Raw genomic sequence first — 144,179 nt, 5'->3', positions numbered from 1 at the left:
GTGAATTGCAATTTCATGTGCTTTTCAGCCTTCCTGTCCTCATATCCCATTCTGTGCACCTCAAGCTCTGATGGGGACAAACTGCAGGGAGACACACTGCTCCTACCCGTGGACAATACAGGAGAAGATGCTCCGTGGGGCAGGCCATCTCTTTGCACAGGTACTTCGTCAACTTCCCCATGCTCCTCAGAGGAGAAATGTTCTTGACAGGCCTCTAGCCAGGCCCTAGAAAGGCTTCTCATTATTCTATTACTAGACTTCCTTCCTCAAATTTGCATCTTCTCCCCACACATGACCTTCATCTCCGCCAAAGTAAAGCCTACCATGGTAGACAGAACCCACCTTCACGATTCCTTAAATCATTATGCAAAAATGTTTTCAAAATCGAAAAAATAAAAAAAGGACAATCAAAAATTAATCAAAAATACTTCTTGCTAATAAAAAATTATAAATACATTTTTTGTGTCTAAATCTGCCATGGGATTTATATTTATAAACAGTAAAAATATAATAACTCATGGACGAAAGTCCTTCACCAGCACTGAACCTAAATATCAGAAGTTGGGTTATTAGTTTGGGAGGTGACAATCCTACCAACGATCTAAAAATAATGTAGTTAGGTTACAATACAATTCTAAAGGAATCTCCTCTCAGGTCCTGGTAGCAATGGCACAAGCACCAGGCAAAACCCAAGAGAAATGATTGTAAAATGCAAGCAGTACCAAACAGTGTTAAAGTAAAAAACACAACACAATAACATTATCAATCCAATTTAAGAAAAATGTAATAAGCCAACTGATACCAAAATTATTGAAATCTGATAAGGGAACCAGCGATATGCCATTTTAAAAATGTTAAGGAAATCAGTGCCATGAAAACACAAAGTGACAACTGTAAGTCCAAGTTCTCATTTGACCAGGACCTAGGCATGATTTCAGTCTTAGATGAAGTGGTGGGCAGATAGGTCATGCAGGTCACACCCAGGACTGTTTTTACCTTCTGACTTAGACTTTTCTGAAGGTCCAAGACCTCCAGCAGGGCAAAGCTGAAGCTGAAGCCAGTGAGATTCTACTGAAATCAGACACAGCATTGCCAAGCTCTTGCTGAAGCTTTCAGTTTTGGCACCAACCGCCTCTACTGATCAAAACAGGTTTTCAAGGTCACTTTGCCCAATTTCAAAGATTTACCTTTTCACTTTGTCACCTTTATGGTTTTCATAATCCTTGAGTGGGGTCAGGCTGGAAGCTGTTGACAGGCATGGACATATTTCCATTAAGGTCCTTAAGGCCTTTTTCTTTGCATCAAAAAGCTATGAGTCAGGGAGGAGCTTAGTGCGCATCCAAGATGGTCGCGTGAGCAAAGGGCTCCCGAGACCCTCGCCGCCTCCCGCATATATCCTGTCACCGATCCTGATATAGACGACGGGTTCTTATGGATATGACCCTGCTGACATAGAAGCTCTTTTCAGAAATCGATTTGGCTGCCGGGAACCGGACTTACTCCACTCCGAAAGTTGGCGGCCTACACCGAGGAGCAGCCCGGGACTCGAGTCCCCTAGATACCCAGGTGGCAATTGAACAACAACGGCCAGTGGAAGTCGACTGGTGCCCCTGAAGTACTTTCGGTTTCGTTTTTGGTCCTTGTCTATTGCAACCAGCCGCCATCTGACTCTGTTGGCCCATGGTTTAACTTTGGATGAGCGCTTGCCCGCTGCGCCTCGTCTCTAGACTTTACAAGTCTGATTTGTGAGGAGCCATTCAAACCAGGTCCCAAAGGCCCCTCCGGGGCGCGTCGCTCAATATGGCGAGCAAGCCAGAAAGTGAGAAGCGGACCACCAAAGTCACGCACCGAGGGGGTGCCATCCAATCCAATATCATGGATCGCTACACTCGTCGAAAAGGATCCCCCAGTGGTGTTGGTAAAGCTTTGGACGAGACCGGAGATGGCTCCTCAGCGACGGAAGAATTGACCCTACGAGACGTCATGGGCGCCATTGCAAGCATGAAGACATCCGTGGGCCAGCAATACGAAACATTGGCTTTAAAGCTTGACACGGTGGCTATCGATGTCAACTTGATCAGGACTGATCTGGCGAAGACCAATGAACGGGTCAAATCTTTGGATATCAAGACTGCCAGTCTCACGACCGACAAGTCCGATCTCCAAACAGAAGTTCGTAATCTGCGGTCCTCTAATGATCTGTTTGCCCATCGGCTGGATGACTTCGAAAGTCGAGCTAGGCGCAACAATGTGCGTATCATCGGGGTTACGGAGAAGTCCTCTGAATTCACAACGGATCTCCTTGTAGAGGACCTGATATTGAACCATCTGGCCCCTAAGGGCCTCAGTTACTTTTTTGTGGTTGAGCGTGCCCACAGAGTCCCGGGTGGGAAACATAAACCGGGTGCCCCTCCACGGCCCATAATAGCCAGGATTTTCAACTTCAGGGACAGGGACGCTATCCTGCAGGCGTCGCGGGCCAATGGCCCCACGAAATTTGAGAATGTGACTATTGGTTTCTACCCAGACTTCACACAGTCTGTACAAAAGCAGAGGATGGGATTCATGGGGGTTAAACGGAGACTGAGAGACATGGGCTTGAAATACGCTATGCTCTTCCCTGCTCGACTACGCATCGAATACAATGAACGGGTGCTCTTTTTTGATCGGCCCGAGGTCGTTAGCGACTTGCTTGATACTCTACCAACGCATCGAAACCGCCCGGAGCAATCGGGGGGCGCTGACGGTGGTCCATTGAAACAGGAGGAGTGAGTGACGACCAGCACGCGCGGTATATGGACTTTGCAGCAGTGGTTTGATGACTTTTTGAGTTTGTACATATATTCGTAAATACCCTGAGGCCGTAGGGGAACTGGGACTCTTCCTCCTTCAGGGTTTTTTTTCTCTTTTTGTAGACTAGTTTCATGTTAGGGCGACAGGCACACTGCAAGTTGGGGTGGCTTTTTGGTCTAACGCAGGGGTGCAGGGTGGGGGGTGTTCGAAGAATTTCTTTGGGGGTGGTGGGGGAAACTTTTTGTTTTATATTGGTTTGTTTCGAGGCAACGTATTACTGCATATTTTGACTTTGGTGTCCGTTTCGTTGTGGGAGGGAATCTGACTCCATCTCTGGGATGGGGATAGGGGGCTGAGGGTACTAAGTTGGAATGTTAACGTTCTGGGGGACAGGATAAAACGGGGGATAGTATTGTACTTTTTGAAACGTCTTTCCCCTGATGTAGTGTTGCCACAGGAAACACATTTGATAGGGAACACATGCCATGCAATGAATAGGCGAGGTTATCGTCTGGTGGCGCACTCGGGATTCACTACTGGGTCGAGGGGGGCTGGCGTTTTGGTCAGGAACTCCCTCCCCCTGGAAATAGTTGATACTATACTAGACGATAGGGGACGATATGCTGCTATCATGGGCAGGTGGGAGGGGAAGACGATCTCTGTGTATGTCCCGCCAGGTTTACAAACTACGACGTTTTCTGATTTGGGAAAAGTAGTGTTGGGGTTCCTCAAAGGTATTTTGGTTGTGGGTGGAGACTTCAATTCTGTTGTCTGTGGTAGAGAGGACCGCAGCCCCCCCAGGGATCTTGCGAGATCACAATCTTGGCTGGCTAACTTCCTGGAGACAATGGGTCTGGTGAATTGTTGGAGGCTGATGCACCCTGGACAGGCACAATACACCTTTCACTCGGGGCACACGGGAGCCTTGCTAGGCTTGATTACGTCCTTGTGCCGGCGGCGCAGGCCGTCTCGGTGAGAGAGGTTAGACACCTAGCCAGGGGTATTTCGTACCACTCCTCACTGTGGCTCTCTATTGATATACAGCTGGGAGCGGAGGGTCGGGTGGCTCTGATTAATCCCTGGCATCTTCGTAATCCTAGCACCAGGGCTGGTGTGGTTAAGTCTATTGATCATTATTTCGCTGAAAATGTGGGGTCGGTGTCTTCCTCCATTTCACTATGGGAGGCCTTCAAGACGGTAATCTGTGGCCAAACTTTGTCGTTGATTGCTTGTGCAAAGAAAAGTAAGAATGAGGAGGTTGCACGACTGGAGACTGAAATTACTGACTTGGAAGAAGAGCTGCAGTCTGGTGCCACACAGGATTAACTACACGCTTTATCCCTCAAACAGTTTGATTACAGAGCTCTGGTGACTGATGCGGCCAAGGCTATGAGTCGTGAGCAACAGGGACGACTGTATGATGTTGGAGATAAAGCGGGGAAGCTGATTGCCTGGTTGGATAAAAAGGAAAGACTGAATCGTGTTGTGCTTGTTATAGAGAGAGCGGATGGAGTGCGAGTTGTGGATCCTGTTGAGATAGTGGAGGGTTTCGCACACCATTTCCAAAAGGTGTGTGCGCCAGTCTCAGACAGACCAGAGGAGGACTCGCATTTTTTGCTCAGAGATATCACATTGCCTTGCTTGTCTGATTCTGACAAAGAGCTTATGGAGGCGGAATTTTCTAACGATGAAATAGCGCTTGCTATCTGCTCCATCCGCTCGGGGAAAGCTACGGGCCCAAATGGCATCCCCATCGAATTGTATAAGTTGTTTCTGACAAAATGGCGTCGCACCTCCGTGAGATGTTTCTAGAATCGCGAGATGACGGGTCCCTTCCCCGAGACCAGAGACTAGCGTCCATTGTTATTATTCATAAAGAGGGGAAACCCCGGGACCTATGTGCGTCTTACAGACCGATATCATTCTTGAATGCCGAACCTAAGATCTTGGCAAAACTTCTGGCAAACCGGCTGATAAAGGTGATCGGCGATCTGATACACCCGGATCAGTCTTGGTTTATTCCCCACCGCAACACCGCGCTTAACCTGCGTCGTCTCCATGGCGTCCTGGCGAGAGCGGAGTCGTTGCGTGAGCCGGCCATCTTGGTCTCCTTGGATGCCACGATGGCCTTCGATACTGTGGAATGGCCATATTTGTGGGCGGCCCTCGTGAAGTTTTGGCCCCGGGTTTATCGGTTGGGTTAAACTCCTGTACGAGGAACCGCTGGCCCAGATGGTGGTTAAAGGCAGGGTCTCGGAATCCTTTGTTCTTGGGAGGGGTACGCGACAGGGGTGCCCTTTATCTCCATTGCTCTTTGCGCTTGCTTTAGAACCCCTTGCTGCTTGGCTGCAGTGGGAACCGTCGCTTAAAGGCATTAGGTGGTCCCCTGACTTTGAAGACTGCATATCGCTATACGCAGACGACATTCTGTTATATCTCACATCCCCTCGGAAGTCACTGAGGGTACTGTTTGATTTACTTAGTTCGTTCCGGGAAGAACTCTGGTCTAGTCATCAATTGGGCTAAATCTAGTATTTATTCACTAACCGGGGAAGTACCCCCTTGCCACGTATCTGCCCGATACCGATATGACAGGCCGGTTTTAAATATCTGGGGATCTTATATCACTAGACCCCGCGGTTCGGTACGAACGGAACCTGCTTCCTCCGCTTCTTTGGCTTAAATTCGACGTGACGGCTTGGTGCGGATTGCCGCTGTCCCCGGTCGGGCAGGCAGCTCTTTTCAAGATGATGTCCTTACCCCGATTTCTATATGCCCTCCAGAATACGCTTGATCTTGTATCGGCCAGTTACTTTCGCGAGATAGAGAGCCTACAGAGGAAGTTGATATGGGGCGGGCGTCCCCGCATTGCCCTAGCGAAGTTGACTTTGCCCTGGTAGGATGGGGGCATAGCGCTGCCGGACATTAAACGTTATTACTGGGCATCCCAATTGAGTGCAATTAATCATGCCATGTACGGCCCTGTTCCAAATCCTGCATTCGAAATGGACAAATGGCAGCTCCCGGGAGGGAACTATAACAGGGCGTTATACTCCAAATCGACTGGAAGGAAACTGACTGGACCCACCGGGGTCGCGGTGCGGGTGTGGTGTAGCGCAAACACAGCTATGGGGTGGTCGGACAGATTGACTAGAGCGACCCCCTTTACGCTGCAGAAAGATTGGGTAGTCTTTGGACTACGAAGGGCTTCGAGAAGTGGGACCTCATTGGTATTAGTAGGGTCGGGGATCTCTGGGTCAAGAACAGGGTCAAGACTTTTGATGAGCTTAAATTGGAATATGCTCTCAGTGATAAGGAGCATTCCCGTTATATGCAGATCCGCCACGCGCTTGGTTCGGTTTTCCTGACCGGGACCGTTATCCCGGAATCTTCTCCTTTCGAGGATAGAGTGCTTGACGGACACGTCCCGGATAGCACTATTTCCCTAATATACAAAAAACTTATTAACGATCGATCGGATTTGCTTTTGCAGCTTCGGGGGGCTTGGACCGGCGATGGACTGGAGTTGGATGATGAAGATTGGCAGGCTGCGTTATTTTCTCCTAAAGAGGTCGCGATTCCGGCCTGTCTCCGGCTGGTGCAATTAAAAATCCTACATCGTATCTATATAACAGGTCCCCGGCTGCTGCGTATGGGTTATTCTGTGGATGGGTTGTGCAAGCTTGGGTGTGGTTTGATTGCTACCTTCCTCCATATCATATGGGAGTGCCCTGATGTGGTGGTATTTTGGAATCGTGTGCATGCTGTCATGGAAGAGGTTACGGGAGTTTCGTTGTTGCCGGAGGCCCGACGCTGTTTACTGAATGTGTGGGAACCAAGCGATTATAATGTGGCACAGATGCAATGGGCTACCCTTGGGAACATGGTAGCTAAAAGAGACATCGCACAACTATGGGGGTCCCAAAGAGCGCCTACGATTTCAGCTTGGAAAGAAAACATGGATTGGTGCATGTTTAGGGAGAAAACCGTATATGTTGCACGTGGTAGACCTAAGAAGTGGGGGAGAATATGGAATCAATGGAACCTATACCGCGGGGAGGTCTGTACTCCTCCTCTTGTAGATATCCCGTAAATACCGCTGTCCCCGTAGCCGAACATTCCTTGTTTAGTGTATATTCTTGCTGATGCTGTGATCACTCGCTCCCGGCCCCCCCCTCCCAAGATCTCATCTATCTACATTGCATATATAATTTTATGATACATCTCCCCCCCCCACCAACCCCCCCACCCGAGACGGACACTCACCGTATAGTCTCTTTTTGCCTCGCTTGTTTTTTCAGTTTCGTTTTTCATCGTTTATTTATATATATTTAAAATGTGAAACCTTGAATTTATCCTGCTTACCACCACAGGACTCTTAAGAATAATATGCTGAATCGCTGCAGGGCCCCCGGGTTGTCGGCTGAAGAGCTGTGTAACAGTGCAATTTTGAGTTTCCGTTTCATTTTAGCGACGGCCGGCCCATGTGGTTGTAGGCCTGCAAATGTATTTCTTCTATCGAAATAAAGGTTTTCAAAAAAAGCTATGAGCCAAGTGAACCTAAATAGCTTTACCACAGGGGGTGCTCTCTTCCTGGGGAAACTTCAGCAACATGCCCTGGTCCACCAAAGGAAAAAAAAACTAAGTGTCAATTGTTCCTTGGTGCTGAACAAAGCATTCTGGCCACTTCTACAGCAATCGTAGGGCAGACTTCTAGGCACCACTTTTCTCTGGTAAGGGCTTCTTCATGGTCCAGTCCATAGCGACCAGCTAGCCCTGGTGAAAATCAGGAATCCTTTTACCTTTGTGTCCCCGTAGAAGCATCAGGAGGCCAACACCTTAAACCTTGGAGAGGAGTCTGGAATTCTTGGGTATTTTTCTTTCAATTTCATGTAATGTCTTCTTTCTTCATGCGTGTACTTCCCAGATCCAGGAATGTTGTGAGGAGGTGTTGGTGAGGTACCAGTGTTTTCCCATACACTAGCCATTGACTAAATAATTCCCTTCACACATTCCTGCAACTTTCTTGCAGAATTCCCACCACCTTTTGCAGCATTTCCTCATTTTACAGCGAGTCTTCCCACAGTCCTCATCTAAAGTTGGTCTAGCCTTCCTCCAGCTGCAGGAGCTTGGTCTTACCATCTAGCTACTCTCCTATGGACATGAGGGTCCCTCCGCTCCGCAGGTGCTAGAACTGGGTTCTCTCATGCTGGGAGCATAAATAGAAAGTCTAGAGAGAATCTGGACAGGAATGATTTCAGCGCTAGGGCGATGCCAGAGCAGGCAGCATCAAATTGCTTATTCGCTTTATTAGGCTCGGCCTAGCGTCCCTCGCAGTGGGTGGAGTCCGAGATTTTATGTTTTGGCAGTATGGGGGCTTGAACCCACCCCTCTTCTCCATTGGCTGGCCTCGTAAATGCTGGCCAGCCATTGGAAGAGAGGGCCGTCACTTGGGTCAGGCCCCGTCTTGAGCCGATTCAAGCGTGTTTTTTTGCAGTTTTTAAGCCGTGACATCATCAGTCACTCAGCTGCTCAAAAACACGCCCGAATCGCGAAAATGGTGGCGCTTTTGTTCTGGCATTTCCCCTAGACCGCCGCCAGAAGAAGTCGCCGAGTTCTCATTCTGCTCGCTGCTAGACCCCCCCCACCATATGCACGGTGAAATGATAGACCCCGAATATGGACTGTTTTGTAAATTTGTGTGGACAATAGAATGGTGTCACACTGAAAATGGCTTCCGGAGTACACGCGGTAGTCTGAGAGAACTGCCTGCGAATCTGCATGTTTCTCCCTGGGCATTTCGGTCGCAGCAGTTCCAGCCGAGGGCAGCCGGTGTCAGGTTTTCCTGGTGCTCTTCAGGATCCGGGTGATGCTCGAGAGGGTCCACCTCCGGATCTCCCCAAGCCTGGTCTATATACCATCCAGGCCAAAAGGTGATCCGGCGAGCGAAAAAATTAAGGGGGGTCCGGGTTGGAGCTCTGCAGGCTGGCTCTATCTGTAATACACAAAGGACACAATGTTAGCGTGATTCGGTATCTGTCCCCTCGTCTCAGATATTCCCAGCAGAACCTACACCTACCTTGGTGATCTACCACTATTGTCCAAGCTGGCTGCGTGCTCAGGAATTTCTCCGAATACGAAAATCCGGCACTTGTACATAGCCTATAAGACACAAGCATAGGTTAATTCCTATACCTCATTACCCCCTTCCCCTCACAGGGTGCTTGTGGATACTACTGGGGTACATACCTGGTCGTGCATAACATGCACCGTGAAAGAAAGGGATGCCCGAGCTTCAATGTTAGCACAAAAAAAGTTCTGCATCCAACCCTCCTTCTGTTACTTCACAGAAGCGACGAAATTGTTGGTTTGTTTGAACCCCTTCACGAAAACAAAAGTTAATGATATGAATGTATATCAAGACAGGAAGATTCCCTCCTATCTAATATCGCCAACGGAAAATATGAAGTCAACAAAGAATTGGGCTTCACCGTTCACAAGGGCGTCCTTAAGTTTGCAGCCCCCTATATCGTTGTAAATTATGCACACTGAGGCAGGTTATGAGGCAAGATATTCCTTTATTGCCCGGAGCGCCGGGAACCGCTTCTAACTCCTTTTCGCGGTTGGCGCCAATGACCAAGATGGCCGCCTTCCGCTTCCCTTCCCTGCACTTCCTGTTCCGGAGCGGAACACTAGACCGCTACCACATATCTCCCCCCTTTATGCAATAACCAAACAATAAAATTCTAGCCCTTACTTCCAGTTCATATCAAAGTCTTTGAACTTCTCTGGTACCTTTACAGCTCTCCCAGCTCTGGTCTTCATCACTCCGATAGCTCCATCACCTTCCTGTTCCGTTCTGTCAATCCTTCTTCCTGCATCTTCCCTTCCGCTGTTCATCACATCCTCACTCCGCTCTTCTTTGCACCAGCCTCTCGCTTCTACGTCCGCTCTTTCTCCTTCGCTCCTTTCTTCCACTTGCTGCTCGCCTACTTCTACTTCCTCATTTCGCCTTCCACGACTTTCTTCTTCTCCTCCATCATCTACATACTCTGCTCTTTCCTCTGTCTCCTCTCCCCACTTCAGGATCTTACTGCATTTTGCCATTCTATTCTGTGACCATACCTTCCCATCGCTGAGTAGGGCCGATCTGGCGTAAGGCTCTATCACTTGTAGGGGTGGCGAGAATTTGCTTTCCCCCTTTCTTTTTAGGATGGCCAACTTCACTCTTACCCAGTCGCCCTTCTCCAGTTCCACTCCTTGAACGTTGTGTCTCTTGTTGAAGTGTTCGGTGTACACCTCCTGTGCTTTCTCCAGATTCCTTCTGACCACAGCTGGTGACCATTTACTCTGTACCACTAATTTCAACCACGCTGTGTTGTCCTTAGTGAAGGCTTCTCTCCCTCTCAACACCTTGAATGGACTGTAACCCGTGCTCCCCGGGGTAATCCGGTAGGCCCAGATCATCTTCGCTAATTCGTTCTCCCAGTCCAGGCCATCGTTGATGGCTGCTTGAATGGTGCCCATAATCACTCGATTAAATCGCTCCACCTGACCGTTTCCCGAGGGATGATAGATGGGCGTATGTTTAACTTCAATCCCATTCTTGGATGTGAATGCATCCCACTTCGCCGAAGTGAACTGCGGCCCATTGTCACACGTGATGATTTTTGGGATACCTTCCCTGATAAAGATGGCACATAAGAAATTCACCACTGCAGCCGTGTCCATATTCTCCAACACTTCCACCTCCGGCCATTTTGAATATTTGTCGATGAGGACAAGAGCATACTTCTGTATTCCTGCCTTGTTGAGGACGGGGCCCATAATGTCGACTGACACCATTTCCCATGGTCCATCGGGCACCGGGAATTTCCCCAAAGGTGGTCTCAACATGCTCTGGGACTTGTCTGCTTTGGCGCATGATTCACATTGTCGTACATGTGGTTCCACCTGAGCATCGATGGCTGGCCACCAATACGCTTGCCTGGCGAGGGCCTTGGTTTTCGTGATTCCCTGATGTCCCTCGTGAAGTAAGGCCATCAAGTGATCAATTATGCCCTGCGGTGGAACCACCTTATCACCTCTCAGGAGGAATGTCGGATTTTCAGCTAGTGACAGTTCATCTCTTACTTCCCAGTACCTCCTTAGCTCTTCCTTGAGGTGTCTCTTCTCAGGCCATCCATGGACCGCGTACCCTTTGATGGCTACCAAATCGTCGTCTGCACTCTACGCTTCTTCCCATTCTTGAGCACTGATCACTTTCTCCATATCTTGGATGGTGGCCACCACGTATCCATCCCATCTCTGGTTCTCTTGGTTGTCCGCCATTTCCATGGCCGCTGCCCTGCTGAGAAAGTCTGCCACCTTGTTTTGCGGCCCGGGAATATGCTCCACTTCATACACAAAGTCCAAAAGGCGCAGTGTCATTTTCGCGATTCTTGGTGTCGCGTGAGCATGGCCGCTGGAAGTCAGTACCTTGACTAAAGGTTTGTGGTCCGTTCTCACCAGGAATTTTGCTCCCCACAAATACTGGCGAAATTGCTCCATCGCCCATACCACCGCAAGCATCTCTTTTTCAATGACACTAAATTTTTCTTCATTGGGCGCAAGAGATCTCGAGGCGAAGCTGACCGTCGATGTTTCACCCTTCTCAGATCGCTGCATCAGCACGGCTCCCAGGCCACGATCACTGGCATCTGTCGTGAGAATGGATTCTGCGCTCGGGTCAAACCCTTTTAGAGGTATGGTCTCACTCATCTCCTGTTTAAGGTCGTCAAATTCATCCTGTTCCTCCTGGTTCCACTGGAACCTGTTCTTTTCCTTTAGCAGTTGCCGTAAGAGATGCGTTTTGGTGGCAAAGTGAGGAATGAACTTGCTGTAGTATTCGGCCATCCCCAGGAATGACCGAACATCCTCTTTCTTGCCTGGAGTGGGAGCCTCCAGAATGGCTTTCATGTTAGCTTTCTTTGGCTCAATACCCTTCTCACTCACTTCGTAGCCCAGATACGTGACAGACTGCACTCCAAACTTGCATTTTGACCATTTAGCAGTCAGACCGTTTTCCTGCAATGTACGTAGCACTTTGTGCAGTTTCTCATTGTGGTCCTGTTTGGTCCTCCCCTTGACCAGGATGTCGTCTTGGAAGAACTGTACATCCTCCACGTTCTTCAGTATTATGTGCATCATCTTTCGAGGATAGAGTGCTTGACGGACACGTCCCGGATAGCACTATTTCCCTAATATACAAAAAACTTATTAACGATCGATCGGATTTGCTTTTGCAGCTTCGGGGTGCTTGGACCGGCGATGGACTGGAGTTGGATGATGAAGATTGGCAGGCTGCGTTATTTTCTCCTATAGAGGTCGCGATTCCGGCCTGTCTCCGGCTGGTGCAATTAAAAATCCTACATCGTATCTATATAACAGGTCCCCGGCTGCTGCGTATGGGTTATTCTGTGGATGGGTTGTGCAAGCTTGGGTGTGGTTTGATTGCTACCTTCCTCCATATCATATGGGAGTGCCCTGATGTGGTGGTGTTTTGGAATCGTGTGCATGCTGTCATGGAAGAGGTTACGGGAGTTTCGTTGTTGCCGGAGGCCCGACGCTGTTTACTGAATGTGTGGGAACCAAGCGATTATAATGTGGCACAGATGCAATGGGCTACCCTTGGGAACATGGTAGCTAAAAGAGACATCGCACAACTATGGGGGTCCCAAAGAGCGCCTACGATTTCAGCTTGGAAAGAAAACATGGATTGGTGCATGTTTAGGGAGAAAACCGTATATGTTGCACGTGGTAGACCTAAGAAGTGGGGGAGAATATGGAATCAATGGAACCTATACCGCGGGGAGGTCTGTACTCCTCCTCTTGTAGATATCCCGTAAATACCGCTGTCCCCGTAGCCGAACATTCCTTGTTTAGTGTATATTCTTGCTGATGCTGTGATCACTCGCTCCCGGCCCCCCCCTCCCAAGATCTCATCTATCTACATTGCATATATAATTTTATGATACATCTCCCCCCCCAACCCCCCAACCCCCCCACCCGAGACGGACACTCACCGTATAGTCTCTTTTTGCCTCGCTTGTTTTTTCAGTTTCGTTTTTCATCGTTTATTTATATATATTTAAAATGTGAAACCTTGAATTTATCCTGCTTACCACCACAGGACTCTTAAGAATAATATGCTGAATCGCTGCAGGGCCCCCGGGTTGTCGGCTGAAGAGCTGTGTAACAGTGCAATTTTGAGTTTCCGTTTCATTTTAGCGACGGCCGGCCCATGTGGTTGTAGGCCTGCAAATGTATTTCTTCTATCGAAATAAAGGTTTTCAAAAAAAGCTATGAGCCAAGTGAACCTAAATAGCTTTACCACAGGGGGTGCTCTCTTCCTGGGGAAACTTCAGCAACATGCCCTGGTCCACCAAAGGAAAAAAAAAACTAAGTGTCAATTGTTCCTTGGTGCTGAACAAAGCATTCTGGCCACTTCTACAGCAATCGTAGGGCAGACTTCTAGGCACCACTTTTCTCTGGTAAGGGCTTCTGCATGGTCCAGTCCATAGCGACCAGCTAGCCCTGGTGAAAATCAGGAATCCTTTTACCTTTGTGTCCCCGTAGAAGCATCAGGAGGCCAACACCTTAAACCTTGGAGAGGAGTCTGGAATTCTTGGGTATTTTTCTTTCAATTTCATGTAATGTCTTCTTTCTTCATGCGTGTACTTCCCAGATCCAGGAATGTTGTGAGGAGGTGTTGGTGAGGTACCAGTGTTTTCCCATACACTAGCCATTGACTAAATAATTCCCTTCACACATTCCTGCAACTTTCTTGCAGAATTCCCACCACCTTTTGCAGCATTTCCTCATTTTACAGCGAGTCTTCCCACAGTCCTCATCTAAAGTTGGTCTAGCCTTCCTCCAGCTGCAGGAGCTTGGTCTTACCATCTAGCTACTCTCCTACGGACATGAGGGTCCCTCTGCTCCGCAGGTGCTAGAACTGGGTTCTCTCATGCTGGGAGCATAAATAGAAAGTCTAGAGAGAATCTGGACAGGAATGATTTCAGCGCTAGGGCGATGCCAGAGCAGGCAGCATCAAATTGCTTATTCGCTTTATTAGGCTCGGCCTAGCGTCCCTCGCAGTGGGTGGAGTCCGAGATTTTATGTTTTGGCAGTATGGGGGCTTGAACCCACCCCTCTTCTCCATTGGCTGGCCTCGTAAATGCTGGCCAGCCATTGGAAGAGAGGGCCGTCACTTGGGTCAGGCCCCGTCTTGAGCCGATTCGGGCGTGTTTTTTTGCAGTTTTTAAGCCGTGACATCATCAGTCACTCAGGTGCTCAAAAACACGCCCGAATCGCGAAAATGGTGGCGCTTTTGTTCTGGCATTTCCCCTAGACCGCCGCCAGAAGAAGTCGCCGAGTTCTCATTCTGCTCGCTGCTAGACCCCCCCACCATATGCACGGTGAAATGATAGACCCCGAATATGGACTGTTTTGTAAATTTGTGTGGACAATAGAATGGTGTCACACTGAAAATGGCTTCCGGAGTACACGCGGTAGTCTGAGAGAACTGCCTGCAAATCTGCATGTTTCTCCCTGGGCATTTCGGTCGCAGCAGTTCCAGCCGAGGGCAGCCAGTGTCAGGTTTTCCTGGTGCTCTTCCGGGTGATGCTCGAGAGGGTCCACTTCCGGATCTCCCCAAGCCTGGTCTATATAACATCCAGGCCAAAAGGTGATCCGGCGAGCGAAAAAATTAAGGGGGGTCCGGGTTGGAGCTCTGCAGGCTGGCTCTATCTGTAATACACAAAGGACACAATGTTAGCGTGATTCGGTATCTGTCCCCTCGTCTCAGATATTCCCAGCAGAACCTACACCTACCTTGGTGATCTACCACTATTGTCCAAGCTGGCTGCGTGCTCAGGAATTTCTCCGAATACGAAAATCCGGCACTTGTGCATAGCCTATAAGACACAAGCATAGGTTAATTCCTATACCTCATTACCCCCTTCCCCTCACAGGGTGCTTGTGGATACTACTGGGGTACATACCTGGTCGTGCATAACATGCACCGTGAAAGAAAGGGATGCCCGAGCTTCAATGTTAGCACAAAAAAAGTTCTGCATCCAACCCTCCTTCTGTTACTTCACAGAAGCGACGAAATTGTTGGTTTGTTTGAACCCCTTCACGAAAACAAAAGTTAATGATATGAATGTATATCAAGACAGGAAGATTCCCTCCTATCTAATATCGCCAACGGAAAATATGAAGTCAACAAAGAATTGGGCTTCACCGTTCACAAGGGCGTCCTTAAGTTTGCAGCCCCCTATATCGTTGTAAATTATGCACACTGAGGCAGGTTATGAGGCAAGATATTCCTTTATTGCCCGGAGCGCCGGGAACCGCTTCTAACTCCTTTTCGCGGTCGGCGCCAATGACCAAGATGCCCGCCTTCCGCTTCCCTTCCCTGCACTTCCTGTTCCGGAGCGGAACACTAGACCGCTACCACATATCTCCCCCCTTTATGCAATAACCAAACAATAAAATTCTAGCCCTTACTTCCAGTTCATATCAAAGTCTTTGAACTTCTCTGGTACCTTTACAGCTCTCCCAGCTCTGGTCTTCATCACTCCGATAGCTCCATCACCTTCCTGTTCCGTTCTGTCAATCCTTCTTCCTGCATCTTCCCTTCCGCTGTTCATCACGTCCTCACTCCGCTCTTCTTTGCACCAGCCTCTCGCTTCTACGTCCGCTCTTTCTCCTTCGCTCCTTTCTTCCACTTGCTGCTCGCCTACTTCTACTTCCTCATTTCGCCTTCCACGACTTTCTTCTTCTCCTCCATCATCTACATACTCTGCTCTTTCCTCTGTCTCTTCTCCCCACTTCAGGATCTTACTGCATTTTGCCATTCTATTCTGTGACCATACCTTCCCATCGCTGAGTAGGGCCAATCTGGCGTAAGGCTCTATCACTTGTAGGGGTGGCGAGAACTTGCTTTCCCCCTTTCTTTTTAGGATGGCCAACTTCACTCTTACCCAGTCGCCCTTCTCCAGTTCCACTCCTTGAACGTTGTGTCTCTTGTTGAAGTGTTCGGTGTACACCTCCTGTGCTTTCTCCAGATTCCTTCTGACCACAGCTGGTGACCATTTACTCTGTACCACTAATTTCCACCACGCTGTGTTGTCCTTAGTGAAGGCTTCTCTCCCTCTCAACACCTTGAATGGACTGTAACCCGTGCTCCCCGGGGTAATCCGGTAGGCCCAGATCATCTTCGCTAATTCCTTCTCCCAGTCCAGTCCATCGTTGATGGCTGCTTGAATGGTGCCCATAATCACTCGATTAAATCGCTCCACCTGACCGTTTCCCGAGGGATGATAGATGGGCGTATGTTTAACTTCAATCCCATTCTTGGATGTGAATGCATCCCACTTCGCAGAAGTGAACTGCGGCCCATTGTCACACGTGATGATTTTTGGGATACCTTCCCTGATAAAGATGGCACGTAAGAAATTCACCACTGCAGCCGTGTCCATATTCTCCAACACTTCCACCTCCGGCCATTTTGAATATTTGTCGATGAGGACAAGAGCATACTTCTGTATTCCTGCCTTGTTGAGGACGGGGCCCATAATGTCGACTGACACCATTTCCCATGGTCCATCGGGCACCGGGAATTTCCCCAAAGGTGGTCTCAACATGCTCTGGGACTTGTCTGCTTTGGCGCATGATTCACATTGTCGTACATGTGGATCCACCTGAGCATCGATGGCTGGCCACCAATACGCTTGCCTGGCGAGGGCCTTGGTTTTCGTGATTCCCTGATGTCCCTCGTGAAGTAAGGCCATCAAGTGATCAATTATGCCCTGCGGTGGAACCACCTTATCACCTCTCAGGAGGAATATCGGATTTTCAGCTAGTGACAGTTCATCTCTTACTTCCCAGTACCTCCTTAGCTCTTCCTTGAGGTGTCTCTTCTCAGGCATCCATGGACCGCGTACCCTTTGATGGCTACCAAATCGTCGTCTGCACTCTACGCTTCTTCCCATTCTTGAGCACTGATCACTTTCTCCATATCTTGGATGGTGGCCACCACGTATCCATCCCATCTCTGGTTCTCTTGGTTGTCCGCCATTTCCATGGCCGCTGCCCTGCTGAGAAAGTCTGCCACCTTGTTTTGCGGCCCGGGAATATGCTCCACTTCATACACAAAGTCCAAAAGGCGCAGTGTCATTTTCGCGATTCTTGGTGTCGCGTGAGCATGGCCGCTGGAAGTCAGTACCTTGACTAAAGGTTTGTGGTCCGTTCTCACCAGGAATTTTGCTCCCCACAAATACTGGCGAAATTGCTCCATCGCCCATACCACCGCAAGCATCTCTTTTTCAATGACACTAAATTTTTCTTCATTGGGCGCAAGAGATCTCGAGGCGAAGCTGACCGTCGATGTTTCACCCTTCTCAGATCGCTGCATCAGCACGGCTCCCAGGCCACGATCACTGGCATCTGTCGTGAGAATGGATTCTGCACTCGGGTCAAACCCTTTTAGAGGTATGGTCTCACTCATCTCCTGTTTAAGGTCGTCAAATTCATCCTGTTCCTCCTGGTTCCACTGGAACCTGTTCTTTTCCTTTAGCAGTTGCCGTAAGAGATGCGTTTTGGTGGCAAAGTGAGGAATGAACTTGCTGTAGTATTCGGCCATCCCCAGGAATGACCGAACATCCTCTTTCTTGCCTGGAGTGGGAGCCTCCAGAATGGCTTTCATGTTAGCTTTCTTTGGCTCAATACCCTTCTCACTCACTTCGTAGCCCAGATACGTGACAGACTGCACTCCAAACTTGCATTTTGACCATTCAGCAGTCAGACCGTTTTCCTGCAATGTACGTAGCACTTTGTGCAGTTTCTCATTGTGGTCCTGTTTGGTCCTCCCCATGACCAGGATGTCGTCTTGGAAGAACTGTACATCCTCCACGTTCTTCAGTATTATGTGCATCATCTTCTGAAAGACCGCGGCCGCTGAGGCTAGGCCAAAAGGCATTCTCACGAATTCATAGCAGCCGAAGGGTGTGATAAACGACGTGAGGTGACTACAAGATGGATGTAGCTTCACCAGGTGGTAGGCTGACGACAAGTCCACCGTGGAAAACCACTTGATGCCTTTTGTTTTGGCCAGCATCTTGTTTATGCGGGGCAGGGGAAACTTGACGATTATGATGTTTTTGTTCAGTTCCCTGAGATCGACACACAGCCGCACCTTTCCATTTGGCTTCTGCGCTACCACCAGGGGTGAAAGCCACTCCGCACTTTCGATGGCTCTAATCACACCTTCTCTTTCTAGCCTGTCGAGCTCTGTTTGCACCGCTTCTCTGCATCGGAACGGGATGTTCCTCACTTTGTGAACGACGGGTACCGCTCCCTCCTTCAGCTTGATGAGGTGCTTGTACCTGGTTAGTTCTCCTATTTGTCCGCTGAATACCTTGGGGTATGCCCTATGCCACGCTTCCACATCATCCTTCACTTCCATGTCCATTAGCAGTATTTTTTCTATGCCTCCTGGGTTGAGTTGTATTCCCAGCGCCCCTTGGTCCTTCCAGCTGAGCACTGATGGGCCTTTTTCGGCGATGTACAACTTGCAATTTGCGTGGCGGCCTCTGAACTCGAACAGTAGGGGGCAATATCCCAGCATAGGAATCCTCTGTCCCGTGTATGTAACAGGTCTTAAGTCCATTGGATGTAACTTCTCCTCAATCTTGGACACAAATTTTTCCTCCCACACATGTTTCTGTATGATGGAGATGGGTGCCCCGCTGTCCGCAATCATCTCTATGGGTATTCCACCTATGTGCATGTTCAGTTTGGGCTTGTCCGATTCTGACCCTTCCATTTCCAATACCTGGACATCAATGTAGAGGACCTCTTCCAGGTCTTCATCTTCTTCTTGGTCTTTCGCATTGTCTTTCTGTTCTTGATCCACATATCTGACCATCGCCCCTTTGGGCTTCCGGCGGCATACCTTCTCGTAGTGCCCGAACACACCGCAATATGAGCATTTCGCCCTGAACGCCGGGCACACTTTGTCATTTCCTAGATGTGAAGTACCACCACACCTGTAGCAGCTCGGTCGTCCCCCTTTATTTGTCCTTTGATCCGTTTGGTAGGTCTGGGCGGGACGTCTGCCGTCTTGATTTCTTTGTTGGTCTTTCTGCCTCAGTCGTTCTCCTCTCACCGGCGTCATTATCTTGCATACTGTTTGCGGTCCTCCTGCTTCCTTCCTGGCGGCTTGCGCACATCGTTTGGACAATTCCGCTTTCTTCACCATCGCCCAGATTTCTTTTAGGGGAGCGTCTCCGTTCACCCACAATTTCTCTTGGACGTGGGTGCTGGACGTGTGCATGATGATCTGGTCTCTTATTAGATCATTGTGCAGCGTGCCGAATTTGCACGTAAGGGCTAATTTTTGTAAAGCGACAACGTACTCATCCACTGTCTCCCCGCTCTTCTGCTTCCTTTGAAAGAAGTTGTATCTGTCAATCGCGACGCACACAACTGGCTGATAATGCGCGTCAAGGTCTGCAATGGCATGGCTGAATACGTCCGTGTCCGCTGCGTCCCTCTGGGCCTAGGTTATGTAGTAATATCTTCTTCCTTCTCTTGCTAGAGAACGGAGCATCACTTTCCTCTTCTAATGCTTCTAGGTAGTTGAGGAAGTATCTTTTCCAGTCTTCCCACTGCATCTCTGGTTCCCCGCTCTTTGCCAGGAATGGCACCAATTGGGTAAGGGAGGAGGACTGGACAGCCATCTTGTTTGCACCTCCCGGGTTCACTGGAACAGGGACAGCCCTACTAGGTGGGCTTCCCGGCGTAGGTTGTACAGCCGTGCCCCCACCTCCAGGATCACTGTCACTGTCTTCCTCCTTATTCACCACTGCGGAGCTAGATTGCACTTGATGATCGCCCCCTCCTGCTTGGTCCTCCAAAACTGGCACTACCTCGCTTGTTTGCTGCGTCACCAGCGTGCTCGGTGCTGCCCCAGCCCTGAGAGTGGTGTAGTTCCCCTAAGAGCTGCGCTGTACCTCTTGCCACTGAGTCCTCTGCAGTTCAGTCTCACTCAGCGAATTCTGTGCCTCTTTCCCTTCAAATTTATTCAAAAGGCGCGCCCCTTGACACTGCCACGCTCCGGGCTGCCGGCGGGTCCGTTTCTTTCCCGGTGGTACCCCTCAGACTGGCCTCGTGGTGCGCCGGGTGGCGGGTGCTACTGCCCGATCCTCGTCGCCATTATATCGTTGTAAATTATGCACACTGAAGCAGGTTATGAGGCAAGATATTCCTTTATTGCCCGGAGTGCCGGGAACCGCTTCTAACTCCTTTTCGCGGTCGGCGCCAATGACCAAGATGGCCGCCTTCCGCTTCCCTTCCCTGCACTTCCTGTTCCCGATCGGAACACTAGACCGCTACCACACCCCCTCCAACAAGAACAAACAGAACCGGGGGGGGGTTCAGCAATCAATGGAACTCCTTTTGTTGTCAGGAGAGGTTCACCGAGTGCGCGTGTCTTCGCGTTGCTGCTGCGAAGCACCACCGCACCCGCCGAAGGGATCAGACGATCCACCCCTTGTGCCTCTCAGCAGCCTGACACCATGCAGGTCTGTGTCTTTGTGAAAATGTCACGGCGAAGCACCACAGAACCCGTTCCGATGAGTCGGCCGACTCACCGCTTTTAACGCTCGTGGAGAGCGCCTTCCACTCGTGCTCCCTAGCTCTCCAGAGAGTGTCCGTGTGTCTTCGCTGGTCCTTAGCGAAGCACCACGCACTCGGAATCCATAGCTCAGAAAAAGGTACAGCATCCAGACAATACACGGAATCCAATACAACCCGACTTCCGGGTTCGGGATGATTAAATAGGTTCCGCCTCCTCCCTCCGAGACTTCTGGGACTTGTAGTTCCTGATTCTAGGCAGGCGCGGTCAGCCACGATTCCAGATCCTGACAGCCGGGGTGTGCTCTGCCTCATTCATCACTGGCCTCTGTGCTGTGGTCCTGTGAAGAAGAGGGTACAGGAGAGAGGGGACTCTTCGACCGGCAGCTTCTGCACCCGTCCATCCCTAGCTTTTTATCCACGAGACCCACACCGGGAGCACCTCGCTGATGATCCGCGAAACAACCCTCTCTAGGGGCAGGAGGGCCCAGACCCTGGGCTCACCTGCCTTATCTCACCCCATTGCTGATCCGCGAGAGCCCCTCACATGGGGCATGCGGGCGATCGTCCTGACCGGGCTCCCCTACCTTATCTCACCCAGGGATAGGGATAAAATCCAACGCGCAAGTTGAAGAGGAGGCAGCCAGTGCGGGCCATGCTGCCCTTGGTGGGGGACGAAAGCTGCATTTTGCCCTTGGAGGGGACGGCGAGGAGGGTGCTGGGAGTGGAGCTGTGGGGCATGGTGCACGGGTCCGGTGCATGCAGTAATCCAGGGTCCTAATGTGCTGCTGTGGGGTCAGGAGCAACCTAGCCCTTCCAGGGGCTCCGCTCTGTAGAAGTCCACCTGCTGCCATTTTAAGCGGTGTATGTACATACATCTGTGCAGCAGGCGCCTTAACCCCCTCGGCTCTCTTAAACGTCACCCTGTTTATGAAGAGTAAATGAGCCAAAAATGCTCTAGCTGGGTCAGTATGTTTTCTTCATGTGGAAGTCTCGTAGAGCTTGTAAAAGGATTCAGATCAGGGGGTGACGTCACTGACCCCCCCCCCCCCATTCTCGGCTCATTTCCAGAACCCCCGGTTTGTGGCTTTTTGAAGTAAATGCTCCCATTAAGCGGTGCGCTTCCACCCGCAGTGGCGGCCTGACAGTGAGGAACAGATATGTTGTGTTCCCGAGGGTCCGCCCCCGAGGTCCGGAGGGGCGGACAAGTTGGTCATGTGACCGCTCTATAATAAAAAGAGGTCGAGCACGTGAGAGGGCGTTCAGAGACACGCGCCGACCGACCAAGCAACTTTATTCCCAGTGTCTGGCTGAGTTTATTCTAGGGCCACGTGCTAGGCCTAGTCAGGGTTAGATGTCCCTTGAGCGTAGATCACCCGACACAACAATTGGCGACGAGGGTGGGATCGATTCCCCGCTCGGGGTACGTGTGTGTGTCCCTGTTGGGGTGAGGCGGCTGCGGGCACTACCACGTGTCCGCGGTGCTCGTGCCTAACCACCGCACACCCCCCGCTTTGCCTGCCTGGAGGAAATACTCTGATCCCTGGCTCTCTTCAGGTGAGCAGCGCTGGCCTGCATCTCTCTGCAGCGCGCAGGAGTCTGATTGGTCGCGCGAGGTGCGTCCGGTGCTCCGACTGCCGCTGGAGCACATCCCGGCTGCCCACGGACATCCTCCCGGGCGTCCAAAGTGATGGCTAACATTCCGCCCATTGAGCCGTTTGTGGTGGAAGGTGCGCCGTCCACTCTCGCACCGAAGTGGAAAGAATGGGTGGACAGGCTCTTCATATTCTTTGAGGCCACCAAGGTCCATAAGGAGCAGAAGCGTGCCATGATCCTCCATCTTGGTGGCAAGGACATTCACTCCATCGCCCGCACCCTTACGGAAGCAACTCCCAAAACCCACCACACGCTCATAAACGCACTCAATGCGCACTTTGAACCCATGGCTAACCAAGACTATGAACGGTTCATCTTCAGACAAGCGCGACAACTGCCAGAGGAATCGCTGGACGCCTATCACTCTCGGTTGAAGAAACTGGCACTAACGTGTGGATTTCAGGATGTCACGGAGGAAATCAGAGGCCAGATCATTCAGGGTTGCGCTTCTGCTAAACTGCGCGAGAGAATTCTGGAGGAGTCGGGGAAACCCCTCCCAGACATTCTCACGCTGGGCCGCACGAAGGAGCTGTCCAAGGCCAGGGCAGCCCACATGGAAGCAGCTCTGCAGGCCAACATGAAAGTGGAACCAGTGAACAAACTGCAGGTCCGCCCACAGCCCAAATGGGTGAAGCGAACAACAACTCCGCAGGGCGGAGCTTCGGCACAATCATGTGGTTACTGTGGAGGCCCGAGACACCCGGCGCCAGAATGTCCAGCACGGGGCAAGATATGCTCCGGGTGCGGAAAAATGAACCATTTTGAAAAGGTGTGTCGGTCCAGAAAGTTCAGCAAGCCCCGCCAGACAGTACACGCGGTGGCGGAGCCTGAAGGCGCGGAAGGAGGACCCAGCAACAGTGATATGGACGACGACGAGGAGGAGCGGTCCGTACACAAGGTGCACATGATCGGCACGGCCACCCGACGCACAAGGACACTACCACAGTGTGCAATACAAGTAGCGGATCAGGACATCATGGCAACGGTGGACACGGGCGCCTCAATAAATCTGATGAGTGCGTCCCTCTACGGAGACATTGCTACTCCACCCAGCCTCCGCTCCACTCCGATCACCGTTTTTGCTTATGGCCAGGACGTGCCCCTCCGCATTCGAGGAAAGTTCAAAGCAGCAGTCCGACACGGAGACAAGATCACGCGTGCCAACATCTTCGTGTCGGAGGAAGGCCAAGGCATGCTCCTGAGTTGCCGGACGGCAGAAGACCTGGGAGTGGTCTCTTTTGCGTTTGGGGTGCACGAGGAATCAGTGCAGCAACTGATTGCAGACTTTTCGGACCGATTCGAAGGGATCGGCCGCTTCAAGGGTCGGGAAATACACCTGCATGTGGACCCCACTATCCAACCGGTGGCCCTGCGACACCGGCGGGTCGCGTTTCATTTGAGGCCACTGGTTGAGGAAGAACTACAGAAGCTGGAAGCCGCGGGCATCATTGAAAAGGTGTCCGGACCTACCCCCTGGGTATCGCCCATCGTGGTCACCCGGAAACCCAAGCAGCCGGGAGCGGTCCGGATATGTGTGGACATGCGCCTCCCCAATGCGGCCATCAGAAGAGAACGACACATCACCCCCACGATCGATGACCTGATCGGAGAGATGGCCGGGGCCCGGTGGTTTTCCAAGTTGGACCTCAGGGCGGGGTATCATCAGCTCGTGCTGGATAAAGAGTCCCGGAACATTACGACGTTCTCCACTCACATCGGACTGCGCAGGTACACCAGACTGAGCTTCGGAATATCCAGTGCTGCCGAGATGTTCCAGAATGTCATCTTAGAGCTCATTGCTGGCATACCGGGGGTGATCAATGTCAGTGACGATATCATGGTGCACGCAAGGACAATTCCTGAGCACAACCAACGCTTGGCACAGGTGTTCCGCAGGCTCCGTAGCGCTGGACTCACTCTGCACCGAGACAAATGTGAGTTTCTTCAGACCAAGCTGGGGTTCTTCGGCTACGTGTTCTCGGCCGATGGCGTCAATCCTGATCCGGACAAGGTCAAGGACATCAAAGATGCACCTCCGCCCACGACTGTCACGGAAGTCCGAAGCTTCCTCGGGATGGTGAATTACTGTGGTCGCTTCATAAGAGACCTAGCCAACCTGACCCTCCCTTTACGTGATCTAACCAAAGACTCCACGCCATGGAACTGGGGACCGGAGCAGGAGAGGGCATTCCAAAACATCAAGAGTGCGCTGTCCAGCAACACCACGCTGGCGTTTTTTGACCCCAGACACTTCACTCTTATCGCAGTAGATGCCGGACCGGCGGGATTGGGGGCTGTCCTGATGCAGAGAGCCCGAGACGAGATAGATTGGGCCCCTGTCGCCTTTGCCAGCCGGTCCCTCACGGACACAGAACAAAGGTACTCCCAAATTGAAAAGGAAGCCATCGCGATTCATTGGGGATGCCGGCACTTCCACCTATATGTATATGGCAAACCTTTAACAGTAGTAACGGACCACAAGCCGCTGCTGTCGCTGTTCTCAGGTACCTCATCCAAACCACCCCCCAGAATTGAAAAGTGGATCTTGCAATTACAGGAGTACAACTGTACCATTGAGTACCAGCCAGGGGCAAAGAATCCGGCGGATTATCTGTCACGACACCCCCGGGCGGCCACCCCCGAGGAGATGGAGGAAGCTGAGGAGACGGAGGCCTATGTGCGATGGGTCGTGGCCAGATCATGCCCGCGCCCCATATCCCTGGAAGAGGTGGTGAGCGCCACGGCTCAGGACGCCTGCATACAGCGAGCCAAAGATCTGCTCCGGACGACCAACTGGCAGAAAGCCAGGGAGAGCTGGAAGGCACTCACACCTGAGGCCCAGAAAATCATGGACGGTCTGTACCACGTGAGGGCTGAACTGAACGAGGACGCGGCGGGGTGCCTCCTGCGAGGGCATCGTCTGGTGATCCCGACGGCTTTGACAAGCCGAGTAGTTCAGCTGGCGCATGTAGGGCACCAGGGAATGGTTAAGACAAAGGCCCGGCTGCGGACAAAGGTGTGGTTCCCGCTCATGGACGATATGGTGGAAACTGTTGTGCGCACATGCACGGCCTGCCAAACTACAGGCGACAGCCCCCGTGAAGCCCCCATCATCGTGGAACCCAGGCCCCGAGGCCCTTGGGAAAGGGTCAGCATGGATTTTGGCAGCCTTCCGGATGGACGGCACACGCTAGTGATGATCGACGATCACTCCAAGTACCCGGAAGTCGAAATCATCACCAGTACCAGTGCCGACTGTGTGATTCCCAAGATAGAGAAAATCATTGCCACCCATGGAGCCATGAGAGAACTCAGAACGGACAATGGGCCGCCCTTCCAGGGTCAAGACTTTGCAGACTATCTCTCGTCCCTAGGAACCCGTCACAGGCGCATCACCCCAAGGTGGCCTCAGGCCAATGGAGAGGCCGAGCGGTTCATGAGAACTTTAAATAAGGTGATCCGCATCGCGCATGATAAAGGACAGTCCGTGGAAATGGCCATTTTCACTTTTCTCCGTAGCTACCGCCAGACCCCTCACTCCACAATGGGGGTAGCTCCTGCACACCTCCTCCTGGGGCGGGTGATAACGGACTCCATCCCTCATCACCCCCAGTGGGCACCTGAACTAATAAATGAACAGACAGTAGAAACGAGGAGACGGGCTGCCTATGACCGGATCAGCAAGAAACGTAGGGCTGTGGCCCCCCATTTCAAGAGAGGTGACTTGGTGCTCATAAAAAATCGGGCCACTGGTGGCAAATTTAAACTCAGTTATGAAAGACGACCATGGCGAGTCAGTGGTGTGAAGGGCACCCGCATCACAGCCACTCGAGGACGAGACAAGGTGACTCGCAACGTGTCTCACTTCAAGCTCTATCACCCGTCGAGCAGCGAGCCAAGGCGCCAGCAAGGCGACAGAGAAACCGAAACTGCAACTACGTTGCCACCTGGTGAATCAACATCTCAGCCCGAGGTCAGGCCACGTGACGAGCAGCAGGTTTCTAGTGAGGATGTGGGTGGAGACACGGAGGCCCTGAATGAGGCCCCAGATCCGGAGGGGGCCGACAACGAGGCGCCAAGCCACGAGGTGGAGGCTGGAACAGAGCCGATGACTCAGCGAGGGTCCCAACGCCAGCTACGTGCCAACCCCACCCCCTCCAGCTGGCTGAGAGACTACTTTACGTAAGACTGTTCTCATTTACATATGTGCCCGTAATGTTTGAACTGAATGCGCTAGCATTTTGAAAGACGCTGAAGGTATCGGTCCTGATGCTAGTGAGACCATGGGCTTGATCAGACCATGTTTGCAGTGTTGCAGTATGTTTTTGGTTTTGTTGTTTTTCTTGTTTTAGGAGGAATGTTGTGTTCCCGAGGGTCCGCCCCCGAGGTACGGAGGGGCGGACAAGTTGGTCATGTGACCGCTCTATAATAAAAAGAGGTCGAGCACGTGAGAGGGCGTTCAGAGACACGCGCCGACCGACCAAGCAACTTTATTCCCAGTGTCTGGCTGAGTTTATTCTAGGGCCACGTGCTAGGCCTAGTCAGGGTTAGATGTCCCTTGAGCGTAGATCACCCGACACAACACAGATACAAATAGCACCCCGCAGCACCCCACAAAGCGCCAGCTCAAGCGGGCTGAAAACATGTCTATCCAGTGGGGGTGGGACAAATCGCATTGCACACAGCAACTGCACCAGCGATAACGCATAGGAGAGTAACGGCCCATGAGGATGCGGCCGGAGTAATTAAAAGTTAATGTCTAATAGCTTAAATCCTTGTTTATTCGTATGTTTTCATTCTGCAATCCCTTTTGGTTAATCTGTCCTCTGGGTATTTGCTGCTTTAATAATATGGCTTTTTATTTTATTTGTTATTTGGGATTTGTTTTACTTACGAAACGGAGTCTGTTAGGATAGTTTCCAAGCGTTGAGTTAAGGTTTCACTGCGGCAGCTGTGAGCCCTCGAGGGCCCCCACAGTGCTCTCACGCTGCTGGCAGAGCAGCCAACACTGGGGGTTTGCTGACTGCTTGATGTATTTCAGCATTTGTATAGCGCCTCATACCACCGATCAGGGTGTAAAGCACTCTGATATCCATTGGCTCTGGCGCCCGAAAGGTCACTGCTCTGCCCTCTCAATGCCATTGGTCGAGGACGCGTCTCATTTAAATGTTGCCTCAGATTTAGGGCAGGCACCCAATTCCGGGTCATTACAGTCACTGTCACCAGTCCTGAACTGTTCACCTTTTCACAGATTATTGATTACAGGTGTGCTCGTTTAATGGAAGCAAGATAAGACTACACTACCCAGAATGCATTTGGTTTTCTGACAGGACTGGAGAAAATGTCGGCAATGTCTTTGAGGGAGATTGTCACCCTAGTCAGAGTGAATGGGTTTCTACAACCTCTTTATTCACACATATTTGTGACATCATTGATTAGAAAGGTGGAATATGCTGAGCGCTGGAGAGGGCACATAGAGTTGACTAATTTTGTGGAAATAAATGTCAGAAAAGGCTACTCAGTGGGCACGTGTGATTAATGCTTCATGGATTTTGAACAGTGATTGGTGTACATATAGTTCACATGGGCGATTTCATCTGATCCTGGGCATACTCTTTAATGAAAGCTACATAGATGTATTAATTTTATAAATATGTTCTCAAACTACTTCCAGTCAAACACACACTTACAAAACACACACACACTATCCCCCAGCAACTAGACTTTCAAAGTGGGTTGATTTTCATAAACTCCTCCATGCTCAGCATACCATCCCGTCACCATTCTGAATTAAATTACTGCTGTTTAGTAGGAAAAACATTCCTCGCGATTACCCACCACCCACACACACAGCACACCAGCCCTACGCGAAAGAAAAAACACAAAATGACTTCAAACAAAAATGCGAAGGTGCCTGGGATGCCGTTCTTCCGAAATATTTTTGATGTTGAAAACAATGTAAGGGCCTTTGTGACGGGTTTTGAGGAATTGGAGATTGCGTCCTCAGCCGGAGACCGTGGCCGAAATGGATAATGAACTGTGGAGATAAAACTCTACATCTCTGCGTTTTCCATGTACACATTTATAAAGTGAGCAGCAAGTGAAATTTATTTAACAAAAAGTGCTTAAACAGAGAGAAAATGTGCAGAAATCTAGGGTCTAACAAAAATTCACACAGTTATTCCTCATTCTAAGGAAGAAACTTGTAATGAGTGGTGTGTGCTGGGTGTAGAGGTGCACGAGCGCAGTCCCATCTTGTCTGTTGTTGCGCTCGTGCTCGCATATTATGCTATGGTCGTTACCCTTGAAAGGCTAATTAGGCACCTGTTGTGGCGCGCTGGGCACCGTTGGGATGCCTATAAATGGGGTGCATGGACCTTTGACTCGGAGGGCGTGGGGGGGGGGGGTTGGGCGTTTATAAGGCCTGGCTGCGGTTAATGATTCATTCAAGCCGACTTTGTATGCCATATAGCTTATGGAATGAACTGTTTACTTTCCTGGACCTCAGCCTCTGGTGTCTTCACTGTGGTGTTTTTTTCCATGTGCCCTGGAACCGATTTTACAAGGGAGAAACGTGTAATCATGGGAAAGCACAAAACCCAGTAAGGAACACACCCTGTAGTATGGGGTATTCTGTGTGGGGTATTACTGAAACATTTAAATGCAGTATTCTTGACAGCATGAGTGAGAGTGACAGCATGAGTGAGAGTGACAGCATGAGTGAGTGACAGCATGAGTGAGAGTGACAGCATGAGTGAGAGTGGCAGCAGAGTGGGAGTGTCAGCAAAGTTAGTTACTGCAGAGTGAGAGTGGCAGCAGAGTGAGAGTGGCAGCAGAGTGAGAGTGGCAGCAGAGTGAGAGTGACTGCAGACATGGGAGGAGGGTGGGGGCGGGGTTAAGGCAGATTATGAGAACTCCCAGGCATGGGCGTAGGAACTGTGGGGGACGCGGGGGACATATCCCCCCCAGATTTTGGAGTGGGGGGGACACAGGGGACAAGGGTGGGGGGGCCGAGGGGTTAAACAAATTTCCCCTCTACCTCCTGAGAGGGAGATTGGCAGGCCATCAGCGCTGAGCCACACAAAGAGTTCAAAGGGCAGTGGCAGGGGGGCGAGTGGCCTCTGACGTCACCTTATGCTGTGACTATCGGATAAATGGCCCTGCACTTGACCTGGCACCTCTCCAGTACCTGTCTGTGAGCCGCCAATGTTCCGATAGTCACAGCATAAGGTGACGTCAGAGGCCACTCGCCCCCCTGCCTCTGCCCTTTTGAAGTGTATGGGTGGCGCAGCACCCCTGAGGCTCCAGGAATGATTTAGTTCTCACCTCAGCTGCCTGTAGCCAGTGCTCTGGTTGATTTGCTGGCTGACCTGACCTGTTGCCGGCTTGAACGAAGGGCTGCAGGCAGCAGCACGCTCTGACGCTTGGTAACTTGTAAGTAGGGGCAAGGGCTGTTACACTTCATTGCCAGGGGCGCCTGGTGACATTTGAAAGTGGTGGGGGTATGGGGTTTTCAAGTTGTGACTGAGTGGAGTCTGGAGTGCAGCCTGAGCCTCAGCTTTGCCTCGCCCTCACCTCTGCTGCCAGTGCTGTTTTTTAATTTTTTTTATTTATAGTGCATGAAAGCCCTCTCCTTGTCGCTTTTTTGTTTAAATTGTGCCCAGTATGTTCTGTCTTAATTCCGCATTTTGAATAACTCCCGATAACAAAGGGCCCTTTCACGCCGTGTTCCAGTAATTATTAGATTGGAATTGTGTAAATGTCACCGTGGACTAGTGTTTGTAGGCCTGTCTCTAAATTCGGCTATTCACGGGCATTGTGGCTCAATATTCTTGCTTAAATGTGATACTTTTCTAATTATCTGAATGAGGCTTACAAAGTAGATTTAGTTTTATGAGCGGGGACGTGAGAAATCTAACCTCATAAGGACTGGGAATTAATCAGAGGGCCGCTTACAAGGCTTTCAAGGGGTGAATGAAATATCTGCGAGGTAGGAAGATGGGAAAAGATTTTGGAGATTGTTGTGCGAAAATGGACATTCGTGTGTTTTTAACGCATAGGCTGGGGTTGCTAGCGCTATCTTCTGTTCTGTCATTCTTGGCACTGTCCATTTGTGAGCAGCGTCCCGCACCGTTGTTCTTGGCATGCAGTCAGTGCAGTGAATGTATACATCGCGGCCCCAGGTCACCTCACACAGCCGCAGCTCGGCACACACCTTTGGTTCTCTGGGCACACCAGGTGCAGGTCTCTTCTCGGGCGCGGCGCAGCCCAGTCGCAGATTGGACACTTATATAATGCTCTGTGTTGACGGGCTGTAGTGTTCTTTAAGAACTCTGAGGAAGCCTTTTGGAAATTTTCAAGACTTTCTTCCTTAAACTACTGTGATAGTTAAGACTGTCAATGTTTTCAGTATAACTAGATTCGTACTGACACATCTGACATTAGGCCAAAAGTTTTTTTTTATATTCATTTACGGGATGGTGCTAGACATTGCTGTATTACATTGTGTATTCAGATTTGTCAATGTGTGAAATGATATGTGATCACCTTATGCCTACACTGTAGTTTTCATAGTGTATTTTCATTTAAAAGGCAGGGGCGGCTGGTGACATTTGAAAGTGGTGTGGCGTAAATACTGCACTGTGATGAGCGCGCGCAGCGAGCAAGGCCCAACCACCTATGGGGGATTCGGGGGTTCTCCCACGAGAACATTTTGAAAAAAGAGTGGGCAAATGGTGCATTCTTAAGCACATTTGAGAAAGAGGTATCTTGGCCAATACATCTCTGGGAGTAGCCAGACATGTCTCTTTGCACTTGCACAGATGCATCTCTCTCCCTGCATTCGCATAGGCACAGTCACCCTGCACTCCTAGACCCATTACTCACCCTTCCCTGACACATCACTAAGCCAGCATTCACCCATCCACATCACTCACTCTGGACTCACACAGGCACACTGCTCAACCTGCACTCACACAGACATCACTCACCCTGGACTCACACAGGCACACTGCTCACCCTGCGCTCACACAGACATCACCCACCCAGGAATCACACAGGCACAATGCTCACCCTATACTCACACAGACATCACTCACCCTGGACTCCCACTGGCACACTGCTCACCCTTCGCTCACACAGACATCACCGACCCTGCACTGTCACAGACATCACTCACACAGGCACACTGCTGACCCTGCGCTCACACAGACATCACTCACCCAGGAATCACACTGCTCACCCTATACTCACACAGACATCACTCACCCTGGACTCACACAGGCACACTGCTCACCCTGCGCTCACACAGACATCACCGACCCTGCACTGTCTAGTACATCACGCACACAGGCACACTGCTGACCCTGTGCTCACACAGACATCACTCACCCAGGAATCACACAGGCACACTGCTCACCCTATACTCACACAGACATCACTCACCCTGGACTCACACAGGCACACTGCTCACCCTGCGCTCACACAGACATCACCGACCCTGCACTGTCACAGACATCACTCACACAGGCACACTGCTGACCCTGCGCTCACACAGACATCACTCACCCAGGACTCACACAGGCACACTGCTCACCCTATACTCACACAGACATCAGTCACCCTGGACTCACACAGGCACACTGCTCACCCTGTGCTCACACAGACATCACCGACCCTGCACTGTCACAGACATCACTCACACAGGCACACTGCTGACCCTGCGCTCACACAGACATCACTCACCCAGGACTTACACAGTCACACTGCTCACCCTATACTCACACAGACATCAGTCACCCTGGACTCACACAGGCACACTGCTCACCCTGCGCTCACACTGACATCACTCACCCTGGACTCACACAGGCACACTGCTCACCCTGCGCTCACACAGACATCACTCACCCTGGACTCACACAGGCACACTGCTCACCCTGCACTCACACAGACATCACTCACCCTGGACTCACACAGGCACACTGCTCACCCTGCGCTCACACAGACATCACTCACACTTCAATGCACTGCACTCAATAGGTTTCATGTCTTTCAGCCTGTCTAGGCCCGACATTGCCTGGTGACAGACTCCAGTACATAACACCACGTCAGCTGGGGCCTCTGAGCAGCTGGGGGTGCTCAGCATAGACCCAAGAATGCAAGCAGACCCCCACAGACACTGGTGTTATTGTAGGCTGTTCGTCACTGCAACACCCTACAATGCAAAGGAAAGTGGGACTGTGCTGGTATTCAGCCACTTTTTCCTGTTCCTTGGTATCTGGCTTTTTTCTTGAGCTCATCACTTTAGTCCCTTTGCCCACCCTTGCGTTGTATCCAAAAGCCTAAAAGGTGAAACCCAGTCATGTGGGTGGGTGCTGCTGTGAACTAAATGTATTGGCATGCAGCTTAGACAACAGTGAAACTTGCCATTCCGTACTTAATTGGTCTTATTTCTCAGGTATGACATGACAGTGACATCGTGACAGTGACACCGGGAAGGGGGTGGGGGGGGGGCGAATTACTACTACTAAAACAGCAATGAAATCAGCTGACATAAAAAAATAGAATGATCCAGAAAACCAAAATCCTGTTGTGATTGGATATGTTCTGTGACACACATTACATGTGTTTTTATAAGACATGTGAAAAACACATGACTTTAGTTTTGGTTAAAATTCTTAATTTAGGGGAACAATTAATAATTTAAGTAATAAGTTACTTCCTGCAGCAAGAAAAACTATGTCTAATTTGTCATATTGCATTTTGAGATGTAGGAATGTCGCTAAGAGCGTTTAGTTTATTATTCCTTTTTTTGTCCCGCCTTTGTTTTCTTGGTGCATGAAGATGCAAGATTCATATACATATTTTTTTCCCATTTAGTCGTTATTGTGAATGTAAATAAAAATAAAGCATACTTGCAGACTGTGACTACTTGCCTGCCTTTCTCAATATTTCTCTTCATAACTATGGGATTGTATACGTTTAACGCGCGTACGGTCTCGCACAATGGGCGATTTGTATAAGGTCACTGGAAAGTCCCCAAGGTTGACCCTGTCCCCCCCAGAAATTTAGTGTCTCCTACGCCCATGCTCCCAGGGTTTCCGAATTTGAACATCTACATATTTTCTCTTATGTAAACCATAGAGTATGGTTGTCTAGATCTCCCTGTCAAGTAGATTGAAACAAGGAGGCATTTACTCGGCACTGGACCTTCCTTGCACCTGAAGAGGCCAGCTAGTGCCACCATTAGCAGTCTCTGCAGAGAGGCCAGTGGTTGTATGGGAATGAGGTTTTAACTCGTACTGCACTTTCCTGAATAGTTCAGGTATGCTGGGGGAGGAGCTGGCACATTCGCAGTTTAGAATGTTAGGACCCAGAGCTCTCAGTCCATAATCAGTACCAAAGTGCCTCAAGGCGATCCCCCCACCGACCCTTGTTATGAAAACCGATAGTCCTTTCCACACATGAGGCATCTGATTAAACCAACTCCGTGTGTTTAGTTTGGACTGAACCCAGTCCACTGCTGCCAATCATGGCCAGCTTTTCTCCGTTAGATCTGTGTTTACACAGGGCATCAGCAGAGCCAGGACAACGGCGACCGCAGTGGTGTAAACAACATGTCCACTGTGATATCACAAGTTACGTCAAGAAGCAGAGGATTGGTCTCAGGGGGGCATGCAAACAACCATGGCATTGTGACGTCAGAGAAGTAGGTAAACATTTGGACATTGTCAGGTAAGAGAAGTACATCCCTGTAGCTTATTACGTTGGAGGGTAATGTAACCAACCAGGACATTGTGGTGTCAGAAAAATAAGTAAACCAGCAGGACATTGGGAAGTTGGGGTTTATGTACACACTTTGGGCACTGTAACCTCAGAAGAGTAAATAAGCCAGCAGGGCCCCTGTGTGCGTGGCTCTGTCTGTGTGTGTGCGTGGCTCTGTCTGTGTGTGTGCGTGGCTCTGTCTGTGTGTGTGTGTGTGTCTCTGTGTCCGCAAATACTCTCTACTACTCTCTAATGCTCACCTATTGCCATTATAAATGACAATACCATTTATTTATGTTTTTTTTTTAAATGTCATGAGCAATGCCAATAGCTCTACCTTTAATAATACCGAGACCATTGCATTGTAAATGCTTGTTTTCACCCATACCGCACAGCAGCCGCGCTGCTGCACAACATGGCTAAAAAGCATTGACGAAGCCAATGCCTCTTGTATGCAAGATACACTGACTTTTCTAATACGTTTGCTTTCGATACACCTGCACCAGCTTTTGAAACGATTCACTTTTGTACGATAGGGAGACACTGCCATAGGGAGGAGAGTTGAATGTTAGTGTTGGTGACAGACCACCCTAGCTGTTAACAGAGGACTGGGTTTTCCTTATACAAGCTGGCCCTTGGCATCGAGAATATATCCGAACCTCCTCCTTCCTTGCCTGCGTAGAAAGTGATAACATAATTCTCTTTGCACATGAACAGTAATTTATTTAATTTAGTCTGCATCATAATCAGTCTTTAGGCATGTTATTGGCTGTGTAATGATCTTCCTAGAGAATAAATCAGTTATTCATGAAGTCCTATTTTTCAGTGTCGTATTAATATGCTTTACAATCTTTGTGTACAATTACCCCATCCTAATTGGAAGAGACATTAGCCCTCCCAGGAAATGCTAATTAATGATTCTAGGGCATATGCTTGTAGCACTTGAAGTTCAACATATTAATTAATGGTCTTGTGTAACATGCTCCGACAGAATTTCAGAAAAAGGAAAAATATTTTTCTTAGGCCTTGATTTTGAGTTTGGCACACAGGGTACTCCATCGAAAATGTGACCAAGTACCCTGCACGCTACACCCTTGATCTGGCCACCTCATTTAGAGAGGGGCTCACCTCAATACTTACTTCGAAGGCCCACTGGAATAGGGTCCTGGGGATGAAAGGGCATTACACCATCTGCCCTATTTAGGGGAGACAGTACGATGATTTTTTTTCCCTCTGTCCATTACAGCCAGACAAAACCATAGTGACCCCCACACCCTGGGAGGCAACTGCCAGGGTCAAGGGGCCATCAGTTCTTCGTTTTTACAGAAACAAAGTCCCACTTAGGAAGTTTCTTTCAGAAAAGCACAAAACGTCAAAGGTTTGTCGGATTGTCAAAACCGACAACAACTGTCCAGAAAATGTTTATAACATTGAAAAGGACACTGGGCTGGAAGCCATTATTACTTTTGGGTGGCAGATGGCGGAGGGAATTTTCTCTGCCCTCCTTACATCACTACTCTACCAGCCAAACTTTAAATGTGGCCCTTAGTTTACTTTTAATCCTGTAAAAAGTATGGATAGTAGCAGAAAAAAACGTATGGGTCTCATTACAATCTAGTGGTACCCTCAACAACTTTATTTGTATTTATTTACTAAGATTCTTATTCCGGAATGCTGTGCATAAATTCCATCAAGCGTAGCCTAACAACTACTGTGCAGGTTCAACGCAACAGCCCCGGCCCTTGCTACCTCTGCAGTGCGGGGGGACCCAATCTTCAGGGGCCCCCCTTTCAGGCCAATCCATGCGCCTTGGGAGAGTCAAGTGTCCCTCACTATATTCTAAAAGAGGGGCGTTACTTGGAAGTGGGAGAACGTTGTCAGTTACGCAATGGAAGATCATGGAGTAATGACCTAAATTGTTTGCACAGTGCATGGCAGTCCACACCAGAAAGATGTCATCAATGTAACGGTAGAATGCACATATACGGTCTTGCCAATCAGGATTAGAAGAGATGTGATCAGTTTCGTATTGGTACATAAAAAGAATGGCATACGCCGGAGCGGCGCAATTGCCCATCGCTACTCCCGAGAGCTGAATGTAGAAATTGTTCTACGAGGTTCTAAAGTAGCTGTGATGAAGTGTGAACTGCATTAATTCCATGAGAAAAATCTGTAACTCTTGAGGTTTATCAGTATTCACTAGAGCAGATTCCATGGCTTGTAGTCCCAATTTATGGGGAATGGAGGTATATAAGCAATTGACGTCGATGGTACATAAGATAGTCTAATGGTCGGTTGGTATCTCAATTTATTTAATTTTAAATAGAAAATCTGCAGTGTCCTGTATGTAGGTGGACATGTTCTTCACGCTTGACTGTAGGTGTTTGTCAATGTATAGGCCGGTAGGTTCATGTATGGAGTTGCAAGTGCTTACTATTGGACAAAATGGCGGTCTGGTAGCATGCTTATGAATTTTGGGACCAAATACAGATATGGGATTTGTGGATGATCTTTCAGTAGGAACTTTTTATCTCCTTCTGTGATGGTCTTGAAATTCATAGCTTTATCGATTATACTTTGTAAAACTTTCTTAAATGTCTCTGTAGAGTCTGAGTTGATAGCCATATATAAGCTGTAGTCGCTAAGATGTGCAGTCAGACTGTCAAAATAGAAAGAGTAATCTAAGATGACCAGGGCACCAACCTTGTCAGCTTTACAAATCTTGATGTTGTCATTCATGGCTAGTTGAGTAAGAGCTTGACATTCCTTAGTGGATAGGTTGGACTTGTGAGATCTTTTCTCCTGGAAAATAATGTGTAGATCGTTTTGAATAAGAGTTTCGAAAGTATCCAGGATTTTGTGGCTAGTCAAAGGTACAAAAGTGCTTTTAGGGCGTAAATCCATGAGAGTGCTGAAATCTTCCCTTGATGTGGGTTCGCAAATGTTCTTGAAAAAATGCTTGAGTCTCAATGTTCTCATAAATTTATAGAAGCACACTTGAGTGTCTAATTCGTTGGATTGATATGTAGGTACGAAAGTGATCCCTTTTTGTAAAACTTTAACTTGCGTGGCAGTTAAAGGAGTTTGTGAGATGTTGAGCACTAAACTCTGTGACTCCTGGTGGATTTCGCCGGCGGCAGTTGTGAGGTTTTTGTACTGGGTCCTCCTGGATCTACGGTTTGCTCTGGACCTGACTCAAAAAAAGATGGCGGAGTAACCAATGTAGCTGTGATTGTGGTGGATGTGTTAGATTGGTTTGTTGTCTGTGGAGGAGGTTGACGAGGTCTGCCTCGTTGAAAATCTTTGCGGGTTGAATCTTCTGAGGATGAAGTGTCGCCCTTTTGTGCATTCTGACATATCGCAGGTCAGCGATATACATTTGTTTATGGATTGTTTCTTTGTAGATTCTCCCTGATGAAGTGCTATGCACGAAATGCATAGGGGCTAGAGTTCACTTATGTGATCTACTGAAATTATGGACAAACAACCACTGATGTATATATTTCACAAGATAAAAGAGAATTAATCATATGATGGAATATGATGATCTTCAATGATAATATCAAGAATTAAAAAGATACTATTATCATTAAAAAAAAATCCAGTTTACTGAACCTTTTAAACAGTCTAAGCGCATTCACGCTATTGGAGTGCACGAGATCTGACCTTACACTGCGTATGGCTCTCTAGCTGATTTCCTGTAGCACTTCAAGGACTAGGAGATGATCATATCGAGCACCCAAAAGCTTATAACAATTTGGTTTACGTAATTTTTTGAACATTGATTAACAGAGAGTGCAGCGTTGTGAATCAGCCTCAGTGTTACATTATTGCCCTCAAGTCATTTTCTTGTTTAAGTGGTTAGTCGTTTTCCAGAGGTGTATGATTTGATGTTTCAGGCAGTAAGGATTTGTCCATCGCATCGTTTTTGCAGCTTTTAGATCGATAGATATGTACCTTGCCTGACGTGAGGAAAATGTGCATGTCTGTGTGGTGTTTTTATTAGTGAGAATTGTTGGATACTGTGAGATCTGGGATATCTGGGGCTTTAAGTGTATGTTGTATCATGGGCAAGTGCTGATGTGTGTATAATGTTGAAGAGGTGTCCATCTAACATGGAAGTTGGGTTCACGCAGTTGTTACATCATCACACTCCACAGTTTACAAAAGTATTTATGCAGCACACAATCAGTAATAAAGTCAAAACAGAAAAAAAATCCCAAACCAATTATGAAAAATATAGTATATTTTAAGAAATACCAGATACCAGAATTACAACAATTCAATCAGTAGAACTGGATATATAAACTTTCAAAGATTAAAATAACTATAGCGCCTAAAAGCACAAAGCTCAAACTGAGGGTATCTGGTGGTGCTGGACAGGGACAAGTCAAAAGTTCTGGCCGACAGAGATGGAACGCATGTCAGGCACAGGACCAAGTTTGGTCCCGTAGGACTTGTACCATATGTCCTTGGTGTGAGAACTGCACAATCTTGCTTGACGAGACTTTGCATTGCTTGGAATCGGTTAGAATCAAGCTTTCAGCTGTGCAGGGAGCCTTTGTGGATACGTTTCAATGAAGCTTCTCGGTGTAGGGAGAGGCTTTGTGTGGCTTTGCGTCAACTTTGCATCGATTTTGATGAGCTTTCAGTTGTGTGGCGAGGCTTTGCAATGGTTTGCGTCGTTCAGCTTTGGTTTCAATAAAGCTCTCAGCAGCGAGGGAGGCTTTGTTTAGCTCAGCATCGATTCAAATGAAGCTCTCAGTGGTGTGGCAGGGCTTTGTATTGTTGGTGTTAGTTCATATTAAACTTTAATCTGCGCGGTGAGACTTAGCAGTGCTTTGCATTGATTCCGATGAAGTTATCAGCTATGCAGCAAGGTTTTGCGGGGCTTTCAGTTAAACAAGGAGGAGTTCCCTCTGATGCCAGCCAAGGGTCTAGGACCTGGGGAAGCTCCTCTAGGGGTTTAGGGACTCACTCCAGCAGAGGTCAGCAAGACTCAATTGCAGTTCCAGACAGGTCCAGTGCAGCAGATCAGCTGGGCAGTTCCTAGGAGGCCTCTGTAGCCTGCTGTGTCCCTGTAGTTCAGAGTATGAGGAGTGCCAGCTAGGCCTTGGAGTCGCTCTGATGGCCTTGGGTTCAAGAAGCAGGTCCAGGCTTCCTTCCTCAGGCATCAGGGTAGTACTTGGAGCAGCAGAGCAGAAGAGCAGCCCTTCTTCTGAATCTTCCACAGGTCTAGAAGTGAGTGAGTGGTTAAAGAGGTCCATTATTTATACTTGGTGCCAGCCTTTGAAGTGAGAGGACTAACTACACTGCCTCCACCTCTAGTTCTAGAAAGTTCCTACCTTACCCAGCCAAGGCACTAACTAGTTTATGGTGACAAAAGACTGGTTTCAAGTTTCTTTTTGAGTTGGAGGCAGCCCTTTAAAATATAAGTGGGGCAGGGAACACTTCCGCCCCAACCATCCTGGTAGGAAGGCTCATACTGCTAACACTTAGTCCTCCTTCATCTCACTGTCTTGGAGGAATACACAAAGGCCAACAATATAAACTAATCCTAGTCATGTGGGCCACAATACTGGCAGAAGGTACAAATGGGTAGGACAACAAAATGCCAACTTTCTAAAAGTGCCATTTTCAGAATTGTGACTCAAAATCTAACTTTAGCGTTAAAGAGGTTTCTAACTTATAATTAATTTGAGTGTAAACATCACTTTCCTATCTGTTCCCAATCTGACGTTATCACTTATTAAGTGCAATAAGGTAACCAATTGTTATCCTATAGGAGAGATAGGCCTCCCAATAGTGAAAAACTACAGCAGGAGTTTTCGACTACCAGGACATGTAAAACGTAAACCCACATGACATACCTTTTTATTACAATGTAACCTGCCCACTTGAGCCTTTAGGGCCAATCTTAGGGGTGACATATTTATTGAAAAAGAAAGGTTTAGTCTTGGCAAAAGGTTTATTTTGCCGGTCAAAATGGCAATTTAAAACTGCACTACAGATTGCATTGTGTTAGATCTAAGAACACTATTATACTTGCAAACGGTGTCACTAATCTTAGCGTGTCCTGCCCAGCGGTAGTGATGTTCTAGGTGAGTAATCCACCAATGTCAAACTGCACTGACCCTGCTGAGTGTCTAAGCACCTACCTGGAGAAAGTGCTGGGGGCGTGCAAACAAGGTAGATAGGGGAAGAGAATATGCACAATGTTCTTGTCTGCTCTTTCTGTGACCACCCTCCAGGATGTCCGCTGGTGAGCCGTATTCTGCTGGTGCATCATATTCGACTCCAGGAAGGGAGACTCTGTGCTTCTTGCTCTGGCGATTTCCTAAGGAAAAGAAACCCATTATCAACTGTTTCAATAAGTAGTGCTGTTGCTGTTGTAGTTTATGTATGGGAATATAACTATAGTGTGGTTTAGCAATTGCCCCTGGTTCTTGATTTTGGTCCCAGTTCGAATTCGGGGCAGATCTCAGGTAAGTAATTTTGAGGCAATTCAGGGCAAATCTCCGATAGGTAAATGTTGTGGGAAATGCAAATAGCCCAGGACTATTAAATCTTAAAAGTTTCAGCTGCTCTCTAAGTGTACTGCATTGAATTATTCTCACCCACTCTCTAATCGTTTATATATCAATCACACCTTGCTCTGCCACTCCTCATACTGACAGAGCTGGCTAAGTATTGTGTGGCTTGTGATGTTTAGTTCAAACTCCACCCTCTTACTGGGGTGAGTATTCCGCAAAGATCAGTGGCAGGGAACAGGGGTGGCGGAGGTTAAAAAAAAAACGTTAAAAAAAACACTTACCTCTTTACGGCCGCTGTCTCTCCTACGTTGTTGCTTTTCTTCCTGGCGAGTCTCAGAAGCAGGTAGCACACAGGCTCCCCTAGGCTGAACACAATACTGCAATGCAGAATTGTGGTTGCTCTGTGTGCCAGGGTTTGGCGCTCAGATGGGAACTGGGAGCCTGTGCATAATCCCCACCGGGTTGTGCATTACAGCTTGGTGGGGAACATGCAAAGTGCGCATGACTGTTCAGTTTGCCCACAACGGCTGGCCAAACAGTAATGTGCACTTAGAGTGTGTCCACCACTCCTCCCCCTATGACCCTAGCCCAGCACCCCCAACCCCACCCTACCCTAGCCTTGTAGTTACCAAAAACAAAATGCTAATAACAACGTTGTTATCATTTTATTATTCCTCTTTTCATGGCTCTGAGAGCAGTGGGGCAACACTCCTCCGCCTTAGCGGAGGAGCCACCCCTTACAAAGACACCCTCTTACTGGGGTGAGACCCTTTCGGCCTGGAGCGAAAGCAAACCACTTGTTTGCACTATGGATGCCTTGCAGTTATGTTTTGTAGTTATGCGCTGTTGCCTTCTTAACAGTTCCAACAATGGGCTATGCAGTCTTTTGCATCAATTCTTAGAAATAAATGGTAGCTCTGAAATGTCAAGGAGATTTAGGCCTAGGCACTTGTGATCTTGCGCTTATTACAGAAAGTACTCAGCTTGCTCTTGTCTTTACAGTCCCGACATTGTCACAAGGGTCTTTTGTCAAGGGATTTGGATTAACTGTGGAAGGTGTTGACTGTTTGAGAAGGATCACCACGGGCCGGGGAGAGACTGCAAGCAGGTAAGAGATGCATGCAGACTCTGATCCGGACTGCCTAGCAAAGACATGGCAGCTGAGATATCCCTAATCTCGTACAGTCGCCAGGAGCCTATCAGGGGCTCCTGGCGACTCGGCTGGCCCAACACATGTTGGTTCTGGGTGTGTGTGTATGTGTGCTTCCCCCATTTGGTTGGCCCTGTGCAAGGTGTCTGTGTTTATGCCAACATGCATGTGAGTGAGTGCGGATGTGTGAAAGTGAGTGCCCGCCTCCCGGCCATCACCCAGTGTACCCAAAGGTACCACACCTAGTGGCACAGATGGTAGGCCAGAAGCGGGGCCTGACACCGTGGCAGGCTTTGACCATATATTAAAAGACTACTTTGGCACAATGAGTGATGCAAGCCCACTAGTACCATTTAATTTGTAGGACCTGGGTACAGAGAATATCACTTACTAGGGACTTAAGGAAAATTAAGTGTAGCAATAAGGTGGAAGACAATTATACCATGCTTTAAGAAGAGTACACACACAAGCGTCAGAAGTGCTTAGCAGTGCACAGAGTTCTAAAACCAACACAACCGAATTTAGCAAAACGGGAAGGGTGAAAGCAAACAGTATGGGGGACTGCCAGCCAAGAGTGTCAGGTCTAACAAGCACAAACTAGAACAAAACAATGACATCTGGTCTATAGGACACCTAATGGCTTTACCTTGTTCATCACTTTTTGTTCCGGCGAGACAGGTACTAAATTATTGCTGTACCTTGTTTCGAAAATCACATATGCAAAGACCAGAGTTGTTGCTAGCGCCGTTTATTTATGGTGTTTGTTTGCCTGTAAAATTGGTAAATTAATGTGACTCGACTGTGTCTCTTTTATGAATTTATCAAAAAATCAGTTCTCTCCTTCACCTTCTCCTCCCAAGCATCAGTGACTCGGAACTGTCTTCCTAGAGAGGTCTGGGGGCTTTAGATGAATGTGAGCTGAGGTGTAAGAGAGGTGTTGCTTTAAATGGAAAGCATCCTGTGGCACAATACACCTTTTGTAATAAAAAATGTACATCAGTTCATGACTCCACTCTCGAACTGCATGACTGGGCTGCTTTCCACCTGAATTTAAAAAAAAACAAGACGTGCAGGTGTCCCATTAGTGATTTGTCTTGTGATTTAATAAAGCCTAGCAGTACTTATCTGGTAGCAGAACTAGATTTGTGGATTCGTGAACCTTTGATATGTGTTTTTAATGCTATTAAAATGGTATTTGCAGCAGATATAGATAATATTTTTATCTCAAGAGATTAAAAAAAATTGTGAAGGAAACTGATGAACTACTTGTCCTAATATGGTCTCATTAAATGTTTTCTAGAAAGAAAGACACACAATGGCCATTAAAGGCAAAAAAGGCTGAGTTGCATGTCAATGTTGAAGGAAAAATACAACTTGCGAATTTCGGAATGAAATTTCAGCGTTTATGCTTTGCAACAAGAAAAGGTAAGCTGCTAAAATATGACAAAGGAATTGCTGTGCATGCTCAGAGCCATCAGATGGCGGCGGTAATGGGTGGGGAAAAGGGGCATTAAATGAATGGCCCTATTCTCCAATGGCATTAATCCCTTGGCCTGCGCTTTTTTAAGTCCTCACACTCATGCCGCCAAATTTATTTATGTTGAATAATGCCAACACATTTGTGCCAGTCTCTATGGCACCAGATGCTAGAGAGAATACATTTTACTTTTCCCTGGCGGATAGTTTTAACGTGGAAACGGGTGCTCGCACTGCATGGGCTGAACAAATGACAGAAAAACTTCAAGCTGTAAAGTTTCATATACTATGCACGTTGTCCATATCAGTTTACTTTGCAAGGCAATGCATCCTACGAGTTACTGGGCTCGGAGACAAAAAATCACTGTTAAATCCTCCCTGAAAATCACAATTTCTTATTAGTTTTCCTACATTCAAGCTCATTCACCTTTCTCCAATTCTTCCCTTAAGACTGGATTAGCGTATCCCTATTGCCATCCAAACTATGAGTATAGATACTTCTCTAAAGAACACCCACCAGGTCCATCAAACACATGGATTATAGGCACCCAACAGGATCTTGAGAGCTGACAAACAGCGATGTCATAATAAAGCCGTCATCCAATTTTAAGTCTTAAAGAGATGCCATTGTCATACATTTTTAATTGGCTACAAGCAGCAGGTGACAAAAAGGCAGACTTTTCCTATCATTAAATTTCTTAAAATGACTTTGAATGGTTTTTGTTTACACATAAAATTGTAACCATTAAGGTGGTTGCCTCTTAGTAATTCCTGTTGGGCTGTTGCAGCCTTTACTTTCTCTCGTATATATTTTTTACAAACAGCTTGGTATCACCCATATTAAAGTACATTCCTTTTTCAAGGACATGTGCCCTCTGCATACATTTTTAGACTATGATTAAAACGGTACTTACCGTGATGGCCACCATGGCAGTATTTCTGGTGGATACTATGGACCCGATTCACAAAATAGTAAGACAGGTACGTGTGGAGATGTCTGCTTGAATATACCAGGCAAAGGTTGTGTGACCTTTCGAGCGAGATTGTATTTCGGCTGGTGCAGAGTTCTCCATGGTGGAGAAGTCAGCACAGCGAGTATAGGGATCACCAGTGCAAAATCTTTTTTTTTTTAAATCCTGAGGTGAAAATATTTCCCCCGTGGAGTAAGCACTTCCTCTTCACCCCCAGCAAATCTGGAGGCTACCAATTCCCCTTTGCACCCTGAAAGAGTATTTAGTCCAGCCCTACCATTGAGTAATTTTCTGACCCTTTCAGGAAGGGGATTAATCAGAGTTGGGAGTGTCCCAAATACATGAGTTTGTGGGCATTCCCAAACTTCCAAGGCATATCACAATTTGTAACTCCCACTTCCCAGTTTATGGGGAACTTCAAAGTAGAGGGTGTGGCTTAACAGCCAACACGGCTGACCTTGAAGCTGGGGAATCAGGTTCGAGTCTGGGGGGAGGCTCAAACATCCTGTGATTTTAGGCAAATCACGTAATCTCCTCTTGCCTAAAAAAACAAAAATATGATTGTGTCCATCTGTAATGCAACTGGTACTCATGTAAAGAGCTCTGATACCTTGGAGTCGAGTTCGCACAATATAATAATGCAAAAAAAAAAATTTGCGGGACTTACCTATGTGAAGAGCTCAACACTGTTCTTCATATCCTTAAAATCATTTACGCCTGCTATTAATCGATTTGTGAATCCTTGGTAACTGTAAAATGGTAAAATTCGGTCTTAAATGTAAGTTTACTACCGAATTTACCTTTTAGAATAGGCCCCTACATCTTCCAGCAGATTCATTACCTTGTGAAGATCTGAAAAAACGATTCCTGCAGCAATAGCCCTGCAATGCCACTAGGTGGCAGAGAACAGGTTAAACCACTGAATTGTCTGCCCCGGATGTGGCATCAGTTTATGTATGGTGTTGACTGGCACACTTGCATCAGTTCTCTGCGAAATCAAGGCATGGAGAGAGGAAACAAGATCGCTTTAATGATGGGAATACTAACACCACATAACACATTTGCAACATTGAGATCCTATTAATAATGGCCTTAACTAATTAAGGAAGGAGAAAGGGTGGTGAAGAGTAACCTTTTGCTCTGCTGGAAACGTCATGCATATTTCTCAATATGGAGGAGTCCCAACGCAATACCCCAGGGGTATGAAACTGAGTAGTGTAGAATAATCAAGAAAGTCATACAACAAAGCTCTGAAGAAATAATTATTTTTATTTATTTATTTTATTTATTTAATGCGATTTTCTATAGCGCGAACATTACCCGAAGGTGTCAGAGCGCTTTACAAAAGAACCAGTTGCGATGCATAAGGATTTAGGATTACATGAGTTACATAAAAGATACAAACAAGAAAAAAAATTGCAAATGTGCAAGTTGTAAAGTCACACAGGGAAGAGATACAAATAGAAAAAATTGCAAATGTACAAGTTGTAAAGTCACTCAAGGAAGAGATACAAATGGATAAACTCTAAGAATCACATAGGAATGGTAGTGAGTACAAAGGTCTACTACATATACTAGTGGTTAGAGTTATCTCTATATACATATATATATAAATGGTAGATTTTCTCAGGATTCTATTTTTGCAGCGATTCGGCTTGGAAAAGTATATATCACATATTTACAGAGTAAAAAGAGAAATAAAAATTAAAAAAATTTAATTAAATAAAAATAAAAAGGGGGAGAGAGCGGTATGTGGGGGATAAGAGTTGGAGGCTGAGATTGGTGAGAGGAGAAAGGGGGACCTGAGGGGGACAAACAGATAAGGCAGTCCAGCGTAAGAGAAATGTCTGACAGTCAGCAGGATGGAATCCAAGGGACCAAAGGAAAGGACAATAATCAACAAAATGGCAGACTCGGGTCGTGGGTATCGATGGAAACCATCTGAACATGGCAAGATGCACCCAGGAAAAGAGCGACAACAGGAGAGGGTCCCAAAATGGCGGGGCACACGCGAGTTCCAGTCCAAAAGTTACGAGGGCCAAGTACAAGAGAACAAGAGGGGAAAAAGAGCCAAACAGTCAAAAGGAGGAGCATCTTCAGTATTTGCACCTCCTTTCACCACTGCTGCACACACATGATCCCTGGTCTAAATGCTCCCATGCTCCTGTACTGGGCACCACAGTCCACCCGTGTCATTAGCTGGAGGGGTGTTAAAACAAATCCCCAGGTCTTCACCCAGCTTTCATGCTCGACAAAATCTGATGTCTATCTTGAATCTCCCAGAGGGCGTCAGCGGCTTCGTCATATGTAGGGGGTGAGCTCTGTAATTAAAATCCTCTCCCGGTCGTGTAACCTATCCTGCCCGTCTGCTGTGGCCACGGGCCCACATCCACACACTGCGGTTGGGCCACATAGGCAGATGGAGGCTGCAGATCTGGCGATCATGGGCTGCACCAGCTGAGGGTGCCCGCTGGGGAAGATGAAAGGGCAGCAGGGGGCCTGTTCCTGATGTCGCGGCCCCCGCATTGTTACCTCATAACGTGGGTCCGTTTCACCGCGCCCCAACCCCCACTTCTACCTCCGTTTCATCTTGGGCGCCATCTTGAGGTGTTATCGCCAGGGGTGGATATTGCCGATATGATGGCAGAGCAGCCGCTGGAAGTATCCGCGGCCCCAGCGGCAGACACTACAGATTGTCCGATTTTGGAATTTAGCCCTTACAGATAATTTAGTGGGGCTTGGAGGGCCGCGTTAGGATGTTGTGCGCCTGAGCCGTGAGGCAGCAGATTTTTGAAAACGTATGTAGAAAGGACCAAGTGGACACTTCGCAAATATTAGCATGCTGGGTGCCCCCGGTAAGAGCAGTAGAAACTTCCATAACTTTCAGGGACCATGAACAGATTACAGCTGGAAGATCTTCCTTAGGTAGGACATACTAGATCTTTACACGCAGGGTGACCCAATGTGATATGGTAAGTTTATTGACCACTTGGCCTTTATAGGCTCCTATGAAGCCCACAAAGAGATTGTTTTCTCTGTTTTGTCCTATGTGTTCCATGAAGTAGGGAAGAGCTCCCCCTGGGATCCTGTCTATGCAATCTCTCTTCTTACTGAGTGGGGTTAGGATGTGAAAAGAATGATGGAATAGTGATAGACTAACGCATGTAGAACATTAACACATTCTTTGGCTTGAGAGATGGGCATGTAACAACTAGTCTGGATCAAAACACTGTGAATGGTGGCCATGCCAAGAGGACCTGTAACTCGCCTCCAAAAATACCAGGATAAACACATAAAGGAAATACCTGTACATTGGTTGAAATGATGAATCTGTAAGGAAGGTTAGGATCAAATTAAAATGTCCCTGGGCATCAATGACAGGCATGAGAGGAAGATGTAGGACAGTATTTTAGAAAATGCACTGATAATGATGGACAGAACAAAAGGGGTTTATTTCTGAAGACATAGTAAAGTGGACAAGGAAGCCAAATACCATTTTACAGTGGGGGTTCCTAAGTCTTATTCGGCAGAGAAAACCACACAACATCAGAAATGTAAGGCTTGAAAAGGTTAAAGACCTTAGACTCACTCTAAACAATTTGGACCTGCCTGCATAGACCAAATTTGTAGCAGATTTTTTATCAGCCAGGATACCATCCACCTCCTGTAGGTGCAAACAAAATGTCTTTTATTGGCTCAGCTAAATCTCCATGTAGTCTGAGCATCTGAAGATTGATGCAAAGAATATGACCCTTCATGAGAAAGGAAGAGGGCACCAATTACTAAGCTCCAACAGATCAGCAGAAGAAATCCTCCCACCCCAATCTGGGGTGATCAGGATGAGTTGAACTTGATCCTCTCAGGCCTTCAGTCGGACCCTCAAGAAGACAAGGTCTTGTGGGAGCCTGTAAAGCAGATCATATATCAAGCTGAACCTGATGTCATCACCAAGGGACCCATTTGAAGGGAAGTGTATGGCACAAACAGAGAACTTTCCCTGTCCACAATGGAATACCTCTTGAAATATTAGGAGAGTCTATCATGTACTATAGAGAGTCCTACCGTGCTGACCTCACTCAGCCCCTCTGGCATTGGGCCATGAACAGGCTTTTGATAGACTCAACTGGAAATATTTGACTAGGGTACTTGAAAGGTTTGGTATTGGACCACAGATGATTAAGTGGGTGGAGCTTATCTATGCTAAACCAACAGCAATGGCCAGAATAGGTCGTCATGTACCAGACTCATGCAGAATAGCCAGGGGTACAGGTGTCCAGTCTCGCTGCAGTTTTTTGCCTTAAGAAATGCAACCTCTAGCAATTAAGATGTGAACTGGGGAAATCAGCTAGGGTGTCACACTTGGAGGGGGTTTACGTGTGATTTCGCTGTATGCAGGGACACAGACTCTGACCTGACTCTAATCTCAAACACCTTGAAGGCATTCACCGTAGTGTCAGCTCTGAGGGGCAACTGGGGTAAGTCTTGTGTCTTCCTTCTCCAGAAAACGGTGCCCCAGGTGAATTAGACTAAGGAGAAGGAGCTGTATAGTGGATGATCAGCGTTCGAAGTGCATTAAAAAAAAGTATGGAAACTGTGATGCTCCATCCAACGTGGGTGGGGTCAGTGAGAGTGGGGGCCGGGTCAATAGTGAGGCTAATAAAATAAAATATTCTGTACGTTTTTTTGGCCTACTACCATCATGTAGCTGCATGTTAAATAATGCACAGCTCAAATGAAGATAAATAATACAAGCATTTGCAATGCAATCGGTCTCGCCTTTGGGACCTTATATGCATTTAGCGAAACAGCACAATAGCCTGGGTGCTGAAACATATACTGTTCTTTAACATGGAGGGAAAGTAAGCACCAAACTGCGTGACATGCCAGGTATGGGAACACATGGAGAGAAATATTGCCTTTCAGCAGGAAATGGTATAGTCCAAAGCTCTGTTTTTATTATAACATCAGGGCCTTCAGTGGTCATATCACTGAAAATATAAGAATTGAAAAAAATATTGTATACGGGTGCTTGTGGAAGACAATTTCTATAGACTGGAATATAGAGAATGATAAACTGATTCTGGTATTTTAATGACCTCTGCTGGTCGTTTTTATTTAGAAAGTTAAATAGAGGCAGTTGCCAGAAAAATTAAAAAATAAAATGTCCCTCAGCACAAAACAATTCTGGTATTTTACTGACCTCTACTAGTCGTTTTCTATCAAGAAAGTTAAATAAAGGCAATGGAACAAGCAGAAAGCAAGTATTGTATTTTACTGACTTCTACTGGTCGTTTTCTATCAAGACAGTTAAATAGTGGCAGTTGAACAGAAAAAAAAGTCCCTAAGCGGAAGCAGACAAGTCCTAGGGCTGATCTCCTGAGTCCCCAAAGTTAATACACATGTAAGTATATACTAAAGTATATACAAGAGGTCTCGAATGCTCGACCTAAAAAGATGTTAATCAGTGGGAAATGCATTATAGTATATTATGAAACATCTATTAGTTAATGCACTGTAGAGGTCTCTGTGTAACCAGAAAGCAACAGAATTAAATCTTGGTCGGTGCAGCGGAGAATAGTGACTTGTGTATTTTTAGTGCTACAGAGGGATAGCTGAGGGGGTGGGGCCCTGTGCCCCAGAAGGCACTTTTTGTTTGTGGGGGAGGGGGGGGGGGCGTTGGTGAGTACAAGGTAAGGTTTCTTATTTGTTTATTTTATCCGTCATTTGTCGACTCCCCCTGCTCTTACCTGCACCGGCAGTGCCATCACTGGGTGGCAAACTCAGGGGCTGCCCCGGGTGGCAAAAGCTCTAGCTACGCTACTGTAGTGCTACGAGTTGGCAGCCTGTGACAGAACGGACTGTGAATATGTAAGTCATTATTTTAAACTTGCATTACGCACAGTATAAGATGGACCGCTATAAAACGTGCAGAAAGGTTTAAGATAAAGTGGTAATATAGATTTTAGTAATACCCAGACTGTATGTAATACCATTTTTTTACCAAACTGTCCCTTCAACACCTCATCAGGGGTATTAAGCGCTATATAATTACAATTACAATTTATCGCACTTCACCCTACCACTCAAAAAGAATACATCTTTGTCATCACAAAGCTTACAGTGATTCAATCAATTAAAGCCAGTACTGGCATCTGGGGAAACTGAGCCTGGCACCAGCGTGCCTTCTGGCTCTCCTCTGGGGCTCCTAAAGAAACAACAGTGCCCTCAAAACAAAGTGGGAGCCTCGCAGGCTCTGATTCACAAAATGGGCCATACGTGGGAGCCTCGTGGGCTCTGAAAATGAAATATAACCCCTAGGAGCACTCTGGCTCCTGAAAACACCTGGGGCCTCGTTGGAGCCCTCAGGCTCTGGGAGCAATGGGTTGTGAATGCGGGCAAGGACCTGAGCCCCTCTGGACTTGTAAAACAATTATGTGCCCCTGGTGGAGCGGGGACTCCAAATACAACAACGTTGGAGTCCAGAGGCTCTTAAACAAGTATGCCCCCTTCCGTGCCACGGAGGCTCTGGAATGATGAGGGCAAAAGTAGGGAAGAACACGGGACCCTCTGGCCCCTTTAAGTTATCGCCCTTATCAATTATGGCCCAAGCCCCTCACTGGGACTTTAAACAAATGGAGGCCACGTTGGAGCCACACGGGGCTCGGAAAACAATGGTGGTGCCCAGAGCATTGGAGCAGCCCGCTGCTTAGACGGGGCCTCTCTTGACTGCAGTCCAGCCCCTGTGCCTCGATCCGGCACCAACAGGACACACCCGGAGCCCCACCAGCCCGTCTTCACTCACAGGACTGCGGGTTCCTGGCGGGGGCTCCTCCTCTTTGGTCCGCTCTCCTCCTGCAAGGGATTGAGCGGGACGCGGGCAATTGCTTGGACCTTGCTGTGTACAGTGGACGTATGTTCACTTTATACCTCCATCCCTCATGATGGCGGAATGGAAGCAATTGAACAAACTCTAATCACATCCGAGTTGGATCCTGACTTGAAAGTTTTTCTCATGCAACTCACTATGTATACTTTGTATCATAGTTACTTCACGGTGCTAGACAAATGGATACTACAGCTGAATGGCACTGCCATGGGAAATTCGGCAGCTCCCTGCTACGCTAACATCTACATGAAAGTGTTTGAAGAGTCGCATATTTTATGCCAAAACAGCTGGCTACAACATGGAAAACTGTACCTGCGGTACATTGATGACGTTTTTTTGTTATGGGAAGGTTCAACTGATACCCTAACCAACTTCTTGGAATCATGGAACAAAGTTTATGAACAAATACAATTCACTTGGGAATACAGTGACAAATGCATCCATTATTTGGATGTCGAAATACATAGAGAACCAAATGAGTGGTTCACCACAATCTACCGGAAACCCACTGATAGGAATTCTACTTTACATTATAAAAGTTTTCACCGACCTAATCTGAAGAACAATTTACCTTATGCTCAGCTATTAAGAGTGAAACGAATTGTATCCAGTGAACTAGAAAGCAAGAAAGAACTCAGAATCACATTGGAAAGACTTAGAGCACGTGGGTATCCCACACCCATTCTGGATCTGGCAATGGAGAGGACTGATAAATGTGTGAGATCGGAACTACTGAAACCCAAACCTAAAAAACCTTCAGACCGCATGGTTGTGGTCTCCAAATACTCCAAGATGTCCAAACAGTTCCAATACATCATTCGCAAACATTGGCCCATATTAACCATGGAACCTGACTTTCACGGTCTATTCAGCCAACCTCCTATGTTCGCTTTCACCAGAGGTCGCAATGTGAAAGAAATATTGAGTCAAACCTCTTCTACAGCAATTCCTATTGTTTATACGGGCCTTAAACCTTGTTACAACTGTAGCAACTGCAGTAACTGTATCCCTGGGAACAAAACCACTCACCCCATGAAAGGACATGTCATTAAACTTAGAGTGAATGCTACATGTAACAGTAGTAACGTCATCTACATGTTGAAATGCCCCTGTGGCAAATGCTACATTGGACACACTGAGAGAAAAATCCGTGTGCGTGTTCTTGAACACAAAAAGTAACATTCGTACACAAAACTTGAAATCCAGTGTGGCCACTCATTTTCTGGAAAACAGACACAGTGTGGCTCAATTAAAATTTCAAATACTTGAGCAAGTCAAAGTCACTGGGAATAATAGGAATACCCTTCTCAAAAGAGAGAACTTTTGGATCCGCCTTATGTCCACCATGGTACCTCATGGACTTAATGATCGCATGGAATTTCTATGCTACCTGTAATGTACTGTTATGCTTTACTGTTTTTGTTCAGACACGTTTTTTTGCATCACACTCTTCAGCTATGTCTTCCATAACGATGTATCTTCCTTTGAGTGATATCCCCCTTTCCAATATGGCCACTTCCATTCACCCTCTAGGTTAGCGGTTTCTTCTCTTTCTATGTTCGACTCTCAGTCCTCTTTTCATGTCTTTGCTCCCACACGCTTTACTTCACTCCGGCCCAGCGGCTACGCTGACTGATCACTGACTCCGCGGTACTCCGCATAGTTTTTCCAACATCGTCTTGATGTAAGTATCCGGCTTGGGACATCTCCAGACCCTGTTTAAATTTCCGGTTCCGATGGTTTTGCCCTTATCTTTTATACAGCACGCTCGCTTTACCTCTTTCTATGACACTCTTATTTTCTCTCTAAATTTGTATTCACACATGGTGGTTTTGAGATTTCTTTTCTACACGGTGTGATATCTTTTTAGCTTTTTCTCTATGTTGAACACTGATCATTTCTTTATTTTCCGTGTATACACATGGGATTTCCTACTTAGGTAGGCGTCTATCTTTACTCTCGCACTCATTTTTTCGATCACAGTGTTTGCATGAGAGCACTTTGTTCAGTTAGCTTTTTTTGTCTACATACAGATACATGATTGAATTGTGCTTTTTGGATTGTTTTGTAGAGTAATCCCCAGAAGAAGGGCGTGGCCCGAAATGCATCGGGATTTGTGATAATCTGCTTTGAAAAGACTTATCTAATGATGGAAATTTACTTTAGGATATCTTTTGTTGATTGAATCATAAAGCAGCAACTTCAACAACTGTTGAATAAATAGTGAATGCTGAAAGAACAATTTGTCGCTTAATCACCATTACCCTTTGATGTTTGAATGAACTAGACCTACGGGTCCTTCCTGTTGTGCACAGAGGTGCTCTCTCTCAACAGAGTGAGCTTTGTATGAGTTCCTTGGATTTCACACTGCTTGGTCAGACAGTGTTTCCTCTTTTAGCACACTACACCTGTACAAAACGCATTACCTTGAAAACCCTCAACTGTGCGAGCTCCCCCTTCATTCTAGGCCTCGTTGGAGCCCTCAGGCTCTGGGAGCAATGGGTTGTGAATGCGGGCAAGGACTCGGGCCCCTCTGGACTTGTAAAACAATTATGTGCCCCTGGTGGAGCGGGGACTCCAAATACAACAACGTTGGAGTCCAGAGGCTCTTAAACAAGTATGCCCCCTTTGGTGCCACGGAGGCTCTGGAATGATGAGGGCAAAAGTAGGGAAGAACACGGGACCCTCTGGCCCCTTTAAGTTATCCCCCTTATCAATTATGGCCCAAGCCCCTCACTGGGACTTTAAACAAATGGAGGCCACGTTGGAGCCACACGGGGCTCGGAAAACAATGGTGGTACCCAGAACATTGGAGCAGCCCGCTGCTTAGACGGGGCCTCTCTTGACTGCAGTCCAGCCCCTGTGCCTCGATCCAGCACCAACAGCACACACCCGGAGCCCCACCAGCCCGTCTTCACTCACGGGACTGCGGGTTCCTGGCGGGGGCTCCTCCTCTTTGGTCCGCTCTCCTCCTGCAAAGGATTGAGCGGGACGCGGGCAATTGCTTGGACCTTGCTGAAGCTGTGGGGCTCTCTCTCCGGACTCACGAGAACCCCGCTCAGGCTTCCCCACACTGCGGGACTCTGTCTGCAGATTCCTTGCAGCACATCTTCCGACTTCCTGGTGCCGGCTTCACAACTCCGGCCGGGCTCTCCTCTGTCCACAGGAGCGCGGGTGGGCTCCCGTCCACTTCCTGTTTTCTTTACAGCACTTCCGGGTCGCCGCAGGCAGCGCAGCGGCCCTCACTGTTCCCGCCACCTTCTGGCTGTAATACGGGGTAGGCTTCCGTTTAAGGACCAGGTTCATGGAGGGGTGGGCACCCGCTAGGGCATAAGTAGTGGCACAAGGTCCTGGCGGGGTGGGCACCCCCTAGGGCATTTAAAAGAGCAAAGAAGCGGGGTGGGCACCCGTGCCGAAAATCACACAGGCAGGGGGATCCCCACACCGGGGAATTTCTCAAGATAGGGATCGCCGCTCCGGCGGCGCAAAAGAGCTATTTAGCAAAGGGAGGCCAGCGCTTCCCAGGTGCTGGCAGGCAAAAGTCCAGAAGTCTTTTAGGAAGCAGGGGGGCAAAGGCTGGGCCCAGGGGCCAGCTCACAGGGCCCTCCAGCAGGGAGGCTGTCCCCAGTAGTGGTTCCTCCTGGTGCCCAGGAGCAGCAGGCCCCCCTCAAGATAGGATCCAAAGAGAAAACATTTTACATAGGGTCACAGCCCCTTTTTATACATACATTTCCTTTGTCTGGAGGGTGCAGGGTAGGGGGAAAACAAGACGCAGCTGGTTCTGGAGCACTTTGTTGTGCTCAGCCCCTCTCCCCATTCACAGGACAGGCTAGGGACATCAGTCACACCATAGGGGGCGGAGCCAGCATTGTGTAGGGAAGGCCCAGCCCTATTCTGGTCCCAGGTGTACTCCTCCCTCCCATCAACATGCAGATCTCTCCATTCACCACTGGGGCAGACCCATCCTGACTCCTGGAGCCAGGCACACCAGCCAGCTCCAGCCAATCACAAGCCAGACAGTCAATTCACATTTACTACACAGACATGCCAACTTCTAGAGGTGGCACTTCCACACCAGACACATTAAATCTGCGCACACTGTCGTGCAGCATTTAATCTCACGAGTTCGCACATACCAAACTAAAATTAAATTTGTATTTGTTTGAACCTATTCCTTTTTGTTTAGATAGTAAATGCAATGTTTAGAACAGAATCAAGAATGATTGATTGTTTATGTGATATGCATACATTGGATGTTTAGAAAAATTCTAAAAATGAAATGATTTATTCTCAATTAAAAGAACTTTAAAAGTATATACAAGCATTAGTAAATTTGTAGGTTACACAGGCAGATGGATTTCTGCCACCGGTAGTGCGAGCAGGGCCTAATGACTTTTGTCACTAGTGTTCTTTTCCATTCCAGTTTCTGTGGAGGGTGGCTCCTCCTCCCCTCTCAGCACACCCATTCAAAATTGTGAATTAAAATTTGAATATCCACAGATAATTCATTGATAAGGGAGTGCACCACTCAACCCCCATTTTTGATCACTTCCTATTATATGGCAGATTACTCTATGCAATCCAAAAGCAGTGTAACATTGATCTAATAGAAACGCAGAAGCATGCAGTGTTACAGGAACTGAACACCATGGGTCAAGGTAGAAAATTGGTAGAGTGGTTACATAAAACCGTTTTAGAGCATACAGGGGTAACCCTGCAGCCACTAAGAGACACATGGGAAGCAGAAGTGGGGCGAGTTTTGCGTGATAAAGCATGGCATGAAGCATTAAATACCCACGTAAAATATCCGGCAATGCCTTTTTTCAAATACATACCGTTAAATATAATACACAGAGTGTATCACACCCTGCATAAGATTAGTATGATTTACCCAGCCACAACTCCGAATGTCCCAGGTGCCAGTATGCTAGCTGAGTTTAAAATACAATAAGGGACTGATATTTGACACAGAGGGTTGTCTGTTTGGGAATGTATCCCAGTCCTAAAACGAATACCTTTACAATGGGATTTATTGAACTGGCTCTGTTGGTAGCTGAGAGGGTCCTCGCCATGTTTTGGTGCCGGCTTCACAACTCCGGCCGGGCTCTCCTCTGTCCACAGGAGCGCGGGTGGGCTCCCGTCCACTTCCTGTTTTCTTTACAGCACTTCCGGGTCGCCGCAGGCAGCGCAGCGGCCCTCACTGTTCCCGCCACCTTCTGGCTGTAATACGGGGTAGGCTTCCGTTTAAGGACCAGGTTCATGGAGGGGTGGGCACCCGCTAGGGCATAAGTAGTGGCACAAGGTCCTGGCGGGGTGGGCACCCCCTAGGGCATTTAAAAGAGCAAAGAAGCGGGGTGGGCACCCGTGCCGAAAATCACACAGGCAGGGGGATCCCCACACCGGGGAATTTCTCAAGATAGGGATCGCCGCTCCGGCGGCGCAAAAGAGCTATTTAGCAAAGGGAGGCCAGCGCTTCCCAGGTGCTGGCAGGCAAAAGTCCAGAAGTCTTTTAGGAAGCAGGGGGGCAAAGGCTGGGCCCAGGGGCCAGCTCACAGGGCCCTCCAGCAGGGAGGCTGTCCCCAGTAGTGGTTCCTCCTGGTGCCCAGGAGCAGCAGGCCCCCCTCAAGATAGGATCCAAAGAGAAAACATTTTACATAGGGTCACATCCCCTTTTTATACATACATTTCCTTTGTCTGGAGGGTGCAGGGTAGGGGGAAAACAAGACGCAGCTGGTTCTGGAGCACTTTGTTGTGCTCAGCCCCTCTCCCCATTCACAGGACAGGCTAGGGACATCAGTCACACCATAGGGGGCGGAGCCAGCATTGTGTAGGGAAGGCCCAGCCCTATTCTGGTCCCAGGTGTACTCCTCCCTCCCATCAACATGCAGATCTCTCCATTCACCACTGGGGCAGACCCATCCTGACTCCTGGAGCCAGGCACACCAGCCAGCTCCAGCCAATCACAAGCCAGACAGTCAATTCACATTTACTACACAGACATGCCAACTTCTAGAGGTGGCACTTCCACACCAGACACATTAAATCTGCGCACACTGTCGTGCAGCATTTAATCTCACGAGTTCGCACATACCAAACTAAAATTAAATTTGTATTTGTTTGAACCTATTCCTTTTTGTTTAGATAGTAAATGCAATGTTTAGAACAGAATCAAGAATGATTGATTGTTTATGTGATATGCATACATTGGATGTTTAGAAAAATTCTAAAAATGAAATGATTTATTCTCAATTAAAAGAACTTTAAAAGTATATACAAGCATTAGTAAATTTGTAGGTTACACAGGCAGATGGATTTCTGCCACCGGTAGTGCGAGCAGGGCCTAATGACTTTTGTCACTAGTGTTCTTTTCCATTCCAGTTTCTGTGGAGGGTGGCTCCTCCTCCCCTCTCAGCACACCCATTCAAAATTGTGAATTAAAATTTGAATATCCACAGATAATTCATTGATAAGGGAGTGCACCACTCAACCCCCATTTTTGATCACTTCCTATTATATGGCAGATTACTCTATGCAATCCAAAAGCAGTGTAACATTGATCTAATAGAAACGCAGAAGCATGCAGTGTTACAGGAACTGAACACCATGGGTCAAGGTAGAAAATTGGTAGAGTGGTTACATAAAACCGTTTTAGAGCATACAGGGGTAACCCTGCAGCCACTAAGAGACACATGGGAAGCAGAAGTGGGGCGAATTTTGCGTGATAAAGCATGGCATGAAGCATTAAATACCCACGTAAAATATCCGGCAATGCCTTTTTTCAAATACATACCGTTAAATATAATACACAGAGTGTATCACACCCTGCATAAGATTAGTATGATTTACCCAGCCACAACTCCGAATGTCCCAGGTGCCAGTATGCTAGCTGAGTTTAAAATACAATAAGGGACTGATATTTGACACAGAGGGTTGTCTGTTTGGGAATGTATCCCAGTCCTAAAACGAATACCTTTACAATGGGATTTATTGAACTGGCTCTGTTGGTAGCTGAGAGGGTCCTCGCCATGTTTTGGAAATCCTCCCAACCCTTCCTTCTGGCCAATTGAAGGAGAGTAGTAATGCTCTGGGTGGACGCTGAGAGCAATATGCTGTGTAGAGGAGAAAACGGACAACGGGATGAATTAGTCCAGGTGCACACAGAGAATGAGAGACAATAATATTCCACCTTGAGCTAACTATTTTTGATTGCTGAAGAGCACCCATTTAGCATAAAAAAGAACTAGGATGCTAAACGAATTTGGACATTTGCAACCAGTTACAATTATCAACCCCTGAATTCAGGACCCCTTTTATACATTGCATCACTTTAATAATGGGGTAAACGGATTGGAGCAAACTTTGGGTGCAATAAATTATGACTGGACCTGGGCATCGAGGCAAGTTTTTCACTCGTACAGTACCGGCATTAGGGGTGTGCGAACCGTGCGGTCGCACTGCCGCTGAAACTCAGGGGGGCCCACAATTGTCTTCAAAAATTTCACAGAAATTTACCATTGATGTCAGAGTGTTTGCCCCTTAGCACCAGTGCTCTCGTCGGCCAACGCTCTCAGGCTGGAGTTCCCAAACTGTGCGCCGCGGCGCCCTGGTGCGCCGTTATCAGTTGCCAGGGGCGCAGCGCACGATGTGGGAATGAAAGCGGCCGTGTGTAGGCAGTAAATATCATACATCTTTTTGAGGCCCTACCACGGCCTGACTGTTGGATGAACGTACTGCAGCTTAGCGCAAGCTTAGCAAAGTCTGGGGTAGTTACAAATGCTACCTGCTTATTTGCTTAATGCGGGTACAATGGTTCGGCCCAAGAGCGTACGTATGTGTGTACGTACGTGTTTTCACAGATGTAGCCTCTGCGCCATTACTGGCAGACGCAGCTCGCCCGCCCTGTTATTGCCCTGCCTCGTGGGACCCTCTTCAGAAGTTACAAACAGGTATGTGCGGTCAAGACAGAGAAAAAAAAAGTTTAATATGTGTGTTAATTCCTCTACGCTAGCCTTCCTCTGTCTGACCAAAGATACCAGGTTTTACCTTCCGGGCACCTCCGCCATCGTACACTGCTGACATGCTGCATGAGCGGCCTCGCCCCTTCACGAACTACATGTCTCTTCTCTGACATGTCTCTTTTCCGAGAGCCCTTGCCAAGTGCTTTTGACTTTTAGACTAAAAATGTGCAGCGATGTCAGAAGTGCAGAGCGCCAGAACTCCAGAGTAATAGTGTGCACAACAAACACATGATCACACGCACACTCATGCATGAAAAAAACACACAAACGCCGCACACAGGCTTTCATTTCTATCAAGCCAAGCCCCATTTTCTTTCTTTTCCTACTTGGGGAGACCGGAATCAGTCAGGTGTCACAAACATTATGAATCGCCTCGCTGCTATTATTGAAGTCAATACATCTCATCTGAGCAGAAGGAGGATTATGTATAATTCGGTTTTATTTGAAGGGCCTTCAATGTGGACAAAAGTCATATTGTCAGGCGTGCGAATGAAAAAAAATGTACTGCGTGTTTTTGGGATACTTCACGAAATAAAATGAGATTTGCAAGAAAGATTCTAGATTAAAAAAAACGATATATAGCAGAACACCTCCTTTAAACTGCAGTCTATCTTAACTTCATACATTGGAAATTCTACCTACTGTACTCACACTGACTATGCGCTTGGGTTCATTGGACATCAGTTTGAAAGGCAGTTGCGAAAGACTAATTCTCGAAGGCCAGGTATTATATTTTCACTTCAGGGTGCCAGTCAGCTCTCATCCCATTCACAAAGGCTACAGCTCCAAATTAGACTTAGTTCAAAAGTAAATTAATTGCGTTTTCAGCAGAGAGGTGCAGCTTTTTGCACGTATTGAGTCGAACTTTGAACAGGCTTCCTGGGATGAAGTTCAAAACTCTGTCCCCACTGGGCCTTGTGTCACTACTGCTAGCTGCAGAACCCTTGCCATCATCAAACCTTTCCTTCCCAGCACTGCAATGCACAAGCCGTGCATCCCGAAATAGCACACAATGCCTTGGTAGCATTCACAGCAGTATTCAAAAGAAGGAAATCTTTTTCAAGTTCATTTGTTTCTTGTCATACAAATGGAGCAAGGGGTGCAGGTAGCTTCATTTTGTGATCTACCATGGATACTGCAGTCTTTGTCTGCCTTGCCCAACAGAGATAAATGCTAGACCTACAGGTGGAATTTCCACTCCTTCTCTGACAGTTTTATGACCATGATGATCGCTCCCTGTATACACCTGCAATATTTCTTATTTTAGCGATTTGTGCTGCAGCTCCCGCTCCTCTTCTGCTTCAGTTCCTGTTACACTCTTTGCTGAAACCCTACTATAGTTTGTTTTTGTTGAGTTCCTCCAGCTGCATGGTCTATTGCTGCATTCCTGCTTGCATCTCTTGCTTCAGCTCGTCTGCTAGCAGTTCTGTAATTCTTGACTCAGCTTCTCCAGCTGCAGTTAATAACTTGCCTTCTATTGTATTTAAAGCTGTACCGTTGGTTTGTGTGCTCCAGCCCTCTTCCTGCAATTCCTGGCCCTACTGTCTGTTCATCTTGCTTGTGACCGTTCCTGCTGCACAACTTCTGTATTTCTTTTGTTCCGCCCTTCATACCCCCACATCTGTAGCATCCACCGATGCCCCTCGGCTATTTTATTTATTTGTTACAACTAGCAGCCAGACTAGCCTTTCATGTGTAATAGTTTGAAAATGATTAGACCAGTGGGCTCTGCCATCGCAATTAATTTAGGAAGACAACAGGAAGTATTCCCGATGTCGTGCTTACATCCCCCCTACCCGTCCACCAGTAAAAAAAAATGGCGGGGAGCCACGGCCAACTGCCAATTAGGTCAAGGGAGCCACGAGTGAAAAAAGTTTGGGAACCAGTGTCTCAGGTGAAGTGGGAGCAGTCAACTATGGAGGCAACAAATGAACAATAGGGCAAGGAGGGGGAAGGGAGTGTGTGCGCCTCAGAAGCCCTGAAAACTGACACGTCCTAACGAAAGCAGGAGGCTTTTCATGGTTTCTGTAAACACTGGCTATGCCACTGCTAGCTCCAAGGGCGCGGAACCGTAGCAGTTAAGGGCTAGGTGCCTCTGCGGATTACTGTCAGAATGCGCCTGCCCGAGGCCACGCAGTGGCCATCAGGAGGGCGGGCTCCTAGTCACGGAGGGCTGTCCCGCCCCCGCATGACGCGGTAGTTCCTCTCCTGAGGCAGTCTCCCCTGATTGGTGGAGACTGGTAGTGATGCACGTCCGGGGCGGTGGGGAGGAGCCGTCTGGAGTACATCAGACCTCTGCCCTGCTGGGGAGGCCTCTTTGCCGCCCCGGACGTCGCAGTTCCATGTTGGGACACTCTTTTCGTACTCGTCACTCTGGTTAGATGGTCGTGCCGAGGAGTCGCCGTGAGACTAGGACGTCGGGTCCCTGGTTTGTCTCGTGCACGTGGTGAGTGGCGGGGGTCGGTGTTGTAAGCTCTTTGGTTTTCATGTCGGCCGTGTCGTGCTTCACTTAGCTTGGGGGCATTTGGGGCCCGTCCGGTTTCTCGCATGCTGGGGAGCATAGTGAGTGTGTGGCAGAGGGAACGGAGAAATTTGTTAGGGGCATGTGCCCCCGGCGGTTGCAGAGAAGTATGGTACTCAGGTTAGAGCGGCGGTCTTCGAAACAGAGAATGGCCCGGTCCAGGGTTTAATTAGCGGCGTGGCAGGGATAATTCTCACATTGGCCCCTGCTTCATGATTGTTATAGGGAAACTGCGAAATGGCACTGTGGGGTACTATGCGTCCTAAAGCCTTGTAAGAATTAGCCACGTGGAGTACCCTCGGAGGTCCGTTTTGCGAACGAGATGTAAATCTACTTTACAAGCATATTTTATTGAGTGATCTCGTGAGTTATGCCCCAGTGTGAGCGTGTTTCGTTAAGTGTGCGCCTTTATGTGTTGCTGTGCGCAGATGGAACTGTATTGTTTGGTGGGCACGACGGGGCGAGTTGGGGGTTAGAGTACTGCTCTTTTGTGCAGCAGCGATTACAGTGGCCTCGTGCGCGGGGATTTGTTCACGTTTTTCTTGGGCTCGGTGAGCATGCAGTGGTTTTGGAACGTGCTGCGATTATCACTTTGGATACACTGGTTAGAGAGATATAAGGGGGGCGAGGAGGTGGCTTAATTCATAAGTGCCGACAGTGGAGCTGGATAACAGGGTTCTAGGCTCGTTGTGGGTGGCTTCTAGGAAGTGTGACACAGGCAATTATGAATCCGACCACGGAAGCCTTTGTCCGCTTGTCAGAACCGCCCTGAAATGTTCCATTAGCAAGAGGCGCATACTTTCGGCTTTCTTGTTATATCTGCCTGCAATTGTCTTTGTGGGCAAGGGCTCGAACCTGCACTGATTGTAATAATTGCGTGAATGGAGCCACGCAACCTGGAAATTTATCCATTCGTTCTGCTGGTTACGCATTCCTGGCTTATATGAAGCGCGTAACTTTACTTAGGCTCTGCATGCGCGGAATACATCGCTTCCGGTTTCCAGCACATCATTTATGTTGTAAGGGAGTGCACTAGGCGTTGCTTCAAGGCTTTCTGTGGCTTTTCGTGAAGGGAGCGTGTGTTATGCCCGAGATGAACTGGAGTATTTCGAGCACAACAAGATGGCTTTCGGTATTCTTCACTGCACTCATTATTTCCCGCAAAGTCACGTTGCTTTCTTGCCTCCCTCCCCCCCCATCCTCTCTGGTCGGGAGGAGCCTGGATCGTTTCTGTGGGTCTTTGTACCTCGAGGCACAATAGGATGGCCTACTCAGGTTTGCACGTGGCATTGTAATCTTGGCGCAATGGGTAAGCTTAGTTCGCGCGCAAGCTGCGTGATGGTGTCCATATTTACAAATGGTGTTAGGTTCGTCAGGACATTGTATCTCGATGCACAATCATGTGACTTATGTCCCCGCTCATGGCTCCGTAGACTTCAGCGCGAGAGGTAAGCTGTTCAAGCGCGTACTTTGGGTTACCAGTGTCATTAATTAAAATGGTGAAGAGTAATTGTATGCCATTTTATCTGAGGCCCGTGGCGCGGGTGTTAGGGCAACTTCGCAATCGCGTTCAGGTCCTCGGGCAGATTCGTTGCGAGGTGCGTTCTGCGTTCGATTCTAGCTTTCTCGGCAGCTGTAAATGTAAATGTATTTGAATTGATGGGCTCGGCAGCGTGACTGAGCATTCCTTGTTGCAACAACTTAAGGCGATGCGTTGGTGTGTACCATTAAAAGCACATTCCTGCGACGCAGTTCAGGTCGCATAAAACAAGAGTTCCTATGGCGAGGCCTACTGCACATTTTCTGAGTCGGGTTTGCGGTTCGAATGTCGGCTTTGTCGCAGCACCGCATGTCTTAGGAAATCATTTTCCATTCGCATACCAGCTAGCGATGATAGGCAGATGTAGTGCGCCAGTTACGCTAAGCTGCCAGGTTTGCCGCTGTTCCTGCTACCACGGTACCAGTCGGTGTCCGTTTTCGGCCATCTTATGCCATGTTTCTTTGACCGGTGCACGTGGGTAAAGGGCGGCCATTCCCATGGGCAATTTCGCGAGATGTCCGGCACATGTGGGTATGACGCGCGGTTCAGACATGTGGCGTTTTCGAGTTTCGTGGGGGACTTGTACGCGCGCATTATCCTTTCGAGTCTCCGCATGTACGATCTTTGGGCTGCAAACTGGTGGAGTCGCCTGCGGCACCCCTTGCGTCAGTTTTGTATGCGTGATTCCATATGTGTGACCGCCCTCTCAGACTTCGGGCACGGGGAAGGGGGGACACGTACCTGTTTGGGCCGCGCTACTCGGACTACCCCGGGAGCGGGGAGTGGCGTTTGTCTGTCGAGGTCCTTGGCCGGCTGTGTTACTGTGTTTTGGGTTGTGCCGCTGGCTGCGGCTCCGCCTTGGCATATTCGGGTGTACAAACAGGGATGATGTTACCATTATTTCATTTGTGTCATTCACGGGCGGTGAGGTGAGTTGGCCACCGGGTGGTCTGGTCCTTGGTGTCACAGATTGCTGTACACGCTGTAGTTGTAGGTCCATCCTTTATATGGGTTTACCATGCGCTCCCATCGATGGCACAGGACGATTTTATTGTGATGTTCATATTAAGCCTGCCATGTGATCAGTGATGAGTCAGATTCACGGTAGGCATAGGTGCCATATTCTCATGTTCTCCAAGGGATGTTAGACACGTGCATACACCCAGTTGCCACTGCAAGGCAGAATCCATGAGGGCACTTCAATGTTTATATACGCATTCATGGTAAATATATCCCCTCTTCTCCTGTTCAAATAACGTTAGCTGAAGCTCTACATTTGCTAATGCCACGGTAGCTCTAGTTGACATGAAGAGTCATCTGTATCTCGCGGCTACACCCCCTGAGCCCCTTTTCCTTAGGCTCTCATCCATGGGACTCGCCTGGCTTGCACTTTGCAGCAGCAGTCATAACTGTAGCAGAACCTTCCCCCCCTTATCTCATCTACTCTGGGGTAAGCGCAATAAAGTATTTTACAGATGGGGATCTTGTCTACCATGCATCAAGTCCCAGTTGCGAATGACTGCTTTCCTAATTCCCTTCACAACAATATTATACTTAAGTTGAGTAATACAGGTTTGCTGAAATAACTTTTACTGGTTATCGCCCCATGTACCTGTGTTTTGGGACGGGATATTTATAAGATTGGCACAATATCGGGTTGTATGGGTTGACTGCGCTACTGAGGTTCGGACAGGGGGAGTCAGCGGTGACTGCTAATTCTTATACCTGTTACTTCCCATCAAGTATTTGAGCAAAACAGTCACAATGTCTGTGTTTGAAGGTGAGAGTGGTCCCACTGCTGTTAATGTAATGCTCTCTCTCGATGACCTATCCTCTACCCTAATATTTTGTATACCCTTCAGCTTTACAGAGGATCAATCTGATCCTCTTATTAAGAGCCCTCGAGTTTTGGAGCGCACTAAACTCTGCTCTCGCATACCTTAGTTACGGTGAGGCTTCCATCATGCTGCGGGGCTGGAGTGGCAGCTTGTCAGTCGTAGGAATGTTTATTCAGCGCGGCCTTGCCCTTAGGTGTCGGAACGCATTTTTGAGAATCAGTTCACCTTCTTTGCCTCGGGGCTAATAATGTTATTAGACAGAAACGCCTACAGTTGCGTAGGAATGGGGGTGAGCGGAAGTATTTCTATTTCATATGCTAGGTTCTGCCATGGGGTAGTTGGTGTGCACCTGAATTGGTAGTGCTGCAGTGCGGGTGAGGCAACCAGGTTAGTAGCGAACAGACTCTGCATGATACTCAGCATGTTCTTATCCTGGGTGCCTGCATAAGTTAAATGGGATTATCGTTAGAATTACGGGTTTGAGTCCTGAAATGTGGGGTGTGTGGTACCACAGGTCATCAGCTTGTGTACTATGCATGAAGGCCGCTAATGAGTACGTGTGACCGGGTGCCCCTGTACAAGAGGTGTTACATCAGGCATGCAGCAAGCTAGAACTGTATCAGGTGACTCGTGTACGCGTTCTGTGTGCCGATGTTAGAGATGTGTGTTATTCCACACACACAGTAAGCCAACTAGGCACAAGGGGATCAAAATGCGAATGTGTTGGCCGACCTGCTTTAGTCGCTGTCATCAGACTTGACCTTGTTGTGTGCGGCATTTAGGGCCTTGTCCCGCCACAGGATCGCTCCAGTTGGGCCCGCTGTGTCGAGCTAGGGCCAGACCAGTTTCCCTGAGTTACTTTACGTGTTAGCTTGTGGGTCGTTACAAGTGGAAAAGGGTCCGGTAGGCATGCTGCAAGAGTATATTATGTGCAGATGGTGGGGTGTTTTAAGGGTCTAGTGCGCACTTTAGTAGTGGCCCAAGCCAGAGAGCAGGCAACTTGCTGTGTATATGGGGTGGGGGCAGTCTTTCACCCCATCTGTACTCCTTGGAAGGAACCCCGGAGCCGGGGGAAGTTTACCCTACAATGTGGCTCCTTCTAGTCCACGGTAGGGGCTTGTATTTCAGGGAAAAGTGACATTACTCTAGTGATCATGGCTGCAATTTCATCATCCTTCACCTTCCTGGGGCCCATATTTCTTCCTCTTAACAGTGCCTATGTCACACTCATTGCCCTATTAGACAGGCACCACGCACCCAAACCTTGCGATTCATGCTCAAAGTAAACAAGGGAAAACGCAGCTATAGATAGTGCTGCACTTCGGCCCATGTTACGTAAGTAACCTGTCGTCTGGGCAACGCACGACTACTTTAGTTTGATAGTTCTGCCATGTATCTGACGCGCAGGTATTCTCCAAAGAAAATCCAGTATCTTTTTATGTATTATTATTTTCAAAGCACTTACGTTACCTTGACCCCATTTACCACAAAGAGGTCTTCATCCTAATAGTTAGGCACAACGGCCGATCTCTTTTAGTCCTTTTCTAACATGCGGTGAAGTGCTGGACTTAGACATGAAATACTGGGGGTTTAATTGTTTGACAGCCCAGGCTAAGTATTGAGTTACACCTGAGAATTCTGAATGGATCTACATGTGTTGAATTACTAACTAGGGTAATCATATATGCTCAGAACTCTGGGAGTTGATAGTACCCCCCCTATTATTTTGGGCAGGCTAAGGGGGTGCAGCGCAAGTGATTGTGCCAGGCTCGTCGGCAAACTTGCCACCCTGTGCGGGGTTCAATAGGTTTAGCACGCAGTGCACACCAGACACCCAAGTACAAGAACAAATGTTACGTAGGCTATGTTTGCACCGGTGCAAGTGTTAAGATAAGCACGTGAAAAATAGCAAACAGTGCGTTAAGAGAAGTGGCATGGTGTGCAACAAAGAGTACCAGCACAGGTACATAGAGAGCACTGCAATAATGGCAACCACTTTAAACTGAGAAATTCTACCTGTGCACCCTTGATAACGGCACATGTGTTGCTCTCCCATGATTGGGAGGGTCTTACGTTATAGTCATTCCCCCCCCTTCCTTTGGTTCTCCTGCCTTATTTAGGAATTAATGCATTCCCTAGGGGGGGCAAGTGTTTATCGGCTGTCCCCGTGGTTTTCAGTTTGTCTCTTGCAAGACCACTTCGCTAGTCACTCCAATATATGCATTTGAGTACTGCAATAGACTTCTGTATCCTGTGGGGATTAGTTGCTGAAGCGTAATCGGGCAGTTGATTGGTTTTGTGACAGCGCTTGTTTATTCGGGAGGGATTCTCTGCTGGGGGGCCCTTCCCATCACCTGGTCTCTTGCCTGGGATAGTCTTCCCTATTGGGGTAGAGGGATTGTTCCCGGGTGGTTATGCCTATTGGTGTCGGAGTGGCTGGCATTTATCCATGCATGCCCCTGCGCAGGTCAGCCGAGGGGGCTCTCTGTTGTAGGCGCTGCGGTCCCCGGGAGGTGGTCGTAGTCGGCCTTCAGTCTAGCTAACTAACGGTACTATGTCTGAAGCCGCTTCCAGCCAAAAACCTAAGTGGGCAGGGGATGCCGGCTGTTTGGCCTGTGGACCCGGATTATCGCTTAACTGGGACTCGTCCAAGTTCTATAGTATGTTCGGTGTCCTCCTATTCCCTCGTGTCAGTAGGCACACTTACTCTCCCTGCTGGATTATGAAGACAGTGATTCAGATGTATCAGTGACTCCTTGGCGCAGTTTTCTGACGCTCAGGGGGAAGGGATATGTTGGTGTCCCAGCGGCCTGCGCGGGACAGCCTATTTCATGTTACCTAGGGCCTCTGTAGTAGGGGCCCCTTCCTATCCCTTTTGTTTCCCTGAGGGGTTGTAGGACAGGTTTATTGGTGCCTGATGGTAGCACCCCACGCCTATGGGCGTTGCCTTGTTCCTCCTCTGTCTGGAGGTAGCAATTCTAGGTGTAGGTTGCAGGTAAAGAGCAGTAATATTGGTGGGGGGGCCCGTGCGGCAGCGGGAACCACCTCACGGGCTGTGGCGGAGTTACTGGGCGATCCGGAAGAAGAGAGGTGCAAACGCTGGACGTCAGCGGGCACATAGGGGTGCCAGAGCATAACCTCAGAGCCTAACCTGTAACCTCATGGGAGGTGCAGGAATTCGTGTCGGCGCCCCAGTAGTCCTTCGGGCGGTTGTGGGCCTGCGCAACCGGGGGTTTGCCTAGTCACGCCCCGCAATGGGCGTGTCATTATAATTATGGTAATTGTACAACAGTTGGGTGGTTCGCCACTGTGTTGTTTGGCTCAACAGGCGGGCAGGTGGCGAGAATGCGGCCTGCCCTAGGATCGCCCGTAAGCTAACCCATCATCATTACATATGTTGTATGTAATAAACCTGCAGCAATTTTTACCCAAACCTAACACTTGTGTCTTTGTGTTATTTGCGGGTTTGGGCATGTGGGGCGGGGGTTCATGTGGCCCTGATGTGACTATGCGCCTGCCCGAGGCCACGCAGTGGCCATCAGGAGGGCGGGCTCCTAGTCACGGAGGGCTGTCCCGCCCCCGCATGACGCGGTAGTTCCTCTCCTGAGGCAGTCTCCCCTGGTTGGTGGAGACTTGTAGTGATGCACGTCCGGGGCGGTGGGGAGGAGCCGTCTGGAGTACATCAGACCTCTGCCCTGCTGGGGAGGCCTCTTTGCCGCCCCGGACGTCGCAGTTCCATGTTGGGACACTCTTTTCCCGCCCTTCCTCGAACCCAGAGTGTCGGCTTGAGGGGGCTCCGGGGGGAGCTTTTAATATGTTTCTTTTTCGTTGCAGGCGGAGTTACTGGGCGATCCGGAAGAAGAGAGGTGCAAACGCTGGACGTCAGCGGGCACATAGGGGTGCCAGAGCATAACCTCAGAGCCTAACCTGTAACCTCATGGGAGGTGCAGGAATTCGTGTCGGCGCCCCAGTAGTCCTTCGGGCGGTTGTGGGCCTGCGCAACCGGGGGTTTGCCTAGTCACGCCCCGCAATGGGCGTGTAATTATAATTATGGTAATTGTACAACAGTTGGGTGGTTCGCCACTGTGTTGTTTGGCTCAACAGGCGGGCTGGTGGCGAGAATGCGGCCTGCCCTAGGATCGCCCGTAAGCTAACCCACCGTCATTACATATGTTGTATGTAATAAACCTGCAGCAATTTTTACCCAAACCTAACACTTGTGTCTTTGTGTTATTTGCGGGTTTGGGCATGTGGGGTGGGGGTTCATGTGGCCCTGATGTGACTATGTGCGCTGCGTGTAACGTCATTGTCGTAATTTGCTGCACTGCAGAAAGGGCGGCAGGCTCCCCTCCTCTGGCCGGTGTGAGTTGTTAAATGTGCACAGCGGGAAAAAACTGCTGTGTGCCCTGTACATTGTGAATGGCACCCCGTCACAGGGCAGAGCAATTAATGAATGCATTTCTAAATTCATTCATATCCAGTAACATTTCCCCATTATCTGCAACGTGAGACGTTCAAACATCCTTTTTTTAACGTGCATCAGGGATGACATAGATCTTGTTGTTTTTGTTTTAACTTGTAGCCTGGGATGTCACTCATTTTAAAGCGCAGGCTGAGTGGTCAGCTGTTTTCCGCCTTAGCTTAGGAGCTCAAGCTGTCGTATATGGTATCCGATCCATCATCGCCTCAAGGAAACCATACAAATACAATCATCTGCCTGGGACAGCAAAAACTAAAGCCAAGAACACTAGAGCAGCTGCAGCAGAAAGGGAAACAGGAGCAATAGAAAGATACGTAAAAAAACCTCTAGTTATAGAAAATAAGACATCGGACTCTGGCAGTGTAACGGAAACTGAAAGTGGGGAGGAAACTGGCTCTTGCACTAAGAAAGAAGATGTTCAGGAGCAGATTAGTTCCAAATCTGAGACAGAGGATGAAACCGAAAATACAAGAACTATTTTGGTTTCTGGTAAATCTATACAACTGGATCCACATACATGGCCCAAAACAGACAGTGACTAGTATCCTCCAACACAACTGGTGCAGTGATTGTTTCTGCTGCAAATTGGTAAAGGGTCAGGCAAACTCTCTACTACAGGATTCAGTGACTGGAGTAATGTTGGCACAAAGGAGACTTTCCACTTGTACAGGGCTCAATCATCAGGCAGAGCAGACCTTACTTCAGTCTGAAATGCAATATTAGAGTTCTGTTTTGCACCTTCTTGTGTCAATAGTACAGTTTTTAGCAGAATCAAACTTGGCTTTGAGGGGAACCCATGAGAAACTTGGAAACATTCAAAATGGCAATTTTCTGGGTCAAGCAGAACTGCTTGTTAATATGAGGATTTCATGACAGAACACATTAGAAGAGTTGAGAAAAAGGAAATAGCAGACTGTTAACTAGGGAAAACAATAAATAATGTAATAGTTCAATTTATATTGCCAAACATCCAGAAAAGATTGTTAGATGTTATTAGGTCTTCCAAGGATTATTCATTCATACTGGCATGCAAATTACTCTGATGATTTGTGTAGTTAATATATCCTCAATTATCCCGTCTGTAGCAGATGGTGTTCATACCTATAGATGACACAAGTGGTGAAGCCATGAGTGAAGTAATACTTGACAAACTGAAAGATTTAGGATCACCTCTTGAACACTGCTGTGGTCAAGGTTATGACAACAGGGCTAATATGATGGGAAGACATTCCGGTGTGCAGAAAAGAATACTAGACAGGAACCCCAAAGGAATTTTCATTCCTTGTGCTTGTCATTCTCTTAATCTAGTGATGCAGCAAAGTCATCAACTCCAGCACTGTCTTTCTTTGGGTATTTACAAAGAATATACAGCATGTTTGCAGCATCAACAAAAAGACGGGCCATACTTACCTCCTGTATGAGTACTGCAGTTGCAAAGAGGCCATCGGACACACGATGGGAGAGCAGAATTGAGCATATGAAAGTTCTTTTCAACTATGCCCCTGATGTTCGCAGAGCTTTGATAACAATTCTGGATGTGCCTAATCTTGCTGTACAGACATTCTTTGCGACCCAGAGTCTGCAGGATGAGGTTCACTCATTTCCATTTCTTGTCAGTATTGTTGTCTGGTATGACATTTTAGTATTAAATCTTTTTATTGAAAGCCAATATACCGACCAGTGCTTTGGAAGCAAGGGCCGCACTAAGACAGTACAGTTGCTGCGCCAACGGCAATGCAGGTGTTTCACGATGCCTACAACCCAACTGGGCCGGCCGCGATTGAAAGACTGAAAATCAGTCGGGTGCAACAACAATGCAATCAGTATTTGCGAAAAGGAAAAATAACCCCCCTCCCAACTCCCCCCCCATCCCTCCCCCCCCCCCACCCCCCCTCCCCCTTGTCCACCGAGGTAAAAGAAAGGAAACGCTAAAGGAAACAGTGGCCGTGGTCAGGACCTCATGAAATGAGCCTTACTTCTGGGGTGTTTTTTTGCTGTGCTTTGCCTTAGGCTCTGTGAGAGGTGTGTCTGCCAAATGCAAAAGTTGCAGGTATCTGGGGCAGCTTAATTCCCTGTATTCCCCAGTGAGAAGCGTCAGAAAAGGCCGCCAGAGTTCTGCAAATTCGTCTCCTCTGCCTGCCGCGGTCAGAGAAAGTTTCTCCATTCCCAGAATGGTCCATAGCCTATGCAGCCAACCCACCTGCAAAGGCGGCTTAGGGTCTCTCCAGCGAGCCACAATGTTCTGTACTCCTGCCCCCAGTGCAAGCGCTATTAACCTCCCTCTCATAGACTTTAGGGGATACATCAATGCATTGGGGAGCCCCAGTAACACATAGGCAGGGAATCGGGGGAGTTGGGTGTCTAAATGGAGGTCAATCAGGTCAAGGATAGGAGTCCAATATGTCCGCAGGTGCTCGCAACTCCACAGCAGGTGCTCCAGCGTGCCCAACCCTCCACAACCCCTCCAGCAACGGTCACTGATGTGGGGGTCCCAGCAATGTATGCGTTCGGGGTGTGATACCAGTGGTAGGCCACTTTTGTGAGGGTCTCGGTGAGGCCTGTGTGGTAGGCCGAGTGCCGGGCTCTATGGTAAATCCCCTCCCATTCTTTGCGTGTGAGCTGCCTTCCCAGGTCTTTTTCCCATCTAGCCTGTCCCGTGCTGTAGGTGTATTTGTTAGTGAGAAGCAGGTGTTGGTATATGTCCGATAGCAGTTTCTTTTCCGATGTGCGTGTAAGCAGCCATTTTTCATAGGGAGTGAGAAAGCGCTGCGCTCCTGATTTGACCGGCGGTTGCAAGACCCAATGCCGGACCTGAAAGTAGTGCATGCGGTCCGTTTCCGAGATGCCATAGGCCTCCTTCACCTTCTGAAATGGGAGGATGCCCTGAAGATCAAACATATGGCCTATCTCTCGGCATGGCGTAGTCTTCCACGTCGCGAATGCCTGTGCATCCAGGCTAGGGGTGAACTCAGGGTTGTAAAATATCGGCGTTAGCGGGGAGGGAAAGGAAGTGAGATCTCTTCGGACAGCTACTTTATCCCACACTTCCATGACCGTGCCAGTGATATACGATGCATACAGATTGGGCGGTCTGTGGCGTCGCGGTAGGAAGGGTACACCCTGAAGCATCCGACCGGCCACCGCCTGGTCCTGAAAAAGCCAATGCTTGCTGGATTCCAGCTGATACCACTCTACAAGCGTGCGTAATTGCACCACTTGAAAGTACAGGGCTAGATCAGGTAACCCCACTCCCCCGTGTGCAGGAGGAAGCGTGGCGATCAGGTGCTTAAATCTGGGGCGACGACCATTCCAAACAAAGCGCGACAGATCAGCCTGCATTTTCTGGAGCCAACCTGTTGGGGGGCGCAGCGGCAGCGTCTGGAAGACGTATAGGGCCTGTGGGAGTAGCGTCATTTTAATAGCTGCGATGCGGCCTAGCCAGGACAGTGTGAGGTGTTTCCACCGCCTAAGAGTCTCGGCGAGGCGTGCCCCAAGTCGGGCATAATTGGCCTCCGCTGTGGCCTGTATCGTGGGCGCTAGCAGTACCCCCAGGTAGGGGACAGTAGATGTAGACCATTGCAGGTCAAATTCGGCCTTGGCTTCCGCGAACACCTCCGGGGGCAGGGATACATTCAATGCCTCTGATTTATCCACATTAATTTTAAAGCCCGAGGCTTGGGCAAATGTATGCAGCTCTATCATGAGTGCCCTCAAGGATTGCATTGGGTCCATAAGCGACAGCAGAATATCATCTGCGTACAGACTGATTTTATGGGTATCTCCGCCGAAGGGGATGCCTCTGATAGATTGGTTTTGCTTAATTCGCTGCGCTAGCGGCTCCATGTAGAGCGCAAACAAAAGGGGGGAGAGCGGGCAGCCCTGTCTGGTCCCTCTGCCTATCGGAAATCGTGGGGAGGTATGGCCATTCACTCTGACCGTAGCGTTAGGCTGCCTATAGCAGTTGAAGATGCGGTTTCTGAGAGTAGCCCCGAAGCCGAAACGCTGTAACGCCAGGTCGAGATAGGGCCAGTGTACTCGGTCGAACGCTTTCTCAGCGTCAACCGTGAGGAGCATGCAGCCCGGCTTTGTCTGGGAACCGGCCTCGATCAGGTGAAGTACACGCTTGGTGTTATCGCTCGTCTGCCTTTGGGGGATGAACCCGGCTTGGTCTGGGTCCACTAACTGTTGCATGTATGGGCCTAGCCGGCTAGCTATGATACTGGTATAGAGTTTAAGATCGATATTTAGCAAGGATATTGGCCGGTAGGAGCCGCATCTGGTCGGGTCCTTACCAGGCTTGGGTATCACCGAAATGGCGGCTTCCAGCAGTTCCGGAGGGATGGCTACGGGTTGATCAAAGGTATTAAACAGGTCCCGCAATAAGGGGGCCACCTGTTGACAGAACATTTTATAGAAGGCTGCCGGGTAGCCGTCCGGTCCCGGGACCTTCCCTAGCCTGAGGCGAGAGATCGCTGAGATGACCTCCTCCAGACCAATGGGCCTATCTAAAAACTTCGCCTGCGCTTCGTTCAGGGATGGGAGGATCGCCCCATTCAGGTAATCGCTGCCCGCCTGTATGTCCAGGGTGTCTGCATCATACAGGTTGGCATAAAAGCTACCGAACTCCCCCGCTATAGCCGCATCTTCAGTGATCGGGTCTCCTATGTTAGGTTGAATAGTTCGAATGTGTTGTCGCTGACGTTGCTCTCTCAGCTTACTCACCAGCAGTTTCCCACAGCGGTCCCCCCCGGTGTAGTAGGCATGCTTCAGGCGTAAGGCAGCGAATTCCACCACATCCTGATCTAAGGCCGCCAGCATCTTCCTCTCCGCACATAGCTGGCGCCAGGCTCTGGCAGCCCCTGTGCGCTGGTGCATTTGCTCCAGTTCTGCCACCCTTTCCGTAAGCTCAGCCCTCTTCTGCGCGCGCTCCCTATTGTCGGCTGCAGCCACCGAGATGAATTCACCCCTAAGGACTGCCTTAAGCGCAGCCCATTTAGTGGCTTTGGAGGTGTCATCATTAGCGTTATCAACAAGAAAATGGCTGATGGCAGTTGTTATGTTCTCCACTGTGGCAGTGTTGTGTAATAGACCAATACGCAGGCGCCAGTGTCGTTGCGGTCTGGGGGCATCTGGTACCAGAAAGGACACCACCACCGGGGAATGATCCAACAGTGGGGCCGGGAGGATCTCCACTTCTCGCGCGCGCGCGCTGCAAGCTGGGTAGAGCACAGGAAATAGTCGAGCCGTGCGTATAATTTATGGGCCGCTGAGTAGTGTGTGTAGGCTGTAGCTCGGGGATGGGATAGTCTCCACAGGTCAACCAAACCCAGGTCTTCTAGATGTGCGTGTCCCGCTGCTGAAAGTGCCCCAACCTGACCGAAGCGCTGATTGGAGCGGTCTGCCACGTTGTGAAATACCAGATTTAAATCTCCCCCGATCAGTAAGTGTGGGTGAGTGTTGGCCGTGGCTGCTTCTAGCGCTGAGTGTAGGAAGCGCTCCTGGCCCTCATTAGGTGCGTACGCTGAGCCTATTAGCAACGTCTGTCCCGCCACCAAGAAGCGATGAACCAATAGCCTACCCTTGATTTCTGCCTCTTTTTGCAATACCCGGCCTCTAAAGGATCTCGCTACTAAGATCGCCACCCCAGCCACCTTCTTGGTTGCTGATGAGAAGAACTGCTCCGGGAAGAAGCGAGATTTAAGCCTATGGTGGTCTTTGGACAGCAGGTGTGTCTCCTGTAGGAGGCAGATTTCCGCTTGCGAATTCCTCAAGAAAGAGAGGACTGCTCTGCGTTTGTTCGGATTGTTAAGCCCCCTCACATTTAGCGAGAGAACTGTCAGGGGTCGAGTCATCCCGTGTATGTTGCAAGGACCGGAGTGCTATGTGTGCGGCCAAACAGTGTGCTAGGAAAGAAGGATGGAGGGGAAAAATTGTACCTCTCAGCGCTAGTGGACAAGGGGGCCCCTCCCCCCACCCCTCCCCAGACCCCGACCCCAAAAAAGAACCCCCCCTGGCAACCCCAACTGCGCCTTACCTCCCCCCCCTAAACCCACCCATAGTCCCCTTCCCCCCCAACCCAACGAATGAAGTCCAAATGAGAATCATAGTCCCAGGTCGGTCAAACGGAGCACAGACCTGTAGAGTGATCAAAGTCAGATGAGACCCAAACCTGTGGAGTCAAAAATAGATTGGGGATGTGGCATCGGCGACCCTCGTTGCCCCCCGCCCGCCCCTTTCCATAGTGCTACCGTCCAATTATGCCCCCTCGGTGATCGCTCTAGGGAGGCCCAGCAGTATCTTTCGCCACCTCCTGCACTGCGGCAGCGTGCTCTTTGGCGATCGTTGTTTGGTCCGGGCGGGCGCGCAATTTGTTCTGTCGCCGCTTGCGAACCTTCTGCCAGCCGTCACTCTGAGATCGTGACTGATTTTCTTGCGACGATTCCGTGTTAGCATCTTCGCTGTGGACCTGGTCCGGCAACTCAATCCCCAGGAGAGCGCAGGTGTCCTGGAGGGAGCGCATCTGGTGTAGGGTTCCGTCCCACCGAAGGATGAGGCGAAACGGGTGTCCCCAAGAGTAGGGCACCTCCTTATCTCTCAGGAATGTGGTGACAACTTTGAACTCCCTTCTCTTTTGGAGCGTTATCACGGAGAGGTCCTGAAAGAGTTCCACAGATGCATCCTTGAACCGGAAAGGCTGGGACTGGCGTGCTTCTCTGAGAATCCTCTCTTTGAGTGGAAAGTCCGGGAGGAAAGCTAGGATATCGGGAGGAGGGGCAGGGGCCCGGCGCGGCAGACCCACTCGGTGCGCCCGGTCAATGCGGATGGGGAAGTCCGCAGGTTCCCTGAGTATTTCCCGGAACAAATCTTGGAGGTACATGGTGACGCTGTTCCCCTCTGCTTTTAATGGCACTCCCCGGACCCTGATGTTATTCCGCCGAGAGCGGTTCTCTAAGTCTTCAGTGTGTGCTTGGAGGTCCATTTGTTTATCTTGGAGTCTCAGGACCTCTTGTTGGAGATGCACCAATTCCTCACAACGGACTTGGTTGGAGTCCTCCATCGTCGCCACTCTCTCCCCCAGTCCATCTAGGTCCCTGCGCAGTTCCCTCTGTTCGCTCATCAACTCCTGTTTTAGGGTCTGGAAGTCTTCCCGCAGTGTGCCGAATAGGGATTCAAGGAAGGACCTCGTGACTGGGGCCTCCTCCTGGGACCCACGGCCGCTCGTGGCAGTGTGGACGACGGCGATGTTGTTTGGGCCTTGTCTCCCTTCTGCTGTTGTTTCACCAGGAGGTCAGTGATGGAGCGGCCACCTCTGTGGTTAGCGTTCGCCATTGTGACGGCACCTGCCGTATCCTATCCCTGTGTGCACGACCGTGATTCAGTGTTCAAACCAGCTCCCTGGCCGTGTGAAGGGCCAGTCTGCGTCAGGTCACCAGTGCGGCCGTTGCGGGATGTCCGGTGTGATCCTTGGTTGTGTAGATTCCTCTAGTTTGTGGCCTGGAGTCGCCCACCTCGCCGTTTCTGAGTCTACTGCCTCCGGCCCCCGCCCTTGGGGTTCCTTCTGCGCCTCCACACTATGCCTCTGCAACTCGTCCTGCGGCCTGTAGCACCCCCGTCGCCTCGGGCCTCCACCACCAGCCTCCCAATGCGCTCTGTGTTGTACCGGCCGGCTCCTGCGTGTCGCGAGGCCTACTACCAGAGCCAGGGCGGGGGGTCCACGCCTGGCCTGTTACAAGCCGGAGGTTTCAGATCCCGAGGAGTCAGGGGATATGTCCAGCTCTGAGACCCCCGATCTCGACAGACAGGCCCTGTTCAGGCAGGGAGTCCAGCAGCTCCACCCTGCAGCCTCTCTGTGCGTCCCAGGCGCTGCCCCAGCTCCGGGGGGACACCGCCCCTATGCCTCCGACTGTCGCCGCAGCGGTGCCAGACGGGGGTTCTTCCCAGAGGGCGCTCCGTGCCCCTCTCGCCTCAGCGCTGGACCTCAAAGTGCTCCACTGCACCGGCGGGGCCTCCCAACATGGGGTTCTTTCAGAGGTAGCCCAACTGCTCCCTACTCCGGGCTTGCCTCAACTGCGGCACTGCACTGTCCTCCCTGCGCTGTGGCCCCCACACCCAGGGCACGCTGAGCACGCCGAGCCCCCACAGTCAGGCGTATCTCACCGGGCCAGGTCCCCGCTCTCCCTGGTCTTCGGGGCTGCGCGCAGCGGCGCGGACCGGGGCTGGTCGCTCTCTCCCGTGTAGGGCTCCTGGGCTGTGTGACCGCTCCGGGCCTCGATTAAGTCCACAGGCAGACAGTCTGCCGGTCTGCCCTGCAGCTCCCACAGGAATGCCCGCAGCTTCAGTCAGGTTCGCAAGTTTATGTCAGGTGCAGGAGCCTCTGGGGGACCGGATCCCACCCCAGCTCGTTCTGCACCGGCTCGCTAGGCCCCGACTGGGCCCGCGATGCACAGGCCCCCAGTCCGCCCCGCACTCAACGCCAGCAAAGTTCGGGGCCACTCAAAGTACGCCACTGGGTGTTACCGGGGGTCGGCGGCCGCCATCCGCCGTCCAACCGCTACTCCGGTCTCTGCCATGTAGGCCCAGACCCGGCTCTCGATTTTCGCGCTCCCCGCATCTGGCAGGCAGCCGCCTGGGCCTCCGCACTTCAGGTCCGCTCTCAGATCTTCCACGCCGTCCGGGGGGTGAGGGGGGGTGTGCAGCTCCCTCCGACCTGGCCTCCAATGATTTGGCACCTCTTCGGTCGATCCGCCTAGGCCCAGACCGGGCCCTCGATTGTGGCGCCGGCCGCTCTCCTCCAGACTCTCGTCCGCAGCCGTGCCCAGCCAGGGCAGATGTCGGGTTCCTTGTCGGCAGGCAGCACCGCCGGACACACCGCTACGCTGGGGCACTCTTGGTAGCAGCGGACAGCAGGACCTTCCGAAGTCTAGCAGTTTGGGGGCAGTATGCTTTGTTAGGCGAGCTATGGGGGATCAGGGCAGGGAGCCACGCAGACCTGCGTCCGTTCAGGCCGCCATCTTGGCCACGCCCCCTGGTATGACATTTTAGGTCAAATTAATAAAGTTATCAAATTAATGCAAAGTATTGATATACAGGTCGATGTTGCTATTAAGCATGAGCGAATTTTGCGAATCTGGCGTTCGCGAATTTTGCGAATTTGCGAACTCGCAATCCGCAAAATCCGCGAATTCTCGCGAATTTGCGGATTTTTTTTTGTGATCGCAAGGATTTCTGCCAGTTCGCAAGGATTTCGGACAGTTCGCGAGGGTTTTGTACCAGTTCGCAATTGCGAACTTACATGTCGGCTCGCAACGGTCACGATTATGTTGTTTCTACGTCTGGTTCATCATCACAGGTTCCCAGCACCCTCTGTTTCACCCCTCCCACCCTCTGTTTCACCCATGCCACCCTCTGGTACATCAATGCCACCCTCTGGTTCATCATCACTGTAGATTATGGGGGGAAAAAGCAAGCACACCTGCCTGCTTTAACTGACATGAATTAATTTGGGGTTGATTTATTAATGTGTCACTGTTTTAAAATTCCAGTCTGGAACCTGCTTCCTTATCTGTAATTTGCTTTCTGTTGCAGTGCAATTTTTTTTTCCAGGACCTTTGTGACCTACTTGTAGCTATTCTATGAGCCTGCTGTGAGGGTCAGAGCAGGGTCATACAATTGTTGCAACTAGCAACTGAACTCTGGAGGGGCCCTTGTCAGGAAGCACTACAGGGAACGGTTACTAATGATGAGTTTGAACTTTTGAACCTGCTTTCACTTTTGCAAAACTTGTTTTTCTGCAGAACAGCATTACAGCAACTGTAATGCCCCACCAAGCTTATATGAGAAAGTTGATTTCTAATCCAAAAGTTATCCAAAGAAAATCAAAAGGCCTCAAAACCAAAAAAGTGCAGGCAAATGTCAACCTGAGGAGTTATTCTGATAAAAATCATCATTTTCAGAAGGTCTATGCTGCTTGCTAGTAGATTTCTTGTGCAGAATTGCAATTTTTGTAATTTCGCGAGTGCGAGATTGTTGCTGCCCGCCGCACCTACATGTTCGCAATTGCGAACTTACACCGCACGCCGCAAAATTGTATCACCAAGAAAAAAAAATCCGCTGCGTGCGAATTTGCGGATTTTCGGTAAATTCGCGAGCGTTCGCGGATTGCGAATTTACCAAAAATCCGCAAAATCCGCGAGCGTAACGGATTTTCCGCCCATGCTCAGTTGCTATAGCTCTGCTGAAAAGTACTGGAGATTACATGAGAGAGTCTAGTGACACAGGATTTGATAAAGCGATTGACGTTGCCTCTGAGATAGCCTCAAGGGTTGATGATTAAGAAGTGGATAAGAAGGAAGAAACAATCATTTTGATTGCACAGGCGAAGCTGATCCAGTAATTGAACTAGAAGAAAAATTCAAAATTAAACACTTAAATGTTATTGTTAATCAAGCACTCAGAAAACTATAAGAATGCTTTGAACAAATCGTAACATTTAATAACATATATGGGTTTGTGCACCAAGTCATATCAGGTAAACCCTTGGACACAGGAGAGCCGGAGAAAAAGTGTAAAGATGCAGCTACATATTTTGAAAAAGATATTGCAGGGGATGAACTCAGCACAGAAATTAAATGCTTCCATGGTCTGTACAAGAAACGCCATCATGATACAGATGCAGCATATTCTGCATCTGCTCTCTCTGTTCTCAAATACATGTATGACAACTGCTTGCACAAAATGTATCCCAATTTAAACAACATTCTTAGAATGTTTTTGGCAGTTCCTTTCAAAGTAGCCTCTGAGGAACGTTCCTTCTCAAAGTTGAAAATTATTAAGAATTACTTGTGCTCTTCAGTGGCCCAAGACGGGCTGGCTGGTTTTGCAGTGATATCAGTTGAACATAGTTAGACGCACTTTCGACTAAAGGGAATCGATAAAAAAATCTGAAGGACAGAAAGCACGGAAAGTTCCCGTTTTTGTGTAGAAGTAGCATTATATATTATTTTATTGCAGGTTCACTTGTATAGTTAAATTTTTCTTGTACTCGTTAACAATCTACTAAAATTGATTGATTAGCAATGAAAAACAATTTGGCTTGTGTCATGGGGGGGCCCATATAGTATAATCTGCCCAGGGCCCGAAATATCCTAAGGCCGGCACTGACTCATGGTTGGGGAAAAGAGAGGGGGGCAAGTTGAAGTTACTTCTTATGTTGGTGTATGTAATAACATCAAAATTATGAGAGAAGCGCATACAATAGATTATAATTATAATCCTGTATGAATTGGCATTATAATATGTTTCCACAGAAAAAGCTGTAATGAATTTGAAAAATAATAAAAATGCTTTCAAAAATGTACAAATATAAGTATCAGGTTAGCATGAGGGCTTAACAAGCTGGACAGAAGCCTTCACCAGTTTGGACAGAGGTCGCAACACTACAAGCTAAACAGGTGAACAGGAAACCACATGCCAATAGACTGCACATGTACCATTACCAGGGCAGGGTTAACATCAAGCCTCAAAACTGGTTAGAATCCCTCAGCATTGTAGCCTGTATATAACCCACTAGCAGGCTTGAAATTACTTCTCATCACTTCAGGGTGCAGTGGAACCTTTACAGTAGTAGAACCCTGGCCAGAGCCCCAGCCATGTTGGAAAAGGATGTAGCAATGCAGGATAGAAGCAACTATTCTGCATGGTAGGCCCAATCTCAGCACTCAGTGGGCTCTACAAGAGCTCTCAGTAGGCACTAAGGGAGCTATGAATACTGGCTGTCACCTCAGACCTAGACTGCAGAAGCAATGGGAGCTTTCAGCCAGGGGGAGCACTCCATGGTCAACAATAGCCCTCAACGGTCTGGACATGAGACTCAAAAGTTTAGGTTGGACATTGCAGTTCTTTGCGATCGTGTATAACTGCAACTACCATGATATCTTGCAGTGTTCCTCCATGGAAGTTCACAAAACGTATATGTTGAGCAGTGCATGCTCATATAATTAGTATTGCTCATTGTGCCACTAGACAAACATCTCATCTTAATTTCCGATTGAGTTTTTCTATTGGGACATAGCTTAGTAGGGTGAGCACTAATAAATTCGAAAACAATATTGTATGTCATTTAGGGGTCGCTAGGGTTCACCACTTTTACTTCTTTTGGGACCGTTGGCCTCAGAGGTTACAAAGGCAGCAACAGGAATGGAGGGCATCTTTCAATTCTCTATTTAGAATAGTAGTTCCCTTATGTTGCTGAGCACAGAGCAGATTTCTCTGCTCGGACAAGTAACTGTTGCTACTTGTCCGAAAAGCTAGGCCTTCAGGCACCACACCCCACCAAGCACGAGTATGCTGGCCTGCAAGCAGTGGTGGCAGGTGACATTTGAAAGTGAATGAATGAATATAGTGCTTATATAGCGCAAGCTGTCACTATGGGTATCCTGGCACTTCAGTCTAGGAAGAATTGACCAGAATAGAATAGGTCAGAGCAGAAAAACAGGGAGAGTGGAAGTTAAACCCTAGGAAAGAGCCAGGTTTTAATACTCTTTCGAAATTCAGTCAGAGAATCAATTTGTCTGAGATTCTGGGGTAGCTCGTTCCATAGGCGGGCACCAGCCACATTAAATGCCCTCCCTCCCAATCTAGAGCGTTTGAACCTAGGAACCGTCAGTAGGCTGGCACTAGAGGAGAGAAGCTGCCTCTTGGGCTGCTACCATGTGAATTTTTCCTGCAGTGGAACTGGACCCAGCTCGTGCACAGCTCTAAATACCATGCAAAGTGACAAAGTGGACCCTCTCCTTAATAGGCAGCCAATGTAGGTCTCTCAGGGCCATGGTGGTAGATGAGCGCCGCTGCCTATTAAGCACCAGTTTTGCTGCTGAAGACTGGAATCTCTGCAATCCCTGAATGATGTATTGTGGAGCCCCTAAATATAGGGAATTGCAGTAGTCCAGCCTGTTTATCACTGTGCTTCTTACCACCAAGGAGCGCAACTCTATGGGTAGTAGTGGGAGTATCTTACGTAGCATGAGCATTAAAGAGAAGCACACGCTGGCGGTCTTATTTGCCTGAGACTCCATCTGAAGATTTCCGTCGATCAGAACCCCCAGATTGCGTACCTTGCTGACCGGAGTCAGTGGTTCCTCCTAGGAAGTAAGTCTAAACTCAAATGGTAGATGTTTAGACATCCTGGCATAGGAGCAGTACACCACCTCAGTCTTCCCGCAGTTAAATTGTAGGGAGTTTCTTCTGAGCCAGCCAGCCGTCCGAGGCATACATTGCTGGAACGTGCCCAGAGATACTGCATGTTTTCCTTCTAAGGAGAATGCCAATTGTATATCGTCGGCATAATTGACTAGGCTGAATCCAAAAGATTTAATAATGGGGAGCAGGGGCTGCAGATATACATTAAAAAGAATAGGACTGATCGCTGACCCTTGAGGCACCCCATGAACTACCGGGGATTTGCTGGAAGAAAACGGTGCCAAGGTTACTACCTGCTGTCTCCCTGCTAGGTAGGACAGAAGCCATTGCAGCGCCCGTCCTCTCACTCCTAACTTCTTAAGTCTCTCCAATAAGATGGAGTGGCTCACTGTGTCGAATGCGGCCGACATATCGAGAAGCACTAAGACAGTGGCATTCCCGTTGTTGGCTCGCATGCGCAAATTATCCAGCATGGTGGCCAGAGCCGTTTCAGTCCCATGGCCTGGGCGGAACCCAAATTGGTCTCTATCAAGCAAGTGATTATCCTCCAGAAAGCACGATAGTGTCCTGCTCACTGCTTTTTCCAAGATTTTAACCGGATATGGCAGGAGAGAGATGGGTCTAAAACTTGCCGGGATTGACAGGTCCAGGGAGGGCTTTTTAATCAATGGAGTCACCACCACTTGCTTCCAACACTCCGGGACAATTCCTTCTTCTAAAGACTGGTTGCAAATCTGCCTCAGCCAGGGAAAGGTTTCTTAGCCAAATGACTTCCACATTTTATGGCGGAGGGGTCAAGTGGGGAGCCCGAGGACACACTGTGCGCCAGACTTTTAAAAGCAGCATCAATGAGGGTCAGAAAGTTATCCACGGTCATTAGCTGTTGTCGGTCTTCCTCCATCATTTGATCCGAGTTATCTTGATCATCGGTATCGTTAAGATGGAGAGTACCGACAATCTTGGCAATCTTGTCTTGAAGGTAAGAGGCAATCTCATCACATAGTTTTTGTGTGGCTGCCACTTTATTATTCAGACAAATTGGGGAGGAAAGGTCCTTAACGATTTTAAAAAGAGCTTTTGTCCGATTCGGCGCTGGTGTAATTGATGTAGCGTAGAAGTCCGCCTTAGACTTAAGGATGAGCTCTTTATATTTCAGCTGTGCTACTCTCGAGTCTAATCTTCCTCAAGATAGCTCTTTCTCCACTTCCTTTCTGCCTTCTTACGGAACATACGCAACTGTTTCAGATCTTCATTATACCAGGGAGCCATGATTTTAGTCCTGTTTTTTAGCTTCTTTACTGGAATTGCCTGATCCAAAATATCAGTTATATAGCTAGTATAGATTTTATAATTTTCCTCTACAGTCACAGTAGGCATAAAGTGATAAGCCTCTGGGGTGGGCACATGGGTTATAGTTTTGTCTAATTTTGCCCATTCCCTGCCTCTCCTATAGATCCATGGCTGACTTGTACAGTCCCCTGGACAGGGCAGCCTAATATTAAAATGAATTAAGAGATGGTCAGTCTAATTCTGAGGTATTATATTTAGCACCTTAGTTATAAATTGGTTGGCGAACAGTGTGTCAAGTGGTGGGGCAACAAGGGGGGTGGTGAAAAAAGATCATTCAAATGGTGCATTTTTAAGGATATTTCAGAAAACAAGAATGTTAATAAAGCAATTGGGTCTGTCGATATTTTGTCATTTTTATTCAGGCTAATACTGTCTGGGCAAAGAGTTACCCTTATTAGTTCCAGTGTAACACCCTCATGCAGCAATAAGCGACAGAGAAGTAAACCTTTGCAAAGTGCCTTCTTTTGAGCTAGAAACACATTTTTTGTTGATGCTACAGATTATGGAGCAGAGGATGGATCATGTGGACTGGCAAATGCGATAGACCGATAAATATGCAGAAAACGCAGCTGCCGGAACACCCCTCCGCCCCCCACAAAATTCTAGTGTTACTGACTTGAGTGGAGATTGGGTGTTCCTCAGCGCCTGGGCGACAGCATCTATTCTCCCAGTTTGCAACACTTAAATGCAGATAAGTAGGAAGCACCATGTTAAAAGTAGGTCCCTGAGCCCCACGCATGCCTCACCCAACGACTCCCACAGAAGACACACCACATCTAATGCCCTTGCAACTATACACTTCAAGGGGGTGACCAGGAACAACTCATCTTCGTCAGGGGGTACAAATCGGCTTTGTCAGGAGTAAGAACTGCTATCCAAATGCAGAGGTGCAATAAAATACAATGCCCTGGAAGTTTGTGCACAACAGGATACAATTTTTTAACCACTTCTGGGCATTTTGATTACATAAAATATGTTGCTTTTTAATGCTTCAGATAAACTGCTTTACTTGTAGATAAGTGCCCTGCATCTCGTGTTTGGTTCGTGTGGTGAGAGATTTTCAACATAGACGTTAAACCAAATGTTTCACACAGCATACATTCAAAATGCATCCATCTAGTTTGGAGCAATTACATACAGGAATACAATATATTTTTATCCATAGTAAGAACATTATTTGCATGCACGTGTATGTGTACTTTGAAACACATTTTAATCCAAGATTCAAATTACATGTTTAAAAACATTGGGGCATATTATCAACAACTAGCGATAATTATCGCTATGTTGGCTTAGCGGCAATATTTTTATCGCCGAGCTGCGGCGATTTGTATCGCTTAGGAACCTTGCTATTATCAAGGTTTATTTCCTAAGCGATAAAAATCGGCCGAAATGCATGAATATCGCTGAAAAGTCAGCGATATTCATGCATTACCGAGCTAATGCTCTTAGCCATGTTATCCACCTACCATTGGATAACATGGCTAAGAACTGCTCAGGGGCAGGTGTTAGCTTTTGGAGATAATCGCGCTTAGCGCGAATATCTCCAAAAGTTGGCAATAGAAGATAGCGATGTTAGCGACTGTTTCCAGTCGCTAACATCTTGGCACGCCCACTTTGCATGTCATTAGTGATAAATTTCACTGACATGCAAAGCGGGGCCCAAGATGGTCACTATCTCCTACTAGCTGTCGATAACTGGTGTTAGCGACAGCTAGGTAATAGGGAGATAATTTTATCTCCGCTTTCTTGGCTTTTAAAGCCAAAAGAGCGGAGATAAACCCCCTTGATAATATGCCCCATTGTATTTCTGGTTTCAGATTTGGAGGGAATAGTAGAACCAAGTAATAGTGTACTCAATCGCGGCCGGCATGATGGGAGGGGGTCGCACAGGGGGTTGGGGTTTAATGTAACTTTTGTTTTAATTAAGAAGAACTTACCCTCGCCTCTTTTGTAACGTATTCTTCACAAGAGCCTCCAGTGCCGGACTCCCGTGTTGTGCCTCCTGCTTGCTGCAAACACGAAGCAGAAGCAGCAGGCAGCCTCATTCTCTTCCCCTACCCAATCACAACGCTGCAATGGCAGCGTTGTGCTTGGCTAGGAAGCCGTCATTACAGGCGTCTTAGGGGAGGAGGCTATTTTTTTTATGCAGGCTGTGCAGCAGCCTACATGAAGAAAACGGAGAGTGCTATGACTAGTTTGGTCGGCCCTGGGGCTGACCAGTCAGGGCCCATACATTGAGCTAGCCACTCCTCCCTGACCTGCCCGCCACAACCAGGCATACCCTTCTTCTGCTTTCTCGCAGTGCTAGAAGCCGAAACTAAAAAAAATAGTATTTACACCATTTTATGTTTCTGCTTCTCGCACTGCGATAAAGCAGGCGACGCTCCGACGCCCATGTGGATGAGTCGGCACTGCCTGCAAGATTTGAGTTTTGGTGTGTGTCTGGATTGGCCTGTCCTGTTTTAACAGAATTGCCAGACTCTAGCTTTTCATATGGTATGTGGCCTGCTCTGTTCTAAAATGATACAAAAGGGGGTGGTAATGGACAGAGCATCTGAACTAACCAAACACTCACACCCAGTCAAAAGATCTGGGTTTAATCCATCACCATTCTTTAGCCCACTCTGCCACCCCAGTTCAGACATGGCTATATGCAAATCAGTCTGACCCTGTGCCTCATGGGAACAGTCCAGCCCGAACTGCCAAGCCATGCCTTCCCTGGATCGGAAACAAGCTTCCGAGGACCGGTTTGTGGCATTCCAGCCGGCTTCAGCCCGGCTTGCTTGAATCCAGTGGCAAAGTGAGCAAGGGACTCACGTCTGAGCATACCCTGCCATACTTATGGCGGCCAAAGGCGGTACAAAAGGGGGTGGTAATGGACGGAGCATCTGAACCAATCAAGCACTCCCACCCAGTCAAAATATCTGGGTTTAATCCATCACCGTTCTTTAGCCCACTCTGCCACCCCAGTTCAGACATGGCTATATGCAAATCAGTCTGACCCTGTGCCTCATGGGAACAGTCCAGCCCGAACTGCCAAGCCATGCCTTCTCTGTACCGGAAACAAGCTTCCGAGGACCGGTTTCTGGCATTCCAGCCGTCTTCAGCCCGGCTTGCTTGAATCCAGTGGCAAAGTGAGCAAGGGTCTCACGTCTGAGCATACCCTGCCACACTTATGGCGGCCAAAAGCGGTACAAAATGGGGTGGTAATGGACGGAGCATCTTAACCAATCAAACACTCACACCCAGTCAAAAGATCTGGGTTTAATCCATCACCGTTCTTTAGCCCACTCTGCCAGCCCAGTTCAGACATGGCTATATGCAAATCAGTCAGACCCTGTGCCTCATGGGAACAGTCCAGCCCGAACTACCAAGCCATGCCTTCCCCGGACCGGAAACAAGCTTCCAAGGACCGGTTTCTGGCATTCCAGCCGTTCTCAGCCCTGCTTGCTTGAATCCAGTGGCAAAGTGAGCAAGGGACTCACGTCTGAGCATACCCTGCCACACTTATGGCGGCCAAAAGCGGTACAAAAGGGGGTGGTAATCAATGTTCCCTCTAATTTTTTTCCTCTGTGTGCGGCAGTGGAGGGTCTCTGTGCGCTGCAACCATGGCTATGTGCGCCAGGAACCAAAACGCGTGTGTCTGCGGCGCCAAATGGCACTCAAAAAGTTTACTTTAAAAAGTGAAAAGATGGTGCATTTTCACACATACAGCGCCACAATAAGGGTTTTAAGAGCAGTTTGCAAATTGGATAAGCACGCCATGACATGAATTGGTTACACTGGCAAGTATACTTCAAGTTTAGAAAAGCACAAGACTTCAATGGTGGTACCATCATAAGATTTTAATAAATATTCTTAACTGGAGCACAGTTCATTGGGTGGAGAAATGTCCCCGTGCTCTCTCTGCCCAGTCTTTCCTTCTGTACCCCTAGCTGCCCCGTGTCTCTCTGCCCGTTCTGCCTTCTGTTCTAAGCTGCCCCTATATTTCTGTATTCTGTATTTTGCCTCTGTGCCATTCGTTGTTTGTGCCCGTCTACCCTCTATGCCACTCGTTTTCCCCTCGTTTTTGTGCCCCTTTTGCCTTCTATTCCACTTGTTTTTCCCTCATTTTCTGTGCTTTTCTGCCCTCTGTTCCACTCGTTTTCCCTTGTTTTTTGTGCCTTTCTGGCCTATGTCTCACTCTTTTTTTTGTGCCTTTCTGCCCTCCTGCCTTCTGTTCTGCTCATTTCCCCAGCTGCTGTGACCTTTTGTTTAGGTATCGCTGTTAATCAGAGCCCCTTCACGGGCTCCGATTAACAGCAATACTTAAACAAAAGGCTACATTCTGCCCCGCGCTTTGCTAATAAAAAAGTAGAGACAGTTTCCAAATGCAGCGCGTACTTTAGCACACGCTGTGTTTGGAAACTGACTACCAGCCGCACAGCAGACATAGAACAGCCAGGGGGCATGGGCCTGTCTCACCCTCCTGGATGAGAGCCCTGGCTGGCACCAGCCAAGGCTGATAGGGGCCCACGTGGGCTCAGACCGCACAGCAGACATAGAACAGCCAGGGGGCATGGTTCACCCTCTCACCCTCCTGCAGAAGAGTCCTGGCTGGCACTAGCCAAAAGTGCCAGGGGCATGGTTCACCCTCTCACCCTCCTGCAGAAGAGTCCTGGCTGGCAACAGCCAAGGGTTTAAGGGGCCCATGTGGGCCCACACAGACATAGAACAGATCAGCCCCAGAGGTTGGGGCAGAAATGTGAACTCTTCGACAAGCCTTCATACATCTCTTCTCTGTGGCTTCGGATGTTTACCTCTGGTTGACAAGAAAATCTCACTTTGAATAGAAAAGGAAAATGCTTCCAGAGTGCGCTCTCCTTCCTCCTGAGGACAGATGCCTTGTGCCTGCCGAGGAAGGTGCATAAGTATCAAACAATAGCAGAAGCCGAAAGCATGGGTGCCGGTGAGACACTGTGCATGCATAAGTGTCTCTGGCACGCAGTGCATGCATAATGTCTCTGGTGCGCGGTGCGAGCACAGGTGTCTGTGGTACACGGTGCGTGCATGAGTGTCTGTGGTACATGGTGCATGCTTAAGTGTCTGTGGTACGCAGTGCATGGACGAGTGTCTGCAGTACACGGTGCATGAATAGGTGTCTGTGGCATGCGGTGCATTCGTAGGTGTCTGAGGTACACAGTGCATGCTTGAGTGTCTGTGGTACTGCTACTCACTAATAAAGGAATAACCTTTAGGCATATCTTGAGGTAATCTTATGCACCTAGGACCTCTTAGCAGGAGCAAATTTTGGTTGGAAGCGCAATCTAAATTACGAAACAATAACTCTTGGAAAGCCCCCATACAAGTTATCTAAAAGCAAGGCACGAATAGCAAGTATTTTAACTTTACCTCCAGAGAGGGGCTTCTCCGCTGCCATGTGCTGTGGCAAGTCCAGGGCTTTAATTCAGTGTAAGAGCTGGCAATGCAATCAGGAGACTACCTACTCTACTTCCTAATTTGTATTTTTCTTTAGCTTCCTGACTGAGCGAAGAGGTCCGACACTTTTTTAGACACACCCCCATCCAGTAGGCCCATCTGCATGCTCCCTTCTAGCCCTGGTCAAGAAGACTTATCAATGCCCCTGTTCCTCCTCCATGGGTTCCACACCTTCCATTTTTTGGAGCATCCCCTTCCTGTATGTACCGGTTTCTCTGCCATCATGCACCAGCCCATGTCCTTTGCCCAGTCCTCCGCCCAGGCTTGAATGTCTGTGCTTGGCACTCCCACCCCCCTAACTTCTGGCTGTGTTCCTCTTAGCCACTGCCAGTACCACCATTAGCAGCAGTTTGGTGTGCTGCAGAGGATCATCATCACCTCACATACGGAGTATCAGCATATTGACGTATTCTCTACTTTTGTCCCTGTTGCTCTGTAGAAGCCCTGTCCAACTGGAACGGCGTAGGGCTGGATTCTCTCATAAGCCCACATGGTGTGTAGGAACTCTAAGTGTGACGCATCCCCTGCTGCCCACACTGGAGCCTGCCCTACCCATGTTATAGATGAAAACCCCGTTGTTGTATGCCCTGTGCAGCAATTGCAGCTGCGCCAGATGTAACTCTGGCCTTATCGCTATCACCCTCTGGGCCTGGAGCACCTCCTCCCACTCCCCATCCTCAAGTGTGTCCACATCTTTTTCCCAAGCAGTCCTTAGTGTGGACATTCCCTCCAGCGAATTAGACATTAGTTTTCAATGTATTAGGGAGATGGCTTTCTTAGCCAATGGTTCCCTTAGTAGCCTACCCTCCAGGGTTGAGGATTCTTTGATTGTGTTGTCACTAGTGGTGTGTGCTGTCAGTGCTTCTCTTACTTTCAGGTAGAGGAACAGCAAGTCCAATATTTGAGATCATCCATCTTCTGGTTGGAACTTAAGGAACCTTGAAAGCATGTGCTGATTCCACTATACTTCCTTTGGTTCATAGCCATATTCACAGCCAGTAGGAAACCTGCTCTTGTCTGTCAGAGAGTTCAGTCTCCATCTTTACCTGCGCTCACGCAGTACCATTATTACTATGTAATTTGTTTTTTATTACTAATTAAGTAGCGTGTTCGTTTTCTTTGTACTCGCTTTTGAAGGTTCTACCATTCAGTCGCAAGCTGTTGAAACCAGTTTGCTTTCATTTTGCACGACCGTGTCTAGGGATGGTTGTAAGAGTGGCATGCTGTCAATGGGGAAAAGATAAGGCAATGGCAGGCTTAAGGAGGCTGAGCTTGTGACAGTTCTCAGATAGGTACAGTTTGACCTAGGAACTTTTAGGAGAGTTACAGTATTTCCTGGTCACACCTTTGAAATACAACTTCAGCACAGACTGGCCTCGCCCAGTAATGCTGGGAAGTGCCTATTTTCACCCTTGCTTGAGGCATAGTTATTGTGCGTCATATTGTGTGACTCTGTAGTGGTAGCCACGCAGGTCTGTAATTATTGCAGATGCTCTGATCTTCTGTGCACCATACCTAGGTTTGCAGGTATTCTAAGAACCACAGTCCAAACATATTCAGCGAGTACGAGAAACTTAAGTGCCTTGGAAGCCAAGGACTGAGATGGCCTCAACCCGGGCTAGGAAAGTCCAAGGCGGATATGTTCAGGACGATTATCCTGAGTTAAAGCAGGCCAGACAAGAACAGTGCAGCATGCAGAATGCAGTCCTGCCAAGCGTCACGCAACATGTGTGACGCCCACGCATTTCGGTGCTGTGATCCGCATCACCACACTGAAATGAAATGTCACGCATTTTGCCAACGGTGCTTGTCACTGTGCCCGTCACGGTGTGGCTCTCTCTGCTGCTCGAGGTGCCGGCCGCCTGTGTCCCAGCAAACAGTTAACAGCAGTGCGCAGCTCTCTGAGAGCCGGCGCTACAATGTATCGGAGTAGCACTTCTGTGCCGGTGCGGGCTGCCTGCCCTAGTCCCGATACGTGCAGCCAATCATGATCACCGGTGTCACCAGGGGGCCGGGATTAATAAAATCCGGATGTGCGGTACTCCTGCATCACGTCTGCTGCCAGGAACTGACAGGAAGTTAGTCGGCAGGGGAATCTGAGTGAGCGTGCAGGCTGCCTCGGCCGTGTGGCTCAGCTGCCTCAGTCAGTGCAGTTGCAGTAAATTTACCCGGGCCCCGGCGATCTCAATTGCCTTCACCGAGAGGGACACTTGACTGACGGACGGTCACTGGATTGCACACGACAGGCTTTGCTGACTCGAGGACTCACTGACTGTGACCAGGTGAGGCTCAAACGGTAATTGCGGTGGTGGCTTGCGGCCTGAGCTACAACAAGTGATGTGAAGTAAGACAGGAGTGGTGCAGTGCTGCAGCCACCCGAGTGTGTGTGTGACTGTGCTCTAAATGTGAACACAGTCCTGCCCATGTTTGCTGACATCTGTTTTCAGTCAAGCCATCAGTGTTTCTGGACACTGTAGCATTTTACATACTTTGTAAATATTTAAACTCACCATGATCATAAAATCTTACATTCTGTGCAACACGAACTCCAGAAACAGGAAAAGCTTTCAATACCCATCGTTTAGGCCAATGCATATTTGACCATGGTGTTGTAAATTCAAATTGCAGAGGCCTCTGCACACCACCCAAAATGTTGCGCAGCACGGACACACCCATGGTGCAGGCCTACAGCATCTGTACCAGACACGACTCCAGCTCGGTATCGGCCACGCAGAGATGATCGGTGAGCAATGCTTTGTGAGTGGCCCTTCACACGTCGTCCTCGCAAGGCTGCTCCAGCAGCGAGAAAGCCCAGGCCTGGCCCCCGAAACATCAGAAACAAGAAGTAGGCGACCAGCATCAAGCAATAGAGCAGGCAAGGGTTGGGCCATAGCACTGTTGGTAGCGTACTCCTCTGCACCCTGGGCTAGTACCCGCCGACGGTGCCAACGTTTCACAGCTGAGTAACAGGTATGAGTCTTGTATTGCAGCAAACATAGAGGGGTTCGGGTATTCTACATAATAGTCAGAGCTTGACTATTTGAGAGGCGTGTTTGTACAGCAGCTACTCGAGTTACGTTTTGCTTGTAAACACTGGAGTAATTTAAACACCACTACCTGCAATCCGAAAGAGGCAAATGAAAGTGTCCTTCTTCAAGAGGCCTGTATATTGAGCGTTGTTAAGTTGTTACACCAAAATCCATTCTTTATAGAAATGCAAAAGGAAGTGCTATTTAAAAAGTACGTTTTTATGATTATATGACTGGATACACCTAGGCCTTGCATTCTTTTTCGAAACCCCAGTGACTGAAATGACCTCAGTTCCCTTTCAATTTACTCTTCTTAATGCAGCTGCTATGTGAGTGCATGTAGATCCATTGTTCCTGTGTCTTCATCGCTTGATTTTGCTCGAAAGAAAGTGTCACTCATAGTCGTCTAATGTCACTCATATTTACACTGAAATTATGAAAAAGTCACACAAAAGTAATCTGAAACCTTGGCAGCTTTGAGAATGCTTTATAAATGCTGCACAGTCAGTCCTTGCGAAATCGCGTGTATGTTTCCCTCTTGCTATCTGCCCTATGTGTCTCCTGATCTCATCCTCAACCCTCCCCTCTCGCATCACAAACCATGTGGCCCTTTGTGAAAACATTTGTTAATGGCAGCCCCGTCATGCGCTGCAATTAACAAACATTTTCACAATGGTTCACAATCAGCCCCCAACCGCTCCCCCTTAAGAGAAGACATTTAGCAAGTCCGTGCTTTTGGACTTGCTAAATGTCTTCTCTTAAGGGAGCGCGGTTGGGGGCTGATTGTGAACCATTGTGAAAATGTTTGATAATTGCAGCACATGACGGGGCTGCCATTAACAAATGTTTTCACGAAGGGTCACAAACAGCCCGCAGCCACAGCCGGAATTACCGTTTTCGCGCCGCTCGCGTTTTAAAAGCGGCGGCGCGAAAGCACTCACAGGATGTGTGCGCGCTTCCCTCGGGACTCTGCGCGCTCGGTGTAAGCAAGGTGCGCGCGCGCGCGCGGCTTACAGGGAACACTGGTGGTAATGGACGGAGCATCTGAACCAATCAAACACTCACACTCAGTCAAAAGATCTGGGTTTAATCCATCACCATTCTTTAGCCCACTCTGCCACCCCAGTTCAGACAAGGCTATATGCAAATCAGTCTGACCCTGTGCCTCATGGGAACAGTCCAGCCCGAACTGCCAAGCCATGCCTTCCCTGGACCAGAAAGAAGCTTTCGAGGAGCGGTTTCTGGCATTCCAGCCGTCTTCAGCCCGGCTTGCTTGAATCCAGTGGCAAAGTGAGCAAGGGACTCACGTCTGAGCATACCCTGCCACACTTATGGCGGCCAAAAGTGGTACAAAAGGGGGTGGTAATGGACGGAGCATCTGAACAAATCAAACACTCACACCCAGTCAAAACATCTGGGTTTAATCCATCACAGTTCTTTAGCCCACTCTGCCACCCCAGTGCAGACATGGCTATATGCAAATCAGTCTGACCCTGTGCCTCATGGGAACAGTCCAGCCCGAACTGCCAAGCCATGCCTTCCCTGGACCGGAAACAAGCTTCCGAGGACTGGTTTCTGGCATTCCAGCCATCTTCAGCCCGGTTTGCTTGAATCCAGTGGCAAAGTGAGCAAGGGACTCACGTTTGAGCATACCCTGCCACACTTATGGCGGCCAAAAGCGGTACAAAAGGGGGTGGTAATGGACAGAGCATCTGAACCAATCAAACACTCACACCCAGTCAAAAGATCTGGGTTTAATCCATCACCGTTCTTTAGCCCATTCTGCCACCCCAGTTCAGACATGGCTATATGCAAATCAGTCTGACCCTGTGCCTCATGAGAACAGTCCAGCCCGAACTGCCAAGCCATGCCTTCCCTGGACTGGAAACAAGCTTCCGAGGACCGGTTTCTGGCATTCCAGCCGTCTTCAGCCCGGCTTGCTTGAATCCAGTGGCAAAGGGAGCAAGGGACTCACGTCTGAGCATACCCTGCCACACTTATGGCAGCCAAAAGCTGTACAAAAGGGGGTGGTAATGGACGGAGCATCTGAACCAATCACACACTCACACCCAGTCAAAAGATCTCGGTTTAATCCATCACCGTTCTTTAGCCCACTCTTCCACACCAGTTCAGACATGGCTATATGCAAATCAGTATGACCCTGTGCCTCATGGGAACAGTCCAGCCCGAACTGCCAAGCCATGCCTTCCCTGGACTGGAAACAAGCTTCCGAGGACCGGTTTCTGGCATTCCAGCCGTCTTCAGCCCGGCTTGCTTGAATCCAGTGTCAAAGTGAGCAAGGGACTCACGTCTGAGCATACCCTGCCACACTTATGGTGGCCAAAAGTGGTACAAAAGGGGGTGGTAATGGACGGAGCATCTGAACAAATCAAACACTCACACTCAGTCAAAACATCTGGGTTTAATCCATCACAGTTCTTTAGCCCACTCTGCCACCCCAGTGCAGACATGGCTATATGCAAATCAGTCTGACCCTGTGCCCCATGGGAACAGTCCAGCCCGAACTGCCAAGTCATGCCTTCCCTGGACCGGAAACAAGCTTCCGAGGACTGGTTTCTGGCATTCCAGCCATCTTCAGCCCGGTTTGCTTGAATCCAGTGGCAAAGTGAGCAAGGGACTCACGTTTGAGCATACCCTGCCACACTTATGGTGGCCAAAAGCGGTACAAAAGGGGGTGGTAATGGACAGAGCATCTGAACCAATCAAACACTCACACCCAGTCAAAAGATCTGGGTTTAATCCATCACCGTTCTTTAGCCCATTCTGCCACCCCAGTTCAGACATGGCTATATGCAAATCAGTCTGACCCTCTGCCTCATGAGAACAGTCCAGCCCGAACTGCCAAGCCATGCCTTCCCTGGACTGGAAACAAGCTTCTGAGGACCGGTTTCTGGCATTCCAGCCGTCTTCAGCCCGGCTTGCTTGAATCCAGTGGCAAAGTGAGCAAGGGACTCACGTCTGAGCATACCCTGCCACACTTATGGCGGCCAAAAGCGGTACAAAAGGGGGTGGTAATGGACGGAGCATCTGAACCAATCACAAACTCACACCCAGTCAAAAGATCTTGGTTTAATCCATCACCGTTCTTTAGCCCACTCTGCCACCCCAGTTCAGACATGGCTATATGCAAATCAGTATGACCCTGTGCCTCATGGGAACAATCCAGCCCGAACTGCCAAGCCATGCCTTCCCTGGATCGGAAACAAGCTTCTGAGGACCGGTTTCTGGCATTCCAGCCGTCTTCAGCCCGGCTTGCTTGAATCCAGTGGCAAAGTGAGCAAGGGACTCAAGTCTGAGCATACCCTGCCACACTTATGGCAGCCAAAAGCGGTACAAAAGGGGGTGGTAATGGACGGAGCATCTGAACCAATCACACACTCACACCCAGTCAAAAGATCTCGGTTTAATCCATCACCGTTCTTTAGCCCACTCTTCCACACCAGTTCAGACATGGCTATATGCAAATCAGTATGACCCTGTGCCTCATGGGAACAGTCCAGCCCGAACTGCCAAGCCATGCCTTCCCTGGACTGGAAACAAGCTTCCGAGGACCGGTTTCTGGCATTCCAGCCGTCTTCAGCCCGGCTTGCTTGAATCCAGTGTCAAAGTGAGCAAGGGACTCACGTCTGAGCATACCCTGCCACACTTATGGTGGCCAAAAGTGGTACAAAAGGGGGTGGTAATGGACGGAGCATCTGAACAAATCAAACACTCACACTCAGTCAAAACATCTGGGTTTAATCCATCACAGTTCTTTAGCCCACTCTGCCACCCCAGTGCAGACATGGCTATATGCAAATCAGTCTGACCCTGTGCCCCATGGGAACAGTCCAGCCCGAACTGCCAAGTCATGCCTTCCCTGGACCGGAAACAAGCTTCCGAGGACTGGTTTCTGGCATTCCAGCCATCTTCAGCCCGGTTTGCTTGAATCCAGTGGCAAAGTGAGCAAGGGACTCACGTTTGAGCATACCCTGCCACACTTATGGCGGCCAAAAGCGGTACAAAAGGGGGTGGTAATGGACAGAGCATCTGAACCAATCAAACACTCACACCCAGTCAAAAGATCTGGGTTTAATCCATCACCGTTCTTTAGCCCATTCTGCCACCCCAGTTCAGACATGGCTATATGCAAATCAGTCTGACCCTGTGCCTCATGGGAACAGTCCAGCCCGAACTGCCAAGCCATGCCTTCCCTGGACCAGAAAGAAGCTTTCGAGGACCGGTTTCTGGCATTCCAGCCGTCTTCAGCCCGGCTTGCTTGAATCCAGTGGCAAAGTGAGCAAGGGACTCACGTCTGAGCATACCCTGCCACACTTATGGCGGCCAAAAGTGGTACAAAAGGGGGTGGTAATGGACGGAGCATCTGAACAAATCAAACACTCACACCCAGTCAAAACATCTGGGTTTAATCCATCACAGTTCTTTAGCCCACTCTGCCACCCCAGTGCAGACATGGCTATATGCAAATCAGTCTGACCCTGTGCCTCATGGGAACAGTCCAGCCCGAACTGCCAAGCCATGCCTTCCCTGGACCGGAAACAAGCTTCCGAGGACTGGTTTCTGGCATTCCAGCCATCTTCAGCCCGGTTTGCTTGAATCCAGTGGCAAAGTGAGCAAGGGACTCACGTTTGAGCATACCCTGCCACACTTATGGCGGCCAAAAGCGGTACAAAAGGGAGTGGTAATGGACAGAGCATCTGAACCAATCAAACACTCACACCCAGTCAAAAGATCTGGGTTTAATCCATCACCGTTCTTTAGCCCATTCTGCCACCCCAGTTCAGACATGGCTATATGCAAATCAGTCTGACCCTGTGCCTCATGAGAACAGTCCAGCCCGAACTGCCAAGCCATGCCTTCCCTGGACTGGAAACAAGCTTCCGAGGACCGGTTTCTGGCATTCCAGCCGTCTTCAGCCCGGCTTGCTTGAATCCAGTGGCAAAGTGAGCAAGGGACTCACGTCTGAGCATACCCTGCCACACTTATGGCAGCCAAAAGCGGTACAAAAGGGGGTGGTAATGGACGGAGCATCTGAACCAATCACACACTCACACCCAGTCAAAAGATCTCGGTTTAATCCATCACCGTTCTTTAGCCCACTCTTCCACACCAGTTCAGACATGGCTATATGCAAATCAGTATGACCCTGTGCCTCATGGGAACAGTCCAGCCCGAACTGCCAAGCCATGCCTTCCCTGGACTGGAAACAAGCTTCCGAGGACCGGTTTCTGGCATTCCAGCCGTCTTCAGCCCGGCTTGCTTGAATCCAGTGTCAAAGTGAGCAAGGGACTCACGTCTGAGCATATCCTGCCACACTTATGGTGGCCAAAAGTGGTACAAAAGGGGGTGGTAATGGACGGAGCATCTGAACAAATCAAACACTCACACTCAGTCAAAACATCTGGGTTTAATCCATCACAGTTCTTTAGCCCACTCTGCCACCCCAGTGCAGACATGGCTATATGCAAATCAGTCTGACCCTGTGCCCCATGGGAACAGTCCAGCCCGAACTGCCAAGTCATGCCTTCCCTGGACCGGAAACAAGCTTCCGAGGACTGGTTTCTGGCATTCCAACCATCTTCAGCCCGGTTTGCTTGAATCCAGTGGCAAAGTGAGCAAGGGACTCACGTTTGAGCATACCCTGCCACACTTATGGCGGCCAAAAGCGGTACAAAAGGGGGTGGTAATGGACAGAGCATCTGAACCAATCAAACACTCACACCCAGTCAAAAGATCTGGGTTTAATCCATCACCGTTCTTTAGCCCATTCTGCCACCCCAGTTCAGACATGGCTATATGCAAATCAGTCTGACCCTCTGCCTCATGAGAACAGTCTAGCCCGAACTGCCAAGCCATGCCTTCCCTGGACTGGAAACAAGCTTCCGAGGACCGGTTTCTGGCATTCCAGCCGTCTTCAGCCCGGCTTGCTTGAATCCAGTGGCAAAGTGAGCAAGGGACTCACGTCTGAGCATACCCTGCCACACTTATGGCGGCCAAAAGCGGTACAAAAGGGGGTGGTAATGGACGGAGCATCTGAACCAATCACAAACTCACACCCAGTCAAAAGATCTTGGTTTAATCCATCACCGTTCTTTAGCCCACTCTGCCACCCCAGTTCAGACATGGCTATATGCAAATCAGTATGACCCTGTGCCTCATGGGAACAATCCAGCCCGAACTGCCAAGCCATGCCTTCCCTGGATCGGAAACAAGCTTCTGAGGACCGGTTTCTGGCATTCCAGCCGTCTTCAGCCCGGCTTGCTTGAATCCAGTGGCAAAGTGAGCAAGGGACTCAAGTCTGAGCATACCCTGCCACACTTATGGCGGCCAAAAGCGGTACAAAAGGGGGTGGTAATGGACGGAGCATCTGAACCAATCAAACACTCACACCCAGTCAAAAGATCTGGGTTTATGCAAATCAAAAAAAAAAAAAAAACTATGGATTTAGGCCCAGATCTCTATACTGGGGTGAATGTATGACATTGTTCTGCATTCTGTCCATCAACTGTGGTTTTTGCAACTGTTCCAAAATGAAGCATCTTTACAGCCAGCCATTATAGCATTGCAGTCATAGTAAGTGGTTTCATTCTACCTTTTACATTTAAACCAGTGTAAGTGCATGTATCTCCTGCAGCATTATACAGCTGCCTAGTCTTCTGTCTGCTTAGTTGTGCAAACGTGTGACTTTCAGTGCCTTATTTAAAACACGTTTGCCCCAGTTCTGAGTTGCACAATGCTGATAGGATGCAAACTCCACATCTGTAACCACTCGCCCCTGGGGTAACATCCGACCAGTACCGTGCAATTATTATTTAAACCCCCCCAGAATGGGGAATACATGTGCGGACCAGGAATTACCCCACAGTATTCTGTACAGTGTTGACTATTCTGATGGATTTATCACACACATGCCCTAAGCAGCTAGTAAATGTGTGCAGAGGTTTCAGTGTGGGGCAGAGAGATGGGCGGAGAGTGGACAGGAAAAAGAAGATGTTGACTGAAGTGAAGCCCATTAGATGCCTGCCCTATGCTTTGCTTGAGGGTCAGGTGGAGGCCAGAAAATGGGTCAGGGCTTCAATGCATGCCATTCCTAATGTGAGTTTACTGTTTAGATTTTCCAGCTGGTTAAATGTGGTCCATGTTCCCATATGTGGTAAATCTGGGTGAAGGAACAAAATCCTACTCGCAACGGACTCTGCTGCCTTTGCTGTTTGTTTGGAGCCCTGATTCACTGCCTAAGCTACAGGAGTAGCTAAACCATCTTCACCCTGCGTTTGCTGGAGCGGCTGGGACGCCGGTAAATACCACGTGGCCGCAGAGGAGGGTGAGGCGCCGGCCCTGGGACTGCGAGGACCAGCATACAACAGCTCCAGCTGGTCCTCTTCCCGTGAAAGCCGCGCCCCCTCACAGTGCCACGCCCCCAGCCAAGCCCTTAACATCTCGCGGCACCCGCTTCGCGGGTGCCACTCGCAACTGACTCTGCTGCCTTTGCTGTTTGTTTGGAGCCCTGATTCACCGCCTAAGCTACAGGAGTAGCTAAACCATCTTCACCCTGTGTTTGCTGGAGCGGCTGGGACGCCGGTAAATACCGCGTGGCCGCAGAGGAGGGTGAGGCGCCGGCCCCGGGACTGCCAGGACCAGCATACAACAGCTCCAGCTGGTCCTCTTCCCGTGAGAGCTGCGCCCCCTCACAGTGCCACGCCCCCACAACCCGCCACATCCTAAAAAGCGATCCTTGGAACGCGCATCGCGGGACGCGCGCGGGACGCAGCCCGGGGCGAAGACCGGGCAAAGAGCGGGCCGTTTGAGGCCGTTAGAGACCGTGGGGAGACCGGGCCGGGCTCTCCCTCTACGCCCGAGTTCCCTGAGTATTTCTACTTCCTCCCCCTGCATCTCAAACAGACCATCTCCTTCAAACTATCCCACGAAAAATGAATACCAGGAGTAACAAACTAAAGAAATTAAAAAAGAGAGGCATTGGAGAACAGCTTCTAGGCCCAATGGATGACTTTTTGGCCAAGGCTAACACCTTTATTGACCAAAGCATTAGCCTAATAGAGGGAAGAGTATCCACAGATCTCGCGATCGCGAGGCGATCCTCTATGGGACCATTGGCCACAGCAAGAACTCCAGAGGTGGAAAACGCCCTAGCCGATCCACCACAAAGTAGTAAGAGGCTTAGCCTGCCGAACAACGTAGATCTCTCAGCCTCTCAACTATCTCTCTCACTTACCAACTCAGACTTAGAAAAAACACCTGAACTTCTACGCGAGCAAACGCCAGAAGAAGTAAGACAGGCAAGAGGGAGGAGGGAGGGGGCTGTAAAGAAAAGAAAGGATAAGGGGAAAGCAGACCTAGCTAATGGGATCGAAATAGCTGAGACAACTGATCTAATCACGCCCCCCAACCTGGCTTGCTCGTCACCAAGAGCGGCGGACCATACTAATCATCAGGTTCTAGTACACCATTCTTCCCCCAATAACAATATAAATACTACTGTCATAGGTTCACCTGTTATCATCTCCCACAGCAATGAACCAGATTCTCCTGATCTGGTAAACAGAATTACCTCAGTATTAAAAACTCTATTTCAACCTCTTGAAACGAGATTAACAAATATAGAAACCCAAATGCTAAAAATTACCAAATCCCTACAACATAACCAAACTTGTGAACCCCCAAAAAAGGGAACAAATAATCAATCTGTACCCCCTCTACAAAGTAAAAAAGTTACACAAACCCGCCCTGTAACAAAACCACAACCTGCTGCAAAAGACTCTGTAGTAGGCAAACCACCCGCGGTAACAATAGTACCAACTCCTAACGCTGACTCACTCCCAAAAGCCACAGCTACTAACATAACAAAAGGAAACACGCCAGCCCCAAAAACACCAGCCGCTACTAACCCTCCCCAGAGCAAACCAAACCCCACAGTTAATAAAGGTACCACTAGAGGAGCTAACAATGGTAGAACTTACACGCATTTACCACCTGAAGCATCATCATATGTGGTCGTAATGACGGGTGTACCAGAATTAACAGGGGATATAACTGAACCTAACTGGTCCCTAAAGAATAAGGTCCAATATTGGCTAAACACGAACCGCCCTTCTCCCCCTAATTGGACAAATAGGATTGCAACAGTTAGTAGGACCCCTTGGGTGGGACACACTAAAAAACTAATACAGGGTGACTGCATTGTCATCACCTTTGAGGATCCCAAGGTTGTCGAGTACATATGCTCCTGGGAATAACATAATCCAAGTGGGGTAATTGACACAAAGAGTCTTTCTTTCTTTTATCCTAAAAAGCATTATAATAGCCACTTTAACGAACAAGACAACCTGTGGCGCAAAGCAGTCCCACAGCCCTGGGACTTTACTAACGCTAGACCCAACATCACCCCACAGCAGAATGGTCTAGACCCCTCATGGTGGTCGGCCGACCCAAATTACTATCAACAGGAAGCCCCATGGCAGGTAATTGGTCCCCGCAATAGAAGAAGAGACTGGGAACAATGGGGCGCCCCACCTCATCGGCCCCTTAGACCTAGATATGGAGAAACACCGTACTGGGAAAACTGGTCAGGTATACCAACTATGAACCGATACAGTAGTCTGGAGATGGTCGATTGACCACCACCCGATTCTACCAACGACAACCCAAACACTCCACCTAGTGTCCCGGAAAGGAAAGTGACCACGAGACAAGATAATAGACAACGATCTTTGTCTGTCATTTTCTGGAACATAGCGGGACTTCGCACTAAAATAGATGATGGCTCAGCAGCCCAATTTCTCGAGGATGGAAAAATAATATGCCTCCCGGAAACATGGGCCATAAAAGAGCTACATATCGCAGGCTATAAAACCCTTTTTTCCCCAGCCATTCCTAGTACTGGGGTAGGCCCAAGGGGGGTTTGATCACCTATATAGCTAACACAATTCCTAGCCTGAAACTCCTCAAAATTGAAAACTCTCCAAACTTCCAACTTATTACCATCTCAGGTGGCAAAGATGTTATTGTCATCCTAGTAAACTTCTACAACAACCTAGAAGAAGAAAACTTCATCAAAACTCTCCAGACAATCCAGGAAAAAAAATCGCTAGATATACCAAGATATATAGTAAAAAGGCAACTGTTCACTTACTATGGGGAGGAGACTTTAATATCCATCCCTGCCCACATCTGAACAATCTTAACTGTGGGATAGTGGACGAGCACGATAACCCACTTGCCCATTTTTCACACGATGGATAAGGGGAAGCGATGAACAATCTCCTCACAGACCTGGAATTGTCACTAACAAACAAACAAAATCCGGATGATAATACTCTCTACCCCACATATCTAGGGCGGGGACACGAGACTACTGTAGATTATGTCCTAACAACGGATGGGCTGAGACAGTTAACTACGGACTTTACCCTATTGGCAAACAACTTAAGCGATCATTCCGTGCTTAGAGTGGATCTGGATCTTCTAGATCACCCATCACAGACTACCCTAATTGCACACACTCTTTCTCAAAATCAGATAGAAGTGGGCAGACCAAATGGTTTCACAGTGAAATGGGGCAAGACGGATCCAACCCAACTAAGCAGTAATATAATAAAGACGCTATACCCTAACATAATAAACTGCTTAGACCTGGAATCTGATGACAACGTCATCCTCCAAAACTTCAAGATCATTTTGGATAAAACCAAACTAATGCTGACCAGGGAAAATAAATCAAATAACCCAAATAATCCAACAATCCCAGGCTGGTTCAACCACGACTGTACGAGCTCCCTAACCAAATTAAAAGAGGCCCTAAGGCAACCAAAAAGAGACATACAACTGATCAAACATCTAAGACACCAGTACAAAATTGCCAGGAAACAAAGAAAACAGGAGCTAAAACAATCCTTATGGAATGAACTGCATAAAAGCTCACTCACAAAAAACAGTGAATCTTTTTGGCGGACAGTGAAAACCACTTTTCTTTCTGACTCCAGTAGACCTCAAATTGATGTAGCGATAGAAGAGGAAACATGGGTACAACATTTCTCCCATATATTTAAATTAACATCTCCCAACGAAGAAACAACTCATTCTCATCCTCCTGTCGACTTTCCAATAAACATTCAGTTTGATATCCTTGAGGTAATGCAAGCACTAAATCTCAGTAAAGGGGGCAAAGCTCCAGGACCTGACGGGGTCCCTGTGGATCTCTTCAAACAACATCCGGATCTGTGGGCTCCTATACTCACTAGAGTATGTTCTGCAACAGCGAGATTGGGTTTAATGGAGTCTTGGTCCAACTCCATTATGGTTCCCATCTTTAAAAAGGGGGACCGGCAAGATGTTAAATGTTACCGACCGATCTCTCTATTAGATTCCGCAGGAAAAGTAGTCGGCAGAGTAATCCTGGAACAACTGCAACAATGAGCTGACGACAGTAAGATCTTATCGGACCTTCAATTTGGCTTCAGAGAAGGGTTTGGAACCGTCGAACAGGCCCTTAACCTAAGTCTAATTGTCTCCAAGTACATCCACGCAAAGCAGGGGACAATGTACATGGTGTACGTGGACTTGTCCTCTGCTTTTGACTGCGTATCACACTCAAAGCTATGGACTCTCCTGCGAAACATGGGGGTGGATCCCCCACTATTGGACTTCCTAAGGGAATTATATACGAATGCCACTGCGAGAGTGCGCTACGGGACAAAGGGTGAGCTAACTCCGTCATTTAAGGTAGAGCGAGGAGTCAGGCAGGGGTGCATCCTGGCCCCTTTCCTCTTTTCCCTGTATACAAACGGGTTGGAAGAGAGGATGTTGAGAGGGGCACAGGACCTCCCAAGAATAAAACAACGCATGATCCCGGCATTGCTCTACGCGGATGACGCGGTAATTCTGGCTCGCACCCCCATAGAACTTCAGAAATCCTTAAACAAATATGCTGATTTCATGGGCGCGCTGGACTTACATATAAACGTGAAAAAAACGTTTGTAATGGTGGCCGGTGGAGGGAGTAAACGGATAAAGAACATCACCCTCAACAATCAAAATCTTGAGAGAACGCCACAATATCCCTACCTGGGCATAATGATCGATGAGAAACTAAAATGGAAAGCTGCCATTGAGTCGAGAAGGCACTATTTTAGAAGAGCCAACACTGCCTTGATTAGTTTTTCACAAAGACTCGGAAGGAGATCCCCAGTGGAGATGTTGCAAATCTATTCTGCAAAATGCCTATCTACTGCCCTATATGGGGCTGGCGTTTGGGGACATGTCGACGCTGCATCTCTACAAACAGCTGAGAACTCATTCATCAGATTCCTCTTATCTGCCCCCAAGTGTTCAGCCACATACGCATGCCACATGGAACTGGGAATCCCCTACATTGAGGACCTAATAAAAGTACAGCCATTGCTACTCTGGAGGCGTATATGGCTCTCTGAAAAGAACATGTTGACCAAAGCCATTATAGAGGATTCAATGGCCCTTGATAATGTGCACAGAATAGCCTGGCTTACCTACGTGAAGCGATTTTTTACAGACATGGGTTTAGAAAGATTCTACTTCAGTCCACAATCTCTGACTGAGATAAGCAAAAAAGAGCTGAAACTGAAGGCAATGAGCCATCTTGAGTCACTCAGAATCTCCCTGCTTTCAAACAAACAATCTGTACAACACGCGAACATGGTACAGTTATCGCTACAAATCCAGCCTTATCTTGCACTGGAAATTAACTCCTATGAAAGGATGCTCTTAACTAGACTCAGACTCAATCTGTTTCACAGACTTGTCGCTTTCCCGCAAACGAACACTTGGGAATCAAAACTGTCTGTATGCCCCTGTGATGAGACTTCTGTTCGAACATGTATGCATACGATACTGTTTTGTAAATACTACCATCCCCACAGGAGAACCTGGCTATTTCCATTACTAAAAGACTGGGGCCTTAGACAATGCCGTCTGGCCATGATCCTTTTGCAGATGTTAGACTCTGAGCGCACCTGCTATCATGTATTGAACTTTTTAAAATGCATCATTAGACATCGAAGGAATCTTTAAAAAGAAATCTTCTTTTTTTTTGTACTAATTGTTTTAATGCTGTAACTTTCATATTGCTGCTTTTATGGTTTTATAATTGACAAAAACCCGAATAAAGGAATTTATATATACTCGTGATTGAAGGGTGCGGAATTTCGCACAAGATTTTTGCCTCACGCACCTCAATATCAGTTACACTTTATCACTCAAAGTGTGAGAAAATCGGAGGATGAGGATCTCACAACAATAGAATCGTTTTTAAAATTGCAGCATCTTTATGAATTTAAAGCTGGTATGGGTTTTTGAAAAAAGAGGAGGAAAAAGAGAACATCCGTAGCAGTTGCCTCTAAGGCAGCCAGCAGTCGCCTGTTGCCAATCACCCACCACTCAATCCGGAATGGGTGAGTGAAAAGAATATTCATATAGCGCCTCCAAAGGCTTCTTGGTTCTAGTAAAATGCTCCTGTTTCCCTGCAGCTCAACATCTCACCATAAGAGGCAGGACGTCTGGTGGCCTGGAATACCCAACAAGTTTCTTCTGAGTAGGATTTATTTTACCCTTCCAAGATTTAATTAAATGTTTAGCACTTAAAAGAAATTCTAAATTACCTATGCCAAAGCAATATGGGAGACTACCATGAGGTGAGAAAGACTTTTCATGAATGTCATTTAAGGGTCCCTAGCGGGAGCATACTCCTCCCCCAGCTTGCCCATTGTGACCCCCTGCCACTGCCCTCTTTTCCACTGAGCCGCAAAAGAAGTGCCAGCAATAGAAAGAAGACAGCCTATGTACATTCTGTCGCTCCACTCGAATGGAATATTTTAATTTATTAGACTATGCAACGCACTTCTAAGTGTATTTACTTTGCGAAATAGACATTTGAAGTGCAATGCGGAAAGGAACAAATGAAAATGTTGCTATCATTTACAGATGTATCAAACATCTACATAGCTACCCCAGGATGTGGGGGTTCTGTCGTTTATTTGTGCTCTTAGATCTGCTAAAGCAAGGAACACTTAAAAAACAAGCATTTGTAATTCAATAGGTCTCGCATTTGCAAGAGTTTGAGCTATTGGCATTGTAAATGACAATGCTTTTTATTTATTTGTTTTGAGAACCCTCAAGCGGTGTGCAAACAAGCACTTTGTACTTAAAGTCATTTACGAGAAGAAAGACTGGCAGTCACTGCGCCCGTTTTACTAGCAGCCTTGCTTCTCGTAAGCAAGGACTATAAGTACAAAGTGTGGGTTTACACATCCATTGCAGGTTTTCAAAACACATTAAAAAAGGTATGGTCATTTACAATGCCAATAGCTCAAACTCTCGCAAATGCGAGACTTACTGCTTTGCAAATGCTTGTTTTAGAACGTTTGCTCTGAACTTATGTAAAGCAAAGTAATGCTTACTGCATCCGCTTTGTGTGAATTATTGGACGATGTCGAGTGCCTGTACAATCAAAAATCTGGGTGGTCTGAAGTCCCATATATTATAGAAGCACGCTGAGTAAGATGCGAGCTTAAAAACAAACCCAGACAGACAGGCCTGATGCAACAAGGAATAAACCTGCTTTACTGCTGGATATAATCGAAAAAGCAGCCAATTCAGTTTACTGGAAACTCAGTAACAACACTCTTCGCCCCAAGGAAGGGCGTTCCCGTACATAGATTCCGTTTGGCCGGATCCACTGTCTTAGTCTAGGATTCAACACAATATAATACTAAGTGCGAATCTGGCAAATAATGTGGCTCAAGCTGAGAGCATGTGTAAAAAAAATTCAATTGACCCATACAGAAAATGCCCCCTAAAACACCCCCTTTGCCAGTAAGACAATAAATGGCTTATGTAAACCTACACACATCCGCGTCCAAAAAGGACAAAATCCAGTGAGAAGTCAAGTAGTGCCCACAGACATGCCACGCCCTGTGAGCGAGGTCACTAAATACAGTAACAAATTAACAATATCTTCCCCCATTGTTGTTGAATGAGGTTCCAGCAAATAGACTGCTCAAAAAGATTAGAGATCCCAAAAGTGCGAACACAGTACAAAATAGATAGGTGGGAAGGCTCACTGTGAAAGACTTGTAATTACTCATAACTTAGTTGTCGCAAATTATTATAACCAGGGCTTTAAGTGGGAAAAAAAACCTGGGGGTGCTCTAAAAGGGGCGTGGCAAATTTCTTAAAGGGCGTGGCTTATCCGAGTAGGGGCATGGTCGAAATCAAGATAACTAGCATTGTGTGCTTAAGAAAATCATGAAGTCGCATCCTGCAAAGGATAATAAAATAGGCAAAAAAGTATATTTATTAAGTATAAGTCATAAAATACCAAACACTTAAAAAAAACATTTGCTATTTCCAAACTTAGAATTTAAAAACCATCTTCACTAAAGGATGTGTTGTTAAATTCTGAGTTAAGGCAGAGGCGCAACTAGAGCCAAATTTCAGGGGGGGCTAAGAAAAAATTTCGGTGGGGGTCTGAAACTTTAAGCAATAGTCAGAGTGGAGCTGCAGGGGCTCTTAGAAGGGGTGAGACAACAACAATTCTTCATTAATATGCAAATGGTCTTTTAAAGGCCTGTGAAGTGCTCAGGTGCGGCTGTGTATGTGCCCGGGAAGCGTCTCATCCCGGGCTACGACACACGACAGGGGGGGAGTGGAAGGGGCTGAAGCCCTTTGTGCCCAATGGGTGTTGCGTGCCTGAGTTCAGGGATACCAGATTCCATATGTCTATCTTGCCGTTATGGGAAGATATGCAGGTAAACATGTCACACAGCATTTCCCATGTTATCCTATGAGCAAGATAGCCTTTCAATAGTGAAAAACGAAATTGGCAGTATCTCACTATTAAGACATGTTACCCACACTAGTAACTCCAAACAAAAACCGGGACGTCTGCTCACCCTACCTTTGACCTTTGAGGCCTGAAAATAGAGCCCACTAGAGCCCCCTTTCGAGGCCCTCCAAAAAAAACTGGGGTGGCTCAGCACTTAAAGCCCTGATTATAACATCTGGCTGAGTTTCAAAGCAGAGGGAAAGCCGGGGAAATAAAAAATGAGACAAAGCTGCAGTGATGGCTAATTTAGACTAGACACCGTAGGCAATGACTGAGGCACTAACTCATTAAAGTAGAAACTCATCCATGTAGCAGACTCGGCTAAGGCTAGCACGTATGTGTACAGGAGCCTCTGAGCACTAGGTCACACAATCATGGAGACTGTCACACAGCGCAGCCACCATGGGTACAGGAAGCAGAAGGCCTGAGGAAAGAAATGTGTGGGAGGGAGGTGGAGAACTTGGAGTCATAACTGAACTTCAAACAGACAATAGACTGGCATCAGGGAACATACCCCATACACGTCACTGGCTGCAGGGGCTGTGTGTGCTCGGAGCGTGGTGGTAGGGCGTATAATGTGACGGGGATTGAAAATGGCAACCGAACAAAAGAAGACTGCTGCAGGGAAAGTGAGAAAGCAGCGACACCAAAAACATCACCAATAAAGATAAACAAGAAGCGATAACCAAAAACTGAAAACAAGTACAGATGCCAGTTCTATGAGTAATGGCAAGTGGCCCCTCACATGACCACTGCTCACACAAAGCAGGGGCTGTCATTCCTGGGATGCCATGGCTCCTAGGAGGTGGAGGGACGGGGTGAACAGCTTGGCAACTGTTAAACAAGTAAGGAACATACATAATGAAAGTTAAAGTGCAAAGTCACGGTATGCGAGCGAGCACTTTGTAAATATCAAATGTCAAATAAAAGCGACCTTCAAAGTAGCTCTAGCCTAGGCGGGGGAGGACAGAGCTGTTGATGTAATTATCCGAAGAGCTGAGGACTACACACACGCACACACAAGTCAGACATACACATGAACAAACACTGTGTCCTTCACACACGTGTACGCATGCACAGAAGATAAGCAAATGATTAAAGGCCCGTGCATTTTATACATATGTGCATGGCGTCGGGTGAACATGGCGCTTAAAAACAAAACAAAGAAGTAGACTTTAGATGAAAAGATGCAGCCCCTCGGAGACACATGAACGAGTGGAGGAAAACTGTAATTAGGTGGTGCTGCTTCCGGATTAAACGGAAGTGACGCATCGGATCCACAGCCATAATACGCCTGCTAACAAAATCAATGCCTTTTTTTACAAATGGCAATCAGCAGGAGAAATTACCCGGTAATAGGCAGAGTTTCACCCCTGATACAGATTACTTGATGCCCCGGAGAGATAGCGCATGTGCTCTGCCTAGGCGAGACCTAAAATGCAGGCAGCTTTTTGCCTAGCCTTCGGAAGGTGGTGTAGTGTTGCTGCCAGTGGGGTGTACCACTGCAGCAACACGCCCCCTCACACCGTCCATTCCGTGTGTTGCCCCTAGGGCGTCTAAGAGCTTTGGTACAGCCCTTACGTGAGCGTAACGTGAGGCTGTGAATAAAAGCCCGGTAAGCCTGGGCGTGGTCAGTTTGGCTACTAACCACAAACGTAGCCTGTGTGTCCGTCTCATGCTCATTTCTAGGCCCCAGGCTATACCCAGCTCAGGACACCACATTGGCGACGAGGGCGGTGGCCCCATCGACCCCACCGCGTGCTTATCACCTACGCGCCTTGTCTTCGGCGCCCCCGCTGCCCCGCAGCCCGACCCGAGCAGCCCCGCTCGCAGCACCCCACCGGACTCACCCAGTCCGCCTCGCGGAAGCAGCGGCCCCGCCTACGGGCTTCCAGCGGCCCACGCTGCCCGCCGGCGCTCTCGCCCGGCTCCCGCCTGGCATCGGAACCGTCCTGCAACCACCGACATCACTGGGACAGGCGTCCCCCTCAAGGTACGAGCACCGACGTGCCCCGCAGCCCCCTGCAGCCTTCGCGCACACCACGGCCTTCGCGCCATTGAAGACGCCGGCCCAGCGCGACGCCCCCAGTGTTTCCGCGCATACGCGGTACGCGCTTCCGACGCTCCAGGGCTTCTTCTCCCGCGTCTAGCGTGTCCTCGGCCCCGCAGGCCCTGCATTACCCCACGCTTACGGCAAGCCAGCGCCTGGGTACACATACTGAGTGCCAGCCATCATCTCACGTCGCTGTAGCCTCACCACTGCTCCCCTGCCGGCCCAGCGCCTGGACCTCCTAGTGTGTCCTGCTCAAAGACCTCGTGGAAGCCACTCAGCTTTCCTTCCTTGCCCACTAGGAGTGCCCGGACGCCCCACAGTGCCCTGCCTCAGCCACCATGGCCAACGTACCTCCTCTGGAGCCCTTCTCCATCACAGGGACGCCCCCCTCGCAGGCTACGCGATGGCGCAAATGGGTGGAACGCTTAGAGAACTATTTCATTGCAGCTGACATTGCAGTAGCACGGCGTCGCGCCATGCTGCTACACCTGGGAGGGGAGGCTATTCATGATATCTCTAAGGACATCACGGAGGGAGACCCACCTCACACCTACGCCACCCTGAGGGACGCCATCACGAGGTACTTCGAGCCTTTCACTAGCGCAGACTACGAACGTTTCCTACTCCGTCAGGCTCGCCAGCTCCCTGAGAAGTCAGTTGATGTGTTCTACGCGCGTTTAAAGAAGCTAGCCAGCACGTGCAGACTCCCGGACGCGGATGACGAAATTCGCGCCCAATTCATCCAAGGGTGTTCTTCTCTAAAGCTGAGAGAGAGAGTGCTGGAAACTGACGCAATGCCCATGCGCGATATCCTTGCTTTAGGACGCTCCAAAGAGCTCTCCAAGGCTCGAGCAGCCCACATGGAGCCAGCCAAAATGTGAAACACAGACGGATCACGCCAAGATGGCCGCAAGCCAATGGAGAGGTCGAGAGACTAATGAGGACACTGAATAAGACAATACAAATCGCAATTGCTGACGGACAGTGCCTGGAGCTAGCCATCTACCAGTTCCTCCGGGAATACCGCCTGACCCCACATTGCACCACAGGCATCTCCCCAAGCCGACTCTCTTTCAACCGTGCCATGGCAGACACCATCCCACATCACCCAGCATGGGAGCTCACCCCAAACCCGCCGAACCGGTCCATGGAGCAGCGCACCAAAACCAACCAAGAGGCATCCAAGCGGAGACGTGCATCGGACAGCTCGATACGAGTAGGAGACAAGGTTCTAGTGAAAGACCGCCACCCCGGAGGAAAGTTCCGCCTGCCGTTTGAACTACACCCATGGACTGTAATCGAGATCAAAGGAACCATGGTCACTGCTGTCAGGGGTGGAGAGTCAGTCACAAGAAACATCTCGTTTTTCAAACAAGTACCAGACCCTGACTCTGATCAGGACGAGTGGCAACCAACCTCCCAGACACCTCCATCAGGACCGGACGAAACTGGCGCTGCGACGGCTCAGGCCGAAGATATCACCCTGACGACTCAAACCCCGGAGAATACCGAAGAAGAGCCCAACGTCAACGACAGCAGGAGCACAGAAGAGCCATTCCCAGCAACAGGAGAAGGCCGGAGCCAAGCAAGATACAGCCTGCGTCCGTGCCCCAAGCCCTCCCAGAGGTATCGTGACTTTGTGGCCCAGTGCTGGCGTTGAGTTGATCGAGATGGCTGACCCCGCCGAGAGTAAAGTAAGACTGTTCCATTTTTGTTTGATCTTTAAAGTATTTGCAGTTGCCATTTTTGTGCAGGGACTGATCCAGAGACTTTGAGTGGACTTTGTTTGTGCTCGCAACCAACCCTCACAGCATGGTTTGCTGACCGGATAGACTTTTGAACTGTTGAGTGTTATCTTCCTGCTTTGTTTATTTCTTTCCCCAGGTAAAGGAGGAATGTAGTGTTGCTGCCAGTGGGGTGTACCACTGCAGCAACACGCCCCCTCACACCGTCCATTCCGTGTGTTGCCCCTAGGGCGTCTAAGAGCTTTGGTACAGCCCTTACGTGAGCGTAACATGAGGCTGTGAATAAAAGCCCGGTAAGCCTGGGCGTGGTCAGTTTGGCTACTAACCACAAACGTAGCCTGTGTGTCCGTCTCATGCTCATTTCTAGGCCCCAGGCTATACCCAGCTCAGGACACCACAGGTGGCAGGGAGTGTTTGATACACCCTTATGGTGCTGCGAATGTCATTACATGGAAGGAGCTATACTGGGGTAGGTTAAATAACCCTTCTGCATGGTTAGTGCATGTCAAGGCTGTAAGCCAGCAACAGAGTTTATTTCGCTCTCTCCGTTACCTAGAGAATAAAATAAATTCCAACAAGACAAGTCTCCAAGGTCCCTTGGTAATTCTTATGGAGCAAGTAACAGCAGTGACTATCCCAAACATGGTTACAAGTTACGTGGTAACTCCACAGGGCAGGTGGATTTCACCCAGAACCTTCGGCCACCGAATTATAGCCAAAACGGCTGGGTGATGGTTGGCACAGAAATGAGGAATTACCAGGGAAAGCAGGAGAGATATTTCTGATTTCCTGAGTAATTCTTCATTTCTGAAAGTTATCCTCAGTATACATCTCGTAATGTCCAGTAATTCCAAACCCACCTGGAGCTGCCCATGCTCCACTTATCAGGTAATACTAAGGTGGAGGAAGCCATCATCGCAATGTTTAAGTCTGACCACCTCTGAGGTTTCTGGGGGTGCATAAAGTGTAACAAACCCAGATCCTGCTGCAGGGTTTTCCCGAGACAAAGAAGCATCCCGGCTGACCTCTTTACCCAGACCCCAGTCGCTTCCATAGACATCAAGCTTTTCATGTCTTACAGTTCAATAGCCTGTGTTAGCAAGAGCCAATACAAACGGAATGGAACAGGGAGAATAGGATAGGTGGAAACATGGGATAAACAGCATGATAGCGGAAGGCTACGAGTGTGAAGATAAGAAACAGAATTTAACAATAATACTGTGTTACGGAAAGCCAAAGCCTGTTGTGCCTAAGGAAAGAAATGTACCTCATCACATATTGGAGCCATTGAGAGAAGAGTTAAAGAAATTAAAAATGAGCTATAAGCTAGATAGAGGACTCTGACAGGCTCATGCCTGTGATCGGTACAGCTAAGGCAGGCGGCCACGGTTTCGAGGATATGTGTGGAGCTTTGCAATCTTAACAGAAATATATGGATAGATAAACAACCACTGACTAATATTTCAGAGGCTTTGGTTGAGGCCCAATCGATTAGCATCATATATTTATCTTCGTAGTATCACCTGGTACAGTCTGCAAGAAGAGTTCAGCCACTCACCATTTTTGTAACTACTTTGAGGGAAATGTTGGTTCAAGAGAATGCCTTTTGGGTCACATTTGGCTATGGCATGCTTCCTAAGAGTTATGACAAAGTTATTGGAATGAGTGAGAATATTAATGTTCATTCAGGAAGCTATCATACTTTACAGGAAGACATAAGGAGGGGCTTATGGAGGCATTGAGGAAACTGGAGAAGTGTGGAAACTGGGGAAGGAGGGAGGCAGCTTGGATGAAACACTTTGTGATGCTTTGATGTCCAAGATCTTTGTCACATTTTCCACTTTCAAGGAGAATTGCTATTTGGATTCTCGGTGTGGGGGAAATGTTGTTACATACATAGTAGGTTTTTCATTTTTGTATCCTTTATGCAATGTAACTTTTTTCCCTAGATGTACATATTTTCTTTCAAGAATATTGTTGTACATGTACTATTCTCCAAAGTACAATTTTTGTATGTGATTTCTTTAATTGAATATTGTTTGCATTCAACTTTTCTCATCTCTCGGTTACACTCACATCTTTTCTCCTCTCTCTGTTCGGAGGACATCTAAATTATACTACTGTACTGCATTTATGTACTTACAATAGTGTAATTCCCACAATCTTTATTACTTGTTTATCTTTGTTGGGGCAAGGGGTCATTTGATCTGGTTGGGCTTGGAATGTGATCAGTTCAACTCTCTAACTCTTCACTTTTAGCCTGTTTGCACGACCACATTTCCAGATATCCTGTGTTTTGGCACACAAAATGCTGTCCTGATACTGCCAAACATTAATATGATCTAAAATCTGCCTGTGACAGCCTTCAAAACTTCCCATCCTGATGCCACAAATTCCCTTTAAAAGGGTTTCGAGAGTGGGCCAAGTTATTTTCGATGCTTCAGGGTGTGTTTTTTATCTGATGAGGACCTTTCAAAAATAATCGAGGCGTGAAAAATTACTGCTTTCATAATACAGTCTCTATTCAAGCTTGACATATTCACAGTTGATTTATTAAATACTTAAACGTTTCATGCTCTCTTTGGGGAACTGCACCGAGGGGCGAAAGGAGCAAAGAGTAAAGGATTGCTTTGGTTTTCCTTTTACAATAAGTAAATATTGTAGACAATCATAAAACATTCCTTAGTTGTTATCCTTGGCTTCTAATGGCTGACATATCGCTTAGCCATCATCCTTGTGGTTTGTGGTGTCCCATGGCTATGAGTAGAGATAACCAAGCTGTGCGATATTGCCTGGATATAATTATTTTAATCAAAACGTGTATCCTATCGAGCACAGCTGCACTCAGAACCTGTGCCAAACCTCTTTCAATCACATGAAGGAACTGTGTGAGAGAGAACACTAGAAGCGCAGCATTGTCGGAGGAATTCCACACATATTCACATGAAGTGTGTTAAGATAGATTTCTTTCATCATTTTAGCTTTTGGTTTAGGTTTTCAGTAGGCACTGGAGCTGTGCAACAATAGGAAAGCTGCTTGAGCAGAAAATAACAAGAAGACAAAAAAAAAAGTAAAACCACGTTTTCAATACATTAGGATCCTTTAAATGAATAACAGGAGAGTTTCTAGAAGGAGGTCGGTGCTCGATAAAAGCAATACGAGGGAGGCATTGGCAAGCAAATGTAAACACTCAAAGACATAGATGAGAAAAAATCCCCAAAGCAACATGACGCCCCCAACCCCCAGGTATTTTTAATTTAAAGTCGAAATCGGGCCAATACAGTGTATCACCTTCTAGGCCTGACATCCAACCTATACAAGAACTATGGGTTTCAAGGAAATGTCGGCATGCCACAGGTAAACCCGAAAAAGCATTCCAGAAAACTGCCATGGAGAATCCAACCTGTGCTTGATTAAAAGTCTCGCAGAGCAACATTTTCACATACTTTTGTACATTCATTTAGGCCGCCCCAAAAAAATGTATCTGCATGCGGGGGAAATAACGTGCGGGAAAAATGATAGGTAATTTTGTATACACAATCTTTGCGAGTGGAAATCCCTCCTGAAATATCGACAGGTAAATAAATATCCATGTGGAAAAATGGAAAATCGATATTGTGAGTTCAGTGGTTTATCATCCAACATCTACTGCCCAGCGCAGGTGCTAATCTTGTCCAAAAATGATTATACAGGTAAAATACAAAATACAATCCAAAACGTAACCGTTTACATACCACCCAAAAAATACAGTGCTCAGAAAAATAATACTTTATATAGATTGATAGATAAATAGATAGACAGATTTTATGTTTTGCTAATAACTTTCGTGCCATTTGACAAATCTTCACAAAATTATCAAAACTAGTTTGCCAGTCACTTCAGTTGCTGTTGGAAAGTTTCTAGGTAAACTGTCAAGTGGGTGCCAAGAAAAAGTGGGGGGTTATAAAAGGCATTTTCCCCATGAAATTCCCATTGGGATTTTAGACACAACTACAGCCCGAACCGCTGAACAAAATTAGACCAAATTTGGCAGAAAGGTAGATCTTTTTCCAAACCGAGTACTTTTTGTGATTTGTTGTAAATCTGTTAGTAGTTTTCAGGTTATTATAGAAAAAAGATTTATGTATATCTGGCGACGGCGACTCACTGCGGTGGATCTGCGGATCCGCAGATCCGCGCACCTACAGCAATGCCATGATTTACTGGCCTCAACCTAAGAGAAAAGTTGTGGGCGCCATTTTGTCAATTGGGACACGATTCCCAAAGAGAAGGTAATAAAGTGTAATAGGATGTAAAGGGTTAGGGATAGAGGTATACTGACCCCATGGGACTGATGGTGGGGTCTGTGAGGGCTTAGTGCGCCCCCATGTTGTGTGAATCCACAACATATCCAAGGATCCAGACCACATTAAAAAAACATAAACCCACTCACATATTTACTCACACACCCCCTTACACAGCCACACACCTACCCACACACCCACTCACTCATCCATACAGCTACTTACAGCCTCTCAGAGACCCAGAGCACTACTCACATGCCCACACAGTCACTCATACACTCAGAAACCCAGAGAACCACTCATGTGCACACTCACAGGCACCCATACACCCACTCACACACCTGTACAGCTACTCACACTCACTCAGAGACCCACAAAACCACTCACACACCCACACAGAGACACACACAGCCAGATGCACATGCACTCACACACTCACTCACACACGCACGCACAAAAACACTCACACACCCACCACGCAGCAACCAACATCTCCAGTTCCTCAAGACCCTCACGCATGATTTGACACACTTATTAAATGTTTGATTGATTGGCTGACTCACGCACCCATACAGCCACAGACACACCCACTCAGAGTCTCAGAAAACCACTCACATACCTACTCAGAAACCCAGAAAACCACTCACACACCCACTTACAAACACACACAGACACTCCACATGCCCACCCACATCCACACCCACGTTACCTGGACATTATTGTTAGGAAAGAGCATTAAAAAACAATAGAAATTTATGAAAAAAACAAAGGTTAAGGGACTTTAAAGTTAAGAAACAGAATTAAGAAGAACCTTCAGAAATTCACTTAAAAACTAAAGGTTTTAGGGACATTATAGTTAGGTTCAGATTTTACACTCACAAAACCATTGAAATTCAGCAGGTATAGTTATCTCATGCAACTATAACTCGTGCCATAAGGTAACTATAACTTGCGTTCTCGCCACATCCAAATCCCAAATTACAGTTAACAATTGAATGCATATGCTGTAAGATTCTCTTATACACTAGTAGTGTGGAACTGCCTGTGCATCTCTGTCAGGTACCCCACTAGGCTTACCTGTTACTTGTGAAGTAATCTCGCAGAGACGACAAGAGCAATCACCCCTGTACCCACCTTACCCAGTGGAAAATGGTGAACTGAACCGGGATGGAGATGGGACCAGGGAAGGAGCTAAGGATGATGGGAAAATAGTCCTGTAGACCAGAAGAAGACTTCTCTTGACTCAGGGAAGGACCGTTAACTCCAGCTGGCAGGGAGACCCTGTTAGAATGGCCACAATACCACCCTTATCTATGTGCACCTCTACACACATACCGAACAGTAGCTACCTGGCAGTGAAAGAAACATGAATCTAGAAGACATCTTTAGCAAGGAAAAGGGGGTGGTGCTCCAGCGCAGTTCAGTTACACAAACGTAAGTTTTCCAGCGCAGTCAGCATCAAAACAAGGATAACGCGTTCCAGCACAGTCACAGAAACAAAGGATAAGCGCCCCCGCGCATTAGTACAAAAGCAAAGGAAAAAGCGCTCCAGCGCGGTATGTGCAAACCCAGATCAAAGCGCTCCAACGCGGTGTGTGCAAACCCAGATTAAAGCGCTCCAGCGCAATGTGTGCAAACCAAGATCAAAGCACTCCAGCGCGGTGTGTGCAACCCCACATCAAAAGCGCTCCAGCGCGGTGTGGGATCAGGGGCCCCGGTTCCAGGAGGGGCATAAGGCTACTGGGCATAAACAGAGAAGAACGCAGCTCTGTACAACACCAAGGAACTCCCTGCGAGAAGCATGCCGTGCACCCTCGTCAGAATGCAGAGCGGTCTGTAAATGATCACGAGGCAGCGCTCCTGCGTGACCTGGGGTTACCTGATTAGCGGTCGGAATCCAAAGCAGGCAGTCCAGGAACGATTCTGCCAACAATTCGACGCGCAAAATCGGCGGGAACCACTGTAGTCATGCGGATTCCCCCCAGAAGCGCTGATGTCAGTGGAGGAGGTTCCCGGTCGCGGAACTAGACCGCAACCTATTCCGTCACCCAGAAGTGGGGATACTGTCCTCTGTATGGGCAAGGAGGTACACACTGCGAGCAGAAGGGCAGAGCGCCGTGAACCATGACAATCTCAAGACGTACGTACAGGTTAAAAGATAAATTGCAAATTGCACATTGCAGTTGTATGTCTCTTTGTTCTTAATTTGCTGCTTGTTGAAGGGTGATAAGTGTGTTGTGGTATTTTGGCCTATACTGTAAGCTTTACATCGCAAACATTTTATAAAACCTGGCTCAGGCCTTAACCACCCCTCTCTTTCCACTACTTCCATACTGCTTTTTACCAGTGCATCTTTTTGTAAGGTGACACGTCTATAAGTCATTTGTGGCCATTTGGCTACAAAAGTGCCTATAATAGGATCTGACTTTACTATGTGCCACTTTCTTCTAATTAAAGCCGCCATCTTCTTATCCTGGGCACTATAAGTAGTTATAAATCTCACTTCATATTTGATTGTGGCCTTCTTCTTTGTGTTTTTGGGGAATAAAATTGCCTCCCATTCCTGTTTGTTGCCTGCTTTCTGGGCTTCTTCAATTACCTTGAGGTTATGCTCTCTCTGTGCAAACTTCACCTTCAGTTCCTCCTGGAATTTTTGTATGTCAATGTGAATGCTGCAATTTCTCCTTGCTCGGAGCATTTCACCGTAAGGGATGCTCATTTCTGTATGTATTAGGTGGAAGCTTGTAGCATGTACTGTAGTGTTGCGAGCTGTTACCTTTCTATGCAGCCTAGTTTCTAACTTTTTATCCTGCACAAATATTTCTAGATCAAGAAATGTCACGTTTGTTCTACCTTATCTCATAAGTAAAATTCAGATTCAGCTTATTTATATTAATCATTTTTGCATAGGAAACACAAGGAGATGATGGACGGAGCGCTGAAACTTTTCATACACAGATCTGGGTTGAATCCATCATCATTCTTTAGCTCACTTCGCCACCTCAGTTTAGACCCAGCTATATGCAAATCAGTCTTGACCTGTGACTCTTGGGAACAGTCCAGCCCGAAATGCCAAGCCAGGTCTTGCCTGAACCGTAAATAAGCATCCTGGGACCGGTTTCTATTATTTTTGCATAACCTTTGGCCTACTCTATAGACCCCTTTACCCCACAAATAGTCAATAAACCTAGACTAACACTACATGTTCTTCCCAGATTTCTCCGTAGACCTGTTCCTCCCACCAGGCCACATGCAAACATGCGTAACTGGGGTTGAAGCAGGTGCCCATTGCAGTTCCGTGGATGTGCTGAAACAGGTCCCCTCCAAACAAGAAAAAATTGCTTTCTATATATCTTCTAGCCATTGCAACAATAATGTGTGCCGCTGCTGTTGCTTTGGCACTTCAAAGTCTGGAAGAAAGGAGCACGGACCACATCTCTGCACATTCAATTCTTTTTTATTTCCATTAAGGTAAGTCAGCCATTACGCGTTTCAACTCCGTAGAGCCTTGATCACATGGTGACCTACTAAGATGACTGCTGATGTGCCGATGTCTATATATGTATATAAGTGCATTTGATAGTGTTCTATTAATTAGTGACTGCATGTATAAGTGATTCTGTTTTTGAATGGGTAGTTGTGTGTGTAGACTTAAGAATCAGTGAGTGGGTATGTAGTAACTGGTATTGGTGCGTCAGTGGTTTCAAATATGGTAATCTGTATTTTACAGTGAGTGATGAAAGGTTATACTAGTGTATGCTGAGGTGTATCAGATTGTCATGTGGATGATGTCATCCATGATGTCATCAGTGATGTAATTGGAGATGTCATCAGTGATGTCATCAGTGATGTCACTGACCATGTCATGAATGATGTAACATGTGACATCATCAGCAGTGCATTGAGGGCGCGTGAGTTATAGTTAGCAGAACTAACTATAACGGAGGAATTTCTATGGTTTTGTACGAGTGAAATGTCCAGCTAACTATAACACCCCTGAAACCTATGTTATTTTCTGTGAATTTCTAAGGTTTTTTTAAATGCTAATTTCTAACTATAACGTCTCAGAAACCTATGGTTTTTTCAGTGAAAAATATATATATATATATATATTCACTGAAAAAACCATTGGTTTCACACATGTTATAGTTAGCTGGACATTTCACTCATACAAAACCATTAAAATTCCCTCTTTATAGTTAGTTCAGCTAACTATAACTCGCGCGCCCGCAATCCATTGCTGATGAGGTCACATATTAAATCATTCATGACATGGTCAGTGACATCACTCATGACATCACTGATGACATCTCAAATGACATCACTGATGACATCATCCAGTAAATGTGTGTACATCCAGTAATGTTTAAATATTTAAATATCTGTATCAGTATCTCACTTTGTGTAAAGAATGCCGGCATGGGTTGGTGAGTAGCTACATGAGTGTGTATATGGATTATTAGCTGTTTTTTTGAGTATCAGTATGAGTGTCTGTATGGTTCGGTGGGGGATATTACTTAGTGCATAGATGCATGAATGAGTGACTCACTGTTTGTATGTATGTGTTTTGAAGACAGCATGTGTGCAGGGCTGTATGTTGTAAACAAGTATATGTGAGTATTGGTGTATATAAGTGAGTATATATGAGAGTGAGAGATTGGAAGAGTTCCTGTACAAATAAGTATGTGTTTCTTTAAATGATTGTTAAAGAGAGCAAGTATGTGTACGTTTCTGTAGAAGTAAGTGTAGTGGTGTGTGTATAGCTGTATATGCAAGTAAATGGATGTTTGATAGTTTATTTACATGTGTGAGTATGTGTGTGAGTAACTCTATGTATGAGTGTAGGTGTGTAACAGGATCTATAGGTGTATGAGTACATATGATGAGTGAGTACATGTATGAGTGACTATATACAACTGTTGGTGAATGAGTGGATGTGTATGTAGATTTTGGAATTACTGTATAGGTTGTTCTAACTGGTATTGGTATCTCCATTGTTTTAAAAATTTTAGTTTCTATTTTTCAATGTGTGTATCAAAGGTAATATTAGGATGAGAGGAGGTCTGCCACTCTTTTACAAGGATGATGTCATCAGTGAGATGTCATTTGAGATGTCATTGATGTCATGAGTGATGTCACTGACCATGTCATGAGTGATGTAATATGTGACATCATCAGCAGTGGATTGCGGGTGCGCGCGTTATAGTTAGCTGAACTAACTATAACGGGGGAATTTCAATGGTTTTGTATGAGTGAAATGTCCAGCTAACTAGAACGTGTGAAACCTATGTTTTTTTCAGTGAATTTCTAAGGTGTTTTAAATGCTAATTCCTAACTATATCGTGGCTGAAACCTATGTTTTTGTCAGTAAATTTCTAAGGTGTTTTAAATGCTAATTCCTAACTATATCGTGGCTGAAACCTATGTTTTTTTCAGTGAATTTCAAAGGATTTTTAAATGCTAATTCCTAACTATAACATGCCTTAAACCAATGGTTTTTTCAGTGAATTTCATAGGTTTTGTAAGTGCCAATTTTTAAATGTATTAATTGTTATATTATTTTTTTGATACTGATTTACAATTTTTTGTATAATATTTATTTTTAGCGATTTTATTTTTTGAATTACATTACATATTTTTAATGTAAAATAATAAAAAAAATGTTTTTTTATTTAGTATTTTTTTTCAATGTATGAAAATGTATTTCAATATTTTTTTGCATTTCTTGTGGTAAACGTATGGTACGCGTACCGTCCTCGCACACTGCTGCGCAACTGTAATCGTACTGTACACGTACTCGCGCATACTTTAAAGCATTCCATTCCCTAAAGCCTGCCTCACTACATGAGTACATGCTTACTGAGTGAATGATTACATTAATATAAGTAAAGACACTGAGTGAATTCTTAATTGGTTCACTTTTACTTTACTGAATGAATTACAAAAAAAAGGAAGGTACTAGAAAAATAAGTCGAGAAAAAAAGGGGAATGAATCTTAATACTCGTATTTAAAAAAAGTAACCTATAGAAATGCTTTAATAAGAAAAACGAGTTTAAATAAAGCATTTTAGAAATTAAGCGAAAGTTAAAAAGTATGGAAAGAGGCACGTTTACATAAACACGTGACGCACTAAAACAGTGGAAATGAGAACACCTGTCAACTGAAAAACGTGACTTAAAAGTTGGAGGAGCAATACATTCCTAACCTGCACAAAAGCAATCACTAAAGGCTTTTTCCTCTTTCAATGTGTGCGTAGAATGTAGTACGCATTGAAAGAGGAAAAAACGAGGAGAAATGAAAACATTTGTCCTCGTTGCGCCTTGCTACGCCACCTCTAGGGTGGCATAGCATTCAGACGCATCTCCAGATTTACGATTTCTCGTAAATCTGGAGATGTGTCTTGTTCCATGGGTGTTGCGTGGGAACACCCACAACAACATCCATGAAACGCCCCTTCACCGCAAAGTGCTCCGTGCGAAGGGGGCATATTTACAAGAAGAGGTGAAGTCACACAGGGTGCCTTTTCCTCTCCTTGTAAATGTAGAGGAGTCCCCTGCGCCACCAGTACGTCACAAAAAGTGACTTACTGGTGGCGCAGGAGGGCTTGTAAAACTGCCCTGCAATATTGAAAACTCACCGCTATGCAGTGGGAGTGTATGAGATATACTACTTTGGAAGAAAAACAGGGCACAGACACCTCCTTACAGTGGAAGTTAAAAAAATACATTTTATTGAGTATGCAAATAAATAAAGCGAAAATATACGTGTGCAGTTGTATGTACTATGCCATTACTAACTGTATATACTATCTTTCAGATCACTAGAGGGTGCACTATCAACCAGCACGTGCTTGGACAGACAACAGAGACAAAAGGTGAGCTACGAGTATTTTCTCCAGTATTAACAGCTCCATCTATAACTTTCTCTCTCCCACTTTTTAATGTTGTTTCTTCTCTCTTTCTCTTTCTCACTCTCTCTCACATCGTTTCTCTTTCTCTTTTAAAGTTATGGACGCTTCTGTCCACTCCGCCGTGTAGAACGCTAGGTGACTTCAAGTTGTGAACTCTGTTGGCCACAGTGTTTACAGAAGGTAAGCAGAGCGGCCTAGATATACAATACCTCCGATCAAATACATTACAAATAAAAGATCTTATTTACAAGCCCCTTGCGCCACTTCTGCGTCACTTTCAACATGAAAAAATAACACAAAAGTGGTGCAAGACACTTGTAAATAAGCCCTAAAGAATATTCTCCTGTATAATGACTTGATCTCTCACCTAATTCTGTCTCATCTCTGATTCATTTTAAAGACCTGTTGATCTATAATTTAAATGACGCAGTAGGCACTTCCATACAGACACCGCTTGAACGCGGGCCTATAAGACAAGTGAAATGTATCAGCCACACTGCAGACATAAAAATAAGAAAATATCGCCAAGTGTTACCTTTACTTGTAAGGTTTGACCTCATTTAGTCACATCAATCTAATTTTAAACACTAATTTTCTTTTTTGTTTTGCAGATTACCTACCGTATGTCTATTGGAGTACACATCACATTTTGTTTATTTTATTGTTTTATTAAAGTTATGTTTCTAGTTCTTTATTGTATTGTTATCTTTAAGATACGTTTCCAGTTATTTATTGTTGTTTTTACAAAAGTTAATAAAAAAAAAGTATATACATCTTTTTTTTGGGGGGGAACGATCCCCAATGGAAATGATATTTTTAATTTGAAGTGTAATTCTGAGACTATTTACCAGATCTGTACCAGAGTCTATAGCTACGAATAACGCTTCCAATTCGAAAAGTTTTAAAACTCCACAACAGTAACTTTTTTCAATTACCAACATAGTGTGGTGAACTTCTAACCTCTGTGCTCATGTAATTGTTCCATGAACTGTTACTATGCTAACAGGCAGAAAGCCGTTTGGTGGTAGAGTTCAAAGGTACTGGCTGTACAAAAACTGTTATATTTAACCTGGACCCTCTAAAAGACAGAAAGGAAAGCAAAGTAAAACAAAGCACTGTACCAGATTTACAACCCCCTTGCGCCACTTTCGCGACCAATGCCTCCCCTACAAAATTAAAAGTGTGTGGGCCTCAATGACGACTCTCAAACCCAGGGAACAACCACCCCCAGAGATTTCTATATTGTGCGACGGGGGCTCCGTGGCACTCCGCCTGGTGCCCTCGAGAGCCCTGGAGACCGCCACGCCCAAAGCCGGATCCTCCAGTGTCCTGGGGTGCCTACTCCTGGGACACTGCTGTTTGCTATGAGAAGACTGAAGTTTTCCGGCTCCGGCCATTCCATAGTAAACTTGGGGCCATACTATCAAGAAAGGGTGATACATTATCGCTGCTTTTATCGGCAGGAAACTGCTGCTAAAGCGGCGATAATGGCCTTGATAATATGCCCTTGTGAATTCCTGTAGAAGCCCATGTTGTGGTGTTCTGGGTTTCCTGCAGTTAAAAGCGGCGATAATGTATCGCCCTTTCTTGACAATATGGCCCTTAGTTTGCATTTTGAAAGACAGAGCAGTGAAATCTGTTCTTACTTTCAAATTACAAGAATGCATTTCCACATGCAAGTTAGCATCTCCCCATGTGTAAAAGCAATGCCGGCTCCCGAAGAACGCGGAAAGCTGGCCGGCCGTGGGGCATAGTGGCACTCCTCACGGTCCCCAACATTTTTTTATAAGACCCGGGGGATACGATCCCCAGGAATATTAGAAAGTTCTGATAGGGGCTATTTTTTAATGGAAAAAGTAAAAGTTGTGCACCCACCTCAGTGCGACCCCCTGTTGTGCACGCCCTGGATGCACTACTTATAATCTGTAGGGTGCGCGACTGCAGCACCATTGGTGCACAACTTCTACGCATTTGAGAGACGCCATTCCCCTTTCCACAGCAGGAACTACTAACATGCATCTCCCCATCTGCAAAAGCAATCTGATTTGAAAGAGAAAACATATTCCCTTGCTATAGGACGGCGGGATGGGACACTATAAAATCCGGCCCTCCCACAATACATAAAGCCCTGGGCAGTGGTGGTCCCCGGGGCTTTGGACAGCATACCATTTTACCATTAAAAAAAAATAGCCCCAATCACTAATCTTTATTATCCCGGAGAACCCATCCCCCGGGGCTTACATAAAATGTTGGGGACTGTAGGGGGAGCCCCAACGCCCCCACGGTCCCACCTGGCTCCCCGCGTCCTTCGGGAGCCGGCATTGCTTTTCCTCAGGGAGAGCAGCTAACATGCTGCTCCCCCTGAGGAAAACCAATCTGCTTTCAAATTTGAAAGAGAGAGCAGTTTAACCTGCTCTCTCTTTCAAGCCGCGATGCTCCCACGCTGTCATTGCAAACGGCGGTCTTCCAGGGGTATTGTATTGTATTGTAATTGCATTTATATAGCGCTTACTACCCCTGACGAGCCGTCAAAGCACTTTTTCGACGAGTAGCACACTACTCCGGGGCCCATAGAGGATTAGTGTTGAATTAGTATAGTGAAACATACAAGTACATTTTAAGTGGTGGATGCGTTAATCAGTTATTTGGATTTGGAATAATAGCAGAAGGATAGAGGAGGACAAATGTTTGTATTTATATAGCGCTTCTTGACACACTCTATTCAGGAAGCCTACAAAGGATTAGTGGTGGATTCATATGGTGAAATATGAAGAAATTTCAGTTCAATGTAGAAAACCCCATTGAGCTCAAAGTTAAATTGTGTTTAGAATTGTGTTGCCTATTGCAACCACTGTAACTATTGTGCTTACAAAGTTTATTGCCTTTCTGCAAAGTAACTATCTGAAGTCACTCATAATGAGAAAAGTATATTTTTATACCTGTTGGTTCTAAAAATAAAACAACTGTGTCTTTTGATATAAAAAACGATTGGCCTGGAGTTCAGTTCTTGAGTGTGTGAAACCTTTTGCTAACTGAGTGTGTACAACAAATGCTTTACACTGTCCTCTGATACTGCCTTACTGCTCGACCAAGCTACCACTTTAAAGAGTAAAGTCAGATCTGACTTTAACCTCTGTTATACCTCTGGAGATTGTGGACTCTATAGACACTGTACCTTACTTTGGTCCAGTATATATTAGAGCCACTTTCTTACAGCTTGGTTACAAGTGTGAGTAGGAGACCCCCTACAAACCCAGGAGTAGGTACCCCAAGACACTGCAGGAGCCGGCCCTTGGGGGTGGCGGTCCCCAGGGCCATCTTGGGCTCCAGGAGGGGGGCCACCATGGCCCCGCTCCAACACTTTCAAAAAGCCCCGGAGGGAGGCGGTCCTCAGAGCCCCCTCTCAATTAATATTGTAAAGCCCCGGGGGTGTGGTGGTTCCCGGGGCTAGAGGGGCCTCAGAGCCCCCCTCAGTTAATATTTTAAAGTCCCGGGACTTGACCCTCCCCGGATGCTAATTAGCACTATAGCGGGCTTTGGGTTTTCTTTTTCATGCGATAGGCGTATCCTACGCCAATCCCGCAATTTAAAAAAAACAAACAATGTTTTGGGCCTTGGGGGACCTTGTGAGATCCCCTGAGCAGGCCTAGGGGGTCAGAATGCACCTACCCTGCCCCCTTTGCGTCTTTTGTGCACTTGATTTTCAGTTTTCTTGTGCCTCGGTTCTACCGAGACACATTAATGGCTGCCAACACTTTCTGGTTTGGAGTGTTGACACACAGTTGACAGCCAATTAGCATGCAGCTCCTGCTCATATGGGTAAGCGTATAATCCTCGGACGGTGCTTCGTCCATAAATATATCTATGATTTTACTTTTGATTTTCTCAGGAACTACTGCACGGATTTACACCATTTAACAAAAAGCGTCATCTGCAAACCAAACTCTACCTCTCTGACAAATTTGGTGTAATTCCGTTCAGCAGTTCAGGCTGTAGCCCGTCTTAAAGGTCCCTATGGAAAATTGCATGGGGATAACACATTTTGGGACCCCCTTCTTTCTCGGCCCCTGCTTGATGAATCACCCCAAACTTTCAGGGAGCGGAGCAGGCCATCTTCTTGAAGAATTTCGCAAAGATTCATTGACCGGCGCCAAAGTTATTCCAAATAGAATGTTGCGGATTTCCTATGGAAACTAGGTCCTAACTATAACTACCTACTGGCGACCGCCAGTAGGTAATATATATATATATATATATATATATATATATATATATATATATATATATATATATATATATATTCTCCCCACCACCGCTGGTTAGGAGATGAGCTGGCGTGGGCGGTCCCATTGCAGCCACCAGCTCGCTGTGTCAATTCACTCCACAACGCATCAAAAGATATTGATGAAAACGGGACACCCAGGGCTGCAGTATAAAAAAGTTTTATTAGGCAGATGAGAAAAGTTCCACGACGCGTTTCGCCATTACGGCTTGGTCACGCTCGTCTCGTGGCGTGCATTACCCTCATTTAAACACCACACTCTAGTGCACACAGTAACATCACGCGCAAAACTGGCGGCCATCTTGTAATATGTAAATTACCATTGTAACAAAGCAATAATACATGTATTCGCCCCTGATATGAAATGTATACATTTGTTTGGGTCCCAAAGCATTTATGTTTTCAAAGCGAACATAATTCTGCCGTGTTAGCATAATATTCACAATGATTAGAAAAGCGATGAAAATATGAAATATATTATTCATAATGCATTGCTAGATGTCAAACATGATCGTGTGTGTATGTTGGTTTGTTTAAGGCCAATGTGACAGTGAGCTAGATGCTCGTCGAAAGAAAACCGCGGATAAACTTTTTCTAACGGACCCCAACACCACGGTCTATGGAGCCACTGCACCAGCCAATATGGGACCAGAAATGAATTTGCAAGCCAAATTAACGGCACTGGAGAGACTGTACAAAAAGGAACTGGGCAAATGGTGGGAGGCAGAGTCACTTCAAAGATATATCGAAGTCAAGAGGGTACCCAGGGGGCTACGTGTCTTCACGGTCCCTACGTATGAGGATCCTGACGTGGACATGCTTCAAGAATGGACTGATAATTCAGCAGCATGTTCTATCACGATGATGCGGATCCTAGTAAAATATGCTCTTAAAGACAGAGCAAAAATATTGGCTGAAATAGAAAAATTAACAGAAGAAATCAGCCAATTAATGTCCAAAGATGCACTGGATGAGTTTCTCAAAAAACTGACCACCAGGATGGAGAAATTGGAGGAATTGGAGGAAGAGATTACAGCCAAGAAACAGAGAAAAATTATCAGAGATTATAAAGATTATCAAGCTGGCGGAACTCTTACCTTCCAAAAAAAGTATGACCATTTGTTTGATAAAAAGACCGGAGCTGCCTTAACAACAACGTGTAATACCAATGCTAGCCATGAGGTAATAGAAAGCGATGTATCAGACGGAAATATATCAGATGCCTCCATAGTGGAAACCAACCAAGATGAAATTGAGGGCCCGTCAAAAAACCCCAATTTTTTATTACAGTTTGTCTATCACACTCCAGTCACCCCTCACCCAACACCCTCCACCAGATCAAACAAGACATTCACAACATCAAACAAATACTCAGCACACACCCCAGACACCACTCACGTGCCTCCACCATCACCTCCCCTCCCAACTGGTCCTCCACCCGGGCGGCGAACTCTCGCACTCGACTCCCACCGCATTGGACCTCAATCCCTGTTCACAATCGTGAAAACCGCCCCCATCGCTCCTGCAACCCTCTCTCGGACCTAGACATAATCACCCTCCTCCGCTCCTATGACTCAGCTCCCCATAGCAACACACCCGACACTCTCACTGCCATTCCCACGATTCACTCCAATCCCCTTAGATCCCCCACACTGAACAACAGAATCGCTATCCATAGTAACCTGAGTAAAGTCCCCCTCGCTCTAGAACACCCTTCCACCCTCGACACACCCCGTCTCAAATGCACTCTCCTCAACTGCAGATCCGCCGCTATCGCCGATCTCATCCTAAAATTGGATCTTGACTTAATCATCATGACTGAAACATGGCTAACAGAATCCTCTACACCTATAATGGACATTCTGGTTCCCCCCAACTACCACATCACTAGACTTGACAGGTCTGGCAATAAAAAAGGTGGCGGAATCGCATGTATATACAGGAGCAACCTCTCTGTCTTGAAAGTAACTTCCCCTTCCCTACCCTCCCCAACGTCCTGTGAATACATCTGCCTCGATATTATCAGTGAGGGCAAACCGATCTGCACTCTTCACGGCTTTTACCACCAACCCGGTGACAACCTTACCTTCTCCCAACAAATCATGGACATGATCTCAACCAACTCCGGGCGACAACTCACACAAATATACCTTGGGGACTTCAACCTCCACTGGAACGATCATAATGATGCGGTGGTAAAATGTCTGAAGAATTTCCTTAACGCCCTTGACCTTACTCAAATTTGCAACAGTCCAACACACAAGAAAGGATCTATCCTTGACCTTATCATCTCCAAAGAGGCCTCTATCCAACTCGAATCTATCCAACCCTGTGACTGGTCGGACCATCATATTATCACGTTCTTCATCAATGAAAAAGTTAAATTTAACCCTGCTCAATCCGCCAGGCCCAAAGTCTGGAAAAGAGACATGAAAAAACTAAACTCAAACTCTCTGCCCCCCAACAGCTGCAACTTACTACTTCCTCCTGCTGGCGTTAAGGACGTCCAATCCTTGACTGATCACTATCTTAACACTATGACCTCAATAATTAATGAAGTCGCACCCTTGCCGCTAAAAAAAGCCACCGCAAAAATCTCCAATCCCTGGTACGACGGGAGTCTCAATGACGATAGACGCGACATGCGAATGGCAGAACGCACCTGGAGATCAGCTCCCTCTGCACTGAACCTAAAAAACCTGAAGAAAAAGAGAAATGCCTACTTCAGGAAAATAAAACAATCAAAATCAGACTTCTTCAGCCGTCAGCTCTGTGAAAGTTAAAGAAATTGATGTACATAGACAGCATTCATTCCCCTTCTTCTCCCACTCCTCTCCCTGTGGGCACCATGGATACTGTAAATTATTGACCGTATCACCCTGCCAGTAAGAGCCCGTACCCCTATGCATATGTACAGCCATTCTGGGCACCATGGTTTTTTTACCCATTGGAATCCCCGGCTTCCCTCCTGCGCGTATCTTGCACCCCCTCTCTCATGTATAGACCATGAACCCCTTTCCCTTTGCGCGACCCTGATGTGAAAGGCAACCCTCCTGCTTGACCCAGGCATTCCCCATTCCCCTCTCGAAGAAGCATCCTTCGCCTCAGCTGACCTAGCCCCCCAGCTGTATCTGACTGCCCCTGTTCTCCCATGTACAGGTCATAGGATCTCTCTCTCTCTCTCTGTGCGACTCTGACCCTGCGCGCACCCTGACCCCCTCCCTCTCCTCACATGGGCAAGTCATAAACCTTCTTCTTCTGCAAGACCCTGTCCTTGAGAGTCACGGCCGCGCCTGACCAACACCTCCTTCCCTTCCATGAATGCCCCTCTGTTGACAAGCCTTCCCTCCGCGCTCGATTGTCCACGCAGGCATGAATACCACTCCTTTGATGACCCCTTCCCCCGAGTCCGGCTGACCACACATGTCCGAGGCCATCGCCTAAGCCAGGAGATACCATTTACTGCCCTTATTGTATGCCTAGCCACCCCACCCCCTGGGCCATGATCAGGCGTACACATCCTACGAAACACTCAGCTGCGTGATTGCCCTCCCCTCTTATCAGCAGGTCAAGGGTCCCCATTGTGAACGTATGTGGAGTAGGATCACCACGAGGATTATAGGGATGTCTTTCTTTTGCGTCATACTGTCCTGATTGTTTTATCAAGTGTTTTGTAAGATATAAAAGCAAGAGTCTCAGCTCACTTGTTAGAGCACCTCCCGATGACACCTTGCTTCGTGTCTGAAATGACTGGCTCTCCTCATGAGAATTAAACTCTGTTCTTGATTCCTGCATCCAGCGCCCGTCTCTTTATTTGATAACTATTCAGAATGGGAACTAAGAGGCGTCTTGCGCCAGCAGCCTGGGCATCGATAGGATTATGGGCTCATTTTCTACAATTGGCGTCCCAACGCGGGGTCCATCAGTGACATAGGGTTCGGTAAGAAAGATCCAGACGAAGAAGTGAACGTCTAAAATGATCGGAGTATACCTGCCTTGAGAGGGCCCTAGCCCGGCTGCCGATCAAAAGAACTTCACCAATTCTGAAAGGACCTCTCTTGAGTGACCTATTGTCCTGACTGGAATCCCACAGGAATGCTACATGGAGTAAGAGAACGATCGGGCGCTGGAAGGAGGAAGGCGAAGAACTGCCCACACGGTCCGGTCCGGGTAAGGTCGCGTAAATGCGACAAATTGTGAAATAATTGTTTTGGATAATACTAGTATTACGCTTTGTTGAAACCCTCTGGAGATTCACTGTCTGCAAACGGAGAAAACAACAGGCTCTCTCTCTCTGCAAGCAGTGAAGGATAGGTAACGCAGACTTTTGTCCCCATTGTAATCCGTCGTGCTTATCTTCCTCCCCCACTGTTTCCCGAACTGTCGTTCGTGGATTATTGTCTGGAGATTCTTTGTCTGCAAACAGGGAAGAACAAGGTCTCGCTTTGCAGGTAGAGAAAGAGTGGGCAACGATAACTTTTCGTGCCCACTTATTCTCCCCACTGAATTGTTTGATTGGCCGATTATTCGGTATTGGTTCGTTTGAGGTATTCACCGCCGCCAAACAACGGAGAATAGAAATATTCTGCCTAGTCTTTGCCCGCCGTGATAAGATAGGTAATGCAGACTTTTGTCCCCGTTGTAATCCGTCATGCCTATCTTCGCCCCATTGGTTGGTAGCCTGTTTAGCCCGGACCGCTTATTGGAGTCGAACCATCCAGCTCCACTGGAGGGCACATCTAATAAGGACCTGTTCATTAAAGTGTGGACTAGTCGCTATAGCTTATAATAGGTTATGGCATAAAAATAAAAAAAGAAAAGGAGTTGAGCGAAATCAGTAGGCCACTGAGGAGTTATCAACTTCGCTAAAAATAAAATAAGAAACGTTAGAAATAACCCGTAATAAGAAACATGAAAATGGCGAGGGAAGACAAGCTTGACACCAAGGCAAGCCACGAGGTAGCTAGGTTCCGTTGCCTATTCCAGCCCTAAAACATGTCTGCCTCATTGCCCACCACACCCAAATAACGGTCACACGAAATAGAAACAATTCAATAGGTACCTACCCCCATTCCGGAAGCTCCCGAAGTGCAACAGGTCCGCGGTTACGCCCATCCGGAAGGCGAGGCCTCGAGGCACGAGGGACTCGCCTGGCCACGGTCAGGAGGAGATGATGTTGGGCAGGCGGTCCAAAGAATGGCAGAGACCTCTCCTTCTCTCCTCTTCTGCTGCCCTGCAGGCCACGGGGGGGGGGGCTGTCTTGCCTCAGCCACCGACTACCCCCCCCTTCCGTCTCTCGCCTGGTCCGACTCACGAAGAAGACCGAAGCCGGGGGCGAGAACGGCGGCAAGTCAAGTAGTCCCGCCACATGTCAAATTCCTGGATAGTTACAGGTAGTGCCGCCACATGCCATCGCCTGCATAGTGACAAGTAGTCCCGCCACATGCCGACGCCTGGATAGTTACAGGTAGTCCCGCCACATTTCAAATTCCTGGAGAGTTGGAGGTAGTCCCGCCACATGTCAAAAAGGGGGGGGGACTGTCTTGCCTCAGCCACCGACCACCCCCCCCCCCATCTTCAATGGCTGGCACGGCCAATATCGAAGCGACGGAGCCGAGGAACGGCGCGGGGTCGCTGGAAGGGGGAGGCGGCGCAAACGAGCCTCCCCCACCTCCCTCCAGGTGGAGGCTTCCAGCGACACCCCAATGCTCTTACTTAAAGAGGGTCAACATCAAAAAGCGGTCTTCTGCCCAGGACGGGCACACGCTCCATATCGTCTCTCCTCGACCTTGAAGATTCTATAAGAGCCGGGGGGCCCCCGACCCCCCTGCATGGGTGCCCCCGCCCCCTTCACTGGGAACCACGACATCGGTGCAACTCCTGCCGGCGCCAGCCTCGGATTGGAAATGGCTAAAATGCAGCCACGGCACAGACTTGTTCAGTTCCGGAGGAACACCAGAATGACCCGGTAGGAAAATCGTTGCCGCCCTCCCCACTCGTTGACTAATGGTCCATGTTTGTTAGACTGTTAACCACATAGCACAAAACTTTTTGAACTGCCAACGGAAGGTTCTGGGCCAACCATGCGAGACTAGAGACACTCTGACTGTACTGGAACTCGCCTGACCCCACCCAAAATGGCGCCGACACAAAATGAGACGTTTTGAATAAACTTTGTTGCACCCTGATTGCGCAAGCTTTTTGCCCCGAGATATATATAACGTTTTGGATAATGAAAGTAGATATGAAGGATATTGAGTATGTGCTTGGACAATGAATTGACTTAGGGTGGGTACTGATTATGAGTTGGGAAATGAATTGGTGCGATTTAGGTAATGAATGAACATTGGATAATGTATTTATGAATTTATTAAAGATGAATTACTGGCATGCATCATGTTTGCTCTGTAGGGGAGTTTAATACGATTTTATTGCACTGCCGCACTTTATGCAATGAACTGCCGCCAGCTTTGTTCTTCCTATGTACAGTTCCAATCTGCTCCGTGGCCAGTCCACTGGGTTGTAGGCCTGTATTTATACATCAACACTTTTTATTAAAAGTATTTTTAAAACGAAAGCATAGTTGTAGCGGTTGCATTTATGAGTTTTGAATGTATTACTACTGTGAGCAACGAGAAAGTATGATGAAGGTTAAAGGTTAAAAAGGACCCGATATTTAGCAGCCACACTATGTGTCACAGGCAGCCGGAAAAGTGCTTTAGAAGCCCTAAAACGACACCACAGAAATGCCACCTGACCGCCACCCTTGTACCCGATCAAAAGGGGTTACGACCAAGTAACTCATGTAGATACGCAGATCGTCAATGATTATCTGTCTGACATTACTGGTCCCTCTGGGCTTAAACGCCGGGATAGTAGAGAAATGCACTACGTGGAGATAGGTCGAGTATGTGGTAGGTAAAAACATTTCCGGATTACTGCATGCTGATGAGGTTTGAATATTGCCCCCCCCACCCCTTCTTTCTCCTCCCTTCTGCAGGTCACGTCGGAACCTTGGCTGATGTATGGAAGGACGATGACCGAACCGCCAATGGGAAGGGGAAGAAGGGAATATGAGCATAGTCCTTATGACAAATAAAAGTTTTTAAAAAGACGTAGACTTAAACATGACTGTTCCTCCTTAGAACATAGCAACTGGGAGGACGGACTGACATAGAAACTGGACAGGTACTGAATGACGAAAAATTGACTAGAAACGACGCGTTAAATAATGTAACTGGACGTTATGACTAGGTAGGGAAAGGACAAAGAAAAATATACGGGTAAGGGTTACCACGGCACCACCCGCCTAGGAAGTTAGAAATGTTGCCGATGTTCAAAATGCACTGCCCCCTTTCTCACACTCTTATAGATACAGCCAAGCTGTCCGACTGTTTTCCCGATCAATACTTGCCGTTGTCTCAGCCTGGAGAACTTCCCACCAAAGGAGGGAACAGAAAAATGGTTTAAGATCCAACCATGGGTAACTAGCGCGACCAGGTTAATTTCTGATCAACCAACCGAGGTGTGAGTATTGGTAATTGGGAACGCTCGCAGGCGTGACAAGCGAGAAGGGAAAGGGGGGAAGGGTAGAAAGAGCTAAGCACGTAGATAAATAGGATAGTAAAGATACGTAGGATATATATAAAAACAGATCTTGTAGACTAATAATTGTTTCCTGTCCTGTCGTGAATGTCTTATATATGTGTAATGCCTGTGCTGTCTTCCCTGTCTGAGTTTGTGTGTGTAATGTACGGATTTATGTCTTCCCTCTGTCTGTATTTGCATGTTACCTGACCTTTGCTGTTCTGTGTTGTGAGCGCACTAAATGACCTATTTTCGTACACGTCTCTCTCTCTCTCTCTCTCTCTCACCACCCCCTTATCTCTCTCTCTCCCTCTCTCTCTCTCTCTCTTTACATGTCATACGTGTACCGAATGGCTCGTTTAGATTGCGGACGACTCTCACTCTCTATGAGAGTCTCCCTATTTTCTCTCCCTCTTTTTGGTAAAATTGTGCCCCACCGGCACCAGTCTGATTTGATACTTATTGAACGCGGAGGTGTTCAGCGAAATTGACCGAAATAAAAATGATTGTAACTTGCCATATTACTACCTCTCCTTTCTACAAAAATAAATGAACGTGAATTGGCTGAGAAGGAAAGGACAGGTAAGACGACTAAAGTCCCCCAAATCTGGCCATTTATAGGGGAACTGTATGTCAATGGCACCTTATGTCTGTTCTTCAGAGACGAACGCCAACGTCTAGATTGACACCCAATGCCCAGATTGCCCCACCCCTTCGCACCCAAGCGCGAGCGCCCGAAGTATACCCTCCCCATTTGATAGACCCCAGCTGCTGTCCCGGATATAAACATGATGACCATGAGTAGCTGTTGACCCTCGAGAAAACATTGTTTTGCCCGACTCTCGACGATAGCGCCCCCCGCCCTGTGTGAAAAGGTTAGCCAGTCCTGAAGGGAAATGCTCTGCAAATGTTGAATACGATGTAATGCACAGTTGATGGAAATATTATTTTGTCCTCACTTGAATTCTAAACGGGACGATGAATAAACCTGCCATAAACTCAGTAGGAATGCTGACACATGCACTGCTTGGTAATAGACCTCTGACTGTGACCGATGAGCATACACTCTCAAATGCGTAGAATTGAGGGAGGAATTCATATGCGTAGATGTCTTCTTCTGTCATTTCTCTAAAACGTTGTCTTGTACCTATTCAAAGATTCACGATCACCGAAGGAGATGGGTCAGATGTGACGTACAGCCTGACTGCAGATCTTGGGACACGTATGACATCGACCAGAGGTGGAGCTGCAGAGCAACAAGACACGGGACGAGACCGCAATTTCAACGTGGAAAATGAAAAATGACGGGCCGCCTTGAAGCCCTCCGACTGCTAACCCACGTGTGCCTGGAGTCTCCGTCCGCCTTCTTTGGGCCCGATTGATGGGCCTGCCTGCTTGTTATCCTTTGCTCCCTTGGTCCCTTTTGTGTGTCCTAGGAACTCTGACCCAACTCCGCGCTCTCTCTCTCTCCTATCGACTATTTGAACCACATTCACCCTCTTTCCCACGTGACTTTTTTGCCAAAGGAAAGAACTGCATTCATATGGGAATAGGGTGTTGCCACAGAACTATAGGTGCCGAGCATAAGGCGCCGCCAAACGGATTGTTTAGGGAACAGGACTGTGGTCTAACAGCAGAGGACTGACCGCACCCTGCAACGCGTAAGGATAGAACCGAGCTGGACCCATAGCTCCACCGCCGGTGCTCAACAGCGCCAACGAAAGTACCCGGATTAGAGCCTACCAGTGATGGCTCGCTGATAAAAAGACACTGTGACGAAGAAATATTGTGTATTGAACTGAATTCCGCTCTCAACTACCTGGTCAAAACTGTTCATTGGTCACATTATTAAGTTAGAAAGATTTATGCTATGTAGTGCGTTTAATTGTCAGGAACACAACGAAAATGTAATTCCCTATGTACTGCATTCTGCCCATCACCTTAACTGTCTATGATTGTACGCCACATGTTAGTATCAACAAAATGCTAATTCATCAACGATGCCTGTCTACCTGTAAACCCGTCAGTTGCAAAAATGACTGCTGTTATGTAAAAAGGGGCGACTGTGAAAGTTAAAGAAATTGATGTACATAGACAGCATTCATTCCCCTTCTTCTCCCACTCCTCTCCCTGTGGGCACCATGGATACTGTAAATTATTGACCGTATCACCCTGCCAGTAAGAGCCCGTACCCCTATGCATATGTACAGCCATTCTGGGCACCATGGTTTTTTTACCCATTGGAATCCCCGGCTTCCCTCCTGCGCGTATCTTGCACCCCCTCTCTCATGTATAGACCATGAACCCCTTTCCCTTTGCGCGACCCTGATGTGAAAGGCAACCCTCCTGCTTGACCCAGGCATTCCCCATTCCCCTCTCGAAGAAGCATCCTTCGCCTCAGCTGACCTAGCCCCCCAGCTGTATCTGACTGCCCCTGTTCTCCCATGTACAGGTCATAGGATCTCTCTCTCTCTCTCTCTGTGCGACTCTGACCCTGCGCGCACCCTGACCCCCTCCCTCTCCTCACATGGGCAAGTCATAAACCTTCTTCTTCTGCAAGACCCTGTCCTTGAGAGTCACGGCCGCGCCTGACCAACACCTCCTTCCCTTCCATGAATGCCCCTCTGTTGACAAGCCTTCCCTCCGCGCTCGATTGTCCACGCAGGCATGAATACCACTCCTTTGATGACCCCTTCCCCCGAGTCCGGCTGACCACACATGTCCGAGGCCATCGCCTAAGCCAGGAGATACCATTTACTGCCCTTATTGTATGCCTAGCCACCCCACCCCCTGGGCCATGATCAGGCGTACACATCCTACGAAACACTCAGCTGCGTGATTGCCCTCCCCTCTTATCAGCAGGTCAAGGGTCCCCATTGTGAACGTATGTGGAGTAGGATCACCACGAGGATTATAGGGATGTCTTTCTTTTGCGTCATACTGTCCTGATTGTTTTATCAAGTGTTTTGTAAGATATAAAAGCAGGAGTCTCAGCTCACTTGTTAGAGCACCTCCCGATGACACCTTGCTTCGTGTCTGAAATGACTGGCTCTCCTCATGAGAATTAAACTCTGTTCTTGATTCCTGCATCCAGCGCCCGTCTCTTTATTTGATAACTATTCAGAATGGGAACTAAGAGGCGTCTTGCGCCAGCAGCCTGGGCATCGATAGGATTATGGGCTCATTTTCTACAGCTCGACCAAGCCAAAAATCGTCCGAGAAAGCTGTTTGAGCTTATCCGAACACAATCCAAAGAACAACCCCAACCTCTCAACACTATGTGCGAAGCTCCCTCCTGCGAAGACTTCGCCTCTTTCTTTAACCAAAAAACTGACAACATAAAGAATGATCTCCTCATGGACGCAAGCTTCTACCCCAAACCCCACCGCATAGCACCCACTAAACCAAAAAATAATGCCACCTGGTCAACCTTTGTCACCTACACGGAAGAAGAAATTGGCAAACTGCTCAGCACTCTGAAACCATCCAATCACCTCACGGACCCCCTTCCTGCTAACGCTGTCAAAGTCCTTACCCCGTCGCTCCTTCCACTCTGGACCAAAATCATCAACAGCTCACTTCAACAAGGGGTCATTCCCGACTCCCTCAAAGTCGGACAAGTCACACCTTTGCTAAAGAAACCTACAGCCGACCCCTCTGACCTAAACAACTACCGTCCCATTACCAACATTCCGACCCTTGCCAAACTGCTGGAAAAATGCGCACAAATACAATTGACTAAACACATTACTCAGTTTGATCTCCTCAACTCTCATCAATCAGGCTTCCGAGCAAATCACAGTACTGAAACTGCTATGACTCACATAATCGACGACGCCCTCCAAATCCTAGATCATAACGACACCTGCCTCCTCATCCTCCTTGATCTCTCCTCCGCATTTGACACCGTCAAACATGAGAACTTACTCGAACTATTAAACACAAGAATGGGCCTATCTGGAACTGTGCTCAAATGGTTCACGTCCTTTAGGCATAACAGGTCGCAGAAATTCAAGAGCAACAACTTGATGTCCGCGCCAAGACCTGTATCGCTAGGCGTACCACAAGGATCCTCCCTATCCCCAACTTTGTTCAACCTAGTCATGGAACCTCTCACCACCTTGCTGCAAGAATCCAATGTACACTTCCACATGTATGCTGATGACACCCAACTTTATCTCAAACTACAATCACCCAAAGACATCATGCTCTTGAACTCAATGATCAGAAGCACCCAATCTTGGTTGGCCGCTAATCATCTCAAACTCAATGCCCTTAAAACAGAGTTCCTTCTGATCTCACCACCCGCGAAGATCCCTACCGCACAAATGTGGCGTAAAGACCTAACGGCACTTAATGTTCAACCCACCATCGTGGACTCAGCGAAATCTTTGGGCATAACACTTGACACCAATCTCAGCATGCAGGAACACATTAACAAAGCAACTAAGGGAGCGAACTACCAAATCAACACCCTTAGGAAACTTAAACCTTTCCTTCCAGCCAAAGACTTTCAAACTGCGGTACAATCACTAGTCATACCTCGAATAGAATACGGCAGCACCGCCCTCTGCGGTCTCCCCCTAGCTACTACGGCACCCATAAGAGCCTCTTTAAACGCCGCAGCGAGACTTATCACTGGATCAAAAAAACACTCACACATTTCCCCTGACTTCAAATCCCTGAACTGGCTGCCGTTTGAAGCCAGAATACACCTGAAAATCGCTTGTTTGACGCACAAGGCTGTCCACCTGAGCTCACCTAGATACCTCGCTCAGAAGCTGACGATTTCTGGAGGCTCCAGAAACACTAGAGGCAAAACAATCTTTTGCTAAAGCCTAAAAGATTCCGCAAGGAAAAAACCTATAAACGCTCTTTCTCAGGAATGGCTCCCAGGATTTGGAACTCGCTCCCCACTGAAACCAGGCTCATCACCTCTACCATACTTTTCAAGAAAGAAGTAAAAGCGATCCTCATGGCTAAATACACTTGAACCACTACTGGGGAAAAACCACAAAGACTCGATACTCATCTGTACTACTTGTTCGATCCCTTTGTATTTTTATTTTGACTCTGAAATTGACTTACTTGATTGGTTTATGATATCACTTCAATGTACTTTTAACATGATTGATGTATCTGCGTATACATGCTCCCCTCCTCTGTAAAGCGCTCTGATATCTGCGAAGATCTTGTTCGCGCTATATAAAACTTTCAAAATAAAAATAAAAATAAAGACGAGAAACGACACATACCAGGCTGGAAGTCCAGCAAGAGGTTGAGGTCGAGGGCAGAGAGGCGGAACCGCCGCAACAAACAAGCCAAAAAGAGGCGGCGCCAACGGCAACAAAGCTCCCATGGGAATGACAACAAGGAGCACAAAAAATCAGAAATGAATATGACGGTTGTCAACCTTTCTCAAAGACCAATTACCAAAGAAGAAGAAAAAACTCTTGCCTTAGGATTATCATTTTGCCCTTCTAATAACATGAACTTCGCTGACACTAGGATTGATTTATTTCTATTTTCAAGGAAACTGAAAATAAAAAAGTGGTACGCGACGAAACCTAAGACAAAGGAAATTGTAAGTACCTCTACTAACATTTTTAATCTTGACACGAATGACGCTGCATTGATAAATATATTAGACTCTGACCCTGCCAATATTTCTAACACGGATCTGGAACTATTGGGGACAGACACAGGATTGAATCCAGAATCTACTTTTAAGCCCAAATCAGTCTTCTTACCCAATGTTCAATGTGAAGCGATCGATGTCTTCGAAAGGGGAGTTGTTAAAGATCTGACTAAAATGAGATACCAAAAAACTGCTCAAATTAGGAAAAATCTGTCCTCTGACCAAATTGTAGCCCTTGATCAATAGAAACAAGACAAAACAATCGTTATCAGAGAAAGTGACAAGGGAGGCAATGTGGTGATATTGGATAAGATCAAATACTTAGAAGAAGGCTATCGACAATTGAGTGATGAGAACTGTTACTGCAAAAGCAATAGAGATGCACTACAAGGCTCTAACATCAGATATAGGGAAATGCTGTGTGATTGGAAAGAAAAGGGTTAGTGGAGCAAGAAGAATACCAGTATTTGTACTGTGCACATCCCAGGACACCGGTACTATATCTGCTTCCGAAATTGCACAAAGATCCAAAAAAACCCCCTGGCCATCCAATAGTATCCTCAATGGGTTCACTACTGGAACACACGTCCAAATATATTGATTATTTTTTACGGCCATATGTGGTGTCCCTTCCTTCATACACCAAAGATACCACCCATTTTCTGACAGTCATAAATGGCATCCATTGGGAGGAAGACTATGTATTAGCTACACTTGATGTCAGTAGCTTATATACTAGTATAGTACACCATCAGGGCTTACAAGCTGTGAAACACTTTTTGAGAACCAGATCTGTATCTTTTTCACAACACTCATCAATGTTGTTGAAGATGATTGAATTTTGTCTCACCAACAATTTTTTTTATTTTGATGAAGTCTTGTATCGAGAGTCACAGGGCACGGCCATGGGGACCTGCTTCGCCCCCAGCTATGCGAATCTTTTCATGGGCTGGTGGGAGGAGCAGGTCGTCAGAGAAATGGCAGAATTCGATCAGGTGGCCCTGTGGCTGAGATACATAGACGACATCTTTTTTATTTGGTGTGGTGATGTTACTTCAGTTCAGTCCTTTATTGACAAATTGAATCTAAACCACCTCAATCTGACATTGACTGGAAACTTCAGTAATACAGAAGTGGAATTTCTGGATGTAATTGTGGGAGTTGAGAACAACTTACTCAACACCAAATTATATCGGAAAAAAACAGCTGGCAAAAGCATCCTTAATGCTAATAGCTGTCATCCCTGTAGCCTAATAAACAGCATACCCTACGGGGAATTACTGCGAGCTAAACGCAATTGCAGTAACGAGGGGGCCTACCAGGAGGAAGAAAATGTAATGTGTGAGAGATTCCGGAGTAGGGGTTATAGTCTGAAAGTAATCAATACTGCGAGAGATCGAGTAGCTCTGAAAAATAGAGAGGAATTACTAAATCCCCGCACCACCAGTGAAGAAGCTGACAAAGTGAGATTCATCACTACTTATTCGGAACAAGCACACATTATACGTAAGACTCTTCAAAAACACTGGCATGTCCTCCAGACGGACATGCATTTGACTAAATATCTCTCTGATAATCCACAAATAACTTTCAGAAAAGGTAAATCATTGAGAGATGAACTCAGCCACAATTATGTGACTTCTAAAAGTGATTCTAACAGGAGTGATGTGGGTTTCAGATGTTGTCGGAAATGTAAAGCATGCAGATTCAGTAAAGATTGTAAAACACTATCTGTCCCTAATAGCAAAAGAGTGTTTACAATCCGGAAACGATTAACATGTAACACACCGTATAGCATATACATTTTGATCTGTCCGTGCAACAAATGGTATGTTGGCAGTACCAAACATACTGCAAAGAAAAGGGTATTAGAACACCTCAGAGCTATACATAACAACAATAAACTTTACCCTGTTGCCAGACATTTTTCGGAGATGCACATGCAAAATGAACAATTGGTGCAATTGGTTGTCATTGACAGTGTGGACTTGGGAGTAAGGGGTGGTAATCAAGAACTGTCCCTTAGGAAACTTGAGTCCAAATACATTGTGGATTTCGAATGTCTAACACCGAAAGGTTTAAATGTGACGGAAGAATTGGCAATCCACCTATATGACTAGATACTGTTATGAACTGATATCCGCGGTTTCCTTGATTTTAATGTGATTCATTTTATTTTCAGGAATTCACACATCACGTGGTGGCGGTACAACATGGAATTGATGCTAATGATCTGCACTGATACTCAACTAAAGGGACAATATATTCTAATGATTATGAATACATATGTATGCTGATTTTTTGATGAAAGTTCATTCAGCACCTTATGAACAATTGATGAACATTGATTCTTGTAATAATGCAATTGTTATGCCCACTGGGGCTACAAGGTTTCAATATCCATTGTGCTGTTTTTGCCCACTGGGGCGTTATTAATTGGCAACTGTAGGATCCTTGCAATTGCCGGCACAACATAGGGTCTCCATGGCAATAAGATGGCTATTGTTGAGTCGATTGGCGGAATGCAATACAAACAAACAGTGACACTATGAGATGCTGACCTATCACGGGATAGCCCTCTGCCTTTACATTGTGAACAATATTATGCCTCAATGCACTGTCACATTGGCCTTAAACAAACCAACATACACACACGATCATGTTTGACATCTAGCAATGCATTATGAATAATATATTTCATATTTTCATCGCTTTTCTAATCATTGTGAATATTATGCTAACACGGCAGAATTATGTTCACTTTGAAAACATAAATGCTTTGGGACCCAAACAAATGTATACATTTCATATCAGGGGCGAATACATGTATTATTGCTTTGTTACAATGGTAATTTACATATTACAAGATGGCCGCTAGTTTTGCACGTGATGTTACTGTGTGCACTAGAGTGTGGTGTTTAAATGAGGGTAATGCACGCCACGAGACGAGCATGACCAAGCCGTAATGGCGAAACGCGTCGTGGAACTTTTCTCATCTGCCTAATAAAACTTTTGTATACTGCAGCCCTGGGTGTCCCGTTTTCATCAATATCTTTTGATGCGTTGTGGAGTGAATATATATATATATATATATCGCTGTAGCACAAAGAAATGAGGCCCATTACTGCAAATGCCATTTATTTTTCCAAGTACAGCAGCGCCTTATTTCATCTTCTAATGTTTCGGCATACTGCCTTGATAACAGAAGGAATTGAATAACATGCAGGTGTGCTGGGGCGGGCTTTTTCAAAGGTAAAGCATGTGACTGAACTTTAACACCTACAAGCCCCATAGTGCATTGTGATGTTATTTAAAAGTTCAATTGGAAGTCCTCTGATGTTATTTACCTTTGTGGTACTTTTACCTCTGAACACAAGCACTGGTCTTTATGCGGAAAATACTAGAGTCAGTCCGGTAAGCAGAA

General features: G+C 47.6%; 1 long non-coding RNA gene across 1 annotated transcript; it reads left to right on the top strand.

The window, feature by feature from the left end:
• The first annotated feature begins 29,475 nt into the window (after positions 1-29,475).
• Positions 29,476-123,212, top strand: LOC147750792 (uncharacterized). The gene is made up of 3 exons (XR_015299863.1): positions 29,476-29,562; positions 42,875-42,999; positions 123,155-123,212. It is a non-coding gene; the product is annotated as an uncharacterized LOC147750792 (long non-coding RNA).
• The last annotated feature ends 20,967 nt before the right edge of the window (positions 123,213-144,179 follow it).

The sequence above is a fragment of the Lissotriton vulgaris genome, chromosome 1_1, assembly GCF_964263255.1.
Source record: "Lissotriton vulgaris chromosome 1_1, aLisVul1.2, whole genome shotgun sequence".
NCBI classification, from domain to species: Eukaryota; Metazoa; Chordata; class Amphibia; order Caudata; family Salamandridae; genus Lissotriton; species Lissotriton vulgaris.
Note: the sequence above shows the minus strand (reverse complement) of the source record. Positions and strands in the feature narration are given on the sequence as shown.